Source organism: Paramormyrops kingsleyae, chromosome 24, assembly GCF_048594095.1.
Source record: "Paramormyrops kingsleyae isolate MSU_618 chromosome 24, PKINGS_0.4, whole genome shotgun sequence".
Classification (NCBI taxonomy): Eukaryota; Metazoa; Chordata; class Actinopteri; order Osteoglossiformes; family Mormyridae; genus Paramormyrops; species Paramormyrops kingsleyae.
Genome location: NC_132820.1, coordinates 13,276,867 through 13,411,865, shown reverse-complemented (window position 1 = coordinate 13,411,865; position 134,999 = coordinate 13,276,867). Strand labels below are relative to the sequence as shown.

Below are 134,999 nucleotides of genomic sequence, written 5' to 3'. Positions count from 1 at the left end.
ACCCCCGAGGACTGGGTTGAAGTCCTGTAAAGTTACCATGTCTGTGTTTCCCCGGATGCTAATTTTTGGTTTATAGGTTAGTTATGGGAAGCTCATTAATATTCATAAGAAAGCCCTACCTGATTGGTTAGTGAATGTGTAAATGATTAATATTCTGATCACCAGACACGTCCTCTTTTTTGTCTCACCAAATATGTTAACCTTACATCTGTTGAACTAGAGTGGTCACCAGGGGATATTTAGGACTTACGAATTGGGTATCGTTGGATTCTGTAGAGTCTCTGCAATAAACCTGCATTGAAAATTTCTTTCTATGATATTCTGTTCACAACTAGCCCATGCTGATACTTTGCCCTCAGTGAAGCCGCTTGGGGACAACAAACATGGTGGCGTTTACCCAGAACTAGGAAGGAGGGTCTCAGCTCTTTATTAGTGTATAGCTATGTCAATCGGAACCCAGAAAATACAACCAGGGGCCTGTATCACGAAGCAGGGCACCCCAGTTTAAATGGACTTTATCTTTGTTCTCTTAACTTTAGGCTAGACTACCTTAAATTATCGACTGATCATGTTTTGTGTTTTCACGTAGTCAGCCAAAAGCATGCCAGATAGACTGTTGCAAGCTTACAACAGACAGAAACAAATGTGTATGATTTTAGGGTTTAGAAACGCTTATAACTTTATTCAGTTTACCCGCGAAAGAAATGTTAGCGGATTAGTAGTTAGTGGAACTAAATTTAGCAGAAGCTAATTGGTTTGTGGTTTTCAAAGTTAGTGGAAATGCTAATCCGCTAACGAAAAAGATAGCTTCACTAATTAGCGGTTGGCGGATTAGCAGGACCCTGTCCACCATTGCTACTGACCGGTCTGCGCGTAGAAGGTAACGTGTAACTGCAACATGCAAAAACAAGACTGCAATTGTTCTACTTTATGTTGTTCTATTTCCTGTTAGGAACCAGCAGACACGGTGACCCTGGATGAAGCCTTTACAGATCATGCATGGATGGATGGACCTCTGAGAGGTATTTCAATTGTGCTGTTTCTTGTCTCATGGGCAGAATTGGCGCACGAATGACAGGAAGTGAGGTAGAGTGTGGGGATGGGACGTAACGCTGCTGCAATACTGTGAAATAGTCAAAACACATCCTACCAAAGAAGGGTTCCTCTCGTCTCGGTGGTGGTTGAAAGGCTTTTATTTCCCGCTGATAAGGGTTTTATCTGAAAGTGGACACGTCATTTTTCACATCACAAAAGCTAATTGACTTAGTAATTAGGAGCATTTTGCCGCCGGATTTGAGTCGCGGCCGCGCCGTATTGCGACACCCCGGCGAACTACGTCATGCGTCACCACCGAGGCACGGCAACGGCGTGCTTCTCTGCGGATTAACCGGCACGGGGAGCTGGGTGAGCGATAAGCCAGTGGCGTTGCTCTGGCAACTAAAATAAACAGTGAGATCGAATGACAAAAGAGTAGAGGGAACGGGTAAATTATTCTGCTCAGGGCCGGGGGTTTTTTCAGCAACGTCTCATGTGAAAATCTTCTTTGCCGGCTGCTTGTGGGGACTATGGATGAATTCCCCGCTCAGCACGTGTGCCTAGTGAATTCAGATCAGCCCATAGAACTTGGCCTTGAATGGAGCCATTGTAGAAGATTCCATTTTTAGCGAGCGTGACCTTTAGCGACCATCTGCAGTGTCCTGCATGTCGCATTTTGCTTCGCACGCATGACAGCCTCAGCGCCAGCACCGTCAGGCTGTTTCTGGCCAGTGCAAAGCAGATGCAACGGAGCAGCTACCTGTTGGCTAGAGGGCTTCTGCTAGAATAGGCCCAGTCTGGGGCGTCTATCTCACTTGCCTGAATAACTGGTTCTGCAGGGAGTGGATTGGTTTGTTCATCTGAGGCTTTTCCATGAGTTGCTCTAACTGCCAATAAAACACCCTAGACTTTCTCTTAAAGCTTCTGGAACTGGGCCAAACCACAATGGGTTCTGGACGACCAATAATTACATATTTAGAACTTAATAAATTTAGACATCTTAATTACCATGAATGGGTGACTCTACCCCTCAAGAACAGTGATTGAGGGATATAGCACAAGACTCCACTGCAGGTGGTGGCTCAGTCCAGCAGGGGGCAGTGTAGCGATCCATGTTCTTGAAGTGAGTTTCAGTGAGTGGGTGCGTTCGACTTCATGCAGCCGCTTACAGCGCTGCCTTAAAGCAGTTCATTCTGGTCCTGACGCAATGCATCATTATTAGATTTTTTTTGTCCGACTTCAGCCGATGCTGCAAAACGTCACCACGCGTCACCGTGTCACATGGTACGAAAACCTCGCAAGAGCAAGATGACTTAAGACAGATCGTGTAGCACCTCTCAGCCAGCTGCACAAACTGGAGCCGCCTCCGTGACAACACAACTTTACCCTTATTGACTGAAGAGTTTAGTCACACGCATGACGTTTGTATCCCAGGCAGTTCCGATGCGTAATCTGCTATTTCTCCCAAATATCACATAAAGCAGTGAGAACTGGTTTTCAGTTAATTTACCTGGTAAAATAAAGTTTAAATAAATGACATAAATTCTCTAATAGTACAAGTAATTAAGTTAGTGGTTTATTTATTGTTAGTTACTGTAATGTTGCGCTGCTTTATTTGTTTAATCGTGTAGTCTGTGAAGAAGGCATTCAAGTAAGAATTGCATGGTACTCAGTACATGACAATAAAAACTTTGAATCCCTGAAATACGTGTATTTGATCTTTTTCCTGGCAGCTATCTTTTTACACAGGGCCACTATACACAATAGTTAATTTTTTTCCACTGCTAACAGTTTGTATCAGGAGCTGGTTATTGGAAAAGAAGTAATGTGCATGCAGGTGATATTTGTATAGATTTATCTACACCCTTCTGGCAATGCGGCCATTGCAGTCAGATCTCGCACTTCTGCAGCCACCGGCAGATCTCACTCCATGTCACGTCAGCTGCAGACATACCTAAGCCCAAGTCGAACGCACCCAGTGACTTAACATTTGGTTGAGGGTGGGATTAGTATGTACTGTCCAACCACTGCCTAGTTCCTTCCAGCAGACTGACCAATGGAAAGCTGGTTCAGTTGCTTAGTGACAAATGGCACATAATGATCCAGAAAAACGTGGATTTCACAGCCACATTTCAAGTCCTGTCGTCGCTGACACCCGCTGTGTTTGATGACGTCCTCCAAACCTCAAATGAGTCCTTGGAGGGGGGTTGGGGTTACAGTTTCCCCCCAGTTACAGCTATAATAAACTCCCCTCATGGGCCCTACAGAACAAAGAACTTTTGAACTGGAAACATGCAGTTTGATTCATGGTGGAGTTAAATTATATTTTAAGCTCTCTCCATCTGGTGGATGTGTGTCAGAGAGCAAGGATTCGCTGGCTTTCTCACTGCCACACACCAACGCGGTCCAACCTCCTCTTCCTCACTGCCACACACCAACGCGGTCCAACCTCCTCTTCCTCACTGCCACACACCAACGCGGTCCAACCTCCTCTTCCTCACTGTCACACACCAACGCGGTCCAACCTCCTCTTCCTCACTGCCACACACCAACGGGGCCCATCCTCCTCTTCCTCACTGTCACACACCAACGGGGCCCATCCTCCTCTTCCTCACTGTCACACACCAACGGGGCCCATCCTCCTCTTCCTCACTGACACACACCAACGGGGCCCATCCTCCTCTTCCTCACTGTCACACACCAACGGGGCCCATCCTCTACTTCCTCACTGTCACACACCAACGGGGTCCATCCTCCTCTTCCTCATTGTCACACACCAACGCAGCTCATCCTCCTCTTCCTCACTGTCACACACCAACGGGGCCCATCCTCCTCTTCCTCACTGTCACACACCAATGCGGCCCATCCTCCTCTTCCTCACTGTCACACACCAACATGGCCTATCCTCCTCTTCCTCACTGTCACACACCAACGCGGCTCATCCTCCTCTTCCTCACTGCCACACACTGACATGGTCCATCCTCCTCTTCCTCACCGCCACACACTGACATGGCCCATCCTCCTCTTCCTCACTGTCACACACCAACGCGGCTCATCCTCCTCTTCCTCACTGCCACACACTGACATGGTCCATCCTCCTCTTCCTCACCGCCACACACTGACATGGCCCATCCTCCTCTTCCTCACCGCCACACACTGACATGGCCCATCCTCCTTTTCCTCACTGCCACACACCAACGCGGCCCATCCTCCTCTTCCTCACCGCCACACACGGACATGGCCCATCCTCCTCTTCCTCACCAACACGCACCGACACACTCCATCCTCCTGCCCTGTGTTTTGTCCTTCATCTCCCAGTCCTCGCTCGTCATTTGAGGTCTGATCCAGCGAGTCATCCTGTCAAAAGCTGTGTAATTCGCCTATAGGGTGTGGCGCTTCCAGTTTTCTCACCCATAATCTCCCATCTCGCACCCCCCTCCCCCCACTAGCCCCGCCCCCAGCCTTGCCAAGGTGCTCTTTTCACAGGCCAGACCGGTTCCCTCTGGTTTTCTCTTAAGCGAGCAGAATTGTCAGGCCCTTGGTTTGGCCTCCCTGCTGGTCTGGGGGCAGGTGGGGGGGGGGCGGGGGTGGTAGTGCGGGGCGAGATTAATGATGTCACACGGGCTCATGCCAGCCACTCCCCTGTTTAGTTTTGGTGAGTCACTGCATTCTGGGTGCAGACTCTCGCTGTCGTGCGTGACCGTCGACAAATCTCTGACTCTGCCCCATTCCTGAGTTTTCGACTTTACTTCTGGCCACGCCCCCCCCACGCCCCTCCATGCGCCCTATGCTCTTCATCTTCATCATCTTCATGCCAGAACACAGCAGAAATGCACCTCTGCAGAGATCAGCGAACGTTTTTCAACCATGTGCAAAATGCTAGAGAAAAACGCTGCCCTGGCTTCATCCCTCCACACTGCGGATGGTGTTTATGCCAGAAGCGGCCGGCCCGGTGACGACACGTGTCGACATGTCTTTGATATGTATTTACACGTGTTTACTCATGCCTGACATGTAATAGGCCCGCGAGCCTGTGAGCGGCAGGGTGGTAATTAGCCATGTGTGAGAGTGACGGCAGCCTGTCATTATGCAGCTCAGACTCCTCGTCACATTTCATTCCCTTGATCCTTTGCGACGGTCTGTGTTGGCAGCTGTGTTAAAGTGTCTCGTATCCAGAGACAGTGTGTCTGCGTGGATTATGTCTATATTACATTGTGGGGACCAAATGTCCCCCACAATGTAATAAAAACCTGTTATTTTGATGTTGTGGGGATTATATTTCAGGTCCCCACAAAGATCTGTGAATGCAGTCAAAAAACTAAAAATGCCAAAAGTCTCGTATTTAGTTCGGTTACTTATGGTTAAGGTCATTATGTTGGAATTAGACTTTTCCCCATAGAAATGAATGGAGAGTCCCCACAAAGATATAATTACAACCTGTGTGTGTGTGTGTGTGTGTGTGTGTACCACTCACATGGGGCCCCATCATAACCAGGCCAGTTCCCCACCCCCTCGTCTGCACCACTGCCTTCTCCTCTCCAGTGTCAGGAGCCCCACCTTCACTACTCCTCCTCCTCACTCCTTGACAGCCGTGCTGAAACTGACGCCCCGTCGTCAAACATGTTCACCCAGACCCCCCCCTCCCCCCCCCCGCCTAATGTGAGCACAGCCCCAGGACTCACCTCCGTGTCACTAATTACACCCAGTTACTAGCTGGGGGGGGGGGGTCTGCTTTTACCCACATTGATACTGTAACTCAGCCACACAGTTAAACATTCAGAGGTATTCATGTGATACTCAACCTGGGGACCCTCGGTCCTCTTATGGAAATTAGAATTAGGTGATCAGTGTTGACACACCACACCGCACAACAAGGAAATGTGCATTTAACCTGTATGTGACATAGCAGGGGGCAGCTAATTCAGCGCCCGGGGAGCAGTGCTTGGGGGCGGTACCTTGCTCAGGGTACCTCAGTGGTGCCTTGCTGGTTGGGGATTTGAACCAGCAATCTTTCAGTTGCAAGTGCGCTTCCCTAACCATTTGGGCCACCACTGCCCCAAAGGTGCTATGAAATGTACCGTCTCCACATGACGTGGGGGCAGCAACACCAGAAAAACACGTGCGAAGGGGCTGGAGTCCAGCCATGTGTGCAGGTCCATCAGGACTTTGGGGCGCAACGGAATTCAGGCGATGGGGTTCAACAGAGCTGATGTGAAGCAGGCCGGGGTGAAGTAGGCTGGGGTGAAGCAAGCCAGGTTGCCAGCGTGAAGCAGGCTGGCTCTTCAGGGTGAAGCAGGCCAGGTTGCTAGGGTGAAGCAGGCCAGGGTAAAGCAGGCTAGGTCACTGGGGTGAAACAGGCTGGGGTGAAGCAGGCCAGGGTAAAGCAGGCCAGGGTAAAGCAGGCCAGGTCACTGGGGTGAAGTAGGCTGAGGTGAAGCAAGCCGGGTTGCCAGCGTGAAGCAGGCTGGCTCTTCAAGGTGAAGCAGGTCAGGGTGAAGCAGGCCAGGTTGCTGGGGTGAAGCAGGCTGGGGTGAAGCAAGCCAGGTTGCCAGCGTGAAGTAGGCTGGCTCTTCAGGGTGAAGCAGGCCAGGGTGAAGCAGGCCAGGTCACTGGGGTGAAGCAGGCTGGGGTGAATCTGACCCCTTTTCTTACCACACAGAGATGCAGGGACGTTTTCTTTCTATAGGAGACATTGACTCCACATTGTCGGCTTGCACTGGGTTTATCTCAACATTCATCAACCTTTGGGACTTTAAATGATTATTCATTTATAAAGCTTGATGTTATACCAGAATGATTCGGGTACTTTGGTCATATACTTAACCGTGATGCCGTCTGCTGTGCACAACTGAGGTCATGAGGTTTGGGAACCAGCAGCTAGTTACTCCTCTGTTACCTGGGAAATGTCCAAACAGCTCGAATCGTAGGGCATCTGAAGGACCTGAGAATCTTGATCGAGGTGTAAATCACCTGTAATTACGTGGGATCAGGAAGCTTTGGCACGTCTGAGCTTCCCGCTGTTTTTAACGCAGCTGAGATCCACGGGAGTGGCAAAGGGTGCAGCCAAGTTGCCGCAGGTTCCGCCAGAAGTGCTGAACGATCCAGAATTCCGTCTGTTCGGAATGCCGGCGGAGATGCAGCTCCCTGCCGTGAACTTTCCCACGGTATCTCGCTGGGAGGCGACAAGGATTTTCCAGGTGGCCTTCGATGATGTCACTGCGAATCACACTGTGTATTTAGGGCCGAAACTCTGACTCGCGCCTCCGGGGCAAAGGGTATTGCCCTTGGCGTGGGGGGGAGGGGTTTTCACCATCGCCCATGGGGAAGGGCGGATCCGTGCTGTCTTGGGGGGATGTCCTTATAAAGGGAAAAGGCAACAGCGTTTCAGTTTCGGCTTTGGGGTTGATCACACTAATAGAAAATCACGGCAGATGTAGTTCTACATGAATGCGTACGTGTCTGTCTGTGTTTGTGTGTCTGTCTGTCTGTGTGTTTGTGTGTCTGTCTGTCTGTCTGTGTTTTTGTGCGTCTGTGTGTGTTTGTGTGTCTGTCTGTCTGTGTGTTTGTGTGTCCGTCTGTCTGTGTGTTTGTGTGTCTGTGTGTGTTTGTGTCTGTCTGTCTGTCTGTCTGTGTGTTTGTGTTTCTGTCTGTCTGTGTGTTTGTGTGTGTGTCTGTCTGTCTGTGTGTGTATCTCTGTGTGTCTGTCTGTCTATGTGTTTGTGTGTCTGTCTGTCTGTGTGTCTGTCTGTCTGTGTGTGTTTGTGTGTCTGTGTGTGTTTGTGTGTCCGTCTGTCTATGTGTTTATGTGTCTGTGTGTGTTTGTGTGTCTGTGTGTGTGTGTTTGTGTGTCTGTCTGTGTTTATGTGTCTGTGTGTGTTTGTGTGTCTGTCTGTGTTTGTGTGTCTGTGTGTGTGTGTTTGTGTGTCTGTCTGTGTTTGTGTGTCTGTCTGTGTGTTTGTGTGTCTGTCTGTGTGTCTGTGTGTTTGTGTGTCTGTCTGTGTGTTTGTGTGTCTGTCTGTGTGTTTGTACTTGCACTTGTCTGAGGTTTTTCTACGCCCATGTGCTTGCATACATGTGCATGCTTGTTCGTTTGCATGTGTTTGCCTGCATACATGTGTATTATCACATATTTGTGCATATATGTCAATTAAAGGAACCCAAACTGCAGACCGCAGAGAAGGTGTAGCTCTGTCAGATTTAGCCCTGGTTCTGATCTGTCTCCTTCTTTAAGATCAGAGATTTTCCGGGTTTTTTTCAGGGGTAACAGGGGTAGCTTGCAGCGGCGGGGTCATGTGACGGCCGCCCACCTGCTTGCTTTCCTGCGGCGGAGCTTAATCTTGCCCTCTAGCGGATGTAGATCCAGCAAACTGGGATTATCCAGCAGGGAATGGAAAACCATCCTTAAGGTTGGTTCCCGGAGGAAACGGATTTGGGAAAAGCTGGCGGGATTGGGGGAGCGTTTACACAAAATGCTCATTTTCAAAATCCTGAACCGTAGCTGTCATTTAAACATTTAAAAAAATATGAAGGTAAAGCCCTAATGCCTATGGCCCTGCCTGAAATGGGGGGAGCGTGTGTCTCTCACCGATGCGTGTGTCTCATATCTAGCTCTGTGGTGACGGGGGACACGGATCTGTGCGTGTGTGTGTCTGAGAAAATAAGTATAGGTAACATCGGGGGAATGGGGCAGAGTCTCGGGATGTCATGGTGACAAGCAGCCAATGGGTGACTAGTATGAGTGCAGCCCAAAGCACAAGGCAGCTGCTGCTGACCAATCAGCTGGGGAGAAAGCTGCAGAAGCTGTTTGGTGAAAACTGATTTTCATGGAGGCTTGACAGTCACTGGGATAATGGTGCGCATTCATCATTTTCATGAGCATTATAACATGCCCCCATCAGTGTGTGCCGCCGTCCTCCTGGGTGATGTGGCTTAGCCGTTTCAGCCAAAAACCAACTTTTTGGATGATGGGGTATGAAATTATTCAGTCGGCTCGTTTTAACTGATGCGGCTCATGTTTCCAGTGGGCCTGGAATGTGGGGTTAGCCCCCCTCCCCCCGCTTTCAAAGAGCTCAGTCAGCTGAGGGCAATCGTATCAGAAAGGGGCCACCCACAGCAGAAAGAGACCCCTACTGGCCAAAGAGTGTAACTGCCAGCAGCAAGACGGTTTTTCCCAGAAGCCTCCAGTCCAAGAAATAATGAGGCTCATTCTGACCCAACTGTAGACGTTTGGCCAGGAAATCAGACGCCAATGGCTGTCAACCAGTTACCTACTTAGTGCCGCGCGGCGTAATTAAGCGGGAAACGCCGTCACATGACTGTGGTGCACCATTCCTGTTCACATGGAGCACCAGCTCCCAGTTTGCCGTCTCAGGCTCCAATCCAGTGTGAAAATGCCATGTTGAGCAAGAATGATCTGTGAATGGGGGTCTGTTCTTCAAGACCTCAGACAATCGCGTCAGAAACCGACATTCACTGCCGGCACAAAGGAGGCTCTCATTGTCCAGCGCGAGGACACATGATGATGAATTAAAATCGCCGAGGAGCTTTCCAGTGCCTCTGAAGTCGGACCAACACTCAAAGGCAGCCTTTTCAGGAGCAGGGGAGACAGCTGTGCATGTGAGCGGAACGCGGGGAATGATGATTCTTGGTGAAACGCGACGTATTGTACCTCATACCAAATCAGAAAGATCGGGAGTGACGTTCCATCAGGAAAATTAACACCTCGCTCCAAAAACAAGCAGGGCGCAATCACCAGTAACACCTCAAAGTCTGACATCAAGCAGTTACTATTTTTTAATAATGAGGATCTTGTCTTGCTGACTGCCCTCGCCCATCACCCTGCTGGTACACAACTGCCCTTTCATTCCGGGGGGGGGGGCAAAATATCCAAGTGAAGGCCAGACGGGAAGCTACTCAGGGGTGTGTCCCCTGAGATTACCTGACGGTAAAGCCAGGAAAACAGGGTTTATTATCGTGCGTTCTTATTGGACGCTGTGAGAGGGAGGTGGCGGCCGGGAGGGTGGGCTGCGCTGATGATTGCTGGGTGGGGGCACTGGAGTGCTATTTTTACCCATGTGCCACCGTGTGTTTGCTGTGCCCAGGGGGGTGACATGGGGTCTCGTGGCATCAGTCCTGTGATTCCGCTGATCTGGGGGGTGCTATTCGAGTTTATGGGCCCCCTCCCCGTTAGGCTGTCCTGGACCATGACATCATCTGGGATTCCCCTGCAGCCAAGCGAGGCCTTCAGGCAGGCCTTTGCTGTATAATGTACTGTCAATCACAGGCTAGCTACCATTGGCTTAGAACAACTGGAAACTGAAAGCAATTGGCACGCCAACCAATCAGGATTCAAGAAAGCCACCTCAAATTCAGTTTCAAACTTCAATACCTATAGGCCTTTTGGGTACATCAGCAGCCCTTCGTAGGACTTAACCCAACAACCTTGCAGTCCTTAAGCTGCTTGCCAGTCAGTATACGACCCAACACCAGTGCAGGTGACATTCTGGTAAGGAGAGAAATATAATGATCATCTAACCCTCACCTTTAGATAAAGGTCGCTTCAGATTGCTACTGTTCCCGTCATTGTTTCTTTCGTAAAATAATGTAATGCATTTCTATGATTAATAAAATTATTCTGATTGGGCAATTACCTAAATTAAGTAGCTGAATGACTGATTAATAATAATTAAGGTCTGTCTATTATCTGCTAGAGGTGCACAAATGAACCAATCACGTGAAGTGGCTGTTTGACATTTTTACGTATTGGCTCTTTTGCATTTCTATTCAGTTGCCATTAGCTGCCTTCATAGAACGGAAGCCTCCGGAAAGGACTGACCTCCACGCTCAGACACACACCTGTGTGTAAATGAGATAGGAGCAGACTGCAATATGCAAGACTATAACAAAAAAAGAGAGCGCTGGTCTGCATCCCTTTCTGTGTAAAAGACTCAGAGAGTTAGCAGCCAGCTAACAAATGATCTCACTGCTGTTCTTACGGGACCATTTGTAAGACGATATCCAGCAATATGCATTAATAAACAGCCAATAATCCAAGAATCCTATCATTTTCAGTAACTACTTAATAAGTCTGATGTCTATCCAGAGTTTATGAATTAACTTAATTAAATTTGGAGGGGAATTCTTTCTGGATTCCCTGTGCACGGATCTCCCGAGTCACCCGCTTCACTGTGGACAGATCTCCCGAGTCACCCGCTTCACTGTGGACAGATCTCCCGAGTCACCCGCTTCACTGTGGACAGATCTCCCGAGTCACCCGCTTCACTGTGAATGGAGCTCCCGAGTCACCCGCTTCACTGTGCACGGATCTCCCGAAACACCCGCTTCACTGTGCACGGAGCTCCCAAGTCACCCGCTTCACTGTGCACGGAGCTCCCGAGTCACCCGCTTCACTGTGGACGGATCTCCCGAGTCACCCGCTTCACTGTGCACGGAGCTCCCGAGTCACCCGCTTCACTGTGTACGGATCTCCCGAGTCACCCGTTTCACTGTGCACGGAGCTCCCGAGTCACCCGCTTCACTGTGCACGGATCTCCCGAGTCAGCCGCTTCACTGTGCACAGAGCTTCCGAGTCACCCACTTTACTGTGCCCAGATCTCCTGAGTGGCACACTTCAGTGTGCACTGAGCTCCCGGTGTCACTTGTGTCACCAGTTCCTGTCTTGTCACACCATCACCCAGCAGACGCAGGCCTGAATTTTCGAAAATGCCACCAGTGCAAACCTAAGGCCAGCCTCCATTGGAGAGCCGCCCGTCTGTGGGCATGGAGGGTGTCGGGTGCATACTCGATATTCCCTTTTCTCTTCAACCTTCACAAAAGAGCAGCTCTGCAATGCCGCGACCCCACTGGCCTCATCCCGAACAGCCGCACTTGTGTTCTTTATAAGACTACTTACTGTAAACTAATGAGCAGCATGTAAACAAGGCGGAATGCTGACATTAATTACCCATATTTTCAGCAGCGATTTGTCATAAATAGCCTGCTTCTTTAGTAACACGCAAGCCGGGAAAGACAGGTGATTAGTTTCAGCCAGAGCCTCCTAAGGTCAGGCTGTGAAAACGCACCATGTGACCATGGGAGGGCAATGACGGTGGGCGCGCCAAGGCATCCAAACAGGTTTTCTTTGTTTTGTTTCTTTTCTGTTTGCCAAGTGAGGAGGTGTGGCGGCTCCCAGCCCGGACATACGTGGGTGGCTGGGGGGGGGGGGGGGGGGGGGTGGATTCCCACCACGCCATGCAACCCCCCCCCCCTCATCCACCCCCCAGTACTCCAACAAAAGCCCTGTGGAAAATATGACTCGTCTCTTTTTACATTTTTTATTTTGCCAGCTGAGATGGCTGTTAATAGCAAGTGAATAATATCACATCTACGCAGAAAAAAGGCAGCTTCGTGCCACCGTGTTGAAGCAAGGCTGAGGACGATGCAACCCCCTTCCCCCCCACCCCGCCGCGCATTTTGGCCGCAATTACAACGTGGCGTGACTGCAGTTTGGGTCGCAACGTCAAGGCGCTATTGTGTGAGCGAGCAAGCGGACCCAGCGACCTCTGACTGCGCCCACATAGTGCCGGGGTGGGACAGGGACAGAGACACAGCAAAGTGACATCGAAGCATTTCAAGGTATATAAGCACAATTTTAAGAGAGGTTAGAAGGGAAAAGGGGGGCCAATATTCCAAATTAAAGGTAGGAGTATCCTGTTAATGTCTGTGGGGTGGGATTATTGGGGGGGTGGGTTTACTGCCCTCAATGGTCCTGCTCTGTCGGCCGTTTTGGTGACACAGGTAACTGTTGTTGTTGTGATAACCCTGTAAATGAACCAGTGTGTAGGCCTAGCATTCTGGGATAACTAGTGTTCAGTTTTTAACTGTCATGCCCTCTGCTGGTCTGTCTTTAAAAACAGAAGGAGCGGCTGGTGACATTTGGTTAGAGAGAGCAGACCTTACGGCATGACTGTTGGACCAGAGAAGTCAGAGTGTAGGACCTGCTCACAGCAGCACGGACATGACCTGCGGGGGCCGCACCCCCGTCCTGTCCCGTGGGGGCCCCACACACAGCTGCATATACATGATGGCTGGTTTCTTTGTGTTTTCTTATGCACTTGAGGCTGCTGGTTACAAGCTGTTAAATTTTACAGTATGGGGTGTGCAGAGAAAGTGATGAGAAAGGGTGGGTGGAGATGATCCTTTAGGGAGACTTCATGAGCACTGGGGGCTTCTCAGCCAGAATCATGCCCTGATTCTGGCAAAGAGGTTGTCTGAGTATCTGAGTACAGTCCATCAAGGGACAGTCTGCTTGAGACGTCTGCCTGAGTGTAGTCTGTTTTAAAGCAGTCTGCATGAGTACGGTCTACCTCAGTATAGTCTATGTGAGTACAGCCTGCCTGAGTGTGGTCTGCCTGAGTATGATCTGTGTGAGTATGGTCTGCCTGAGCATAGTCTTTGTGAGCTTAGTCTTTGTGAGCATGACCTGAGTACAACCTTCTATAGTGCAGCCGATGTGAATATGGTCTATGTGAGTGATATCTGCCTGAGCACGATCCATGTGAGTATGGTCTATGTGAGTACAGCCTGTCTGAGTATGGTCTGTATGCAAAAGATCTGTCTGAGTATGATCTGTGTGAATAAAATTTGTTTGGGTAGGGTCTATGCAAATGGTCTATCTGAGTATAGTCTGTCTGAGTATGATCTGTCTGAGTATGATCTGTGTGAGTACAGTCTGTCTGAGTACTGTATGGTCTGTCTGAGTATGGTCTGTCTGAGTATGATCTGTGTGAGTACAGTCTGTCTGAGTATGGTCTGTCTGAGTATGATCTGTGTGAGTAAAGTCTGTCTGTGGAGCAGAATGTCAGTGTATCAGTCACATGAAACTAAAGGAGGCGTGTCCGGGAGCCTCTCTTGACTCTGCTGGCTCATCAGCAGCAACACGGCCTACTTCTCGTTGCCACGGCGATGGTGCCTCAAATGTGCAGCACACAGTGACACCTAGAGGTGTAATGTACCAATTCTGTCTGTTTTGTCTGACTAATTCACGTTATTCCACGCTGACTGAATGATAAACTAGTGACTCACTTTCCCCACACACGCCACTGTACTGGCGCCCAGCAGCGGCGTCGCCTGACGCATGGGGTCATGGTGTCGCTGCTTTGCGTCCTGCCTGCTACAGATGCATGAGCGGACGGCACCGTCAGGAGCAGCCCGCTAAAGAACTCCGGCAACAGAATGTAGCCTGTGAACTACCCCCCCACAGCAATGCTCTCCATGGCCTCAACCCACAATGCCGCGAGGCTTGGACTCGCCAGTGCGCCGGAGGAGCTCCGCCCCCCACTGCGGGCTCCATGTCCACCCTGCTGTCAGTAAACCCAAACCCCCCGGCAGACCAAACATTTGGCGATGGAACTGAGGGATGCCCCCCTTCTGCAACCGCCCCCCCCCCACAAGAACAATATGCTTTTGATATCACCCCTTTACTTCTGTCTGCGTCTTATCTGCCTCGTTAAGTTACACTTCACTTTAAGCTGGGGAGTTCAGTGTATATGTGTGTGGATTAGGTTTATATTACATTCTGGGAACCAAATGTCTCCCCCTCCCCCAATGTAATAAAAACCTGTTAATTTGACATTGTGGGGACCATTTTTCCGGTCCCCACAAAGATCTGTGACTGCAATCAAGAACTAAAAATGCCAAAAGTCTTGTATTTTGTCTGGTTACTTATGGTTAAGTTTAGGGCTGGGTAGGGGTTAAGGTCGTCATGTTGGGATTAGGGTTATGCCCATAGAAATCAATGGACAGTCCTCTGTCATGACCTGCTCGTACGATCCTCGTGTGTGCCACGCCCCCTTATTAACCACGTGTGCTGCCCCGATTGTAATCAGCTGTTTCGAGTGATCTCTGATTAGTCCTGTGTATTTTAGTCCACGTTTGAGTCAGTTTCCCGAGGTCTGTCATTGAAGTCTCATTGTGTAGTGTTTCCGTCCTTTGCCTGTTCCATGTCCCTAGTCCCTTTGTCATTAAACCCCGTATCCCCCCATCCTATGTCTCCTTCTCCTGCTTCCCTGTCTCGTGCACCACTGCTGATCCTGACACTCACAACGATAGGAATAAAAACACTTGTTTAAAATAACAAAAGAGATCCTATCACTGTACCACTCCCCCAGAGATTTCAGTATGCCCCCCAGTGCTGGGGGGGACACTGGAATTTTGTTCAAACTTTTGCGCACAGCGTGACCGACACGTACAGACACACCAGCGCCACGTGTCAGATGCCAAACCTGCCGGCTGGGTGAATCAGACAGTCTCTAAGGCTCAGCCTGAAGCGCTTGGTTTAATATCATCTTCCGGCATGCCTCAGGGCAGCCATTTTGTTGTTGGCGGTTGGGGGGAGGTCACCACACACATGAAGATGCTTGTTTCTCAGGCTCCTGCGCTCTTTCAAGTCCAGCATGCGCAGCTGAGAATGGGGGCAAACAGAGGAGGAGAGAGTGGATGAAGGGGCGGAACAGGATGGAGGGAAAGATGGAGGACTTGGAAGCCACAAGAGTCACATGATTTGATCACATGACTCCCATTAAGCATGAAGAGGTAGCTTCTTATCCACACGCTCACCCCAATAGCATATACGCCCGCATCAGAGCCTTGCAGTGCGGTCACACCCCTGAACATAAGGGTAACCTCTTGCCCCGGTTGACTGCTCTGAGTTCAGTTCCCCTTCTGGATCCTCCACAAGCTGGTGCTCGAATTTTAGGAGGACACTGTTCAGACCTCCCCTTCTCTGTCTCTATGCGTATCTGTGGCCTGTATGTGTAGCTTTTGGTTCTCTGCACCCACGTTGTCACTGTCTGTCCCTCGCTCCTGTCACGGGGGCCCGCAGAGGGACAGCGGGTTGATTTCATTACATGGCGTGTTTGTGTCTGTGAGCTGGGTCATGGGATTTCCATGGCAACGGCAGTAACACAAAAAGGTTGTGTACACAAAGGCAGTGCAAGTCGGGAAAATGTGTTTGATGGAGAAATACGAGAATTACATCATTTAAATTGCCAAAATCTAGTCTTTTACTGCTCTCACTTGTACAGATATTTAGTTGTACATTTTCTGTTAGTTCTTCATGGTTGATATAGTTTATTTGATGTGGATATATGTGTTCAGTTTTGCCGTAATTCACTCTCCTCACCTTCCAGTGACCTCACGGCTAGATGCTTCTGCTGATGCTGCAGGTCCTTAACCGCTTTGCCACCTGTGACCCGGACAGGGAACATTCCAGAGATCGCTCTTCATGGGCAGGATGCCGGAGAGCCAGAACGGGCCCCCCCACCTCATCGCCAACGGTGAGTCAAGCAGATTCCCCACAGATACCGGGGCCGTCGTCCTGGAGACAGCCAGGGGACAAGATCTCAGGAGGGAGAGATGGATCAGCATGTTTTCAAGTTAGCGATGACTGGAACGCGACCAGATCAGGGAAACTTCTCCTTGAGTGCATACTGGCTGGAAAATAGCGGTGACATCGTGTTTAGCATGGTGCCTACATAACCGAACCCACAACTTCAGATATCACTACTTTGACTGTCTCTGTACTCTGGGAGGGAATTATGGAATTCTGGGCTTATTGAGATTATATCACCCCCCCCAGCAGCCGCCGATGCTCTCCTTTAAGGCAGCTATGGAAACGTACCACTTAATATCACAGACATCTATATGGTTTAGGAACCTAATGCGCTTTATCGCGTGAAGGATCTCACTTCATGTTAACGCAGCCAGCGTGGCTGGCTCGTGGGAGTTTAACTTACACAAACATGTTCTGAGGGCAGAACGATAAATGATTGGCTCAGAGAGAAAACCAATCAGATCGAAGAGGAGGTGGGTCCAAGCAATAGAGGAGGCGGGACCAAGACATCTGATTGGTTGGTCTCACCTCATTTTGTTGCTTGGATCCACCTCTTCTATAATCTGATTGGCTACCTCACTGGACCACTCATTTTTCGTTCTGCCCTCAGAACATTTTTATGTTATTTTATGTTATGTCTTATTATGAACCCATGTTTGTTAGTGGCTAACGGGGGCTATTCTTGAATGGTCTGTTTCTCTTTCACGTCCTGTTCAGAGCCCTTCTGTTCACTGTCGGTCACATTTGACCGTGCATCCTATTGGGGATCAGAGAGGCGTGTCTGTTGGTTGGTTGCGGTCTTGATTGTTTAAAATGCGTTTGATGTGTCGCATGGAAACAGATGCCACCCCGAACTGCATCTCGTCTATCCTGACGGTCCCCCCTCTGCTGAAACTCACGACTTTCACGCTCGGCCACAGCCCCCCCCCCCCCCCCCGTTCATGATTTACATATTGCCTGACCATCGATTGACCTTTTAGCACCTGGTGATGCCCCTGGACCCCGCTGTCTCGGGCCTAACCCTACCCGTCCATCAGCAGGGGCTGCGGGACGTTTGCTACGCCGGTGCTGCTTCAGTCCTCTGTGCATATCGGACCCCCACCGCGATCCGATTATCGCTGTTCCAAGGGAATAATTCCCCTGCCGGTGCTGAGGAGAGGCCGGGCTGGGTCCCCACTTCGATCCACTGGACGTCCTCACCAGTACCCATCCTTCCCGTCGCCATGGCTACCTCACGGCCGCTCCTCCTGTTTTCACGGTGCATCCTGATGTTTTTTCACGGTGCATGTTTCGCCCCGTCTGAGTGAGCCAGGCACCGGGGACACTTATATGAGCATCTTATGCAAACATCTGCTGGGGGTTATGAAACGCAGTAACGGGTGGGGGTGGGGGGGTGTCGCCACATTGACACTGCTTCATATGTAAAGACTGGTGCTGTGCGGGTCGGTACAATGCAGCGCGGCACCCCAGGGATGAAGGGGGGCTCGGATGACCTCCCTCAGAGCGCCGGCAACGCGCGGCCAACACCACCGGCCGATCGATCCAGAATGTTCTCCCCTCTGTGTGTCCAGCCAGCTAAAGCAGCAGAAGCGACCCTCTGAACGAAGGAAACTTATTTTTATCTCCAAAAAAAATTAAATTTTTCTGATATTTTGCACGATATCGAGAATGTAACCTTCAGTTTCAAATCATTATCCTCCTGTTTACACCCAGACAACACTTTGGATGCATATCCAGTCCTTATAAAACCAGGGCGGAATCCAGGGTTACAGTCAATGGCCTGATTTACTGTAAATTTCCCATGTTTTTTGGCTCCTCAAAGCGCTCCTCTATATTGGGCGTTCGACGGTGGGCTGAGCAAATAGCACAGAGGGAGAATACAGGAGAAAATGTGTCTGAATTGAGGATGGCTTGTCTTCACAGTAGTGCTACACATTTGTGTGTCCTTGCTGCAGGTATAGGTATATACTCAGTGGTGCAGCCAATCGGTCTCGCCATACTTGGGTCAGCTGGTATAGTCACATGATCTCATTGGGTAATATTTAGCATCAGTGTATATACGATGTCCCTGGATCTGTCAGCTTTAATGCAATATAAGCAAACACATTTTTGTGGGTTAACACAACTCTGTATAAGCCTTTAAACCAGGGTCTTGTTACAGTAAAGTGACACAGGAGAACAGAATACTGCTGCTACAGCCACAACAATGATCATAATGATCATCGCTTTTATTATTGTTTTTGACAGTTACACAGGAACAAAATTACAGAGTAGGATCTCCTTGCAATCTTGCTGTCATTAGCCACGTGGTTAAGTTTGTCCTAAAGTACAGGTACCCAACGTAACAGAAAGGCAGGCACTGCCAGACTGGTTTACTCTTGTTTGTATGTAGGTCTACCAGGTGAGGGGGGGCATCGCGTGTTGAAGACAAAAACGAGAGGCGGCAACAGACGTGTGTGAGCGGAGAATGAGCCTCTAAAGCAGTGTCTTGTCCCCCCCCCCCACGCTATCAAGGTATTCCTGGAAAGGTCGGGGCAGGGTGGTGAGGGGGGCGGTGGAGATGTCTGGAGGCATTTAAAGAGGACCTCTTGTTCCAGATGCGGAACGCTGCAGCCTTTTCCAGAATTCCCCCCCCCCCCCCCCAAAGTCCACATCCTTCTCTGGGTGATAGCTGGGCTGCCACTGTCAAGCTTTAAGGGCGGGCAGCAAAAGGATAATTCATTTAACGGCTGTTTATGGTTTTCAATGTAATTCTGTCTGATTTCACCATAAAATCGAGACTAAAAAGGCTACAATCGAAAACATAATATGACCCCTGAGCTGCTCCAGAGACCTTCGTATTGCTGGTTCATGGAGATCATTTACCTGGAAGACATCAGCAACAGCATTCTGGCTGAAACTCGGTGCATGTTTTTCACGATTTTTTTTGAGCAGTCCTGCTGTTTGGTTCGAGGCTCAAACTGGCGCGGTCTTCTGGGTCAGGACTGTTTGGGTTTTGAGGCTCGGATTATGTTTGACAGACTAAACAGGAGCACAGGACCAGACATGGGAGCTGAGGACGATAACGGGCCCGCGGCCTTGGGCTGGCAACTGCCCGTCAGATGCATTCTGGGAAAACGCAGGGACACGGAAGGAAAGAGGTGCCAGGTAGGCACTGAGGAAGGTTGGGGGGGGGTCATAGGATACATTTGGATCCATTTGGTTTGTGTGGAAATATTTTTGCTTTTCCTTGGTGTTAAACATCACAGAAACGTTTTTGCGAGTTACTTTGCATGCATTTTGGTCTAAGTGATGCATCCGCCTCTTCTTCATGTCCCCGAAACTCACAGTGACCAATGGTGAACGATGGTGAATTGGATATCTGTAAAAGGCCAGGATGTCTACGGGAATCAGCTCTCTCCCACCACACCCAGCCCACGTCGAGGTTTCAGTTCATATTCCTGCAGTGGCAGAGTCCTGGAGTCTTCCGGAATGTCATGTGAGACATTAAATCTTGATCTTTTAATGGGTTCAGGAATGTGCAAGTGAAAGCTATATAGTTTGGCTTAAATGCCTTTGGTCCAGAGGTGAATGTATTTAAGCAGACATGTAATGTGATTTGAATCAAGCTTTTATTAAAGAGTTCCTTGTCACACTTGATAACATAATGGTCACTGTTTTATGGGGCTGGATATTTCAGATTGAACCAATCAGGCACCTTGACTGTCCGTTGGAGTTTCGAACCTGCATCCCTGATCCCCTGCTGATGCTTTTTTCCGGTTGACATCTTTTGAGCATCTTTGTTATCCAGAAAGGCTCCCAGAATGTTTACAGGAATGCCGGAGAATGATGACACAGCGATCCCTCCTCTCTTAGGGTCAGGTACAATCCAGCGTAGGTCATGACACGGATGGTCGGGTGGGATCATCAGAGCCACCAAAACCATTTAGACCCCGGAGCCTCTGATGTTTCAGGGTTTGTCGGGGTCAGATGTGAATTCCCCGTGACTCACATATCATTCCAGTCTTGGAGTCTTATGCCTGCCAGAGGGATCCGTGTACGTCGGAACACAAATAAAAGCAGGAGGAACGGCTGCGGAGCACCGCCAAACCCAAACATCTTCCCATTTCCCACACTCCTGTGGATGGACACGAATGTTTTCTCAGAGTTCCTGGAAACAGAGCCCTGATAAGGGTGAAGCTCAGGTTTAGTATTTCACTGCAGGCCAGAAGTGAAAAATGAAAACAGGGGCGGTAAATACCAGACATCAGCATGTCAGAAGCCCTGTGAGCTTCTGCTCTAGAAACATGTTTGTCATGTTCTTATGAAGGACACTATAGGAGTCTATCTTCTTGTGTATGAAAAGAGCGTCACCATACCTGCTGCTCTCTGGAATTACTCCAGCACTCTCTCTTCTGGACCGACGTGTTCTATACTGAGCTCACAACTTTCATGGCACAAATCAATGTCTTAACTATTCATCTGTTGGATCGTGTGTCTACGATCTTAATTATTTTTTTTTGTTGTTGAGTTCGGTGACGTTGAACTAGCAGTGCTTTGAGTTTGTTAGCAAAGGCTGCCACCTGGTGGTGAATGCAGGCACATCCTGAAACGACAGCGAAACACAACAATTTCAGGTTAATTACATTCCACAAGAACCTAACGTCCATGACCGATCCTCAAGTTAGCCATACGGTTGTATTTAGTGTACTATTAGTTAATTAACATTAATGATGTTAATGTTATAGCGTTGTTATGATAACAATAAATATCCTAATTTGTAAGAATAATCTCTTATTAGGTCTAATTACTATACATAAAATAGATACCTCCCGCTGGCTCAGTGTGATGGGGTGCACTGTCACCAGGCAGACACTAGATGGCTCTCTCATTCTTGTTATTAATATGCTTTTTAGACATGTGGTGCAATACAGTAGCGGGGCTAGAGATCATCTTTGCTTTACATGATGGCGGCATTTTTAAATGAACAAAGTCAGTATTGAAGTAGTGTTCCCCGGCCTACGCGGCGGTAATCCTGCCATTTTAACAGCACCTTTTACATCCCCTGTCCTCCAGTGAGTTTTCTCAAATAATATCTTGCTCAATGTGTTTCACGAAAAGGAGTACACTGTATGTACAAAAGTATCAGGACACCGGGCCATTATGCCTACAGGAACTGTTATGTCATCCCAGTCTAAATCCATAGGTATCACTATGGAGCTGGTTCCCCCTTTGCAGCTATAACAGCTGCCACTATTCTGGGGAGGCTTTCCACACGATTCTGTAGTGTGTCTTTGGGAATGTTTGCCCATTCACCCAGAAGAGCATTTGTGAGGTCAGGCACTGATGTTGGACCTTGACTCATGATCCCCGTTCTAGTTCCTCCCAAAGGTGTTTGATGGGATCAGGGCTCTGTGAGGGCCAGTCAAGTTTTTAATCACCAAACTCACCCAACCAAGTCTTTATGAACTTTGCTTTTGTGCACTGGGGCACAGTCATGCTGGAACAGAAAAGGGCCTCTTCCCCAAACTGTTCCCACAAAGTTCAAAGCATAGAATTGTCCAGAATGTCCTGGTATCCTGAAGCATTAAGAGTTCCCTTCACTGGAACTAAGGGGCCCAGCCCCTGAACAACAAACCCATACCGTTAACTTTACACACTCTGCGCCTCAGCACCCAGTACTTTTGCTCATATAGTGTATTTATTGTTTGCTTTGCAATGACTTTAAATAGGTGAAATGAAGGAACTTTTATCACTGCTCTTGAAATATTTTCTCAAATAATTTCTCATGACTTTTTATCCTTTTACATACTTTTTATATATGTCTGTATTTTACCATTTATTTTATTAACTACTATTTTATTTTCCTTCTACCTTGTTTGTTGCAGAAATTTCATTTCACTGCTGGCGAACTAGTGCATTCATGCATGAGACACATTAATATTTTGAATCTTGCATTGATAGTGAAGGATTTTAAATGCATTTATTAACGACATGTACGATGTCTACACATTTACGGTTGTACATTTTGTTGCTCCTGAGATCAGCTGATTTGTATAACACCACTCTGCGCTTTAGTCTGTGTGTCGGGGGTCTGAGATCCTGCCGGTACATCGGTTGGCATGAGCGGGATCCGGCCGTGATTCCGCTCTGATTTCCCATCATGTCGCCTGTTACCTACCGCGAACTTGGCAACTATTTCACTGCGATCCTCCATTAAGTAGATATCCTGTGTTTAAAAATCTCTTAAACCCTGAACTTAAAGAACAGTGTTGCTTCGTATAATTGTATTCTATGTATAGTTTGAGTATTTGTATGTGTTTTAGTCTGTGTTCATTAATCATCTCTGTATGTATGTATATGAAACTTTTGTCTTTTTTCTTATTTGTTGCCATCTTGGCCAGGACTTCCTGGAAGAAGAGATATTATATCTCAATGGACCCATCCTGGTAAAATAAAGGATAAATAAATAAAAAATACAGGAGCAGATATCCATCTGACAAAATCAAGAGTCTGATGCCGCAGAAAAGTGGGTCGTCCTGTTTTCCGGCAGGGGGCGCTGTTCACCGCTTCACAGAGTACGAAAAAATATATATCTTGGGCAGAGCAGAGCGAAGCTTGGAGGGGCCCCAGCTCTGTGTGTATGATTAATAACCAAGCGCGACATATAGTTATATTTACGTATTAATGTTTGTATACAGAAATACTTATATTTGCATTTATTTGTATATTTATACGGAGGGCTGTTAATGGGTCACTGGGATGGCAGAATTTATACATATAAACGTTTTCAGGAGCCTATCACAGTGAAGCCTTGTACCAGCTCTGAATGACTGCCCTCTCTGCTGAAATGAGCTTTTCCTTATGTGTACATGCACTCCTCCCCCTACCTGAGCCCTCTCCCGTTACCCCGGGATACGGTGTCTGCTCTCACTTTCTGGAAGCCCGTCATTCAGCCTATCCATGACATGCCCATGGGATACATTATATGACAACCTCTCACTCAGAGGGTTGCTGGTGGAGTTCTCGTGTGTAAAGTGTTAATAAATATTTTGAGGTTAAATGAATCGGAACCACAACACAAACAGCTCATGATGTATAATGGGAGCAGAGAGATGAGTGTGGTCCACCAGCTATGGGTCATGTTTGGGTCTGACACGCGTTTTAAATGACCGAACATCAGCTGACTTCAGGGTGTGTTTCTATGGGTTTCTGATTGAGGCGGCAGGCCGGCATGATTCTCTGATCCTCGCACGGTGCATCCGGATCCTGCTGCCGGCTCTTTCTGTTACCATGCACCCCGGCCTGGGTCTGCAGTCCCACAATCCCAGCCTGGACCATTAGATCTAAAGGACATTCCGTGGTTGCCATGGACACCTTAATCCCAGAATGCTTACAGAACTCAGTGGCACAGTGAGTGGTTAAGGACCTGCACTTGTCAGCTAGTCCCAGTGCCCCCCCGCCCCCCCGTTTACTTATTCTGACAAAAACTCCATTAAACACAACATGATTAAAAATAAATGTGACTTGCTTGGGATGAAAACAGATGAACTTGCATGACTGAATTATATAAGTGGATAAATAGAATTAATGTGTCGGGCTTTACTCAGCTGATCAGGGCGACCTGTCACTGCGCTGTGAACAGATGGGGGGGGGGCACGTGTGGTTCAGGAGAATAGGAAGAGACAAGTGCTACTAATCTGCCAGGGTGGGGGGGCTGAATTGCAGAGCAGGGCATCGTGAGGTGATTTAATTTTTCTTGTTTTATTATATGGACACATAATTCTGGTGACAGTTCTGTCATTTGTGGAGAAATTGGGTCTCATCACTGGTGGGTGATCAGTCCTTGTAGTGTGTGCCCCCCCCCCAACCACAGCCAGTCACTAGGGCTGCCTGTTAAAAGCTCATCTCACAGTTAATGTCCGGAAATCAGCCTAAGGCTCTGGTGACTCTGCCTGTTTTGAGGATTAACTTTCACACTAGCCAGCCTTTGCTGGGGGATGGAGGTGTTTCTGTTAGTGCAGCGCCTGAGCAGGGGCTGGTGTGCTGGAGGATCAGAGGGGCCACTGCCTGGGGGCGGCTGGATCTGCTGACACCTCAGAGAGCCTCCCCCGGCGCATCAGCAGAGTCAGTGTGACCGTTACCGAAACTCAAAGCACAATTATGACAAATCACCACCAGGACTGAAGGGGTTAACACTGACAAAGTGAGTTTGGGTGATTTACTGCACTGTGCTTTTCGGCATCATCCCAAAAACTCACCCCCCCCCAGGCCTGGGTCTGAACCAGGTGTTACACACAGACCAGTGGCGTCCTGCTACTCCAAAGGTGCTTGGATAGGTGCCATCAAACCCACCGTGCCGCTGTGGGCTCGGGGCGGCCTTTTTCTGTGCATCACCTTCCTGCATTATGTCCGCTTTTTGCATGTCTGCTTTCTGTGTGCATGCTTCCTGCGCATCTGCTTTATGCACATCTGATTACCGCATGTCTGCTTTCTGTGTGCATGCTTCCTGCGCATCTACTTTATGCACATCTGATTACTGCATGTCTGCTTTCTGTGTGCATGCTTCCTGCGCATCTGCTTTATGCACATCTGATTACTGCATGTCTGCTTTCTGCACGTTCACTTTCTGCATGTCTGCTTCTTGCCTGCATATTTCCCAGCACCTGATACTGCACCTGCTGCCTGACTGCGACCATGGAGGAACCGGCTGGCCCAGTCCAGCCCCAGCAAGGGAGAGTGTTTGCTCTGTAGCGAGAAGAGTGAAGCTGCGCTCTAAGGCACCAACTAAGGTAATTAAGGGAAATCAAAGAAAGGAACCAGGCCCCGTCACCAGAGATTAAGCTCACGCATCAAATGCGGCCACACCATCGCAGGGTAGGGGGGCAGCCCTGAGCGGTACCTGGGGGGAGCGGGGTTTGGTTTCCATCCCATTAAGCACCTTATTACTGAGCCGATGTGCTGAGGGGGACGGCTGACCTTGGCGGAGAGGAGAGGAAATGAGCGGGGCTGAGAGACATTGTGATATCACGTCACAATGGGCACGTTTACGGGGGGTCTTTGCTACACCATCCTTCCCCTTCAGCCCTGAAGAGGACCCCCCCCCCCCAGTGTTTTGTGATGGTGACACCTCTGGGCGGCTGTGGCCTCATAAGGGACAGATCTGTCCCCATGTCCCCCCAACTCTTCTCCCAGAATTCCTCGCTCTTGCTCCGGCCTCGTTGAGAAGAGCCCCCGCCACAGTGACGGTCCCCATTTGCCCAGGTCTCCCATGCAGTCACAGAATCACTTCTTTTGATTTGTAGGTCATATGTCAAAAATAGAAGCGAGCGTGTGATAGACCCTGCAGGCCTGGCACAATTCCGGAAGCTTCTCACAGTGCTTTAAAGAAACATAACCCTGTGGACAAACTGGTTCTATTATGTTTGTCCTGAGGTATACTGGTAATATAGTCAAGTTTATCTCATAGAGCTAACTGTGCTCAGTTGACAGCCTCTCTAACTGTCTGCACCCAGCTGTCTTTGCTCCATGCAAAAATCACTTAAACTTCTTAAGCTTTAGTGTTACACGTCTGCATACAAAAAGGGCGTCATTCCCCAAAAGCTTAGAACTTTTATTTCTCACATAACATCCATTTATCCCTGGGAGAGACAGAGAGACTATGAGTGCCAGTTGGGGGGGGGGGGGTTTGCTGTGGGACAGTGAGACTGAGGTTTGATTTTGACCCGTGAGCAAACAACGCCGTCATTTATCACTCAGTCAGATGAGGTAACTCAGCAAGGGCGGGGGGAGGGGGGGGGGGTGATTGTGATGGATGTGAGTCGATGTCATGAGGCTGGAATATTTAATAAGGATGTTTTTATTATTCAAGCTCCCCACCCCCCCCCCACACCACAGCTGGCTGCACGTGAGACACCACGCTGATTAGCATCGGCAGACAGTGCCTGAAGGTCACCTTGGCGGCACGCCGGGGTGCCCCAGAAACTGCGCATCGCTGCGAGATAAGCTGCTGGGCGGATGCGTCCGGCTGCGAGGGCATTCAGGACACGCCAGACGGACGCTTAGCATGCCGCTACACAGACCGCCATAAACACACACCCCACCCCCCTGCTCAGCCCTGCTGTGGCGCAGAGGCACCCCATGTTAGTATGCCAGTCGCTGTGTCTTTGTGAGGCTGCTGATTATCTTACTATCAAAAGGCACGTACTGGCGTCCCTCGCAGGGCGCGTCCTACCCGTGTGCCCTGCGATGCTCCGGCGTCCCTCATAGGGCGGCTTACTGTCTGTACATAAGTGAAAATTTATTACATCTGTGGAAAACCTCAATACTACTGCCCAAAAAGGACTAGTCAATCCAGTAGGCGGGAAAAAAACCCATTAAATTAGCTAGCAGTACTTGGTCAAGCCTACACCCGCCATGTCAAAAAGGGTGTCAAACGATGATAGGGAACTTTCCAAAGCCAGTCTCTGCAAGGACTCGGCCTCCTTGGGAAGCACCGGGGACCGCGGGATTTACGAACCCTTTAATTAAAACAGACTGAAAAACATCTGTCTGCAACCCAGCTGTAAAATAATGAGTCTCAATATTCAGGAAGCTTAAGCGGAAAGAAACTCCATTGTGTGAAGTGATTTGCTCGGTGAGATGCGTTTTTCCTGCATTAAAACTTACTGAAGCTTTTCTTCTTTTTTTGTATAAGCGTTGTCTCTGGTTTCAAAAATATTCGCCATTATTCTGCAACTATGGTAGTTTTCTGTAACTGCATCTGATCGCCCTGTATCTATATAATCTGGATCTTTCTATACAATCACCCTTACTTCTCAAAACTAGTGTTGTAGTTCTCGAGACCGGTCTTGGTCTCGAGACCAGTCTCGAGACCAATTTTTTGTGGTCTCGGTCTTGTCTTGTCCTCGACTCTATTTGGTCTTGGTCTTGTCTTGGCCTCGACTCTATTTGGTCTCGGTCTTGTCTTGGTCTCAGACATAGCGGTCTCGATGGGATGGGGAAAAAAAGAGAAAACTGCACATCCTCATAGAACAGTATCATTATTTATTACGCGCCTCAATTCAAATGCAACCAGTCAGATGCATCCATTTCAAAAACGTTACATTTTATACATTTTCTCCACGGACACTGCCAGTGCTTCACAGTCCACACACATCATACACATCGTATCATACATCGGCAAAGAAATGTCCGAAAATGTCCGCGAAGTCTATAGCATAGTTATAATTCAAATAAATTAGGTATTTTACATTGATTAGAAAGCACGGTCTTGGAGGTGCAAGTCAATCTGGAGGCTCATTCTCTTCAATTCAAAGCAAAGGATCATTACATAGCTGTATTCATAGCTTACCCGAGGCCTCTGTCCCTGGTATAAGAGACTTAATATGAACATCTTTCTGGTACATCCCATCTCTTTCCCTTGACGAGGTCTGATAAAATGGTTATAGGAGAGGATTGCTGAGAATATTATTTTCCATCAGGTCTCGTAACTATGACAAATCTGGGAGATTTTAAATGAGAGACATATGGACATACGGACAATATAATTGAAAAGATGTATTTGAATTAACGAGTAATGACACTTTACAGCAATGCCTTTTTTCTCTACAGTTGATCTGGGTAATGTGATGTCGATTCTAGCCCTAGTCTGTTTTCGGTCTTGGTCTTGGACTCGACCAGTCTTGGTCTTGGTCTCGCCTTAGTGTGTCTTGGTCTTGGTCTTGGTCTTGGACTTGGTCTTGGTCTTGGTACCCTCAAGTCTCGGCAGTGTCTTGGTCTTGATACCCTCCGGTCTCGGCAATGTCTTGGTCTCGGTTTAGGCGGTCTTGACTACAACGGACCGTATACCTGCGGCGTTATGAAACGTATTTCAGTCAAGTTGAAACACAGTCATTTGCGAAGTCCGTTTTAAGAAGAATTATGTGCTTATGTTAATTCGCACAAACCTTAACAATGGCCGTATAATCAGTTTGGTTTCTTCTTTCAGATTCAAGCGGGTTATGAAATAGAATTCCTGACGTGCTTCTCGTATCTCCGCCATCAGAGTAAGGAATCGTTCCCGCCTTCACTTTCCGTTTTACTCCAGTCCCTATCACTTCATTGCTCTTTATCTCCAAGGCCCGACAGGCGCCCTCATGTTCATTTCTCATCCTTCTTATCTCAGATTGCCTCCCGTTCTTGCTACTGTTGTTCGTCTTGGTGCCCTTTCTCCCTGCCGGGAGGTCGGTCTGCGGCGCACCGTGACCGATGCATAGCGCCGTGATTTACGGTTTCGGTTATGGGTGCGAATCCTCGTGCTTCGTGTGAGGGAAGTTTGAGCCGTTAGTGGAGATAAGTAAAGCTGGTGGGGGCAAGGTGCAAGTATATGACCGTAAAAGGCAATGTTAACATAATACTGTGTTATTCCTAAGACAATGTAATTTAACTAAATATTTAGTCATCGGTGTCAAAATGTTTTTAATCCGGAGTGGCCAACGCACCTTTTTGCGTTTTCCTTTTTCTTTAAAGTTGCAGTGCAAATGCTATATCAGGTTCAGGTTTAACATTAAGTTAAAATAAAGTTTATCGTAAATCTACACGCGTCGTAACACGCGCGGCAGCCAGGCGGAGTTCGCTCCTCGCGCGAGCCGGCAGGTTGCCCGAGGGCGTGGCTGTGCTGAGGTCCCGCCCACTGGGCGGGGATTCGCCTTGACTGACAGCTCAGTCGCCAATGCGCGTACGCACCGCCGTCCCTTTTTAACCTCGGCGTGCGACTGAGCGCCCAGACCGTGTAACCGAGGACTTGCACAGATAGTCGGTTGTGCCAGAGGGAGGTGATTCCGATCTGTGTCCTCCCACAGCACAGGGAAGGGGGCGATCTCGTTTGTGACATTGGCTGAAGGGACCCGGGAACGGAGCTGGGTCGCCAAGGGGTTAGTGACAAGGATCGCATTGCACGTTCTTTTAAAACTCAAGCAGCTGGATCCGCGGACACCAGTCGTATGCCCGTGTCTGGATGATCTCTCCCTTTTCCTAAGTGAGTCTCGTCTTTCCTCACAACTTAACGAATTTTGCTGAACGGAGACACTGACTCATGTAAGTTTACGGCTCTGCAAACTCCGATCCGCAACCTCTACTCTGTAAAATTTTCGATGCGATCGCGCGGATATGCGCGCACACAAATCTGTTTGGAGACACACTGAAAGGAGTTAATTCTCTTTTTATATTGTGGTGGATTTGAATTTCTGTATTACACGAATTTATTTCACGCCGAACTGGTTCGGTAAGACGCTCGAGTGTCATTATGCGATGCTTATAAACACTTCATGATTTTTATGTTTAGTACGCTTGCTGTGAAGTCTAAAACTAGTTGATTTGCCTTATTACCCACACAAGCACACGGTTAAACGTGCTCTGTTGTATCTGTAAAGTACTATGAGATATTTATGCTTTTCAAATACTGACAGTTATGTAATATTCAAGATGCTTAACTGATGCTTAACTCCTGTTCCGTCTGCACAGGGACCAGCTGACAGCGCGAGGACGAGGCGCGCAGCGCTGCTAGCAGCGTGCGTACAGATGTGGATCAAATAAAGCGGCTGTACGAAGGGAAGAGAAAAGCAGCGAGTGGAGCAGGAGGGCTCGAACCGCGGAGGGGGGCACCGGCGAGACCATGGCATCCAGCCTGACGTGCGTGGGCGTGGTGTGGGCGCTGCTCTCCTTCCTGAGCGCAGCCGCCTGCTGCGTGGGCTTCTTCATGCCCTACTGGCTACTGGGCTCACAGATGGACAAGCCGGTGTCGTTCGGCACGTTCCGCCGCTGCTCGTACCCCGTGCGGGACGAGGAGCGGCAGGCCACGGTCATGCTGGAGCAGTGCGGGCGCTACGCCTCATTCCAGGCCATCCCCAGCCTGGAGTGGAGGATCTGCACCGTGGTGACAGGCGTGGGTTGTGGGCTTTTGCTGCTGGTGGCGCTCACCGCCCTCATGGGCTGCTGTGTCTCCGAGCTCATCTCCCGTGCCGTCGGCCGTGCCGCCGGTGGCATCCAGTTCGTCGGCGGTAAGTTTAACACCCCCACACCGTCTCTGTAGCCTGCTTCCTCTGCTCCATAAAGGGATCTCTCACTACGGACACGTTGAGCATTCCAAAGCCCGGAATTCCATATGCCGAATCCCACATTCCTTCCCCCTAAACTGGCCCCGGAGGGGGGAGGGGGGGAGAGCGAGCGAGTCATCTGCCCTCTGCCCCTGGGTGGGGCTCTGTCCTTCAGGGGCTGGTTGTATTTTTGTCCCAGCTGGCTCACTGTCTGCACAGGGCCCTTGGTGTTGTCCGTATGCCCCCGCAGTAGGGTCATGCAGGGCCCCCCCCCCACACACACACGCGCGCTGCTGAAGGCTGCCTATGACTCACGTGACTGGCTGTCGCCGTAGATCTCTCCAGCAGTAACCCAGTCCTATCCAGGGAAACTTCAGTGGCAGACTTTTGGGGAATTTCTAGGGGGGTGGGGGGCAGCTGCAGCGGTCTCTCAGGCTCAGGTGGCACAGGTGTCTGATAGGAGATGACCCTGGGGGGGGGGGGCTGGTCAGAGCTGGGGGATGGCTGTTCTTCTCTGCTCATATCGGGGTTTATACTCTGTGATGTATTTGTCTCTCTGGGTAAAATACTAGTAAACCGAATGCTTTTCTGAAAGTCATTAAACTGTCGTTCCACCGACTTGTGTAACGACGACCTCCCTGCCAAGTCTGTGTGGACTGGAGCGTCCGGAATCTTCTGGAATCTTCCGGCAAGTAAATGGCCATGTGAGTTTGAGCATTCCTGAGCAGCCAGGGAGAGAATACTGGAAAGCAGATGGGGGGAGGCAGATTTTCCTCCTACCAGTACTCCCATTTGCACACCCCAGCTGGAGAGGGTTCCGTGGTGGTGGGGTCTTAGTGAGATAACTCCACCGGACAGTGGAGCAGTGCTTGGGGATGGAGCCAGAGGTCTGATCAGCCTGGGGGTTTATAAGATGTTTCCCGGGGTGGGCAGAGTCGGAGCGATGGAGGAGGAGGCTGTGAACTCCTCGCTGTTTGAAGGTTGGGGGTGGGGGAGTGTCTGATCCCGATTGTCTGGACCCCATTGTCCCTTGTCCGCAGGGGGTGTCTGGAGAGGGAAAAGGGCTTCTGCTCCCCCAGCAATGAAAGCTTCCCCTAATTCTTCCCATTCACATCCTCGGTCTCTCTGCTCCGCTGAGCCCTGACTCGGGGAAGTTATTGTTCCTTAGCGAGTGAATGAAAACGGCTGATTTAAACCGTACTATAAATCGGCTCCGTGAGGTAGCCGTGGCGACGCCTCTGCTTTGGGGCGCAGAGGAAGTCAGTCCTGGTGGTGGAATTATGCTGGTGTCTTTGAGATTGTTGGGTATGGAAAGGTGGGGAATATCTTGTGGGTGGAGTTTGGTTTAAGGGAGGGGCACTGTTGTGGGTGGAGCATGTCTTGGGGGAGGGGCATGGTTTGGGGGTGGGCTCTGGCAGCATGATCAATCCTTTCGGGATCAAAGGTCACCTGCCTCTGCTTTTGGTGGGAGGTAGTGTGTGGGGTTCAGAGGGATGGAGGGGGGCCTTGTGCTGGCTCCGGCCGGAAGCGGACCTGGCTCAGAACCGGCCACCTGTCCCAGTCGCGAGATTCTCCGCTAGTTGCAGATCACCTACGGGGCACACGAGGCGCCAGATGATATGAGAGCAGCAGGGGAACTTTCTGGATGAAGTGCTGAGCCAGGAAATTCACCGTGACATGGAACGTGCTTTGGTAGCTGGACTTTGTCTCTCTGAACGGAGATGGCTCCGTGTGGCTTAGGGTGGCAGCGTTTATCTAGATCAAACAGGAAGCAGAGGGGAGCTGTCTCAGGCTAAGACACTCAGGTCAGTCTGCCCCCCCCTCCCCCACCAAATACAGCCTGGGGCCTGGTGGGGCCTTCTGCTGGCTCCTCGTTCCCCTTGGGGTGTAGGGGCTGGAATGCCACCTGTGTCAGCTGACTCATTTAAACAGTGTCAGTTCCTTGTACGGACTCTGTGACTCCACAGGTGACTCACACCTGAGTCACCCATCTGAATGGGCTGCAGCCCCCTAGCTCCTGCATGGTCTCTGCCCTGGGGGGGGGGGGGCAGATGGAGGCCTGATCTCGCTCCTTTAGTCCTGTTGTATTCACTTTTCCATGTTAACAGGGTGCCCTGTCAGACCTGCTAATCATTAGCAAACAAAACAAACAGATCTTGCCGTCAGGCCAGTTTCTGCCTGAGGGAGGCGCCGTACGGCCGATGACCTCGGAAGAGACGGTTTGTCCAGTGACACTTTCCTGTTTTTTTTAAGATTCCCACCAACCGCTCTCAGGATCACCACTCAAGATTTTGATGTAAAAGATGTTTTTTTTTACCCAGGGGAAGTACATGGGGGTGGGGCTACAGCATCACTGGCCCCTGCTGAAAGCTGATTGGTCCCCAGAGTGCCCCCAGTCCTGCCCCTCACCGAGTCAAAACTTATCAATGGCCAATGATCAGGTTGGCCCCTCGGTATGAATTACGGCCCCTCTTATGCTTTCCATCTTTGTTTTCATGTGTTTACGAATGAATGAATGAATGAATGTCTTTATTGTCATTGCACAAGGTGCAAAGGCATTGTTTGTGTATAAATGGATAGAGTTGCATAGCCTTTTCAAAAAGGGTGTACTTATAGCAACAGCGTGGCTCTGAGTCGCCGCATCCTGCGTCCCCCGGGCCCCCGTCCCGTCGGTGATGTTCTCCTCCTGTTCCGGTCGTTTCCCTCACTCTGTTTCTCCATCACACACTGGGATCTTGGGCCAGCTGTTAATACGACGGCAGACAGTGAGGCTCCAGAGAGAGATGCAGGCAGACGGGCGCTTTAACGCACTGATGTGTCCGTTCACGTCCTGCTGTTGGTGATTTATGTGGATCTGTATAAGCTGTAATTATGTGTAGGGCTGTTCTGGTGGGGGGGGGGTGTGTGCTTCTTTCGATTCGGTTAAAGACACGAACGGATGGATCCCTGTAGTATACTGTCTACGCCACGTCTGACTCTGCCGATGGACTCCCGCGGACTCCCAGGAAGCCAGTCTGCAAACGGCTTCTCTGCTTTGAAGGCTCTACATTCCTGAGCTAAATGGGACACTTAGAGGCCTTTTGTGTTTTGCTGCTGGGGGGGCAAGCAGCGTTATGTTAGGAACAGCTGTGCTGAGTTAGAAATGTGTTTGGTCTGAGGCCGGACACGCAATCCGGCTTCTTAAAGATGCCGGCACCTCTCACAAGGCCACTCTTGGGGAGGGAGCCTTCGCCGACACCCCCCACCTAATCGTAAATAAGAATTGGCGTCCCTGGGGTGCCGGGACATGCAGAATTCTGGGTATGAAATCCATTCTCCATGTTAGGAAGCAGTGAGGTGGCTGGGGGGGGGGGCATGAAAATGAAAAGCAAAACTATATAACAGAACCTGGAACGGGGGAAGCGGGACTCCTCTCATGGATCGCTGGGTTTTCCGGATCCTTCCGCGTCTGATTCGTCAGACCACCCAGCGAGTAGGGCATAGATAACCCGGTGTTTGTGAGGTGAGAATTTCCATATTCTGCCTTGTCATGGAATGTCCTTGGAGTGGCCCAGAAGCTTAACATCGGAGTGGGACCCAGAGTCACATTATCATGAGAGATGGAATTGGATTCAGGTATGAAGCACGATTGGCTTTATGATACTTAGGTCGCCTAATTTCCCTTGATTCCATTGATCATGTGACTGAGCTGATCATGTGACTGAACTGATCATGTGACTGAGTTGATCATGTGACTGAACTGATCATGTGACTGAACTGATCATGTGACTGCACGAGTGCCTGCCATTACACGTCCCTCCCCCGACCACTTGCTCAGTGACGGCGCCGCCCTTCAGGACAAAGTGGCTTTGTGTCGCCGATGAAGTGAGGCTTTGTGGTCCTCTTTGGTATGGGGGGGTGGCTTCTGGCAGAGAGATGCCCCCCCTCAGGCACATGAGGGATGCCATGCTTGCACCCCCCCCCCCCCCCCAACCCAAGCAAGGCTGTTCACACTGGAGTGACGCTAAGCGTGAAAGAGTGATGGGGCAGGTCATCAGAAGGTGATGGTGAGGGCATCTCCGCATGAATCTCCCTTTCTCCTCCCTCTCAGCCTCTCTGTTACTTCTCTCTTTTTCTCTGCCCCCCCTCTCTCTCTCTCCCTCCCCGACCGGGGGCACGCCGCGATAACGGCAGCTCGATAACGCCGGTCACCTTCTTGGAGTCGGAGTGTGCCACACCGGCCGATAAGTGTGGCAGTCACGCACGGCTCCTGAGGGACCGTCCTGTAATGGAACGATGCCCCCGCAGGAGTTAAACGCAGGTCTGTCGTTTGGATGTCTGTGATTGACTGGGCCCTCATTAGCTGTGGCCCCCAGCCCTGGCAGGGAGCAGTTGGTGCCTGGCTCTTATCTGGGCTTCGCTGAAGATTGATGTCACAGGAAAACACTGCCCTTCGCTTTTCATCCCGTAATTTCGAGACAGTCCCACGTCGGACTTCCCTTCCAGCCAAATAGCCAAGTTGTCGGTTTCTCTTTCGAGATGGAATGTTCCAGATGCTGGAAATTGAGAGATGGCAGGTTTAATTTACTAATGAGTGCAGTCCTTGTCATGGGTCAGTGTGGGTGTTTATAACGTTACTATGTATCTGAAAGCTCATTTGTTTTTCTGGTTTCTATCATATAAAGGCCGATGGGAGATGTCCAAAGGGGAGTCATGAATGAGGGGTTAATAGATACGAAATGAAAGATTAATAATGTGTAAAGTCCCTGGAGACCGGAGCTGGAGAGGCAGACCGCAGTGCTTGTTGCTGTGCGCTCAGTCGGTCCGTGTCCAAGCCCCTCCCCAGTTCTGGGGCTTGACAGTGAGCCAGCCTGGTGAACACACAGCATCCAGATGGTGGCCCGCATTCTTGTTAGGAGCCTGTACCTGCTTCATCACTGGGACCACCTTAAGTGGACGCGATTCCTGCACCTGACTGACCATGTCATGTTCCCGTGAGGAGAACCCGGGGTTTAGCGTGAGATGTTTAGTCTGGGGTTTGGGGTTTAGTGAGAGGTTTAGCACGAGGTGTTTAATGTGGGGATTAGCGTGAAGTGTTTAGCATGGGGTTTAGAGTGAGGGATTTAGGTTGGGGTTTAGTGTGGGGTTTAGCGTGAGGAATTAATTGAGGTGTTTAGGGTGAGGTTTAGGGTGAGGATTAGGAAGTTTAGCGTGATGTTTAAGGTGAGGTTTAGGGTGAGGATTAGGAAGTTTAGCGTGATGTTTAGGGTGAGGTTTAGCGTGAGGGGTTTGGTGAGATGTTTAGCTGCTGTTACATGCAGAAGGAAAACCTTATGTGGTAAAGATTTGGGGGGTGCATGAGCATATACTGAAAGTCCCATATTTATACCCCCCCAAACACAATCTGGAGTAACTGAAATGTTCCCTTTACTTTTGGAAGGCACTCTGGCTCCTTCGAAGCGACTAACCAGCTCATGTCCATGATGAAATACTCTAACTGTGGTGACAGCACCCCACTAAAATTGAAACCAGAATATTCACATTCGGTCTGCCAGAGATTTCGGTTCCAGATGTTTCGGGGGGGGGCTAGTTGCGGCTTGTCTATTCCAGTGCCTCTCTCCCATGATTTAGAGGGTGGAGCTGAACCAAGATATGACAGTCACGGCAGAATCTTCAGGATTACCGGATCTTTGTCACCCAGGATGTTGGACAGCTCAGTGTGTGGAGGGAACCGAAACATCATGCCCCCCACCTTAGCCCCCTCAGCTCCTCCCCCAGGTCCACACCTGGTTGTGCGAGAGAGAGAGAGTCAGGCAGATGGTAAGCACAAAGCCTCATTGCTGGTTTGTCATGGAAACAGCAGCAGATGAAAATGCAGAAGCTCAGCACTGAGCATGAGGCAACAGAACTAGTTGGAGGCGTGGCTGGGGGCGTGGCCAGTCGGGTGAGTGACAGCGGTCAGGTTTCCTCAGCCCTCTGGACCTCATCCAGGTCATGATGATGATGTATTGCTCTTTGGTGTCTGTAGGTGGGGGCAGGGAAGGGGGGGGTATGCCATTAACAGGGAAAATGTTGGCAGCTTAACTACCATTCACAACCACTCACCGTAATTTTGTAATTTATGACTGTAAGTGGTTATTTTCTGTGGCCTTGAAATAACAAAGAATTTGAAAACACGGGCTATCAGTATTCCTGGGGGTAGAGAGGGACCATAATTACACATAGGAAGAGGGTGCCCAGCTCCCCCCACCACGACCGGACCAAACAAAACCCGATTTTAGTTTAGACATTCGCAAGACATGAGGAGGAAGGGATTGGCTTGGTTTCAAGATGAAGAACAGAGGGCGGGGTTTTCCTGTGACAGTAATTTCCTTCCGACACACTCTGTCAGCCAGGTGGGGGCTGGTCAGACTCAGGAACACGGCTGACAGCTTGGGGTGTGGGGTGTACTGGGGGGGAGCTGTACTGGATGGGGTCATCTGCCACGTGCCATCGCTTCCCATGTGGGGGTCATTTCTGGGTGACAGTAGAAATGCCCCTTGGGACCTCCCCTCACCCCCCCTCACCTCCCCCCTGCCTTCGTCCATCAGCTGTCGGCCAAAACTAATCCACCTCTCAAACTCGACTCTCCATCTCCCCACCCCAGGGAACCTCCAGCAGACAGTGGTTGGTCCCCCCCCCACCGACAGAGTGGAATGTGATCCGCAGAGGAGGAGGGGGGGGGTGTTTTCCTACTTTTTCCCGTGACCCTGCTAACTTATAAACGCCCCTGTTTTCTGTATTCTTTATCCATCTGTCTGCTCTATAGACCCCAAACCCAACATCCGCAGTGCAGTTCCACCAGCAAGTAACCAGTAGTAAGTCTCTGCTCGCTGGTGCGACTGAAAGGTTTTTTATTTTTTAATCCGTTTTGACTCTGAAGAACGGTCATTATAAGCAGCTCATGGCAGTGTCCTTTGGTGGGGGCCTCTCGATAGAGGAATGATGTAATGGGGTGTATCAGGCCAGCTGGGGCAGGCGATGGCTGAGGCTGCTCATCGTCTTGATCTTACTCTCCATCCGTGGCCCGGAGAGTCGTTCGAGGTGCCAGGTTCTGCCTCCAGCTGACTGCTTGCTGAGAATGACACGTTTTCCCCGGAACATCCAAAAGCACTTGTTTCCAGAGGAGAACTTTCTTCTCTGTTAGGGGTTGGCTTGTGGGAGGAGAGGGCTCTGCAGATGAAAGGGAAGAAGAGAGGGAGAGATGCGAGGTGCGAGGTCTGGAGAGAGGGATTGTTTGTGACAGGGTAATGTCAGGCTCCCAGTGTAATGAGGCAGCCTGCCCTGGCTGGTCTCTTTATTCCTGTGAAATATCGCATGGTGAGGAAAAGGCTGGTGCTTGGCCAGGGGAGGGGGGGGGGTCAGCGGACACGAGAATGGAGTGGGACAAACGAGATCGTGTGGTGATTAATGACCAGCACGCCGCAGCGATCGATATGAATCAGGCAGGCAATCGCTTTAAATTGAACTTTATAACCGATGGAGATTCGGAGCAAATTCCTTATTAAACTCCCAGACCTCATGTTATCTCCATCAGAGTGGGGGAGGGGGTGCTGTTCATCTGGCTCGTTTACTTGTGTTGGGGCACTTTGTGGGGGGGGGGGGGTAACCAAGCAAACTGACAGAAACTCATGGGGCCGTCAGGGGAAGGGTGTAAGAACCACTTAATACACTGACTGGAGAATAGAGGTTAGGGTTAGGCTACCTGCCAGCAGGGGGCGCTGGTGTTAGGCTACCTGCCAGCAGGGGGCGCTGGTGTTAGGCTACCTGCCAGCAGGGGGCGCCGGTGTTAGGGTACCTGCCAGCAGGGGGCGCCGGCGTTAGGCTACCTGCCAGCAGGGGGCGCCGGCGTTAGGCTAACTCCCAGCAGGGGGCGCCGGCGTTAGGCTAACTCCCAGCAGGGAGCGTTAGCTTCAGGCTAACTCCAGACAAACTGCTAGCTGCCTCCATCGACACCCAGCTCCTCTTTCAGGAGCTCACACTCCTGGCTCCTCAGATTGTAGCGTATCTGAATATCATAGCTGCTGTAGCACGTGCCGCTGTGTTCACACTGTCCCTTTAAGAAGGTTTCTTCACTGTTGTGTTTCCGAGAAGGGCACGCTTGTAAATAACGTGTAATTAACGGCTAACCGTGTCAGCCAGGCCCGGGGAACGTTCCGGAACGAGACACAGGCACAGTGAGCCTGTTGTGCCCTCCCGCCGGTGGCGGACTCTGAGATACGGTCAATTTCACGAGTAAATAACGAGGTCCAGCAGATATTCATCTGGCAGAATGGACCCTCCAACAACAGGAAGTGAACTAAGAGCACCATTCCTCTCTCAGAGGGAGACAGATGACTTTTATTAAGGGTTAAATTAAACACCGGTCGGTGACAACCCCCCACCCCCAGCTGTCTCCCAGTGGGACGTCCCGCTGCCTGGCAAGACAAATGGGGGGCGACCCACAGGAAATGGGGGTCAAGTGGAGTGAGCAATGTAGCATGTTCTGGTGGCGGGGAAACGTGTAGCATGATTGGAAATCGGTTACTGTGAAATGGAGATCACCACCCCCCCCCCCCCCGGCCGCTGCAGAATGGCGCGTTCCGCGGGCAGAGACCGAATAAAGTGTGTAAAGGACGAGCGGAACACAAGCATTCGGCTGAGGTCCCGTATCCCTGAATAATTAGTCCCTTTGCCAGCATATTTGAGGTGTTTATTCTGCATGAAGCACTGCTGGCTCAGAATGATTATTGTTTTTATCCGTTTTATTTAATGCAGGCTTTCTGGCGCCTTTTTGAATCCAGCAGCAAGTGTTCAACGCAGTAATTATGTTAAGCCGTGTCCCGCCTGTCTGTAGGGCGGATGTGTATGTATGTGGCTGACAGGCTTGGGACACTGGTGACCTTTGACCCCTGCAGCCCCTGACCCCCACGGGTGGTTAATGCTTTTTCATGCTACTGTGGACCAGCTCGATGTGGCGGGGGGCGGGGGCATACTTCACTGACAAAAAAAAACAAGACTACCAGAAAAAAAAGAACAGTAATTTTTCCTCCCCCCAAAACCAGTTGATGTGTCCCAGTTGGACACCCCCTAAGACCCCGATTGGGGACACCCCCAGCGAGGATTGTTCAATGTCTGTCTCAGCAAACTCGCTCTCCCTCATAAATATTCATTGCCTACACCCCCCCCCCCCCCCCCCCCCGCGGTCTTTAACCCTTTGAAGTTTGCTGCCGGCCCGGGGGCTCGGGCTGAGATGAGAGTCAGAGTGGGACTCTGTCTAGCAGATGCCCCACACTTGTTGGTCCCTGTATCCCTACCCGGCCCCCACTTTGAGCTCCCCCCCCCCCCAGCCCGTCGATCCAGGGCGGTACCCTTGTGTAATGACGGATGGTAGCTTTGGTGACGGCTTTCCTTTGTCACACACCATGTTTATTCCTAGTCATTTTATACCTTTATACATTTGATAGGATATGACGGTGATGTTTGATTGTGTCCATTACTGGCCACAGATTGTACAAGCACAGCATCACTAGTGTATATTTATTGTTGAAGTGCCCGATCGTTCAGCACGCGGTGTGGCCTGGCCGCTGTTTGACCCCCGGCGCTCTAGAGGGCGGTGCTTAGACCAAGCTCCCTAGTTAGGCGAAGCCTGACCATGTCCAGATGTTTCCAGTGTGTCCCGCGAGCCACTTCTGAATGGAGCCTTTGTTGGATGGTCAGCAGAGGAGAAACTGGAGTACTTGCTGTTTCCCAGTGTCCTCTGCTCCCAGCCAACCTGGAAAGTTGAGAGTCTCTTTGTGTCTGGGGGAGAATCAGACGAGGGTGACCTGGTTTTCAGACCCTGACTCTCTTCACGGTTGCTGCGGTGTTTGTTTTGGGCGTGACGTCTCAGTGTCATGTCAGGTCCTTCAGAATCTGTCCTGCCCTCTGGGACTGGTGGGACTGGTAAGATATTCAAACATCTGCTGTGGGATTTCGCTTCAGAAGATGCAGATGTTTATAGTATAAAAGCTGGCCGGGAGTGGAGAAGGGATCTTGCAATGGTATCCGTGTGACCTTAGAGTGGGAAGATCACTCCAGTGGATGGGACTTTGTCCAGCATTAAAAATGAAATTCACTCCGGGGTCTTACACTCAATATGGAGTCTTCACACATTGTCAGAGCTTTTAGGGGGGAGGGGGGTGGTGGTAAATTTGCAATTCTTCACCAGGCCTGCCAAAGACTTCTTGCCTCGATACACTTCCTTGTCTCGCTGCAGCCGTCTGAAGGTGACTGCCGGTGCAAGACCCCACATTTCACACGGCCTTGTTAACCGTGAAACAGCACATAAACTCTCCGTGCCCTCATTAAGGGGGAAGCTGTTCCGGCTAATTATCTGACAGCTTTCTTTCAGGTGCGAGAAAACCGACAGTTCCTGCGGGTTTACCAGCTTCATACACTGCAGTCTCCATTTTTATATCACCCCGAGTATGTCAGCCGTCTGTGGAAATGGCAGCATCTTATTCTGGAAAATGGGTTCAGGCTGCTTAATCACTGGGCCAGCTTAATAAATCTTACAGAAAATTAGTGCAGTAACCAGGTAACTGGAAATAATGTCAGGTGTAGAGCTGGGAGATATGGCAAAAAAAATCATCACGATATTTTTTCCTGTATTGACCGATATCGAAAATGATCAATATTATAGTTTCACAATGCTGTTCCATGTAATAATGTAATAATCAAAATAATAATAAAAATGACCCTATTCTGACAAATAGAACGAATACATTGAAATAAACAATATTAGTAAACAAATACTTATTTTCCAACAAATTTTACTGTTTACATACAAAATTCCCTTAAAATTATAAAAGGTTATTGATTTTCAAGTATTCAAAGAAACATAGCTCAAATGAACAAAACCATATAATAATGTAACAATGTGCAAAACTGTATAATATTGCAAATATGTTAACGGTCAAACATAAAATAAAGCAGGACAGAACTGACTGCAACAAGTATCTTCCTCTATTCTTGGTCTCTTAAAAACTTTTTAAAATTCTGAAGCAGAAAAGTATCTAAACCAAACAAAAAACACTTATTCAAAAAAATGTCAAATCATGGTTAGATTTTTTTTGTCCGGCGCTGCAAAACGTCACCACGCGTCACCATGTCACATGGTACAAAATCCTCGCGAGAGCAAGACGACTTGAGACAGACCGTGCAGCACAAACTGGAACCGCCTCCGTGACGACACAACTTTGCCCTTATTGGCTGAAGATTTTAGTCACACGCATGATGTTTGTATCCCAGGAAGTTCCGATGCGTAATCTGCTATTTCTCCCGAAAAGCACGTAAAGCAGTGAGAACTGGTTTTCAGTTCATTTACCTGGTAAAATAGAGTTTAAATAAATGACATAAATGCTCTAACAGTACACGTAAGTTAGTGGTTTATTTATTGTTAGTTACTATAATGTTGCGCTGCTTTATGTGTTTAATCATCCAGTTTGTGAAGAAGGAATTCAAGTAAGAATTGCATTGTACTCAGTACATGACAATAAAACTTTGAATCCCTGAAATACATGCATTTGATCTTTTTCCTGGCAGCTATCTTTTTACACAGGGCCACTATACACAATAGTTTTATTCACTGCTAACAGTTTGTATCAGGAGCTGGTTATTGTAAAAGTAGTAATGTGCATGCAGGTGATATTTGTATAGATTTATCTACACCCTTCTGGCAGTGCTGCCATTGCAGTCAGGTCTCACAGACTACGAGGAGTAGAAGTTGTCCGACTTGGCTGCAGTCAGTTTATACTCCACCCCTGCAGCCGCCGGCAGATCGCGCTCCACGTCGTGTCAACTGCAGACAGACCTAAGCCCAAGTCGAATGCACCCATTGCTTCTTTAAGGGAGGATGGGCAAACGTCGTCGGTGATTGGCTGTTGTGCTGGCGTTCAGTAAACCTCTGCTCGATAGGCCATCGAGTTGTCTGTCTCAGCGTATTCTCTAAAACGGAGCAAACTTGGTTGATCGAGTTTTATAGTCTGTGTGTATCATCGTGATCGTCCTCATTTTTTTATCAATACGAAAATCGAGATCGTTTTATCGCCCAGCACTAGTCAGGTGGGTGTGGAATTGCATGACTTTTGTCTGAGAATCAAAAAATCGGTCAGTCTGCCTCATTTGTGGGCCCGGAGACTATTTAATTTCACCGGAACTACCACAGTCAGTCGTAATTCGGAATTCATGACAATGTGTCAGGTTGGCTGTTGACCTAGATAATGCTGAGGTGACGGATGTCCCAGGCCCCTAATCTGTCACCTGACCTGGTCCCCCTATTCTGTGACTTAAGCATGTTTCCAGACTGTTGTTGCAGCTGTGTAGGTTACAGCTTCAGACAGGACACCTTGACCTCAGTGACCCCCCCTTGACCTCTGTGACCCCCCCTTGACCTCTGTGACCCCACCTTGACTTCACTTGACCTTTACTAATACAACCAGGGAGGCAAATTTGAAAAACTGTTAATTCGGGGTTATGTACAGTGTGTCGTTCTGTGTTATCTGTGAAGTTACTGCAGAGTCTGTAGCTCACTTTCTATTTTTGGGGGTTGAATCGTATGCGAGGGTGGGTGGGGGGGCTCCTGATAAACCAAACAGCCAGTAAGAGAGGGGAGGGGGGGTATTCTGTGTGGAGTCTGTCTGTCCTCCCCTGCTGACTAAAGCAGGCGGAATGATCTTCAACACAAAGAAGGCTGAGCCTTTTAAGGCAAGGGATTTTATTTGTTTAGTAGATCTAAGTTTAGTAGACCCAAGTTTAGTAGATCTAAGTTTAGTAGATCTAAGTTTAGTAGATCTAAGTTTAGTAGACCCAAGTTTAGTAGATCTAAGTTTAGTAGATCTAAGTTTAGTAGACCCAAGTTTAGTAGATCTAAGTTTAGTAGATCCAAAGCAATGTGCATTGTTTGAGACAGCAGAGCCAGACAATCTCTAGAGTGATTTGGGGTTAAGGGCTTTGCAGTTTAATGGCCTGTGAGTGGACACCTGAACCAAGGAACAGAGGGGTTCTGGATATTGTTCTGTATGTAGCTCAGCGGTTTTGGGATCTGTGCCCAGGAGGTTATGAGCTCGAATCCCTTAGCTGGCAGAGGAATTGTATTGCTTTGGGGCCCTTGAGTAAGGCCCCTATCCCAAACTCTTGTTCGACCCCAAGCTTCCCTCTCTTCTGTGCTGCTTTGGGCTGCTAAAGGAATCGGTTGTTTTTTCGCAGGCGGTCTGGTCTGGAGCTCAGGCACACGTACGGTGTTCTGGGCCTGCCGTCTGATCCCAGTGCCGGCCGCATCCGTCTCTTTTGTCCTGGGATTGTGGGGGAGCAGGACATTGTACACATGGCACTGGGGCGCGTAGGCATTTCAGCCTGGTGAGCAGGTTTCCTCCTGATCTGCTCTGCAGCTGTGCAGAACCTGGCCTGGGCACGTCGACCTGGGGAACCAGTCATGACGCCGGCGGGCTTTTGTTTGTCAAAGAGCATTTTTCCCAGAAGCGTGTGTCTCCCGTAACGTGAAAAATGAAAACAGAAAAGGAGTTTGAGCAGAGGGAGATCTGGAGGTGATCTGGCCTATTTGTTGGTAATCTGGAGCTGATCCTGCAGTGTGGCGATATATGATGTCATAACTCTCTAACCCACATAACTGCAATGAGAACCAGCTGGAGCTCTCTCAACGTGTGTGCATTTCGCTGAATGAAGTAAATGAAAAATTTTAGTTAATAACCATTACTATGACAAGTGCTTTGGGCATCCTTTCACTCACTCGTCCTTTTTTCCCCCGTCATATTAGCAAAAATATGGACTTTTACCGCAAATACAGAATTGCACCCCCCCTCCCCCGCAAGCCACACGTCGTGGTACAATCAGCAGTGAAAGTTTTAAAATTGAGGAGTTCTACAACTAAGATTCCATCCTGTTTCACGATGCACTCCCGCCTCTATAAATAAAACAGCTTATTTGAGTTCCCGTTTGGCGTCCCGGGCCGTGGGAAACGGATACAATCGTACAATGGAAAAAAAAATGCTTCACATGATGCAACATTCCTTTGAAGTATGCATTGGGTGTATGGCCTGCATTGGTAGTTTAATGTGATTGACTGGTGGAATTACGTTCTGCGGGGCGGGGGGGTGAGGAAGGGACCTCCACTTCTTTTCATGTGCCTCACGCTGCGTGACCCGGAATGTTCCCTGTCGTGGGCGGCAGAGCTGATTGTTAATTCCGTTCGCTTCTCCGGCTGCCGGCTTGTTTATCTGGGTCATTTTTTAATTGGCGGGTTTCTCTGGATCTCTCAACTTAAAGCCACACACACGGCATCATAACAGTGGCCTCCAGCCAAGGGTGGGGGTGGCTCTCCGGCAAGGCTTGTGTTTATGGGGGTGGGAAAGTCATTGTTTCGCTGTGTTTGTGAGAATTGCAGCTTTGCCTGTTGTGCCATATGTGGTTCAGCTGCCTGTGCTGCTGGAAGTTCTTTGCCTTTTATCATCACGGCAGGCCCACACTGCACATGCTGCTTGGGGGTGCGTGTAATTATAGGGCAATTAAGATGATCAGGATTGGGAAATTTACTAGATTGATCTGTAATTATAAAGATGGAAATTTATAAACATCAAAAGAGATAAATTTAACAAATATATTCATTTATATAATCCAATTATACACTCTAAAAACTGCTGGGTTAAAAAAAACCCAATTTGGGTTATTTTGGTAACCCAGCGCTGGGTAAAAAAGGGACTAACCCAACGCTGGGTTATTTTGACCCAACAAGTTGGGTTACACGTTTAACCCAGCATGCTGGGTTGTGATTTTTAACCCAACTATTAGTTAAAAATGACTACACTGCTGGGTTGAATGTAACCCAAAATGGGTCAGAAATTTAATCTAGAAACTTTGGTGATTAAAATTACTAAAATAAAAACAATTCTACAGCAATACATACTTCAGTAATGGAATTTTATTTATGACAAAACATGTAAAAAATGTGTCCATATGAATTTAAGACATTTTTCCCATCTCCACCTCAGCATTAAGACAATTTCTATTAAAATGTATCAAACTATCACAGAAACACTGTGACTGAAGTCAGTAACAATGCATCAGACTGAAGTCAGACAAATTAACTTTAGAAAAACACAATTTGAAATATGAAAACTTTTCATAACATTTACATCATGCATAAACATTAATATATCCTGAGATATACAGGAATCATCAGTAAGAATCAATTGCAATGTAATTGCAGAGTAGAGGAAAAATAAAAGTATGTAGAAGTAATAATGAAAAAGCATCTAACTGACTGAAGTCAGAAAGATTAACTTTAAAATACAAATTTGTGCATAAACATTAACATATCCTGATATATATAAATCATCAACTGAAAAAATATGTAGAAGTAATAATGAAACGGCATCAAACTGACTGAAAAAACAAACAAAAAAAAAAACTTAAGAAAATACAAATTTAAGATTAGGAAAAAATAGGAAAACATTTTATAACTTTCCCATTAACAATTATGTGCAAACATCAATATATCCTGAGATATAAAGTGACTGAAGTCAAATTTACTTCCAAGAAAATATGTATTTAAAATATGAAAACATTTCAAACGTCCACTGCAGCAAGTAATGTACTTTGCTCAAATGCTGTGCCATTTATTATAGCAAAGGCTTGAAAGCAGTGGTTGTCTCCAAGCATGAGAACATAAGAAAATTCAATGGACTCTTCTGAACGAAGGTACTCAACCATATTGGTCCCAATCTGAAAAAAGGAAAAATAAATAAAAAAGAGATGGTATAGATTCATTAAGAACTCAAAAATGTGTAAAAGTTAAATATCCTTAGAGCTACCTTCAGAACACCTAAAAAACCTTTAGGAGCATAAAAAATAACACACCAAGCTATCAGCATTAGCTAACCCTTGACCATGGCCTTAGCACTATGCTTAGAAAATGTCCGTCGAACATGCTTAGTTTCAAGCCTCCTTTAGCCTGAACTGAGCTCAGACATTCCCGCCTGCATCAAACCATTTACAGGATTAAAGAAATTACATGTTCGTAGTAAATTAACATCGTTTGCTGTTGAATGTACAACTAAGTCAAACGAATTGAACGAAATGTACATTACAAGCAGAGCGGGAAATTTATGTGGATGTGCTGACAAAATCAAATTAGTTAAGTAAACTCCGCTATATCAAAACCGTATCTAACATATACAAAAGTAATATTTAAAAATTTTACGTTATCCTTTCCAAGGCGGAGCACGGCCGTCGCTTAGTCGTTAGGTAATCTCAGTTCAACTGACCGAAAGCCTAAAATTTGCGTGTATATATATTATACAGTAAAGCAAATGTTTTATTTATTATGAACATTGTTAAATACACACTGAATAACTTACGTTTCAGACAGAATTTCACTGGCTTCCCTCTAAAGACGGCGCAAAACTCCGTCAACTCTCGCTGATGTCCCTGGATGTTGACGTGACGTGCGTGCTCTCTTTCACGTCCGCGTTCCCAACCCAGCACTGCTGGGTTATAGATCAAGACCGATTTTCAACCCAAATTGGGTTAAATCAACCCAACTTTGTTACCCAGCAGTCTCAACCCAGCATTTGGGTTGAAAAAACAACCCAGCGTTTTTTAGAGTGTACTTATTGTTTTTCAGTGATTAAAATGGTTGGTAAAAATATAAATTATTGAAGGCATCATTTGACGGCTTCCCAGGGAGTCGGAAAATCAGCAAAGAAGGTAATGGTGTCACATGATGAGGGCGAGATCTTCGTATCTGGGCGTCACATGATGAGGGCGGGATCTTCGTATCTGGGCGTCACATGATGAGGGCGGGATCTTCGTATTTGGGCGTCACATAATGCGGGCGGGATCTTCGTATTTGGGTATCACATGATGCGGGTGCGATCTTCGTATTTGGGTATCACATGATGCGGGTGCGATCTTCGTATCTGGGTGTCACATGATGAGGGGTATCCCCCAGTACCGGCTTCCCCCCACCCCTCCCGCCCCATCCCCCTCTCAGGCTGCCAACTTCTTATATATTCATGAGATGGCACAGACCATCCTGAGACAGAGTGGGAGACTCATTAACAGTGCACACCCACCCACCCCCCACAAGAGAAGGCATCTCACAGCTGTTCCTCTGCCCAGATGCCACCAGGCACCCTGATGAATGGGGTGGAGTAAATCTACACCGTAAACTATCACATTACACTACAGCATCAAAACAAGGACATCACACAGTGTTCCCAAACCAAAAGTGCGATGAAGAGATACCCATAGGTGTCACAGGGCTGTCTGGGATTCTCCCTCTGTCAGTGCTGCCTCTGATTCTTACATCCTCTGTGAATGCTGCCTCTGATTCTTACATCCTCTGTGAATGCCAGTTGGGATTTTATATCCTTTGTAAATGCTGGCTGGGATTCTTACATCCTCTCTGAATGTTGCCTGGGCTTCTTGCATCTTCTTGCATCCTGTGAATGCCATCAGGGATTCCTTCCTTTTCTGTGAATGCCATCAGGGATTCTTACCTCCTCTGTGAATGCCATCAGGGATTCTTACCTCTTCTGTGAATGCCATCAGGAATTCCTTCCTCTTCTGTGAATGCCATCAGGGATTCTTACCTCTTCTGTGAATGCCATCAGGGATTCCTTCCTCTTCTGTGAATGCCATCAGGGATTCTTACCTCCTCTGTGAATGCCATCAGGGATTCTTACCTCCTCTGTGAATGCCATCAGGGATTCCTTCCTCTTCTGTGAATGCCATCAGGGATTCCTTCCTCTTCTGTGAATGCCATCAGGGATTTTTACCTCCTCTGTGAATGCTGGCATCAGTACACAGACGATATGCAGTCAGCCTCCCCCCCGAACTGCCCGCCTCCCCACTCACTGCCTCTGTGATCAGGTGTCCATGCCAGCTGGGTCCCTGATTGGTAGCAGGCTTACAGGCCAGTGGGGACTACTCATTGTTGCACGACTGCAGAGTCAGTAGGGTTATCCAGAGTCACTTACAGCCTCACACCAGCCCCCTTTTTCTGCGCCATGTGTTTCTTATATATTACACTGCCTATGTATACATTGTTATGCAGCATATCTATGCAGCTGAATATGTTATATATTACATGGCTTTTCAGTTCACCAAGGTTTTTTTACTGTTGCAAAAGTTGGTTCGTCTCTGGCATTTAGTCCAACCAAGTTGGTTCTGGGCTTTATGGCACCTGTAACCATGTGCCCCCCCCTCCCTCCCCAGTATGACATAAAAGCATGAAAAGAACAGTGAATTGTGCAAAAACAAAAAGATCAAGTCAAATAAAATAACAGCACAGAGCCTGCAGCTTAACTGCATTGGGAGCAAAGCATGCTGGGAAAGCGTTTTGCCTGCGTTAAGACTGGAGCAGGATCACGGTGGGGGCACCGCGAGGCGGACTGAGGGAGAGATTTATGCAATCCGGGGATGGCAGAGGTTAGCGTCAGGCGTGGGAGGATTTCTCGTGCTGTTAAAATCGGACTGGGCCCAGAGGGACGACTGGAGTTAAAGCAAGATAATGTTTGTTTCTCGGCAAATGGGGCTTTTATGTTATCAAGTGCAGAGACGCGACCGCCTGCGAACGAGAACGTCTCTCTGCATGAGCTCTGCGCAGGTCGCGTTTGATAACGACCCCACCCTCCCCAGACGTACATCTGCGGCATGGTGAGAGTTTTTTAACTGATAGGAATTTCCGCTAAGACAGAGTATGGTCCTTGCACGAGGCCGAGGTGAACCTGTAAACGGGGTTCCTGCTCTCACCGGCCATGTGATCAGTGCTGCTCCCTCCCAGGGAATGCTGGGATATTGGCATCACTCTCGACTACTTGATAGGATCGCTCACCAGAGCAGGAGTCCCAGTGTGTGTTTAAAACACCCCCCCCCCCCCCCACAGGGGCGTAAGGTCAGCCCCAGATTGCCTTTCCTGGCTGATTCTTATTATGAATCCTGGTTTTCCTCTTTTTCTCCCGTGTCCCCATCTTCCCCCACCCCCATCCATTTTCTTCATGCTCCTACTCTTCCCCCCCCCCCCCCCCCCGCCCCAGATTTCCATTGCCATTAGGAGATCCTTCACGGGCCGGCTGGAGGGCCCTGGAATTTGCACTGGCCCCTCTCCTCTTGTTTCTCGCCCCTCGTGGCGTTTCCCCCCCCCCTTCTCACTCTCTCCCCATCTCTTCCCCTCTCCCCGTCTAACTCACTCTCTCTCACTGTCTGAGTACCGCATCCGAACGCCACGTCAGAGGGCTTAGTGCCGCGTTTCTCATTCATGCTAAAGTCTGGGGGGGGGGGGGGTTAGGGTATCCCTGCAATGCCAAGATAGGGAGCAGAGGAGAGGCGGCACAACTGAGAGCGTGTCGCTACAGCGCAGTGTGGGGAGGGGCCGGATCCTGGCCCCCTGCGCCCTCCCTCCTCCCCCCCTCCCTCTCAGCAGATGGCTCTTCACCGCTCCTCTCGGCCCGTCTCTATGACAACCACCTCCAGAGCGGTGTGTGAGGGAATCTGAAATTTGAACACAGTTATGCTGTTTGTAAGCATGGTGCCCAGGTCGAAGCCGAGGACGGTAACTGAGTTTAGGGGAATGGTGTGACGTCACTTGGTGTAGCTTTGTCTGCGTGCGAGTGAGGGATAGAGCAGGAATGATCCACAGAAGATGTGAACCCAGAACAGTCCGGTCTCAGATTTTGCCTGTGTGGGATAACGATATACCTCGCAGTATGCCAAAACAAAGGCTGAATAATGAATAAAATCACTCCGTAACGAAGCAGGCAGAGGAAGCAGAAGCAGAAGCAGGCAGAGGAAGCAGAAGCAGGCAGAGGAAGCAGAAGCAGGCAGAGGAAGCAGAAGCAGGCAGAGGAAGCAGAAGCAGGCAGAGGAAGCAGAAGCAGGCAGAGGAAGCAGAGTGTTTTCATTCTAAACACTCTGACTGGCAGCTGTGTAGCTGCAATCACAATTTATCGGCTTCAAAATTTCCATAGTTGGTTTGGAGACACTGCCCTCCCCTTCCGCTCACTTCCCGGCATTCCTTTCTGTGAAGCTCACTTTTTCCGTCCGCCGGTCTGCGGTCTGTGTTTAAACTGCGGTGACGTTACTGCATGCGGCTGAACCTTGCCTCTGTTTGTCCCCGGACCCGTAAAAAAGTGCCACTGTCGCATTTATTTACAGCAGTCCGGCACGATGTCCCAGGACATTATGGGAAAAAACTTGCAGGGAGGGCAAACTAGGAGCGAGCAAACCGGATAGTGAGCAGAAAGGCTGCCAGGTCCCGGGACCACAGACACCCCGGGGGTCCAGGCCCTTGAGCACAGGTGCTTGACCCAAATTCATTTTCACGTGATTCCCTTCCCAACTCCGAAGTGTCTAACAAAGGCTTAGTAATTAACAGCTTTAGTGTTTTACTGAACCACCTGGAGATTATATTCATGTTTAACAGTAGTAGTTATGTCATGTTTTCAGATATAAACTTATTATATTATAATGCAATATTGTGTATCCGTGTGCCCACCTCCCCCCCACCCATGCTGCTCCAGGAAATTAAAGCCAATTACGGGTCCTTTTATCTCACAGAGTTACTGGGGGCTTGAAAGAGAATCTCTGATTGTGTTTATTTTCGTAGTGAATCCTGCATCCCCCCCCCCACTGCTGTATCCCATGGATACCCCCAAATTGCAACTGGATTGGGTCACATCGTGGTTGGATGGGCCCCCATGATTCGCTGCTGGATGAAATCTTTCACAGGCCACTCGTTCCGTTCTTAATATAACATTTCCACCCGGCGATTGGCTCTCCATCCTGCAATCCCATAATCCTTTTCTTCAGAGAGATCCTTAAAGACTCCAGAGAAATCCTTTTATTTTGCGATAGAGATACGCTACACTTACCCCCTCAGATTTGTTTACACACTTCAAGTGGTCACATGACCTCAGCATCAGCCCCCCTGCCCGCCTCCAGGAAGACTGAGGCGAAGTGGCTCATTATCTTAGGCTGTAGGTAGGTTAGCTTGGAAAAGTAATTACCACGCTGCTAATTGTGCTCATGGATGAGGGGAGGGTCCCGCTAAGGGAACCACACTAAATTAGCCGCGTCCTTTGGCATCTGGAGCAGGACGGCCTTTTGTCTTCCTGGGTTCTTCTCTTCTTTCTTGGTACAGTCAGGATCTGTATTCTGCTTTTAGTCCAGCTGCTCGTGCGAGGATCGTAATGGGGGCCCTGAGTGTGAGCCGGGCCCCTTTGCACGTTTTCTGCCCCACCCCCAGAGCCGGAGCTTATCTTATAGCGGGGGCCGGATTAGCTGCGGCGGCGGGCGCCGTTTAATTAGCCCCCGCTATCTACATTCGCATGCAAAGCTGCTGCATCGCAGCTAAAGGGCCGCGCCTGTCAGGCGGCTCCCGTGACGCATGGGTACATGCAGGGGAAGCGAACGGAGAAGGATTAGGGCCATTTAAATAAAAAGCCCCCCAGCGGGGAATAATCTGGTCCCACCACCCCCCAAGCTTGGGCACTGCCCTCTCTGGTTCGCATGACATTTTGCCCGCCGCGACTCCTAATCTCCTTCTGCCGTGCCCACAGGTCTGCTGATTGGGTCTGGGTGTGCCCTCTACCCCCTGGGATGGGACAGCGAGGAGGTCCAGCAGACCTGCAGCAACGCCTCCGACCAGTTTGAGCTGGGTAAGTCTTTGCCACGATGCAGTTCACATGCGAACGCACGAGACCAACAATGGGGGCATCATTTTGAAAAGGCACTGGGCGTGGGATCGATCAGTCAGGCTGTCTCTGCCTGGGCCAGCGTGTATTTCCCAAAGAGGCCCCATGGAATTCTGGGCCAGAGGCGCTAAAACACCACGTTTGTTATGGGCAAACAGGGGCTCCATTTAGCTACGTGCCGCGAGATTCCAGGGCGGCCGTGCGACCAGGACCTTCCCGGCACGGTTACCCAGGGGGCGGGAATGCTCCGGAAAACCCCCGCTGTGGCGTGGTGAGGTGAACAGACAGGAGGCGCTGCTCCTCCATCGATCCTCCGGGGAGCAGCAGCGCCTCCCAGAGGTTTCCGGTTCCCCGTTTACTTTGTCACCTGACTACATGTATCATATTTGACATCAAGCAGATCTGATCTTCATCTTCTCCAAGATTCATTATTCCTTATATTACATTCCTTCTTTCTTCCAATTACAGACGCTCCTCTACTTATGAACGAGTTACGTTCCGAACTGCCGTTCGTAACTTGAAATGTTCGTAAGTCGTTATTCAGTATCATTTTAAGGGTATACGCAAGTACAAAGAACTAGGATGCTGGGAGTTCGCACGCTACGCTGCTGCGCGGCGGGAGTAGCGGCCAGAAGTCGCACCAGGCGGGACTGGCGCGCAGAGAAAAAAATGATGTTGCAGACAGGAAACGGGAGCCCAACGAACACAACTCTTTGTTCGTATGTCTGAAAGTTCGTAAGTTGAAAGTAGAGGAGCATCTGTATACCTTATATTGCAAAAAAAATTTAAATCTTTGTGTGGCTCAGCAAGTTCGGATGCGATCAGAAGGTCGCTGGTTCAGATCCTGGGGTCGGCAGAGTGGTTTCACCCTGAGTGAGTCCCTATTGTCTGTCCCAGCTCTCAAAAACATATGTGACTTTGCGTAAAAGTGTCTGCTACAACAAACGTAATTGACCTTAATTCACTGACATGATAGAACGTGAGTGTGCGCCCGTCTTTGTGTCTGTGGGGTCTGTCAATATTCAGCGGGCAGGGGGGGGGCGGTGTGAGCACGCAGCCTGCTCTGATATTCTGGGCACCCTAAAGCAGAGGGAGGTGCGCATTACATTCTGCAGGAACATCACAGCTACAAAACGGCCTCCAAATCCATTTCAGGGATAAGTGCCTTGTTTGGATTCTACTGAAGCAGCTGCTTCATGCTGAGGGACAGATGAGGCGGATCTGTGAACAGAACATCAGTAAGCCGCATGACAAGGACCATACGACAGGAATATCAGACTTTTTTGGAGGGGGGCAGGAGGAGGGAGGGAACAGGCCAGCAGATGACCTTCTGGATGCAGTCTGAATATGCTGCTTTGACTGGGGGGGGGTTGCTGCACTGATGTTTATCAGACTCTGGTGCTGAGGTACAAGGAAAGCAGAGCAGACCCCTGTGGGTTGTACCAACACCGGGAGAGGGGGGAACGGTCTAGCATGTCAGCCTACTTTCTATCCACAGATTCGTATTGAACATCCTAAATGTGTCCGCTGATGTGGACTATGATCAGCCAGAATGGGGACGAGGTAGCAGCCCCACACCCCCCGCTCTGGTTATAGTCCGTCCCGTAACGGCGGCCACTTGCGGGTTCATGGGGAGGTGAGGTTACAAAGCAAACGGGACGAGGGCCCCTGTCTGCCCTCTTGATGTCACTACGACATTAATTACTCTGGCCAAATGTTTATTCATATATGCACAACTTACTGTCTGCAGTCTTAAAGGGGAAGTCCCTCTAAAAAGGAATGCGGTGCTCAGATGTTCGCATTACAGCTGCCCCGTTTAACGACGTCCCCGGCATCATAATATTTTCAGACTCCACACCCCACCCCCTCCCTCCACCAACCCCGAATCCCCCCACCATCCCACGAGCCCTCTTTACAAAGAAAAAGGCAGCTCGAATGTACCAGGGATTTTCTGAACCTCACAGATGCCGTCTGTGATCTCTGCACTGGGACCAAAAATGTGGATTTATTACCTGTAAACTACCTGTTGCTACAGTTGAAACCAGATATTTACAAACACTTCAGAAAAAAACACAAAAACTTTTTTTTTATACTATTAACATATTTTTTGCCAGACATCAGCCAGGAAGTTGAAGTTTGGGTGCAAATGGGTCTAACAAATGGACAATGACCCCAAGCATACCTCCAAATTAGTGACAAAGTGGCTTAAGGACAACAAAGTCAGTGTATTGGAGTGGCCATCACAAAGCCCTGATCTCAATCCCATAGAAAATTTGTGGGCGGCACTGAAAAGGCGAGTGTGCGCAAGAAGGCCTACAAACCTGACCCAGTTACACCAGTTCTGTCAAGAGGAGTGGGCCAAAATTCCAGCAAACTATAGTAGAAAGCTTGTGGAAGGATACCCAAAATGTTTGGCCCAAGTGAAACAGTCTGGGGGCAATTCTACCAAAGACTAAGGAAGTGAATGTAAAATTTTGACTGATGGAAGTAATAATAAAAAAAATCCATAAAATTCTCTCTCTCTTTATTCTGACATTTAACAAATGCAAAAATATGTTAATATTTATTATCTGAAACAGAAAAAGTTTACTCTGATTTAATGTTTGACGGTAAAGAAAAAATGTTTTTGTGCTTTTTTCTTAAGTATATGTAAATATCTGGTTTCAACTGTATTTAGCTGCCCTCCAACTGAACAACAGCAGTGACTTAGCGAGTTAGCGATGGCAGTCTTGGCGAGATCTTGTTCCTGTCTCTGCTACAGGAGCAGCGATAGACCGTAAACGGAGTGGAGGTTGATTTGAACGGCATTTTAATCACAATTTAATGCACAGCTGCATGTCCGATGTGTTAAATCGCCCGTCCTCCCTTCCCTCCTCTGTCCACAGGCTCCTGTGAGATCGGCTGGGCTTACTACTGCACGGGTGGTGGAGCCGCCACCGCTATGCTGCTCTGTACCCTCATGTCATGCTTCGCTGGGAAAAAGCAGAAGCAGTACCCCTACTAAGGGAGCCCAAAACGGGAAGAGTCACGTCACGGAGACCGCTAAAGGCAGAGCGCTGGAGAGCCAATTGGACTCCATTTCCCAGCATGCCTCGCCAAGGACTTTTCTTTTTTTATTTTAAGAAGGGATCAAGTCACCTGTTGGGCACACGCTGTGCATGTTTCCGTTAGGAGCACGATGAATTTGACGACTGTGATCTTGCGGGAACTGAATACTGTTTTTACTGTGTTACGGATGCGCTTTCCTACTCTAAAAGGACCAATCATCCTTTTGTATATGTCCAGCAATATACACTTTGTGTCTTTTGTCACTCTTGGCTGTTGTAGAGTATCATGTCCCGTAAATAGTACTTACATTGTGGTGGAGTTGATGTTTTAATTTATTTACTCCTGCTTCTCTCTGTCCTGTAATCGCCTTAAACACGCCATCCTGTATTAGAGGGACATAAACATTTTAAATACTTTTGGCAGTTCACTAACTGCTATATATTAAAAGCCTTTTCAGTTACAGAGGTCCGTATCAATATAAGACTGAGTATATTGTATGTTTTACTTACCAGTTTGTGTACAACGGTATCAGTATACACTTTTGTATAAGCAAATAAAATCCAGTGTTTATTCACCATGTTTATAAATAAAAACTGTTTACTCAAAAACACGAGAAATTTGAAATGTTTAAAAGTAATTAAATGTCCGTCAACAGGTTCAGACCTATTCAAACAGAACATTTAAATGTGTTAATTAATGACAGGCTTGTGAATCTGTTTGTCATTGTGTCTAAACTGAAAAATGAAAAAAAAATCAAGAAGAAAATGGTCTGATCTCCACTTCATCGTATTTTTAGGTTGAAAACTACAGGGATACATTTGGTTTATCTTCGTCTCTACATAAAAGGTAAATCCTCCCCAGAATGATCTGGGATCAGTTCCATAAGCACGTAGTTTAGTGGTATTCGAAGGAAATGGGACTAGATGCGCTATCTGCGCAGGAAGCTTATCGCCGGGTTTCAGCAATCTTCCTATACCTCTGTACTGTATATCTTACTGTCTGTTTTTTGATGTGTATAAATCGAAATATTTCTGAAGTGGCATACACGCTCCCTCTATACTATCCCGTTTCTTAGTTTTCTATGAACGACGCAGATTATCATTTTAAAGAGTGGATCGGGTTACTAAGTAATATTCATGAGAGTAGCACTACCTGTTTGGTCTGTGAACAGAATATTTATTAATATTAATTGGATCCCCCGAACCACCGTATAAAACGAAAATTCGCACTCGGGACACCTGGGGTTAGAACAGTTAAATTGACTCACATTCATTACTAAGTTCAATGCAGCCTACACGGCATAGTCTATATTCGGAGGAGATTGAGATTCACCCCTTTTTCGAGCGGCAATCTGGGGAGTTCATTAGCAAAACACGTGGAGCCGATTCCTTCACGTCTCCTCCCCAGTGGAAATGCTCCGGGTTTCCCTGCCAATTTGCACACCTTTCACGTGCTTTAGTGATTTACCTCATTGCCGGGTCTTTCTTCCCCACCATGCAAAGTGGGACAAAGACAGCCTAACGAAACAGGTGTTCCGGGCAATTCAGTTTCGCTATGTTTCCCCTGTCGCGCGCTGATTTGTACACGGTTTCGCTGTTGTTTTCATGTGTTTTTATGAAGCTCTTGAGGTAAACAAGCCATATATTTTAAAACATCACATGCCTTTTCGATGTTTTTTTGTTTTTACAGATAAATGAAAGTATTTAATTCGCTGGATAGAGATATTTCTTGATGAAAACGGTATAGTATTGCTTATAAGACCATATTATGCGTGACGATCTACTGTATTCACATGTAATAATGTACCTGAGTGATTTTCAGACATCTCACATACATATTTGCCTAAATAATAGGAGAAACATTATTTCCTGACATGCAGGATATTTGGTTCCCCCCTGTTAAAACAGGTATAGGCCTACAGCAACTCTGGGCCTCGGTACTAATAACAATACAGTATTCACATGTAATAATGTACCTGAGTGATTTTCAGATATTTCACATACCTCTTTGCTTTAATATTAAGGGAAACATTATTTCCTGATAGACAGCTAGGGAAACAAAGGGAAACCGAATTGCCCGGAACACCTGGAGCTGTTGCCCCAGATCAGGTACCCAGACTGTGACAATGTTAATCATACATCGGACGAGCCAGCAGAAAATAATCGTTTTAATGCCTATGACTCCACCATTGCATTTTGGTTATATCGTTACACAGACCCCTGATTTGACATCAGACCCACGCCGGCTGCCTTGTTTAAAGGTAGTGATGCTAATGTTTAGATGAACACAGTTCACTAAATAATAGAAATAAAAACATTACACCACACAGCAAACCGTCTAAATACTGATCCTGTTTGGGTATCTTGTGGAACTCTTAAAGTTGAACACATTTATCCGTTGATTTTTATTGAAAGGCAAGTGTAACGCATTTATTAAAACACTGAAGGATGTTGGTTTTCCATATAGTTTCTCAGCAGCGAAATATAAATGGGTTTTATTTTAGGAAAAACATCGCGTCCTTAACTTGCGTGTGGACAAAAATTTTCTTTGCCTAAGGAGAAGATTGAGCATAATGAAGTGCTATACGTTAGGGAGTATTATATAAATCTTGTATCAATTTAAACGGAATAATTTAAGAATCCCCCCTTGCCCTCACTGTGTAAACATTCGTCCCCTTTTGCACGTAAAATTGTGACGGTGGACAGGGGGTAGCCGGCAGGGTACGATAACGTAGACGGATATACTGTACGGCTGCGTTAGGCTTGTATGCTGCAGCACATATTTAAAATCCAAATGTCCCATACCTGCAATTCAGCTTCGGGTTTCTACCAGGAGACGTTTACACTGTACAGATTTGAAATGTAGTAAATTACCCCTGCGACTTGCCGCCCCTGCGGTTACACTAATAACTGAGGGTCTTACATCTCTTTTTTTTGCCGTTTTGTGCGTCTCTGTGGAAAAGGCGCGGCGTGAATTAAGTGGAAAGGGAGCTATACTCGCCCACAGCGCCGCGTGTATGGTGAGTGCGCTATGAATGGTGTGAAATACTAAAAATTACTTGTACTCACGTATAAAGTGCAAAGAAATGTAGCGTTATCGGCAGAGACGATTCTAGGGACTCTGGGGACCCTAGGAAAGAAACTCTATGCCCCCCCCCCCCCCACCCACAACTCCCCCCTCCCCCGGAATGGTAAAATGTATTACCTTTATTCTACTGTGAAATGTAAATTAATAATATCAACAAAGAGAATTTAATAATCACAATTCCTTTATTTTCACTTTTGTGAAAAACGGAATACACAAATAAAGAAAATTTGTCGTTGCAATGTACCCTGTAGCCATTGCCTGCCCTGCTTGTCCTTTCCCTGCGCTTCTGGTCATTGCTTTCTATGTTTACGTTATTACCAGACACAAAAGGTGGACATTATCAAACCAGCCACGAGAGGGCGCACTAGAACAGTTGCCCGTAATTATGAACAGCATCTCTGAAACGGGATAAAAGGCATGTATTTAAAGTTTCTGCCCGCCTTCTTCCTCTTTTCAATTTATTTTGGGGACACTCTCCCGGGGAGATTCCTTTAGCTCTTATATTTTCTGGGTTGCTTTCAAACTAGACTTCACTGACCATGCATCGCATGTATTTGTCCATAACCCTGATCATCCCCTTTGGAGTCATCATCCGAACTCCGGGGACTGGCAAGCTGGCAGCCCGGCTTGCAGCTCCCTCGGCGCCCGCTCCCCCCCAGCCCTCGCTTTGAATGGCATTCCTGCCTCTGCCTTCAATTAACGGCACAAACACATGCGGCGCACGGTCTGAAATCAAGTCGCCTTCTCTCTCATGAATACGGGCGAGAAGTAGGTCGATCCCGGCTCCATTTCAAATTCAAAGCCCCGATTAAGGCGGGTAGAATAGCCGGGTGAAACTACGCGTTGGCAGAAGTAATACCATGAACAAGATTAAATATGCGTTTGCGCTTTAGTTTTTCATCGGTTCCATTGACGTTGATTGTTATCTAAATCGAAGATGGATAATATCGCCGAGTACTTTTTTTCTGTGCGGGAAAAAGCCGAATAAAAGCAAAATACTCTTCAGAATATTCTAGGCCTATTTTATGCACCAGCCCAAGAGTTTAAGCAGTTTTCTCCTGGATAATAAATGTATTCTGATTATAACATACACATTCATTTCTTTAATGCCTGTAAGACTGAGGTCTTGTGTTTTGGGAATGACATGTGAGTTATTTGGAGAATCTTCCTGATGTCACCAATATATATTTTTTTCTTTAAGTAAGGATGTAAAACCATGGCTGAATCTCAATACCAAGGACACAAAGATCGTACTTGTAATCTTGGCAAAACTGGTCTTGCTAACTTTCCTCCCTAGAACGAACTTGGGACACAATTTCTGTGCTGTGGTGTGTCAACAATGACCACTGATCACTAATTCTAAATGAATCGTGGGACTGGTCTCCTTCGGTGAGGATGCAACCGATGCATCCTGGTGATTTTTACTGTCCTCTATAGGCCTACTTGTGTTCTTAGTATTGGAACGTAAAACAGGTACACGAGAACACAAGTACGGTCAAATGCAGGTATTGAGAAACACCTCATGTCTTTTTACGCTACATGCAGAGAAATGGAAGTACCACTGTGTACTGTACCTATATGGGTACAAATGCTTGTCGCTGGGGCAGTACCCTTCTGAAAAACAATAATGTACCTATCCTCGCAGGTACTTTTTTGTTCCCTAGTCATCTGTACCCTTTGAGGTACAATCAACTGAAAGGAACAGTTTTGAACCTGGAGGTTCAATATTGTACCCTGTGTGTACCTTTATTTCTCTGTGTTTAGGAGGGGTGTTATAGAACAGTAGGAGAATGTTTGGTCCCATGAAGTGCAGCTCTGTAAAGGCACTCAGAGAACTTCCCAGATCAGGGGATTGCAGACCAGATCCTGTTGTGCTGTTATCCAGCAGATTTTCTCTCCTACCTGATGAGTTACTGTCTGCCTGAGATCAAGGTTGTCCCCCTATCCTAGAAAATGTCTCTATGCCCTGCCCCTTCACTGGCCAATCAGCCTTGCGCCCAAATTTAGCACCCTGGGGGTGCTGCCTTACTTGGGGAGGGGGGGGGGTCTGTCTACAGGCTCACTGCTGGAGCAGACAGGTGTGTCTAGGCGACCCAGGATCGGGACGCGAGGGAGGAACCTCAGAGCTGCCTGACACTTGTGAGGCCACCGTTTAGATAAGGGGGGGAGGGGGGCAGCCTGCCCGTTTGGCTCTACGCTTAAATCCACATCACAGTGCTGGAGACCACATGTGTTTTTAAGATCCAGGTTTTCCAAATAAATGAGTACTTTCCATACGAGCATAATTATCGTGTGGGTTTTTTTGGGAAGTATTTATATAGCTTTGCCCCTCCCTGCTCCTTCCCCAGGGGGCGGGGTGCTGATTTACTGGGCCCCTATTTTCGGTATGGTAACCTGGGCTTCTGAGTTTGGAAAGAGCCAGAAAAGCATGAATGTATTACAAGGTGCAGCTTCACTCTTTGGTTTTGTGTCTGTAGGTAAAGGAGTAGCAAGGAAAAAGAAGCTGTTCAGACTTTGAGAAGTTATTTATATACAGCATGTTGCTGGCTGCTTGCACACAGTCAGAAAGAAGGACTGAAACCCTCCAGGGACACGCGTGCTGCACACGTGTGGACTTTATTTCGGGAGGAGCCAACCCTGCCCGGCAGGACAGCCTCCTAAAGCCACACTGTGATTTAAACATGCATCGCTGTCGTACGCACCGCAAAGCTCCACGCACCTAAAAAAAAGACCCCAACAGAGACACGCAAAGCACTGTCTCAGAGATTCTGTCTCTGTGGCACAAACACCGTTTTCAGCCGTGCTGTTCAGGAAGCCGTTTAAATATGTGCATCTCTAATCCATCTCCTGACAGACGTTTACGAGCTCAACCTGCCTCCTTTGTCTTCAAAGGAATATGTTATCAAAAGGGCAGAACAGTGTCACCTATTTCCATCCAGAATTGGAGAGAGACGCTGCAGGCATCGTGGCATTTTGCGAAGTTCTGGGGACAGTTTTTCCCAGTCAGTATGCATAATTAACCGCAAGGGGGATTTTGAGTATTGGGCGTGTAAATGTACACACGTGTACCAGCACATGCACGAAGCAGTCATACTCGATGAGAGACTCATCATTTTTCCTTGTTATTTTTTTTCATCTAGACCAGCTTGAGCTAATGCGTAACTCTGATGTGATACGAATTGTTCGTCGCTTTTCATTGGATGAAAATGTCACATGACTTCGGTAGGATTAAGGCACCACATTTCAGACAGTTATAGCTTTGTTGGGCACTATGGTGTGAAGGACGCTATATTAAAAATTAACTGAGTTGAACCGAATTAGTCTGAACGCTCCGTTCAGTGAAATCTGCAAAAACTGAGCTGCCATCTGTTGGAGAAAGTTGGTATTGCCGACAAATATCGACTTGGAATTGGCCAGCGAATCCAGCCTTTTATCCTTGGCGCTGCATAGTAACACAAGAAAGAAACGAGGCTCGCTAAATCGGCTGTAGTCTTAATTTGGAGGCTTTATTTTTCTAACTGCAATCCCATAGTAACTCGAGTTACAGATGCGTAGGAGAAAGAGGGCAGCCTTTTAAGTGCTAATTTCATTGTGTACGAGTTCTTTGATTTTTCTCGGCTGTTAATTTATCTGAGGCTGGCTGCTTCCCTTTACAAAGTGAGTTTGTTGTTCCCTTACCGCATTAATGACCACATTAAATCTTAATGCTCCCTAAGTCCCCCACACCGCTATTGTATTTGCACTCTGATCTGCTACTTTGCTCCCGTGACGTGTTATGTAATATGTAATTATATATGTGTGTAATATAAACTTTATTCTTTTTTTCTTTCGTACGCACCTTATTTGCATAATAGACACGGCGCCGTTTGAATCGTTGGATGTTAGTGGATATGATTCACAGCGGAGTTCATCGCTGGGAGACACGCGGCGCAGAGCGGGGCTTTTTTTTTTAGCTTTACAAACCTGAAAGTAGAAAGAAAAAACGGGATTCCAGCAGGGAGAATAATAATAGCCTAATGTTTAGAAAGAAACGTCTTCCTTTGTATGTGGATCCGGCTCTCCCTGTTTACAGAAGAGTGGAATAATACCAGAACGCATATGTGCTACGGGTTTATATTTGAAACCAGAGAATTTGTGAGCAGTGTTGTTTTTTAACGAACACGAGATTTTCTTTCTCTTACTCATCCGGCGGTGAGGCACCCTTTAGTATATTTCATGTAGGCTTGTATTTATAAGTGGTCTTCGGGCTTCTGGCGGGCTTCAGCTGCAGGTGCAATTGGAGGACTGGCACGAAGTGTGAGCATTTGGGTAGCGAGGCTGTTAGTAAAGATGCTACTTTGGAGAAACTCGGGGGTGGTGATGACTCAGGTGCCTGACGGACTGTTGTAAACCCAGAGGGAACATCTCGCACTCCTCTATTTCAGGAAAAAATCAATCCATTTTCTTTAACCTGCACTTATCTTATTCAGGGTCACAGAGGGCAAGCAGGGAACAGCCCAGGATGGATACCAACCCATCGCAGGGCACACACACACCATTCACTCACCCACACACCTATGAGTAATTTGGCTTCAGCATGTTTTAGACTATAGGGGGAAACCGCAGCACCCAGAGTACCCGCAAGTTCTACCCCCCCCGCAAGATTCATCCCCACTAAAATGCCAAAGAAACTAATACGTAAAATCTGTATTCTGAAAGATGAACATATCAATTAACTTCATTCTCCTGTCACTTATAAATTCCATCCATCCACCTGCTTACCGTGGTCTGGAAGGCAGGGGCTCTGGAGAACAGGGACTAGACTCCGGAGGGGATGATTTAAACATTACATAAAATAAATGGGAAATCAGCAAATACTATAAATAATCACCGAATTGCACTTCAGGGTTGATTAAACTGTCTGCAATTTTTAACAGCAGTTAATACTCAGCAATTGCAGAGTACTGTAACATAATGTAAAGGGAAGGGTCTTGAATTGCAGCATCTTTGCGGGCTCTTAAACCAGCCGAACACCTTCCGCCGCGATGAATGTGTGAAAAGTTCTTCCCGTAAGCAGGATGCAGTTCAATGCAACCTACGATCTCTTCCGCCATCTGGTGGCGGGTCTCCACAATTGTTTTTTTCTTCAGAGTTCTTTAATTTAGCAATGTGGAGAAGCCGCATTACAGGCGAGGATAAAATTATAATGGGAACCTGCAGGTTAATTTGGACATCAGTAAAGACAATTGAGTATATAAACAGCAATTTGAACACATATTCAAACAAAATATACATATTAAAAGACCTCAGCAGATGCACCCGAAGCCATCTACTGAAAGAGCCCCGGACAAAATCAGAGATCATTCATTTGTTCATACAGATGGCAAAATAAATTAAGGATGTAAAATGCATACTCCGAACTCTGATCTTCAAGTAGCGTAACTAGATTCTTCACAAAAATCCGTATCATTCCCATTTCAAGACAAACACACAGTATTTTCACTGTCTTTTCCCTTTCGGGGCTCAAAACACTGACACTGGGGCTGCATGTTAGAGGTTATCCACGCTTTGTGTATTATGGAGATTCATTTCCAAGCAAGCCATGGAACTGGGCAAATAATGGCAGCCAGATGAATGACAGCAAGTCCGACGAATTACAGATTGTGGCAGGCCCACAGAGCCCGCCCCCCAATTTCCTGTTTTAAATGGTGTGGGTAATAAGGTGTCATTTCCTTATTTTTACAGATAAGAGATCCCACAGACTGTGATCTCCTCTGATAAGTCACATGAATAGTTCTCCTCCAATAACGGAGTGTGACAGCCACACAAACCCTGTCCCCCTACAGGAAGCCACCCCCCAAGGTGAAGGGGGTGAACTTCTGTGCCTGCTGGGCCCCGATCTCGGCCACATACAGGGCCCCCGTCTTCAGATCCAGGTCCACCAGGTGGGGTTTGATGTCCTCTGCCAGCTGGATGACGCTGGCCACCCGGCACTGACCAATCACGCCCACCGGCGGTGCCTCCAGAAGCGAAATCTGATTGGTGTTCAGCTGCACGACCACAAAGTACTTCTGATCTGGCGTGAGCCTGTGGAGGGGAGGAGTCAGAAAACGGTGAGATGACATCATCCACCAGATGACGGTCAGCACTGAAGCTATGGAGAATACAGGAAGTTCTCGACTTTACGAGCGAAATCGTTCCGAATTATCTATTTTCCCATAGATATGTTATAAAAACGATGAATTTGGTTCCATGGACAGTCAGATATTTCACAAAGCAAAGTTATCTGAACGCTTTTTGTTGGGCCACAGACAGCATTTTTGGGCAGCGTGGGCTGGAGATACATGCAATTTTTTTTTTTATTGTAAAAAATTGGAATTTGCATTTTTCCCTCAGAAAATTCTCGTAAAGATATAAACTCCTAAATAGGGAACTCAGAAAGCAAGAACTATCATTATATTTTTTAAGTCTATATATAACCTCCTGTAAAGAGTTTATTTGCTCGAGTGTTTTATATAAGTTTAGATAAACATTTGCCTTATGAATGAATCAGTGAAATATGGACATGATTTTATTTGAGTTTCATCTGCTTATGAGGACAGAGGTCACATGGTTGTACCGGACGGAGTAGGGGGCGTCCTCTGAGAAGCAGCTTCCCCACGAGCCCAGCCAATCACCCGTCAGCGAGTTGAACACCTGGATGCGCTTGTTTCCACGGTCGGCCACCCACACCTGGGAGGGACAGACGGCCGATTGAACAAACGGCGATTCTCATTGGCTGATGATGCATGGGGAACAGGGGGAGTGGGTCATCTGGTCGAGACACTGAGGCAGGTAAAGATGACCCCCCCCCCCATTTGATCTGCTCTTATTACGCACCCTCTGGTAGGAGTCAACGGTGACGCTGTGGGGGATGTAGAACTGACCGAGACCGGCCCCCTTCTCGCCGTGCATCCACTGGACCTGCAGGTCTGCGGGGGGTGGGAAGGTGCTGAAGTGAGCCGTCAGTCACAGGCTATTTTATTATTATTGTTTATTATTTGCAATGGCCAACAGGTGGTGCCGCTGTTCCTACCCTTGGACAGCTTTATCAGCCTGTTGTTCAGGCCCCCATCCCCGTCCACGATGTAGATGTCCCCCAAGCTGTGGACAAAGATCTCAGCCGGCTGGTCGAACTGCAGTGGGGACACACTAGACCCCGCCTCTCCCGCTGTGCCCAACACCTGCAGTAGCTTCCCCGAGGGCGAATATTGCTTGATGGTATGTCCGAAGGGGCCTGCAGTGGGAGGGGGGGACATGGCGCTGTCACACAGGCTGACTGTTAGACCACCCTCTGCAGAATCTACGTTATCATGATGTACTAGGAATAGATACCCAATGCATATAGCAGACTATAACTCAGAAAGGATGTACTGGACACACAATCCTTTGCAACAGCGAGGTTATGATTATGGTCCCGTTTGTATATATGGCACAGCTGTTAAAAATCAACCATGCCTGAGGCCGGCCCCTCACCGTTCCCCACGTCCGTGATCCACACGGTAGGATTACTGGACGCATTGCTCAAGAAGATCCCATGAGGCATCTCCAGCGTGCTGGTGTTCCAAGTCTGCAGGAAGTCTCCGTCCATGGAGAACACCAGCACTTTGGGCACATTCTCCCCCCTCTGCAAAGGAAGGATTTGCCGTCACAGCAAACATCCAGCTATCCAACCAACCAGCTCCCCCTGGTTTTGGATCTTATAATACTGCCTATAGTCAGTGATGAATGTAAGCATTTTCATCTACTGGCTGCAAAGACAATGTACTAAGCTGCTACTTTCAAACTAGTTGTGTCGCAAGTGACAGTGACCACTGCAGCCCCGAGGTGTGTCCTGCTTGATATGGATGCACTGATGAAATGCCAGAGCTCGCCTTACTTGTGCGACATACACCAGGCCGGCCACCTGGTTCACGGCCACCCCGAACACCTCTCCGGTGAAATGTTCTGTGTATTTGGGCCAGGAGATGTCCAGCTTGTACAGCGGCTTCCCCAGCAGCCGGTAGTCCGTGTTGGGGGCGGCGGCGCTGGGCTGCGGATGGGTGTGTAGGCGAGGGTACAAAGCAGCACCGACACATACACACACACACACACACACACACACACACACACAGAGCTGGCTTTAATTCAGCTTTTTTCACCACTCTGGATAATCCCCAGATCTGAGGTTATTTTTTATATACCGTGTATATAAAATGGTTAAAGCATCACAATTCGTACCGTCGCCGCCCTCTCTACACACGCATTTTTGTTCCTGTTCTTAATAAAAAACACTGCTACGGTCAGCAGCTACCCGTAGTTGCATATGCAACCAGAAAATAATCTGTTACTATTCAAGAGAATAAAAATCATAAATGCTTAACTATAACAGGACAATGGGGAGACTGACAAAACCGGTTCTTATATGTAAATCACACAGGCTAATAAGATTATACAGCACGCACGTTGTGTGCAAGACATATGTGCAAATTATTTGTTTGTATATTTATGCTTTACGGCAGATCGCTGCGGTAATGTAGGTACTCACCTGAGGACTGATGGTCCCGTAAAACACCACCATTACCAGAAAGACTACACCCATCGCTACTGCTATCAGACACGAATTACCCTTCCTTTTCATGTATGGGCCGTTTTTAATGTCAAAATCCCTGGAGCATACAGCCACTTCAGTCAGTCTGTCCGACTGCGTTCACTTCCTATTTCGATCACATGAAGATCATAACAGAGAAGCAGAAACGGAGAGCGAGGCCGCAGAGCGCCCTCTAGTGGAACATCTAAATATACTCAGTATTTTTTCATAATCTTTATTAATACACTAATAAAAGGTCTGGAAGTCGATAAACTATTAGTCAGTTTGGGTAAGTGGTTGTTATCGATGTCAGCGAAAACACTGGTTTGCAGGTGTAGGTGCAAAGACTTATCCATGTCACACTATTACACGGTTGCAAACTCGTGGCGTGACACTCACGCTTTCACACTCAGACGCTCACGGCAAGAAATCTTACGGCAAATCTATAGTATTCCATTATAAATCAAAAATTGGCTGCATCAGAAGCGTTGGGGCTGTTTACAGACCTTACAAACCATTGACAAGGTAATAAAACTGTTACACATATGTAAATGCGTGTGTATGTGTGTGCAGATTGTCTCACGCCAGCCAGCTGGCCAAAGTTAGTAACCCTTGATGTGATCTCACTCCAAACTTTCGACGAAACTCGACATCCCTGTAATACTAGATACAGCATAGGACGTACAGGTTGGGGTTGCCAGATGTTGAAATACAGTTGGTAATTAAGGAGCACACACTGGACAGACACCGAAACTGTTCATTTCAGCTTGGATGTGTACAGTGCAACACAAACATGTGACCAAAGCCTAAGTGAAATTATTTGACACACCCTCATCCAAAACGTTGTAACCGGAATAAAATGAGTCTTATTTTTGTTCGAAATTCATACTTTTCTCTTTTTTTTTATTACGGGCGGTCATCTTATTGACCTAAGGCACACAACCGCGCTCTCTGATTGGCTCGTTTGAGTTTCAGAGCAGCACGACGAGCCAATTAGAGGCCGAGTCTCCAGCGCCAAAGTCGAACAGCGTCGTTCGTCCTCGGCGCTGAAACGGCTCAGTCCGGCCGGTCGGGCTGTAGAGTAACAGGGCGGTAGTGCAACGTCTCCGTTACCGACGATTTAACAAGAATATACAGGTAAGACGCTAACAACACAGCCTGTAAAGTAAATAAGCTGCAGCGCATGTTAACCAACGTAGCTCGCTAATGGCAACGTGGTGTATAGCTCGTTTGTTAATACGAATACTATTTGTTTACTCTTAGTTTTACAGAGTTTTTCTCTGACAGTTTATTATTGTCGTTATTTGTAACTTCCGTCAACATCGACCAATTTTTTTATTGTTTATTGGACGTTTTTAATCGATATTTTAGTTTGGTTGTGTTCAGCTTCAGTGTATAAAGACGCTGCTGTCTGGCAGGTCAGAGGCAGTCGGTTACCCAGCGAAATGGATCCGGTAATGCGAAGGAAAATGAACACTAAAAAGGTAAAATGCTTCTGTATATTGTATAATGGGTAAATTTGCTATAGGTTTGCGCAGTGCTATATTGTCGTGGTCTGTCCTTCTGCTCCTGAAAACACAGGATAAAGAGAACACTGAACCAGCAACGGGAGGCAATAAATCAACAACCCAGCCGGTGCTTAAAAACAGGAAAGCAGGTGTGGCGGCAGGCGGCCTGGCCAAAGCCAGTAAGAAAAATGAGACAGCCAGCCTCGGGGCCACCAAGACCCTGACTGAGCAGCAGAATGAGCCGAGGGCGGGGCCAGCAGCTCAGCCGTCCAATGAGAAGCGCCAAACCATCAGCCAAGCCTTCCTTTCCCAGCAAGCAGTGCAGCAGAAGAAGCTGGTTGCAGAGGTTGCCAAGCCCCATGCTGTCGGCCCACCCAAGTCCATCCCAGGCACCTACAAAGGCCGGGTGGTTCAGTCGAAGGTGAGCTCCTTTTGGAAGCTAGCGGGTGGCGACAGTGAGGCAGCGGCTAAAGTTCCTGCAAAGCCGGTGGCAGCAAAGGCAGGGATCACAAAGTCAGGGAATCTGACCAGGGGGAGAGCGATGTCCACGGCTGCTGCAGCGCCCTCAAAGCCCCAAGTGCAGAAGATGGCTCTGCCCCCCAGATCCAAATCGGTACCACACAAGCCACCTCAACCCCCAGCCAACAAGAACGCAGGGAACACGATTCCAAAGCCAACTGCCCCCAAACCTCAGCGACCAGCCCCTGGCCTAGAGTCCTTATTGAAGGGGCCGGCTGTAGGTGCCCTGGCCAGACCAGGGTCCAGAAAGGCGCCCGGCACTCTGAGAAGGAAGGAGCCAATTCTGAGTGTCAAACCCAGGCCTCTAGGGGTGGCAGCAACAGAGAAGAAAGCCCCAAAGCCTCCAACTGCCAGCAGCACGAGTCAGTACCGGGTTACTATGGAAACCGCGGAGGAGAGAAGGCGAGTTGTTTTTGGCACAATACGTCTGAAGCGACTGAAAATAAATGTATATAAGAATGCATGTTACATCTACTACTGTCAATCGCATCCTGTTTTGTCACGATAGTCTGTCTGTGCCGGCATTGTTGTCCTTATTTGCCCTGGTGTGTGTTGATGTTCCCGTGTTAAATGGTGTAAAATCCCATCTTTCCCGCTACATCAGGGCCAAGCTCTCAGTGTGGCTGGCCGCCAAGGGGAAGACTCTGAGAAGGCCCCCGGCTGCGGCTGCCACCGCCAATTTGAGACCTGCATCCAAACCGCACCCAAAGCCCAGAGCTGGCTCCCAGCCCCAGGCTGTTGCGGGAAAGCAGGATTCGAACCTGCAACCTCAGCCTATGGCCCAGCCTGGATTGGACCTCATACCTTCCAGGGAATCTGTGTTTGGCCTCGGGTCAGAACCCGAGAGAACGGCCTCACCCAAGCCAGACCTGCTGAACACTACTTTGGACTTGCTGGACAACTCGGACTTAGAGCTGCCCGAGGACCCGGAAGTCCGAATGGATGATGTAAGAACCTCTCAATTAATTTTGCTTTGGTCACGGCGTCTAAGTGTGACGTATTTAACGATGTTGCTCTTCTCACCCGTTAGCTGGTGATTAATCTCTGCACTGCATTGGAGGCCATGGATGTGGCTTCAGCGTCCGATGCGAGTAAGTCGCCGGATGCGGGTGCGAGTGGGGCGTGGCTTAACGAGTTGCACTGTCGGCGATGGATGTCGGGTTGATCACCTCTGTCCCATGTAGATTCAGGAGACCGTGGGAACAGTGAGAAGGAAGTCGAAGGGGATAAATTGGACGAGATGGAGGGGGACAGAGAGGAGGAGGACAACCCAGTGAAGGAGGAGTGTGAAGAGGAGCTGGAGCACGATGAGGAAGGTGTGAAGGAGTTGGAGGGAGCGTCAGTGGTGAGATACAGCGTGAGGACCACACCCTACCTGCAGAGGTCAGCGCTCGCCTTTCAACAAGGACAGCCCGCTAATTCCCCAGTGTTACGCAGTGCATGTTCACTGTTTGTGTAAACTGGCGTGTCTCTTATGTTAGGTAGTAAATATACACTGTCTGGCCAAAAAAATGTCACTTTGAATTTAAATCAGCAAGTACTTAAGAGCCAATGATTGAATCATTACTACAGCTGAGTACATGAATCTCCTGAATGGCCAGGTTATCCCTTCTATGGATTTTTCCTTTCCTAAAGGCATGGGTATATTGCAGGACGGTAATGCCAAGATTTATCCGGCTCAAACTGTCAAAAAGTGGTTCATTGAGCATGAGGAATCATTTTCACACATGAATTGGCCACCAGAGTCTTGACCTTAACCCCAATGAAAGTCTTTGAGATGTGCTGGAGATGACTTTATGGAGTTGTTCTACTCACTTGTCATCAATACAAGATCTCGGCGAGAAATTAATGCAAATCTGGATGAAAAACAATGTGTAGTTGTTGCATAACCATGTGGAAACACATTGATTATGCACTGTAATCAAAGCTAAAGGAGGTCCAATGAAATGCAACTTATTTTTGGCCAGGCAGTAGAAGTAGTACTCTGTCCTCCCTTTAAATAATTGATTTGCACTATGTACTTTGTTCCGAAGACTGTGTCATTAGCAATGTAATGTCCACCCAGTCAGGAGTATTGCATCGTGGGTCCAGGAAGAATGTTATTTTGTTTTGCTCTGTCCTGTACATGGTTGAGATGACAAAGCTTGAATTGACTGGACTGCTGCCTGCCTGTCCGTCTCAGTCTGCCGTCTGCCTGTCCGTCTCAGTCTGCCGTCTGCCTGTCCGTCTCAGTCTGCCGTCTGCCTGTCCGTCTCAGTCTGTCTGCCCGCTCACTGCTTAATAATGCATTACTGGCAGTTGAGCTGATTTATTTATTTTTTGCCCCCCTCCCCAGTATGAGGAGGAGGATCCAGCAGGACACAACTCCGGGCAGCGCCCCCCGCCGCCACAGCACCATCAAGGATCTGAAGTTCCTGACGCCGGTCCGTCGCTCGTGCCGAATCCAGCGGCAGTCTGCGCGGCTTCCGGCCCTGCTAGCGGAGCACGACCCGTGCGTGGCCTCTCTCGCCGAGCTGGCGCAGCTGGACGACGTCGTTGGGGACGTTAGTGCCTACATTTACCGCCACAACCCCGCCCTGCCATACCAGCCCAAAGAGGCGGGCCTCTGAGAGCAGGGGCCAATCAGAGCCCGGCTTTGGTGTGAGTGGCTTCTGGTGTCATGGATGCACTATATTTAACAATTGTGCCATATTTACTCGCCACGTTTTTATTTATTTTTCTCATCCTGCTGCAGTTCCAAGCAGGACCGATGGTTAAACAGAGGCTTCTTAACCAGGGGTGCAGATAATTGGTACGCAAGTACACATTCACCTTTAAGAACGATTTGTGCAACAATCAATTGTTTGTAAAAGCGCAAATGCGTACTTTTTTTCAAACAATCAATTGCCGCAAGTATCGTCCTTAAAGGTGAATGCGTACTTCCGTATCAGTTCTCTGCACCCCTGTTCATAACCCACTTTGGGGGTGCTTGGTGCTCAGTGTTTTAAGCCATTTCCGATTGGCTTATATGGCAGTGATTGACAGGTGCCCAGTTAGCCCCTCCCCCCACTGTGGGTGCCAGGCTTCTGTTCCTGTTACAAAGGTCACCAACGGCTGCCATGAGTAAGTGGCCTGAGTCTTTGATCCTTTTAAGTGACAGGCTGGAGGATGCTGGGGGTTAGGGGGGAAATCTACTTAACTGCACTAATGTACAGTATATTAAAATGGGCCTTAAGCTTGTACTAAACTGCTTCATGCAGATACACTGCTAGCTGCAGTCTTGCTTCTGTTAGAGCTCATAGTACCGTGTGAAACGGTGTCCTGTTTACCCTGATTCAGCCTGTGGTTCTGTTCTGCTTGTTCCTCATGTGAGTACTGGGTGTTTCTAGTGTGGTAAATTCTGACTAAATATTCAGGCTGACACTGTTTCAAGTGTGACAAAGTGCCGTAGTTTATTGCTTTGTTGTAAAAGAAATCAGTAAAATACATTGGCATGGAAGGAATTTGTACATTGATTATTTTAAAAAATAAAATGCTGAAATAAACGAAACAGTCCATTATTTAAAAGATACATGAAGACGTGACCGAATTGCAGACAGGGCTGTTAACCATTAAAACTCCTTTCGAGGCTGTAATCTGCAGGGGCGGGACAATGAAACAAACACTGGTGAATAGTGTTTGTGGTTTCACGGCTACATATGCGCAGGGTGGTGGCTAGTCTCCATTGATTGCACGTTCCATCGGTAAGAGCAGAGTTTCAATTAGCAATTAGCAGAGCAATAGGCCTTAAAGTCATGCATGGAGATGAGCCAAGTGCAACATATGTTGAAAACACAAACAAATAGTGCAAAAGGTTCTGCAGCGCTATATACATATGGAAGAAAGCGGTCTTCATCACTGACTGATGGTTGGCAGAAGGCACAACAACCTGTAACCATGGCTCCCCCAGTACAGTGTCAGTTAAGGGTGTCCACTTTCTCACCTGCAATCCATTTTGAATAGCGTACCCATGAGCTATGCTCTCAAAAGTCAGCCGAAACAGCTCGACCAATCAGAGAAGAGACTGATCTGCCTGTTGTTCCTTAAACTTGCTACGTGACAATGGTAATGGAAAATCTGGTAACGCGAACCTAGCCTTCCCTGCCACCACCTTGAGCTGTTCAACCTCTGCCGCAGCACGACTAGCAGCGCGGGTTATTGCACAGGCTGCAAACACATTAGGGAACTGCTCTGTAAGGGCATCGGACTCCGACTGAGAAGCAGTTTCCACAGACGCAGGATGATTCTGCCAGACACGTTCTCGAGCTAAATTATTCCCAAGGATCACAGACACCCCCTCAACAGAGAGGGCAGGACCCACCCACTATTCAACCTCACCTTCCACTAAACCAGAATAAAGGACCACCTTGAGTAAAGTAACCTCAAAAGTATTGCGATCAATACCTCCCAGAACTTGAAAACGGAAATAAAGACCTCAAAATAAACACAAAAATTTTCATGGGAACTTTCTCTGCACGGCCAACTAATGAAACAAATCCATCTGAAATAAATGGGGCATCAGTAGGATTCATTTCAGAAGGAACTAGAGTGATGCGTGACACAAGGCGCTACACTAAAAGACGTAGGTTTCACATAGGAGTAAGGAGATTTTCCTTTGGATTACAACTCTGGACTATTCCATTTCCAATGTCCCCTCCCCATTTGTTCTAATTCAGATTTAACACCAACAGCCGGCAGAGTGTTAACACTTGGACTTTTATTGTGAAATGAATTTACATCTTTCTGGACACTTGCTAAAAGCAGGCGTCACCAGGATGAGCCTTATGAGTTCATTCATACTGATCTACCAACACAGCCGCCTCAGCTTCGTTCTGAGCCTCTCTTCACCACATATGTCGCAACACGCCCTGCCAGAGTATTTTTAAATTGCTCCAAAACTATTAAATCCACCATATTGTCAAACGTTTTAACATTAGAAGCAACACACCACCTTTGACATTTTAACTGCAACTATCCAGCAAATTCAACATCTGTTTAATCTGGTTGTTTTCACATATTTCTAAAACGCTGCCGATAAGCCTTGGGAATTAGTTCAAAGGCCCTCAAGACTGTAACCTTAATAGCATAAACCTCTCTGCGCCAGGCAAATATCAACTTCTCAATACACATCAGGTACCCAACTATATAGAAAAGGTGACAGTGTCCTGGTCCAGACTGATTTACTGCTTTAAAAATCAGATGGAAACAAGGCATGTCATACTATAGTGCACAAAGGTGTGAATGAGAAGCCCGGTTTCTAGGTTGAGTATTCAATTGTACCATATATATTACATTACCATTTAAGAGGGTGAAGTTAACTAAACATTGAAGCAGATTACTTACGTTACAGTACCCCCACCTAACGCGTGAACACCGGATGCACACAAGGGCACTGCTAGGGTCACAAGTCCTCTGAAGTGGATTCCTCCAAATCCATCTCCACTAGCTCATGAATGGTCTTGGGCAGAGGTGCAGGGGCAAAGACAAGATGCTTTACTGACAATACAACTATCACAAACAATGAACCACTAGGGCAGGGCTATTCAACTCACAGTCCTCGAGTTCCGAGCACTGCTGGTTTTCCAGCCTTCCTTTACCTGTCAGTCAGGTGTGAAGCCTCTGACCAATCAGAATCAGTAATTATTAAACTAACTACCTGGGAGAACTGAAAACAAGGCCAGGATTTGGAATCGAGGGCCTGAGTTGAATAGCCCTGCACTAGGGACTAAAACTCAGGCAGAAACTTAAATACAAAAACAACAGGGTAATGACAAGCAGGAGTGAAACAGATAATTAACCAATAGGGGAAGGTGCAGGACAACGAGCAATCAGGGAAACACACAAGGGCAGGTACAAGCACGGGTAACAGGTGAAACTAATTAACTCAGGGAACTGAACAGGTAAGCTAAGAACTAACCAGGGAAACAGAAACTAACACTGGGGAATAACAGACAGGTAGAAATACAACAATGGGCACAAAGAATTAAACAAAAACCAAATAAAAATCAGAAGACACAGGAACTAGAAAAACTCATACAATGAAACACTAGGGAACAAAATCTACAAAAATAGAGGTGGGATTCGAACATAAGACAGAGTGGGTCACTGGAAGGCACATGTTCAATACATTGAGCTATGCAGCTGACAGGGAGCAAGGGACGACACAAAGACTGACAGCACAAGGGACAGGGTGACCAGCAACACCTGCTGGCCAAACGGGGAAGGGACACAGAGTGGGACAGAAGCTGACCCTGACACAGCCTACAAGGCACGCAGCATCCCGGCGATTTCCAGCACAGATACGTACGTAGTCTGGATTATTAATAGTCACGCATCTGCTCAGGTAAAGTTGGATTACAACATGTACAATATAATAATCTATACCACAAGTGTGTCTGCTGGGGTGTGGCATGAGTAAATGGTGTCCTGTAGTTGTGTTCTGGCCATACAGCAACTCTGGACATAACAGACTTCGGATATAACAGACTTTTTTTGCCAGGTTCCTTGAAGTCCGTTATAACTGGATTTTACTGTATTAAATAATAATTATTCTGACACATAGGAATGAAACGCTGCATTCAGTAAGTACATTGAACACTACTTCCGCGTTTAATTTGTTGGCCACTTTTTGCCCGCCGTCTTTTCTGGTTTGGGCTGGTTTTGCTGTCACCCCTTGTGCATATTAGTTCTTGAAATTCTTCATATCCTTCTAATACGAGGCCCTGCTCCGCTTGTGTGAAAAGGTGCGCTCTTCCTTTCGTCATGTTTTCTTGACTCGATGTATATGGGGTTTTCAAGCAGCGCGGACGCGCGCAATCATCTCCGATGAACGGATCCAGCCAGACTAATCTACTACACAGCTGCGCTTGAAAAACCGACTTATCCTGGATGAGTCTCACTGGCATTAACTCATCCAGGATGAGGCATCCGATTTCAGATGATTTAAGCATCGTACGGAAAATACCCCCCAGCTCCCTCTCCCCCCACACACAGACCAAGCCCCCTTTTATGCAATCGATCTGGGACAGGCCTCGCACGCCAGCACATCCCATCAATTAACGTACGGAGCCAGGCCTGGAATAGAACAAGACACAGACAGATAAGGAACAAAACATACTTTGCAGCCATGGGCTGAAAGGGATGTAACACTGCAATCCACACAACATGGTAGACATGTCAGTGTTCAAAAGAGGACAAATTGTTGGTGCGCATCTTGCTGGTGCATCTGTGGCCAGGACAGCAAGTTTCTATGGTGTATCGAGTGTGACAGCATCCGGGGTAATGTCAGCATACCACCAAAAAGGACGGACCACATCCAACAGGAGTAACTGGGCGCATTGGAAACGGTCTGAAAGGGCTGTCTGGGTACTAACCTGGCTTGTACTGAGAACACAGCTGTTTCAATGATGCCAACAATGCAAAGTTATAAAATTGTAGTGAACTGTATTGTTCTCTGATGAGTCGTTCCACATCTGGGAGAGTTACAGCGTAGAGAAACCCTACAAGACTGTCGTGTACCCCGAGTGCAGCATGGGGGTGGATCACTGATGGTTCGGGCTGCAATACCATGGCATTCCCTAGGCTCAGGACTTGTTCTAGATCAGGGTTCTTCAACTCTGGACCTCGATTCCAAATCCAGGCCTTGTTTTCAGTTCTCCCAGGTAGTTAGTTTAATAATTACTGATTCTGATTGGTCAGAGGCTTCACACCTGACTGACAGGTAAAGGAAGGCTGGAAAACCAGCAGTGCTCGGACCTCGAGGACCGTGAGTTGAATAACCCTGTTCTAGATGGTCGCATCACTGCCACGGACACTGTGCCCTGAAGATGGTGCCATGAATCAGGATGATAATGCACCAATACCCACTGCAAGACTGGTGACAGAGTGGTTTGATGAGCATGAAAGTGAAGCTGAAGCTGAACATCTTCCATGACCTGAAGAGTCACCAGATCTGAATAGGCGATGTACTTTGGGGGTGTTTTCGAGGAGCAAGTCAGGAAATGTTTCCCTCGTAGTGACCAGGCTACTGATCTGTAAGAGGAATGGCTCAAAATCCCTGTAATAATAATAATTGAGACTTTATTGATCCCTTTGGGGAAATTCTCTTTACGCCTCCCCCAACTTCCTCTCTATAGGTGAGAGCAGGCTGTCCGTGAAGGGCAGCCACCCATAACAGTACTCAGGGAGCTGAGGGGTTAAGGGTCTTGCTGAAGGACCCACAGATGTGCTGAGGCTGGGCTCAAACCAGCAACCTTCTGATCACAACCACAGAATCTTAGCCCACTGAACCACAAGCTGCAACCATCTCATCATTCGATTAATAATACATCAAACCTAGAAAATCAACACAACAAAAGTTTTTAATATACATTTATAAATTTTTTTTGAGCATTACCTTCCAAAGTATCAAGGGATACAAAGGACTATGGGGGGGGGGGGGGACCTAAATTTATAAAAGTTACAAAGCATTGAAATATTTTAAAAGGCAACAAGAAAACCAAACTGTCATTGTGATGTTTACAATAAGCCGGAGGTCCTGCCTCGTCCTGGACAACACAGGAGCAGCACCGTGGGGGCACACAGGTGTGACCCCCCCCCCAGAGAGTGAAGCATATGGCTTGTTTATAATCAAAACGGTCAGAAGTGTGAGTCTACACGCTACTGTCAAGCCCCAGGTGATATAACACATCTCTCCACATACTGCTTCAACAAGACAAAATAATAATAATATGATATGCACAATGCTCATAACTGTGAAGTGAGTTCTGGAACATTCCATGGTAACAGCAACCGTCTAAGGGCCAAAAAAAAACAACACTTGAGATTCTTTTACATTCAAAATGGCTGAAATGAGTCTGGATGAATCGGCATTGTCCTTTTTTTTGCCCAGGTGCCAGCAGCCCGACAGATGGACAGCTCCCTCCCAGCCCCCAAGAAAAATATCTACAATTATTTCCAGTCTCCAGGTTAAGTCCGGGGCTTCAGTTTGTGTGGTTTATTTATTTAAGGGCCAATCTGTTCTAATCTGTCCACAGTTGACACAGACCATCAGCACTGGGTCCAAAGTATCGTAACAGTTCTACAAAGAGCACCTTTAGGAAGAAAAAAAAAATGTAAATATGGCTTTTAAAACCATGTCAATGAGTGAAAACAGATAAGGTTTAAAATACTTTCTTTCCGAAAAATTTGCTTCTTGAAAGATGGTGAGGACGCGGCGGGTCGTTTCGTGTTGAGCGTGTCGGGTGCTGGTGGACCGGAGAAGGCCGGCGGCGACGAAGGCACGTGTTGCTCCTGAGGTCGGGGCCTGCGGCTGTGTGTGCGCGTGCGACTGCGCGTGCGACTGCGCGTGCGTGGGAGTGAGAGGGAGCGAGAGGCGGAGCCGGGGTGCCGTCACTCGCGTATGCTGGCTGAGTACGAGAACTGCGGGAAGTGGTCCGACTCCTCGCAGTCCAGGCCATCATCTGCAGCGACATGGACAGACAGTCAGAGGGAATTCAAAGGGAGACGCAAAACAATTAATCACACGCATGCGCAGATAAAGAGATGCATGGAGATTAGCCGATTGGGCAGACGAAGACGGACGCACACAGACGTGCAGAGAGGTGGGTGGAGACAGGTATGAGCAGACATATGCGCAGCCATGATTGGGCAAAGAGAAATGCATTGGATGCAGATGTGAAGACTCGCCTGCGCAGGTCCAGATGCACAGATGGGCACGTGCAGACGCATGCGTAAATGCGCATGTGCAGACACACAGAGAAAACTCGGGGCATGCGCAGATGTGAAGATGCGCCTGCGCAGACACGGCACTTTACTCACACTTGTCCGGGGGTGTGAGCGTGATGGTCTGTGCGGTGAACTCATCGTCAAAGTAACGCGTGTCCGTCTCCGACGTCACCTGGGGCTTGAAGGGCGGGGTCAGCTGAGACAGCCAATCAAATCAGAGAGTCAGATGCTGAGCCAGTCACAGCAGCCAGTGACACCCAGTGGTTGCCGGGGCTTAACTTTCAATTTGCCCGACTCTGAGGAGCTCTGCACTCCTGACCCACAGATGCCCCTGAAGCCCTGCATGAGCCCTCCTCACCTTCTTCTGGAGGACATCCTGCCAGTTGATGGAGCTGAAGAATCTGTGGGTCATCACTTCCTTAGCGTCGTCAGTCCCGCCTCCAAGCCTGCAAATCAGCACTATGAGCCTCCAAAGCACAGCCGCCCCCCCACCCCCCCCGCCAGCACCATCACCATCAGCAGCACGGAGCCCCACCTCTGCTTGGGGTCCTTTTTGAGCAGCCCGGCCAGAAGCGCCTTGGCCTCAGGAGACAGGTTCCTAGGGAAGCGGATCTCCTCCATGAGGATGAGTTCGAATAGCCGCTCGTGGTCCTGGTTGTAGAAGGGCAGCCGGCCGCACATCATCTCGTACATGACCACACCCAGCCCCCACCAGTCCACTGCCCGGCCGTAGTCATTGTCCTCCAGCACCTTGGGTGGAGCAGAGACAAGAGGCTGTGGACCACAGGACACATACTCCCCCAACACTGAAGACCTGATGATCTCACGGGAATGTGTTTAGCATCCGGAAGGGCCGTACCTCGGGGGCCAGGTACTCGGGGGTGCCGCAGAAGGTCTTCATGGTGGCCCCGTCGGTGATGCCTTCCTTGCACAGGCCGAAGTCCGTAATCTTGATGTGGCCATCCTTGTCTAGCATGAGGTTCTCCAGCTACCGGGAAATCCAAAGCAGACCACGGCAGATGAAGGCATGCATATGTACGTCTACTTAGGAGTCTCTTCCGCGAATGCAGATCTTGGACTGCGTCCCATCTGCAGCCCAGCCGGTTTTGACCCGAGTCCCTCACCTTGAGATCCCTGTAGACCACGTCTCGAGAGTGCAGGTACTCCAGCGCGGACACGATCTCGGCGCCGTAGAATCGTGCCCGGTCCTCGGTGAAGACGCGCTCCCGGGAAAGGTGAAAGAACAACTATGGAGAGAGAGGAACAGCGACATAAAGCTGACTGCACACACATTAAGCGCCTGACGGCCAAAGCCTAGCGATCACGGTAAAAAACACTCATCATCAGTTGGACGACAGAGAACAGAGATTTCACAGTTCAAATCATATTTAAATTAATCTGTTAGGAGCATCACATTTATTCCCATAGCCAAGACGAAATAGTTTCCTTGATTAGCCAGTCACAATTAACATAATTAAGCGCTGAACAATTAGATCATGGCTGATTATAGAGCTGGGCGGTATGACCAGAAATTTATATCACGGTATTTTTCGAAGTTATATTGTTTTTTTTTTGTTTTTTTTATAAAGTATTACTGAGCGTTTACCACATTTTACAGGACACATTTTTGTTTTACATTTTTGTATTGTTTCAACATTAACTATATTATTTTATTATTAGCCATTGCGCCTATCCGCTACCTTAATGATAAAGTGTTTGTTGGCTAACTGCTTATAGATAGTGTGCGCCGGCCAAGCTAACATTTTTGATAAGTGTTTAATAGTTCAGTGTTGCTGGAACTGACCTCGCGAAATTTCCCGGGATGTCGGTCTTTAAGATGCTTCGCCTGGTTCAACGTGCTACTTGACTTCGTCGCCACAACTTTGTAGCACTGTTTGCATAGAGGCTTATCGACATCCTTAGCCTTTCCATGCTCGTCTGCAAAATACTTCCAAATGGCACTTTTGCGTTTTTTTTTTTCTTTTTACTAAAGCAGCTTGCGAAGTGCCTTCAGCTGCAGCAAATGCCATGTTCGGGTAACTCTGTATGTGTGTGTTAACCAGCGCGAATGCGTTCAGCGGCTTTTGAGAGGAGGGGAGGGGCTGCGCGAGTGTGTATGTACGTGCGGCTGCGCTGTAGTGATGCTGTGTGAACTGTGGCGAATGAGGCGAAAACCACACTGTTGGTACCAATAAAGGTGAAAATGAGTTTCTAATCAGATACTAATTTTTAATATTGATTAGTATCCGAGAATCGATTTTGACAACCCCAGTGTCTCATTATTTCCAACTCCAGCGTCAGCTATATCTTCCGTTTCTGATCTTTCGTGGTACATTTTTAGCGGTGCAGCAGTGAAAAGGGTCACCCCCTTAAACGGTTTCCAGCTGCACCACTTTCCGAACGTTGTGTAGGCTGTTTAAACTGGCATTGCGGTATAAGAAAAATTCATATTATAACAATAATAAACGGTTTTTGGTATGAACTGGTATACCGCCCAATAGTGATGCGCGGGTCGTCTCGTAACCCGCGGACCCCGCGGGTAACCCGCGGGTCGGGTTGGGGCGGGTAAAGAAATTATTACTTTATTTGCGGGGCGGGTTGGGGCGGGTCATTAAAAACAAAATTAAATAAAAAATCCATGTATGTTGCGTGCAATTCCCTATAGCCTATTAAATATTTGGGAATATCTATTTTCATATTTTATTAAGTTCTTTGATAAGGTTATACGTCACGTGACAAGTCACGAAAGCGCCAAGCAGTAGTGATGCGCGGGTCGTCTCGTAACCCGCGGACCCCGCGGGTCGGGTTGGTGCGGGTAAAGAAATTGTCACTTTATTTGCGGGGCGGGCTGGGGCGGGCCAAATAATTTCATAAAAGCGGGACCCGCGGGTTGGAAAAATACCTGACCCGCGCATCACTACCGCCCAACACTAGCTGATTAACACCAATGAACTTGAATTTGAAGGTTTTCACAAATAGGAATGCATCCTAAAGTGTTTTCTTTTAACCAGATCTGTGGAAGACTACAGCTGCTTGCTTATTTTCACATGCGCTACAGATGGAACTCATTGCAGCCGGCGCCCTCTGGTGGGGGGAGGACTAGGCTGCCTTTTCCTGCCCACTTACCTCTCCTCCATTGGCGTACTCCATCACAAAGCAGAGGCGATCATGGGTCTGAAAGGCGTACTTTAGTGTCTGAAAAAGTATAGCAGCATGGCGTCAACATGACTGTATGGTCGAGAGACACGGGTGAGACAGCTGGGTGTGGCCAAGACAGTCAAAAACCTCATTGGGAAATATGAACAGCGCCCCCTGTCGCCACACTGCACCAGTGTGATGTCCGCCCCCCTCGGTCAGTCTTCTGAATATTTAGGTATGACCACAGCATTCTCTTTGGAATCCCCTGAGTCCCTAGCTTCCACCCTCGCATACTCACAGTGAGGAAGGGATGCCTGGTATTCTGCAACACCCGGCTCTCAGTCACGGTGTGTGCCACTTCATCCTGGGGGGGGGAGGGAGTGGGGGCATGTATGCCGAGGTTAGCAGACAGAGTCATGGCGTAGGAGGCAGGCAACGACACAGCCAGCCCACGCTAAGGAAGCCAACCTCCCCGCCTCCGGATGGTACGTTCCATTTTACAATATGCACTGAACATGGGATCAGCAACATGCATGGCAGAAGGGGGGGGGAGGGAGACAAGTGCTGTATAACACTGCTTAACCCTCTGGGGTGTAGGGGTAGGGAACACACATTCACTGACTGGGGCATGGTCATACATTTTTTTCAATATTATAAACTTAATTCATGGCAAATAAATTATTTCTTATATATTTGTGTTGCCATTAAACTCATCTTTATTTTAATGTACTTTGTAAATATGTCAGATTCATATTAAGTTTGTAATTTGGCATCAAAGACAACAGACATTGCAAAATGCAGTTTGGAACACGTGCAGAAACATTATAAAAGTACATAGTAAGCAATGGTGGCAGTTTGTTTTGATCCCAGATATCTGATCACCAAAGTCTTGGCTACATGAAGATGACTAAATGGTGTAGATGCAACATTCATTTGGATAAATAAATAAGAAAAACCAAACTCATGTCACTATTTCTGGCTCCTTTCATTGAATATGTAGCAACTTTAATGTGTATGAATGAGCCATTGACACCTGGCCACATCCCCCCCCCCCCCTTTTATGGTGCTGATGGGGATGTATCTGGATCGCGTTTCACTGTTGCGTTGTTCCTCAAATTACCATGCGAATGCGATTTGAATACGCGCTAATGCGGCTATTTAGAATGTGAATAGCGATCTTCGGGTGAGAGCGGTACTACACGCCCCCGATGCAGGTAAAACAAAGTAAGGTGACATGGTTTACTTTCTTGCCGATTTAGCCTAATTTTAAAAACTTTAATACTTCCGACAATGGACGTTTTGAAAAGAAGACCGATTACGGATTCAGTCAGCGCTTTTTTTTCTTCATGATTCTACATAAAGATTTCAGCGAGATATAAACTGAAATAGACGCGGAAAATGCGCTGCATCGTCGACGATGCGCCCGACCCCAGAGGGTTAATCGCAGCCAATGAGAGGCCCATCCCGAAGGGCGACGCCCACCTTGGCGATGATGACTTCCTTGCGCAGGATCTTCATGGCGTAGTACACACCTGTGGCCTTCTCCTTCACCAGGATCACCTTCCCGAAGGTGCCCTTACCCAGCAGCTTCAGGTAGTCAAAGTCATTCATGGTCTGCGGGCGGGTGGGGGGGGGGAGGGGGGGCATGGAAAATGATTAACCAAAGGAATTGGAGAGGCGGCCATTTTGTCCCCAAGGTCAAAGCGGAGTGTGTACTGTCACACGAGCATGAGCAGCGAACAGAGCTAACATGCTAACCCACCTCTGCGGGACCATTCGGGTCACATGACACTCAGATTTGCTGATTCATTAACTGACAACATGAATCAGAGACAGAGGGGGAAGGGCGATGGACAGGTAGCCCCCGGCCGGCTGTCCGGCACTGACCACTTTGCTGCGTGACTTGGACATGGTCACTTCCATCTCCTCCATGCCGCTGCTGTCGCTGCTAAAGCGAAAGTCCATGGCTTCGTCCTCCTCACGCATCTTCAGGCCGTTGGCCACGGTCTGGATGGCCTTCATCCACTCTTCCCTGGACACAGACCACGGGAGATGTCATCTCGAGAGTCACGGAGGAGCACGAGCCGCCGATGATCGAGCTCCCGTCGCCACACCCCCGTCCCCCTGCGGCCCCCCCTCCCTCACCGCTCCTCATTGCTCTCCACATGGAAGGTGCGCTCGATGACCGTGGTCCACTGCAGGCACCGGATCACGAAGGTGTTCGGTTTGGGCCTCTCCGTCTTCATCAGCTGGCACTCTGGAAGCGGGAGTTGGCATGAGCGAGAGCAGAACGCCAGATAGTCCCCCCCCCCCCCCCCACGGCGCCGCGATGTCGGGGAAACCCCCGCCGCCCCAGGAACCCTACCTGCCACCGAGAAGTTGTTGAGAGGGGGGAGACTGTGGTCCGACGTCTCCGGCCGCTCCTTGTAGCCAATGAAGGAGCCATCGCTCTTCAGGATGAAGTACCGTGGCCTCCATGTCTTGATGTACTCACCTGTGTGAGGTGAGAATAGCGCCCCCCACAGGCCAGTCAGGGAAACAGCAACTTTTAGATTTCTATACTGTGAGAATGGCCTGGTCAAACGCCAGATCACCAACGTACAGTAAAACACTGGATTTTGCTGTGTAATAATGACAGTAATATTTATTTTTGTCCCAATGACGAAACTATAAAAGCAAATATTGACAAACTGGCTGTAGTTGGGTAACGCAATCTGACCCCTCTGACAGGGTGGGGGGCGCGCATGGACTGCCGTGCTCCTTACCTCGCTTATGAAGCCACCCTTCTCTCACCACGGTAACGTCGTTCATGCTTGGGCAGGGAGTGTCAGGGGGCGGCGCTGGGGGAGGGGGTGGGGGAGGTTAATGGGGGCGGCGATGTCGTGGCAGGGTGGAGGGGGGGCGCACGTCAAGGAGAGCTTTAGCACGGACAGGGCGTGACGACACCTGGGAACCTGGGGGGGGGAGGAGGAGGAGGAGGAGGGACAGAGAAGAAAATAAACAGGGGGTGTGAGCACCAGACAAAGCAGAGGGAGCCATCTCCGGGGAGGAAGAGGAGGCCCGGCTCCCCAGGGAGGAAGAGGAGGCCCTGCTCCCCAGGGAGGAAGAGGAGGCCCTGCTCCCCAGGGAGGAAGAGGAGGCCCTGCTCCCCAGGGAGGAAGAGGAGGCCCTGCTCCCCAGGGAGGAAGAGGAGGCCCTGCTCCCCAGGGAGCTCTTTCGATCTCAGACGAATATGCTACGGCTTTCTCTTCATTCACAGATCCTATCACACTGCATCACCTGCTTCGACTACTTCCCTGTTCTACCAGGAGGAGGTGCTGTGCAGAGAGGAGCGTAGGGTTATTCAGGGAAATTGCGGGCTACTACGCTTAAAGTCATTGTCCAGGTCAGGGACACCAAAGCAGATAAATCACAAGCAGTGTGGGAGGGGGGGGGGGGGGCAGCGAGAGGAGGGAGGGAGAGGACAAAGTGAGAGCGTGTGACAAGAGGGCTAAAGATGGGAGGGGGGCACTGGATGAGGACTGCCTGCTTACTGTCCAGCGCAGGAAAGATGGCCCGTTTTTGTACTTGTGACGGTTCACTGCACGGCAGCCGCGATGGCAGCAGTAGCCCTGGATGGCAGTAGTAGCCCTGGATGGCAGCAGTAGCCCTGGATGGCAGCAGTAGCCCTGGATGGCAGCAGTAGCCCTGGATGGCAGCAGTAGCCCTGGATGGCAGCAGTAGCCCTGGATGGCAGCAGTAGCCCTGGATGGCAGCAGTAGCCCTGGATGGCAGCAGTAGCCCTGGATGGCAGCAGTAGCCCTGGATGGCAGCAGTAGCCCTGGATGGCAGCAGTAGCCCTGGATGGCAGCAGTAGCCCTGGATGGCAGCAGTAGCCCTGGATGGCAGTAGTAGCCCTGGATGGCATGCACACACAGACCACCGGCCTGGAGCACTCCTGCCCCACCCGCCATAGACTCTGTGCCGGATTACTCCTGACTAAATCCCGTCCTTGTGACGGAGTGGCTGACCAGCTGCCGGACAGGAGTTACCTGTGCGTCCAAACCGCCATACAGGAAGCCAGCTGAATGACCTACAGACAAACTGAACACTAAGTAACTGCTGGCTGCCTCTCCCAGCCCCCCCCCCCTGCCCCAAAGCACCCCTCCCCCCCCCATCACAAACAGGGCTGGGTATCGAAACCTGGTGCCCACATGTACTGGACCTCACCTCACAGCCACGCAGATACCAGTGCCTCTTAAATGCCTGAGCCGTCCACTGAAATATTTGCCCTCTGGTGCTCATGCAGCACAAGCATCACTGCACCTTACGTTCCATCTCCAGCTCATGTTACACTTGCTCTGATGTCAGCAGATGCCAAACCTTAGCCAGTAGCTACTTCAAACCCAGTTAAAAAGCCTAAAGCTGAACAGTCTAAAGCTGTATTTCACTCGGAAGGACTGCGACGCTGGGGTGCACTTTAAAAGCAGCTGCGCGTGAAGGGGGAAGGCCTCAAGTTTAATGACGCGTCTGGCATGGCACGGGACACACTTGAAGGCAGAGGGATGCACTCTGCTCAACAGCGTGGGCCAACTGTGTTGTACTTATCGCATATATAAGTGTTAAGTTAAATTGTTTCATTCAAAGTTCAAATTTGCCCTAGAAATAAAAAAGACGTCGTCAACCTTCGTTTGGCCTTTGACCTTATTCGAGCGACGTTTAGGGACCAACACAGTTTTAAAAGTATCGTTTTAGCATCAGTGTCGAAAAACACCCAAACGATGCCCTAGTCCTAATAGCGAAGCACCGAAACCTCATCCCACGCATCCCTCGGACCCCCCCCGCCCCCGCTCCCCCTCCCAGCAGCATCCGGGAGAAGCACTTCAGTCAAAAAGGCTTCCAGAATTAGCAGGGGACTCTACGAAAGCTCTGCACCCCTACGTTACCAACCACCCCTCCCCCCACCGACAGGGAACCTCGACTCGTCTGGGGTTTCGGGTCTATGCGGGTTCGAGACGTGGGAGGAGCCAAATACCGCAGACACACAGCAGCTCGGGGGGGGGGGGGGGGGGGCAGAGAGGAAATTCAAAGCGATCCTACGGTTCCCGTCGTCCATCCCTGACGTTTAACAAGTTCTGCTGGTTCACAGAAAGCCAGCGGCCTGGAAACAGGCCGGCCACCGCAAAGGGATGGCCAGCACCTCCTCAGACACAAGGCTGCTCTCGGCTGCGAGTCCGGTGTCAGCGCTGACTCCGGCGCCCCGCTCCGCCTTTCGGTTGCTATTTGACTCAGCCTGAGCCACTGCGAATTCAAGCCATCAGCTGATGACTGACTGATTAGCGCGTTCCTGCTCGGCACGGGGATTTTCGCAGACCGAAAGCATCTGCTCCCCTGACAGGAATTATACACCACAAGAATTTGTTTGTGATTGAGAATTGATTTCACCTTGTCAACACGATCTCTCATAACACTGACGCGGCAAATACGCCGTTTACAGGCAACCGACACGCAGAGCTGAAAAACCCAAAGGCTGCGCTCGCTGCGCGTGTAAGCAGTCCTGCCAGACTGGGCTTTTCACGCCAAATCAGACCAAACATCTGTCTGGTTGACACTACTCTTAGAATTTGGCAGACGCTTCAGTCCACACCGGCTCACAACATATAATAACGTATGAAAGCGAGGTTGCGTTGCTGGAGTCGTCGCTCAACCAAAGCATCACAGCAGTTGAGACCAAGACAGACAAGCTGTCCCTAACTAGGTCAGGTCATTACTCACTGTCCCTCTTGATTCCAGTCCCTAAACTGGTCCCCAAGGGCACCGGAAGCCCCTCTCATGGACGGAGGCGATGAAGGGGAGTGATCACAAATCTCTTCCAATCTTCTCGGCAGCCAAACTTAACAGTCCCCCCTACACCACTTGAAGGCCCAAGCCACGTTTATACTGATTACCATGGACACCTCATGCCATCAGCATCAACATGGCTGAGTCACCAACCTACCACGTATTCCACCAAGACGACAATTAAGGCGGTTGGGGTAAAATCGTAATTTTAGTATAAGAGCATTAACCTAAATGTAGATTTGCCAATGGCTGATATCTGCAGATCTCGGCATTCAGATAAATCTGCATGGTTTGTTTGGGTCGGGTGTTCTTTTTTTGTAGAACAGAACATCGTAATCTCTGTATCAGACAATCGGCAGCCAATCAGAGAACCGCGCCCAACGGGAACAATGCTACACTCCGTTTGAGTTTATTATGGGGCCAATAGGCTCGATGCTGGACACTGCGGCCAAAAGGACGACCACCGACAGGTGGACAGGAGACAACTAACTAATAATGTGTTGCTTAAAGTAGAAGGAAAACCCAAGAAATATTGATTAAGAAAATAAAAACATTCACCAGTCCTTGTTAGGTAAAAATCACATTCCCCCAACTTCAACCTCTTCCACAGACACCAGAATGCCCTCAAAATCACGGCACCCCAGCCTCCCAAACTCCTGACAAACTGCGGTGTGATGTGTAAACCTCTTCAGGACAGCAGAAGCTTTCAAAGCAGCAAATCAGCCCGCTCCCCAGTTCTGAGATTTCTCTGGAGTCGTACGTCCAAAATTAAGCGTTTCAGTTCAGTCTTCAGGACCTTCTACGCGTTTTAACCTTTACAAAAAAGGAAATCCAGTACCCTTTACTCTTACGGAGGTAAAGCACGCAAAAGGGCTGATATGTTAATGCTTCATTTAGGTGATATGGCCAGCACATTTCCTTGCGCTGATGTTGTTTAAGGCTGTTTTTATCTGATGCCTTTCAGACACCAAGATGTGACATTTGCCAGCACCACAGAAAACACTTAGTTACTAGAGTAGCCCTGATCGGGGTGTTTAAAAAAAAACAAATAAAAAAAAAACATCAACATCCACCTTGTTTTGTCCTTGTTCGTGTTTTGTACTCAAGCGGAAAAAAAACTACCGATTCCGACTAGATTAAGCTTGTTAGCGATTGACAGCACACTAATCGCACTGCACTGGGGTTCTGAAGTCTTTCGCACCGTTAGGTTTAACACCTTGTTATAAGGAAATGTTTCTATGTCAGCCTGCAATTCCTTAACCTCTACGTCCCCTACTGGTCAACGGTGTTAACTGAAGGATCAACAGATATTCGCTGAGTGACACCAGGAGTTTCTACAGGTTAGTTCTCTAATCAGGCATAAAAATCAGAAACGTTTTGGCTCTGAATAACCAGCCGGTCTGTGACGGAGACAGACAGCTCATCACACCAAACCTGGCAGACCGCACAGGGGATCCCAGTCCTTTTGCATTATTTACCTTAAATGACGCAACCAAAGGTGACGCAAAAGGAAAATAAGGAATTAAGATATCACATAACGGTTAAAAAAAAAACACTTCTTCCTCATGTTTAATTAACCTTAATACTCTGAAGAATCCCAATCTCTTACTCTTCAGAATATATTGCTCTAATTTATTCGCCATAACGAGACTTCTCTACACACCGTTAGTAGTTTTAACGAAATAGGCTTTGACTCCTTAACTGCGATTTTGTTCTGCTTTTTGATAATACCTTAATAACAATAACTTTTACCTGTGCGAGGAAAAGCGTTTCAGCGAAGCTGTCAGACAGCGGCAGAAGGGAGAGAAACGGCGGCGGATTCATTTCACACTTTCCTAATTTGTAGGACTGGTGTTAAAGGATTTAATTTCAATCCTGTGATATTTCGTCTCATTAAACATCTTAAAATGGAAAGTTACTTCTAACCGATTCGGGCACGATCACGGTGATGTGAACGTAGATTTAAACAAATAAATAAACAAATAAATAAATAAAAATAATAAACATTTACATGAAATGACACCTGCTGGTCTTCATCAGTTGCTATAGATGTGTCCCGAGTCAAAATAAAACAAAGACAATTATAAACCATGCAATTCTGCTAGTTTCCTAAGTGCTTCGCCGCCAACGTCTTTATACACATCTTCAGAGAAGAATTCACTAATATATGAAACGTTATAATATATAAAATGGTACAATCAACCTAAACGTATGTTCACAACGAAAGTCCAGTATTGAACGAGATGATTATTATTAATAATAATAGTCTGTAGTTTAATAATGTAGATAATAACGACGGGGTGATGCCTAGCAGCTAAAGAGACTTTTCCCGTTTTTATAAGGCAGACAGACGCCGGCCACTGGAGCTGCAACCCGCCGGGCAGCATAGCGGTCTCCCCGGCCGACGGGCACCTCGGAAGCCGGGATGGATTCGCGTAGAAAGAAAACCTTTTACGGGTGTTATTTTAAAACCAACGCTAAAAAAAAAAAAAAAAAAGCACCAACGCAGATAATGTAGGAAACGAGTCGGGGCAGCAGGACCAAGGTACCACGGAAACCGCGGCTAAGGTCTAATGACACCGCCGGCAGCCGTGAGCTGGGTCAGACCCCCCGGCGCCCGCAGTCGATGCAGAAAACCTGGGTCTGTTATCCGGCGGCCGAGTTGAGGAGGCTCACGGTCATGGTCACGGTCATGGCCCCGCAGAGACCTGTCTCCGGCGGAGCGCCGCAGCCCCACGCACGCCCGACGCAGACCCCCCGGGCCACCCCGCCGTGGCCGTGCTTCCCCCCTCCCGGACCCGCTGGCGGTGTACCTCGGGGCTTTCCTTCACTCCTCTTCACGTCCGGCCGAGGTTGCTGCAGAGGCCGAATCACAACATCCACGGGCGCGCCGCTCCTCGCTTTCCGCTCTGTCTCCTTCCCTCCCCGGCTGTGCTGCTTCGACCCCCCCCTTGTCCCGGGCTGCCCCAGCCGTAATCACCACCAGGCCTCGTCCAGTGAACGACATCAAACAAGAAAAAGAGAGAGAAAAAAAGGAACTCCGCACGAGTCCCTGGGCGGAAGTGACGCACACACCGCCTCCCCGGTGCTGCCGCGCGCGCACTACCAGTCTGGATCCGAACAGAGACTCAGCGCCAAGTGCACGCGCGCCTGCGGGAGAGGTCCACAAACCGAGCTCCGGCTGCGGAGGCTCGTTACGCAAATGGCGCTGGTCGCCGTGTGTCCGTACGGGCCCACACACGCGTATGTACGCATGTTGTGCGCAGGTTACGCTGTGCTTGGCATGACGCACGTAAACACCGCAGCGTTTCTGTCAATGGCATTCGCTGACGTGGAACGTTATTTCCTAGGTACACGACAGATTTGTTTAAGAAAATCTAATACAATAACGGAGCACAGGTGTAGGGGAAACTGCGCCAGATGCGTGACATGGTACCGCATGGTTTTACGGATTTGATGTCGCAGGGATTTTCAAATAAGGAAGAGCAGAGCTCTGTCACTAAAACATCCCGTTCCATGCTGGGAAGCAGATCGTGAACACATAAATCGTATTAGCCTATAGCATTATAATAAACGATTTCTTAATCCCGGAACAAACATTCAGACCTGAGCCTGATTATTTATCACCTGACCAACCACAGTTGGACTAATATGACACGTATGCAGGGAAACTGAACACCGTAATCCATCAAACCTCTTCACACAGATATGGTTCCGCAAAATGAAAATGTGAAGTCTAACAGTACATGCAAATACACAATCGTTGATTCAATTCTACACGAAAGACTCATAGTGCCTTTGAATTTTGACAGCTTTGAAATTCTATGTAGATACACGTACATTAACGACCTTTAAAGATGTACTCTACCTTTCTTTTTACAAACATACAAATTTGGCAGAAATTATACTCCACTGTAACAGACATCCCTGCTCCATAAGTACTGCAACCCTGCACTGAATTTAACTAGCTATTTAAAATGTATGTATGGATGGATGAAGATGACCAATTCTGCTGAGTTGCATCTCATCAACCTCGTCAGATATGTACATCAGGTATGGCCTCATTGGGTCTCGATGCCCTTTCAGAACGTCTTGTTGATTCCCAGAGGCTGTGCGCTGATCCAGAGTAGATGTTTAAGCTGTATTACAGAAGTATAGGGGCACCAAGCCAGACAGAGAGAGAGACAGGGAGAGTGAGACAGAGAGACAGGGAGAGAGATAGCCATCTCTTCAGTATTCTGTACTGGAATCAATATGCAGTCATTTGACCCTAATTGTTTACAGTGGTACAGTGATCAATAGAACACACCTGCATCCCAAAGAACTTTCATGTTCTGTCATTCAGAGGTAAACTGGCACTGCTCCAGCTCTGCAAAGCATTTTAAGCAACACATTTCCATTAAATTTCCAGCTGTATGAAGCAGCTTGAATCCAGGTAAAGGCAACAAACTAATTAGGTCACCACAACCAAAGACGTCTGTTTTAAATTCTCATCAGCAGGGGAGTAGCTAAGCATCCCGGGCCCCTGGAGAAAACGCCACCGTGGGTCCCCTGCTTGGGTTGCCACTTTCAGTCTCTCAGCTGATTTTGCCAAGCGGGTGGGATTTCGGCGTCCATGCACAGCCTTCATGCCAGTTATTTGATTATTCCTGCAATCCACTCTGGCTCCTGCATTCACTGCACCATACGTCCAATTTAGTGGCCCGTTTTGCTCTTTCTGGAAACCCAGAACACTATAGCCAGACATCTCCTTTAGTTTGACACCATGGCGCTTTCAGAAATGACCCCTGAGCCCTTCAAAATCGTTTATTTTCTAAATAATTTCAGGAAATTCTTATTTTTATATGTAATTCAGGTTCTTATTTTTATATGTATGGATAAAGCCTGGTTACTGTCATTAAAAGTTACCCTGTAACTCCGACCCCCCCCCCCCCCAACCACACACACACACACACATACACACATGCAGCCACACTAGAGGAAATACTCGAAAACATCCTCAAAGTGTTAACCTTATTTTTGTAAACGCCGCTCTCTGAGCTGCGATAAGAAACCACATACTTTAGTTCTGCTTGCAGCTCTATTATCTGGTATAGCTGGTTGACAAAGTTATAATTCTGGTCTGTTTGCTTGTCATGAGGTGAATTGTTGCCATCTAGAAGGATTCTGTTTTGAGAGAGATGCACATAGAGTTCACATATGATCCCGCTCCCCTTAAAGTAACCAATCAGCAGACAGACTCCATTCAATTACAAGAAGCAGCTGTATTTTTTGTATTATTTTAAACAATGGAGGCATTTTTCATCCAGTGTTTGAACATGTTTGTTTAAACAATTTCAGTGTAAAAAGACTATTTTTTTTTAGAAAAAAATAAAAATAAAACCAAAATAATCATATTTTCAAAGACAAGAAAATCATTAAAATATTTCCCACTGTCCTCTCACCAGCAATTTCAATTAAAATAGAAACAGCATTTTATTTTTCCTAAAAAACAAACATATATATATATATATATTCAATTTCCAAGGCAGTCAGCAGGCTGGGCCAGAGTTTACTTCATATTTCGGTGTACGTTTATAAAACAGGCCTCAGAAAAAATGAGAAAGAAGCATAGTTTAAAACCGGAGTTAGCTGTGGTTAAGGATTACCAGTTAACCACGGCTAAAGGAGCCATTAGAACCAGATCTGCAGTACGGCACACACACACACACACACACACACACACACGCGCACGCACGCACACTCTGCCAGCCCGCAGGATGGCACATCTACTGCAGTAAACACAAGCCCCCCCCCCTCCGACTTCCTCTTTATTGCATTTCTGCCATCTCACGCTTTTCCCTTTTATTTATTTATTTATTGGTATTTCTTCATTTTTATTCTGAGCAAGGGGCAGACGAACAGGTCATGGGGGGTGCGGGCACAAGAGCCGAGAGGGGTTGCACTGCCCCCCCCCCCCCCCCATCAGCACGCTGCTGTTCATCCCTGAGGTTTAAACTCCACCCCCTCCCCCCCCCAAACATAGCTATTTCCCATCAGACCACAGAATCCAGATGCACACACTGGGGGGGGGGGAATCGATCTACAGAGCCATATGATATCATCACGATACAATCAGCAAGATTTGGGTCAACCGGGTCGTCGCCGTGGCTACCACCCAGGACCGGTGATGTTGGGGTGGACGGCTTTGCACTGGGAGAGTCCGTGATTCTGTATTGTGGCACTAAACAGGGTGCCAGACCAGACAGGTCCGTTTTGGAGTGGAGACAGACAGCCTGAAAGAGAAGGGTGGGTGTTCCGTGACGGGGGGGGGGGGAGGGGGTGGAATAGCGGGCATAAAGGAGAGCGGGCAGGATGGCCGGGGGAGTGTGTGTGGTATGGTGTGGCACAATGGGGGGGGGGGGGGGGGGCATCCCAAGGCTGCGCAGAAAAGACAGAGAAAGAAAATGTCTGTGGGACCCCCACCCCCTTCCACCCTCCAGCACCCCCTGCTGGCTACAAGGAGCCTCGCTTCTGCAGTTCCTGGATGAGAGCTGTGGGAGCAAAAGGAGAAGGTCAGAGGTTAACATCCATTCCTCAATTACAAAGGTCCGCTAAAATTGCTGCTCACAGCCAATCAACAGTCAGCTCTGAACGGAACAAATATGACTTGGAGAAGTGACAGATTGAACACCCACTGCTAAGGGCACAGATGTTACCGAAGCCTCCAGAAAGAGTGAAACGGGGGCCACTTCACATCTGCTTCTGATTAAAAACTGAATTAAAAGCTCAGAGAGTTACTCTTAGAGATGGCCTCTCTGCTCGGGGGCTGTAGGGACAGCTCCGCCGAGCCCCTTCCCATAATGCTCAGCAAACAGCTGACACTTCCTCTCCGGCAGCCTGCCCATAACGGTTATCTGGGGGGGTGTCTGTGACCTCACCTCCGATGATTTCCTCTTTGACCTTCTGCAATTCTTTGCGGACTTCCTCCAGGAGCTCCTGCACACACAGACACAAAGTTCAAAGGTCGGTCATACCCTTCCCTCTCCAATACCACCTTCGCGTTTGTGTTAGACGTGGAAAACCGCCAGATCTCCTAGGTGAATCCCGGGAATGCTGCCGTCACCTGCTTTATCCTCTCCATCTCGGATTCCGGGCTGACTCCCGTTTCGTTGCTGCCGGACGTCTGCTTCACCCTGGAAGGGAGGGAGGTAGTGAGGGGGGGAGGCGCACAAGGAGGTGGGAGGAGCAGCCAAGCGAGACTTCGGAGGCTGAGCCAAGCGTCTCTGTCGCCATGGTAACCAGATGCCTCTGGATGCTGTAACCGTGGCAAAGCTCCAAGCGTAACTGAGAGTCAGTCATGCCACTAACGCTGAAGGGGGGTTGGGGGGGGGGTTGACGCCAAAGGGGCCCTGACTGCTCGTACAGGCTGACTGTCAGGTTAAGGAGCCAAACAGCAGGGGGCGCCAGAACGGAGGGCAGCTGTGCAGAATCACATGGACGGTGGAGAGAGCGGGCAGAAGGTCATGTCGCTAAGGGTAAAGGCACAGCCGATGGCGTACAGCAGCAGCAGCATTAGCAGAAATATTCCAGGCAAACCTGGACAAAGTCCCCCTGGCAAGGCTTCACGTGTTATGTCGGCACTGACCACTGGGTGGCGCCACTAACATGGCAAAGCAGCGGCAATGCAAGGGAGAGCTGCTGTTTTCTGTTGGGGAGGGGGGGTGGCTAAAAATACCTGGACCCTGAGGAGAAAGGAGGGGCAGCTGTGCTGGGAGAGGCGTCAATGTCCTTGGGGGCGGAGTTAGTCCTGTTTGAGACATGCACACTTGTTCATAAAGGACGGCGGAGGGGATGTGGAGAGAGAGGGAAGGATGGAGGAAGGGATGAAGGGAAGGGGGAGGACAGGCAGGCCCCCCTACCTTGGCATTGTAGAAGCTTTTTCCCAGGGTCTTCTGGCGGTTTCTAAGTGTGACAGACGGGAAGCGCAGAGATTCAAGGTCAGGCAGAGCAGAGGTGACAAAACAACATCCTGCATCACGTACAAGCGTCTCCATGCTCAGCAGGTGGGTGGGTCCGTGGGGAAGTGCCCCGCCTGCTCACGCAGCCATCCAACTCACCGGCTGGGGTGAGGGGCTTCGCCTCCGGAGATTCCACGTCGTCCTGCAAGCCCACAGACAGTCGGGAATTGGGGGAGGCTCGATTTCACTACACGCACGCGCTGGTACCCATGCCCCTCCCCTCACAGCACACTCACGCTACTCGGCTCCTCCTTCTTCGCTGCCGGTGGCTTATCTGCGGCCTTTCTCCTGTTTTGGAAAAATTATATTTACATTATATTTGGGCAGAGTCAGAGTCAAAGAGAGGCAGAGTCACAGGGAGACAGAGAGTCAGCACTCCATATATTTGGGAGGAGCAGACCTTCGAGCGAGGATGGCGCTCATCTCGCCCATCAGGCCTCCTCCGCCGCCACCGCCGCCCCCTGATGGTGCAGGGGTGCTACTGCGGTCTCCCTTGGCTGCTGTGGGTGCAGCACCACCATCATCCGCCTGCAGGCAAAAGGAGATCGACAGGCAGTTAGCAAACGGTCCCCTCACAGGCCGCTGTGCACCATGCATCTCTTTTGAATGAACAGCCAATCAGAGCCGCCTGTGTTTAAATAATAAGCCAATCAGGAGTTTCCTGTGTTTCAAAGAACAGACAATCGGTGCGGTTTGTATTTGTGGTGAGAATAGCTGGAATATACCTTGGCCACTTTGCGCAGCTTAGCCCCCGCAAGAGCTGCTGCCAGCCCCCCCTCTTCGCTGCCCCCGCCGCTGCCCCCGCCCCCTCCCCCTACGCCACCCCCGGATGACGGCAGTGGCGGGGCTGGTGGCCCAGAGGGAGGAGGGGGTCCTGGAGGAGGTGGAGGGCCACCTGAGGGTGGGGCAGGTGGAGCCGATGGGGGAGGGGGCCCTGGTGGAGGAGGTGGTCCTGGTGGGGGTGGAGGGCCCCCTGGGGGTGCGGCAGCTGGGGGCGCGGCTGCAGCGGCCTGTCTCTCCCTCTCCAGACGCGCCCTCTCCTGCTCCTGCCTGGGTAGATCACGCACACACACACACACACACACACACACACATTACTGTACATACAGTGGATAGACCAGAACATTTTGCAATCTACAATATATTCACAGGCAGGAACACACTTAAGGTTAATCCCTAAGGAACAGCTAGGTTGGGAAAGGCGCTATATAAAAATAAGCATCCTCCCGTGTGGAATGTAGAGTTGGGCCATCGCAGTAGGCTGTTCGAGGCCAGTCCGACTCCTGGGATGGGTGTCACTGTGGTTACAGGACATAATGTGTGTGTGTGTGTGTGCGCGCGCCGTGTGTGTGTGTGTGCGCCGTGTGTGTGTGTGTGTGTGTGTGCGCCGTGTGTGTGTGTGTGTGTGCGCCGTGTGTGTGTGTGTGTGTGTGTGAACGGGTTTACCTATCCTTATGGGGACATAATGTCCCCATAACGTGATAAATATCCATTTATGGGGACCGGTTTCCTGGTCCCCATAAAGAAAAATCGGTGACTGCTATGAAAAAACTAAAAATGCAAAAACTCTTGTACAGTATTTTGTTAGGTTACTTATGGTTATGGTTAGGGCAGGGTAGGGGTTAAGGTTGTCATAGTTAGCGTTAGCATTTTTCCCATTGAAATGAATGAGCGGTCCCCATAAGGATATGTTTACCCTACATGTGCGTGTGTGTGTGTGTGTGTGTGTGTGCGCGTGTGCCTTTTCCGGGAGAAGGCTCAGATGGAGTGTGATGGGCTTGTGACTCATTAACTCAGCCAGGCTGTGTGTCGTTAGCGTGGCAGCCCCCATCATGGTGACCTCTCAGTCCTCGACCCCGGGCACAGAGAACCCATGTGACAGCCACGTCGCACTCTGCTCCTGCCGAATGCCTCATTAAGGCCTCAGAGTGACCCGGGGGCAGGTAATTAAGCCCAGCGGCCGGGGGACTGCAGCATGACACGTGACACGAAGGGGGGACTTGGTTATCGTGTGTGTGTGTGTGTGTGTGATTACGTAAGTCTCTGAAGCAATGCAACTGTGCCCTCTCCCCTCCATTGCCCCAAATTTGGTACCTCCTCTGCTGCTCCAGTTCTTCTTGGGAGGGTCCATTCTGCACAGGTCGGGGGGCACTGGGAAAGCCTACCGGGTAAAAGGTGAAATGCAACATCCTTCAATAATTTTTTAAAACCCTATAAAATACGTAATAGTGATAATAATAATCTGTGCGTATCACTGTCTGTATTGGCCTCCTTGAACGAGGGACTAGAATCTCTGAGCTGCTCAAACCAGGACGCTGAAACAGGCAGCGGATTGGCCACCTTAACAATGACAGCACGCTGAAACAGGCAGCGGATTGGCCACCTTAACAATGACAGCACGCTGAAACAGGCAGCGGATTGGCCACTTTAGGAATGACAGGAAGCCAAAGATAAATTCAAAGGAAATTCAAATTAAACAGCAGCAGATCTTTGTTTATGTTTAATTCTTCCACAGAACCACCCACCACACACACACACACCGGGTCAATGGGTCACCGGGACACAGTGTGACAGCGGCAGCCATGATCAAAGAGGGACACAGCGGTGGTACCTGCATCACCCAGCGCGCTGATCACTTCCAGGGCATGTGAGATGCCATTGGCGAAGAGGGTGGCGTCTTCCTTGCTGCCAAAGTTCAGACCCCACACCTGCCTGGCGTCCCTCCACTGGTGGAAGTTGGGTGTGGCCTGGTTGTACTTCAGGCCCTTCGTGATTGGGCAGTTGATCACCACCTGTGGAGGGTTCACCAATCATACACAATGTTGCGAATGCAGTGCCTGACTAGGAATCTGAACATGCAAGTCCTGACCAGCCTGTCTGCTGTTGCGTATAAACCTAACCCCTGCTGCTCAGGCTGGATGATGGATGGATGGATATAAACCTTATAAATATTCACCAGCTCATACGCTTCTGCTGTGGTCTGGCCAGTCTCTCAAGGAGTGATACACTGAATTTTACACTGTGGAAAAACCAGATGATATATATATTTGTCGGCCACAAGGGGGCGACAAAAGCCACACTTGTGATCACAGTGACACTGGGGTCCATGAACTCTCTCATATTGCTTTGTTAGTTTCCCAGCCTCACATTTTCGAAAATGAAAACCCAAGAAGAGTGGACATCCGACTAGCCGGAAGCAGGCGGCGGCTGCGAGCGAAAAGCTGACACGCATGCAGAAGCAGGCAACCTTCTGGTAAACAAACGTGAGAGGCTGAGATGGAGAAGTCAAGGCCAGAATGGGTGGAAAGGGGAAGTGAGTGAATGGCTGAATGTGGGAACGAAGGAGAGCCATAGCGAGGGAACTCAGCAGGAGACCGATTTTACAGGGGCCCAGGGAAACAGGCGGGCACCAGAGGGCGCCAGAGATGACAAAGCCACACAGCGGATGGAAGCGAGACGGGGTGACTGCACCCAGCAGGGGTGCACAGGGCGGGCAGGCAGAGCCAGGACTCAGTGAGTCAGCTAACGGTGCCTCCCCCACATCTGGGGAGTCAGACCGGAACCGAGATACTGTGAGATCCCACAGTGCTGCGCATGACCTGCTTCAGCTTCCTCTCGCACAGCAGAGATAGATGTAGGCAGCAGGGCGTCCCGGCCTGCACATGACCCTGGGCTGTGCAGTGTCTTGCCCTGCCCCATCACGTACAGGCCCCTCCCCTTATATACAGGCCCCACCCCTTACCTACTGGCCACGCCCCTCACCTGCTGGTCCGCCTGTATCTTCCGGCCCACGATGCGGAAGGTGTTGTTGCTGGGGTTGTGGTACACCTGGACCCGGCTGAAGGACTGAGCGCCCGTCCCTGCCGGAACCCACTTCTTGTTTGCGTCATCGTAGATCATCACAGTGGCTCGAGCCTGGCAGATACTGGACTCACTGGAGAGGGGGGAGGGCAGGGGGACGGGAGGTGTCAGCGGGTCAGACTGTAAGGCGTTGATGACGGTTTGCAGAGCCGCATGACCAGCACTTCATGAGACGAAGCCCAGCGGGTCTCGCCCCCCACCCGGCGTGTTGTTAAGGCCATTAACCGTAAGCTCCTGTGTTAACCAACAGCAAGACACAGACATTCCAACTCAGAAACAAACAGGAAGTGGCCGCGCGTCTCCGTGGCAATCAGAGAACACTGTATGCTAACTGAACATGTGAGTCATCTGCACCTTGCTGAAGGGGGGGGGCTTTGCCAGAAGCCTGAGAGTGATGGAAGGAGGAAGCGGGCGGTCCAGCGACCGCAGTGAGAGTGTCCGGTTCGGCACCGATGGTAATAATGGCCGAAAGAGAAACTGATGGAGCCCCGTCCCGCAGCTCCGGGCACAATAGCGGCGTGGCACAAACGGACTGGTGCAAACACACGGGCCAGCGAGGATCAATTAAACCATCAAGAAATAAAAAGGCTTAAATTTTCAGCGGAATCCGCAAGGATGCCCTGGTTTAGAAAAGTAAGAGACGGCTTATCAGCTCCGACTCCAGCTGCCGGTTTTTCCCGTCAGGTTCTTGTGTTCCAGTGTCACCACAGCTCATTCGCCGCTAATAATCCGTTCTTGTTTCAAAAATCAGCACTTTGCGATGCAGATAGAACTAATCAGCTGTCCAATCGGAATGGTGATTAGGTGACTGCCATCGAAACTGAGCGCGTGCAGGCGTGTGAGCGGCGAGCGGTCAGTGCGACTTGTCGCTCACCGCCTCCGAATCAGAAGCGTTTATGCTTCCATTTATAAATGCTGTATTTTAAGAAGTGGCACAGAGGGTTTCATTTTTTAACGAGTCGCTGCTTCGGTCTTACTCAGGCTCAGCGAAATGCTTAAAAGAGAAATGCAGAGAGAGAGGCAGACGGGACAGACGGATGCATGACGGCAGCCTGCGGAGTAACAGCACGCTCTCGCTCTCGCTGACGCACCACCGCACGGCAGCATGGCTCGGTGACTTAACTCCGCCGCACAGACACGAGGCATCTCTGCCTGCCCCCGGGATTAAAATAAGAAATTGGGTCAGGAGGGGTTTGCGGGGGGGAGACCAGGCCCCACCTCCCCCCCCCAGGGCGGATCTTCATTCTGTATCCACCGCCTCATGCCAGCAACTGATTGGTTGTGTCGAACACAAGATGTTAAGGCTTTGTTAACATTCAAGATGTTAAGGCATTAACATTAAGATCTCATGTCAAACGTCAGCTTTTCTCTACACAGCCTTGATGCCACCAGGTGGCGCAATGGTTAAGGACTCACTGGTTCTAAGGGCCTCTTCTGATTTATTTATTTTTCTTGTTAAATCGGGAGAAGCACGAGAATGAATGTGGGAGTGAGATGTGAATGTGAGTTGGCCTGCATGCTCACGCAAACATGCACACGCACTCACACACAGGTTTGTAATTATATCTTTGTGGGGACTCTCCATTCATTTCCATGGGGAAAACTGTAATCCCAACATGACGACCTTAACCCCTACCCAGCCCTAACCTTAACCATAGGTAACCAAACAAAATACAAGACTTTTGGCATTTTTAATTTTTTGATTGCTTTCACAGATCTTTGTGGGGACCTGAAAATGGTCCTCGCAACGCCAAAATGACATTATGGTCCCCATAATGTAATATAAACCTAATCCACTCATACACACACACACACACACAGCCAGAGCCATGCCTTGCCCCTGCAGTGCATTGTGGTTCTTCTCTCAGCTGTTCTGACACCCCACAACAGCGTACGGCACACGTTCTCCACACTCCCATCACCCTCCCTCCCGCTCACGGTTCCCAGGCTGCTCTGGGCCTCCTGTCCGCCCACTTCCTTAAAAAAAAAACCCGAGACCTGTTCCAGGTTCCTCTCTGGCGTGTGAAGCACACATCGGACAGGGCTGTTTAAGGTGCTATGCTGCACACAGATACTCTCACACTTATAATGAGTCACATACACACACACACACATACACACACAAACACAGCTGTGAACCCCAGAATCCCACACCTGCTGTTAATTCCCTTCATTACTCGCCCCTCCCCCCCACACTGGGAGGGGAGGAATGGGCTGGGCAACCCCCCAGCTGCCTGCATTCCCACGCCTGCTGTCTGGGCCATGCCGATGGCCCCCGGGGGACATTCACGAAGAGTTGTACAAGCAGCTGTAGGGGGCGCTTTGACACAATCAGATCAGGAAGGGTATAAATGACTAGAAAAAGAGAGAGCGTTTGGCAGCAGGAGGACACTACGGGGGTCTGTATGGGTTCATGGGGTCTGTAATAATTCACTGACCATCCCAGGGAGCAGAAAGGCAAACACGCCGAAGGACGCACATACCCGGACATGCAATACCTGCACTCACCTGTGGGGGCGCCAGTGGGGCTCGGGCAGCCTCTACGTGTGGGAGAGTGCCCCCTCCTGGGGGGGAAACACTTGTGCTTATCCCACAGCCAGGTGGCGCGCAGCACCGTCAGCAGGCGCACGTCCCAGTGCATTAACCCCGGCCATTAAACGGTGGCTAAACGTCACCTTGACTTAAGCATTATGTCACCTGCTGGTAACCACAAACAACTACAAAGAACCGTTTGTACTACATAAGATCAAGCTATGGGAGAACGACAGGAGGCCTCATGAGTAGGACAATGCAGACAGACATATAGGTGCACAAGCACACAGATGCACACACACACACACACACATATACGCACATATATACACACCCCTCAGCACAGGAGATGTACTGTGGATAGCTGTTTAAAACACATCCACATCGTTTTTAAACCATGCGACCCCCCCATGAACCGAGAGTGACTTCCCATAGAGTCACTCAAACAAATGCTCCCCACCACCCTGCCCACCTTCAGCGACTGGTGACAGTCATTTTGTGTTTGGCCTTCTGGAAAAAGTTCACGGAAGGTGGCGTGATGAAGTATGTGACCGAGCGTGACACAGCCGCAGTACGGGTGTCCCAGAGGTGCCCGTTTTACGTGCCCGCGTCTGACGAGCAGCTTGGCACCGCGTCACGTCCCCTCACGGCTACGCCGGGGTTCGCCGCTCTCTTTCCCGCCTCCGAGTCCCGGGCCGCTATTTTTAGAAGTTGCCCATGGCAACCCATCACCGTGCCGCCACCGTGACTATAGGAGCCTTCCGGAATATTGTGATGTAAAAACAGAAAGTTTGGTTTGGCGTGTAAACACCAGCTGTGTGGTGTCTCCTGAGCCCACCCCCCCCCCCCCACCCCTCGCATGGGGTAGGGGTCGACAGCCACACCCCGCTTCACTAATGCACAAGGGGGCGTCAGCCTAAGTACATTCGATTGTGCTTTAATGGCACTGCTAATGTAGCCACTTCCCGAAACCCAAGCTGGGAGATGCGTGGGAGATCGATCCGAACCGGCCGCCCTCCATTTAAGCTCACGGCCACCGTTCTGTCCGCTAGACAGCCGGCTAATGCTACTCCCTAGAGCATCAGAATCCCAGTCAGGTTCACTGGCCACACACAGGGAAAATGTCTGTGGCCATATACAGTCTGATATATAAAACAGACATGTGTGGATGAGAAGTGTATAAAAAGTGCAGGCGTGCAGTGCAAGGAATGTATTATTGAATACAATAGGTACAGAACAATAAATAGTAATCATTGATCCGATCAACCCAATAGGCAAACACAACCAGGGAACGCCTTGGTAACTATAACACCAGCCACGAAGCAGAGCCCCCTGGAGGCCAGGAGGACTGGAAAAATGAGCCATTTGGGGAAAACTGAGTAGGATTTCCAAGAAGCACCTCCCTTGACAATACATGAGCTAAGGCGGGTCCCACGACTCTGAGCTCATTCTGCACCATGGCGCCCCCTACTGGCCCCTCCCATTTTCCTCTTTAAAAGCTTAGTAGACATTTTCTACGGAAAACTACTTTCAAAAACACAAGTTACACACTGCACAACTATTCTGATAATACAGTCCCAGTTAATAATCCAGCATGACACCAAAGTGGTCAGACCTCGTCAGGTGCCTGAATGATAAAAAAAAATCATCCTTAAGAACTATGTCCCCTGCTGGCCAGTGTTGATAGAGCTGAGAAATTCCTCATGGCTATAATTATACTAAATAAGATATTGGGGCTGTTATTATAAGGATAGATAAAGAAAACCTTTGTAGGCCTAAATTTAAACTGCCAAATTACTGTAGGAATAAATAATGACGCGCAAAGTGTAAAACCACCAATCGCGTGACATCAAGGCGACAACTTACAGGGCGACATTTACACCGAACTGAGAATTTTCGTGAAGTGTAACTCTGAGAAGTGTAATCTTTTTGCGATTCATTGCCCTATCGGGAGGTGTGGAGGTCTCGCGAACAAAAAAAAAAAACAAGTTCCCCTTTGCAATTTCCTACATGAAAAGACTCACAGGCCAGACGTGTGAGGTGCACACGGAACAGCGCAAACACTGCGAAAGATGAATCGCTGCGTGGCCCCCAAGCATCAGAGGAGAGCGGATGAGAGCCAGTCCGCTACATCATCCCAAGGAGATGCCCAAAGCTTCATTGCCTGTCCTGCACATACTTTCAGCGCAGACAGGACTGAGTGATGTACTACTCAGGGTGAAGGGGGTGGCTGTGAATGTGTCATCTCTCCGGGAGACAGCTGTCCGGGAATAGCTGACCGGCGTTCCCACAATCCCACGCCAGCGTTGAGACAGCCATCCCCGTTTCGACCATCCCGTCTCTCTGTGTCCAGTGTGAGCGAGTGTTGTGGGAGGACTGGCATGTTTTCCAAAGATAAAGCAGTTTAGTCTGGGGCCAGAGCTGGGAGTGGGCGAGCAAGGGCGAGCGGAGCGATAAGCGGCATGAATCACGTTGCTGCCGCGTTGACAGCCATTATGCCGGCCGAACCGCTTCCCCTGTTTTCTGAATAACCATCTGTGGAAGATCAGCTCCAACGAGGTGCCACTACACCACTGCATCTTTCCACCGATTCTCCATTCGGTCATTCACAGATCTCAAACAAGCTCATGCAAATCAACCCATAAGTTACTATAGTCCTAAATGACTGAAAAGTTACATTTAACGGATGATCTCTAAAAGACCCCAAAAAGTCATCACCTAAGGTTACGCCACCCATCCTACACACAGCAACATGCAGCACCAGGTATCGGCGTTAAACATGTCGGTCGCTTTCGATTTCGTTTTTTTTTGAAGTTGCGGAAATCCGCACATGTTTAACATTAGGAAAATCTTTTTCAGTTTGCGCGGAAACCACGTCCTCTTCCTCACTTTAAAAAACGTTACATGACATCTGCACTAGTTGAAAGTTCCATATTTACTTTTCAATATATAGGCTTAATATACCTAAATATTTAATACATAATATACCTAAATATTTAGGCTACTTAAATATTGTAATTGAAATCGGACTGGTAAGTCAGTGCGGATACAGCGGATATAGAATTTCTGCATAGTTTGCACATCCACCTCGGATACTTTACGGCACTATACTAAGCCTCCGTAAACTCCGTACTCTGCTCCTCTGCACGGTCCAGCTGCAAAACGACAACTAAGTGGCGGCGATTCGGAGCCGTGAACCCGGCAGGCTTTGCCCCACAAAGGGATGCGGCTCTGAGCGCACCGATAATGTCAGCGCGGTTCCGGGTGCAGCCTGCAGTGAAACCGGTCCTCTAGCCAAATCTCGGAGAACAGAAAGAACGAGAGAAAGAAACAATGAATAACAAAGGCAACAGCCGCCTTTAACCTTTGGGGGCTAAATGGGGAAATTGGGAAATCACCTACGACGTGTTACAACTGAATGTGAGAAGTGCATTGTGCAAAGAAAAGACGGCGTGGCATAATAATGTAAGGCAGAAAAATTACCCACTTTCATAACAACCCTCTTAAAGCTAAGACCGTATAACTAAATTATTCGGTTCGGTCAGACGTTTGGTCCGTCTACATCATGCATCCACAAGGATCTCAAGATGGCGAGATAGACACACAGGAACACGGACGCCTGTATTTTATATATTTGTGCCGTATGAAGTATCTCTGCCAGGAGGCTCAGTCCAGTACAGTGCAAATGTCCATGTAAAACCGGTTATAATTCAGCCCTGTGTCACAAATAGGTGCGGCGACGATTGATCGCAATGGGGAGGGTGAAAAGTTTAGGATAACTGTCAGATTGACAATCGTTTAAAGAGACGGGCAAATGAGTGTCTTCCCACTTAATCCCCGGCAGCCAGAGGTGCTTTTTAACCTATTAATACAGAATCTGGGATAGACAGAGCCAAAAATAAAAAGGAAATCCATGGTTCAGCACCGGCTCTGTGCACCGTGTTGAAAAGCAGCCGGATGAAGGGAGACACGCGTACAAATCACACTCACCCCAGTCCTTACCTCATTTTTGGAGAATGGTGTCGGTGCCGAGCCGCGCCGAGTCCCCGGTCCCGGTCCGCAAACGAAAGACACAAAAGCGATTATGCAGCCGGTCGGGGGTACAGATGTAACCAGCCGCCCCGGGTTATGAGTTCATGATCATGAAGAAAACAAGAGAGAGAGAGAAGAGGAGGAGGAGGAGGACTGGCTGGCTATTTCCTGATTCGGGAGGGGAGGGGAGGGGAGAGAGGAGCGCGTCCTCGCACGGCTGCCTGCCGGCGCTCCGCATAGCCTGTACACCCACCGCTCATTTATTCCCACTTTACATGTAACACAGGGTGATAGCGCCCACGTTTAGACCCCATTCCTGCCGCCTTCCGCCCGAAACACCTATCCTGGCTGATTTGCCGTGATTTCGGTGCCGGGCCGGCGCTCCCCTCTCATCGTAACCCTAAATGATGATCGAGCCGCAGCTTCAGCAGCCGAGATGCGGGATTAAGCGGGCGACCGTTCCGGTGTCTTCGCTGTTACACGGGGCATGGAGATAAAACCCCTTTATCTGATTTTACTGGGCTTTATTAAAACCCCGCAATACATGCATTTATTTTAAACGTCTACGTACCTAAACTACCGGACTTAATGCCCAGGCTTCTCGGTGGTCACAGAAATACCATACTCAAGGAGGAAGGAAGAAGAAAAAAAAAAAAAGTGAATCGTGAGTTTAAAACCGCAAAGCTTTTCCTGTCTCTCACCCCCACACAGACAAACCTGGGTTTAAACTCAATCAGTTATTCTCACGAAAAAAAAAAATGAACAAAAGTATACGTCGATAAAGGCTTAACGAACTGAAGTGAAAATGCAGTCGTGTAAATAACTATAGATTAAACCACCACAACCCGGATAAGAATGTTCTCGTTTCTCCTTTTGTGCCTCTCAATTGCAATCTCTTTTCTGCGGGCAAAAAGCGACAGCAGATTAAAAGTTGCAGAAGTTACTTTAAGGCTGCATACGGTCGTCCATCTCTCGCTGTATATTGTTCAGATGTTGATTTTATGCAAGAAGCACTTTACTCATATGACTCAGCGCTATTGGTTTCCCAAGTTTGCCCTACACGGCTAAAAGCCGCAGGGCTTTATATGCTTGTTAAGTATATATTATACAGGGTAGTTCAAAAATAGCTAAACAATTAGACATGAGTAGGCCCCTATAGGCCTAAAATGTTTGCGCGAGTATTTTATCCTTCTAATTTCATGTAATTTACTATTTTCCCGATTTCTCGAGCACAATTTCGGCGCAGGATATTTGCATTCAGAATTTAATATGCCCGTTGTTTCATTCTTAAACAAACATACTTAGAAAATAATGGCAATTCAGCCTTACACGACCCTGCAGAGTAAGCCTATATAAACATGAAAATCCGGTGCAGCGATTTCAGTAAGAATTTTGTGGTCCAGCCTGTAGCGAATTAGCGTTTTGTTCCGTTCGCGTATTAAAAGTATGATTAAGCGTTAAATGCATGGGCAGGTTTCCTCAAACTCTAAAACCATTCATCTAATACGATGTCGTTATTGTACTTGCGACCATTTACTACCGACAACAAACACAACGATGAGTAATCAAAACACAGCTTTCTGTAAACAGACAATGTTTTTATACCTAATCTACATGCACATAGTCCTATATTATGCGTGTCCATTCATCTCTTCCAGGAAGCACAGGGTTCAAGGATGGGGTACACCCCTCATGGGACACAACTTCGTCGCTAGACACAATCATACTGTACGGGCGCCTGACAGATGCCAGCCAGAGCAGTACTCGGTATCTTTGAACTGGGGGAGGAAACACTCATGACGTGGATATAACATGTAAACTCAGCACACTGAACAATGAATGCTGCCCACCCAGGCTGCCCCTAAGTCAGCAGCGCTGGGTTCCCTTTTTAGGGCGTTTTTCAGCACAACCTTCCCCACGTTTTATTCCGCTCTTCGTTATATCGAAGCAACCATATTAATTTCTACCAAACGATCGCTGGCTTTAAGCCAATAGCATTTAGTGTTTCCGATCAAAACCACGTTAATGCAACTTCGCTCTGCACCAGCAGAGGGCGCTGAGGATTACCGTGAACTGATCAACAACTTCTTCCGAATAGCACAACCACACTAGGCTAAGGTTCTGGAAGGCAACACCATAAAACCGAATGGCCATATATAGGTTACCAAGAAATGTAAGCAAAGGTCAGTTACATTATCGAAAGCCTAACATTAAACTGTACCACCACAGAAAAAGGCACCCAGTTGCAACTATTGCATACTTCCGCAATTTCAATAGAAACTTAAGAAGCCTCACAGAGAAATTGGACAGCAAATGACAAAAACTTTTTTTCATTTTATTAGGAAAAAAAATATCGCCAAAGAAAATGGCAAATGTTACAAAGCCATAGAGATATCCAAAATTGTAGCCCAACTTAACAGGCGAGTCATTTGGAATCATTTGAGGGGAAGCACATAGTAGTCAGATTTCCACTGTCCGGTTAACATAGAGTCTTATCTAAACCTATTCTCTGGTTCAATACAAAGAAGCCATTTTAATAACAGGAAAAAAGGATCTTAATGTGAACCGCATTTAAAACTCACCACCACACATTCAATGACTCATTAAGTTCTATGAGGTGACAACCAGATACTAGGGAACAAGACACATGGAGAAAATGACCACAATCTGTAACATGGCGACTGGCTGGAAGGTTGTTAGACCCAGTCTAGGTTCCAGCCTTGAAGTCCCAATTAGTGGCTCCAGATTTCCCTCAGAAATATTTTTTTTTTTGGGGGGGGGGGGGGAGATGGTAAAAAAAAAATCTGTAACGAAGTTACAAGTTACACATAACATGAATACATTATACAGAGTGTGGGCTTTAATTAACCAAATAAACAAATCAAAGACCAAAATGATGGACCATAGCATGTGATCGCCGAGGACTGAGACTGTTCACCATTCATCTAAAGGGGGGGGGGGGGGACTATTTCCCACTGATGAGTGGGTTTCTCAGCACCACAATGACTGAGTCACCACGCAGGAACATCTTGGAGATATAGCGGTCCTTGTTGACCGGCTTGGACTTCTTCTTGCCCTTCCCGCTCTTAGGGACCTCAGTCCACATTTCCTTCACATTCTCCAGCACCATGTTGCAGTGCCTGCACAGGATGGGAAGACACATCGACACAATGTTATTTATAATAGGTGAAAATGACCATGTCCATACAGTACAAAAACCTGACATAAAGACATTACAATGTCTGCCTTTTTTCTTCTTCCATTAAATAAGTTATTAGTGGCCAATAACACCGCAGCAGTATAGCTCAAAGCAGAAATATACAATCCCAAGCTTTGGAACCCAAAACCAATTCCTTGTTCTCCACAACTTCTATATGGACCATTTTGTTGTAGGGTGTGGACTCACCCAGGTCCAAAGTCAGCCAACCTGGCCTAACAGGTTAACAGACAGGAGGCAGTGGGTAGTTATTAGAGGCACAATGTCACAGTAGGCCTGCGTTCATAGTGGGGTACTGCAGGGTTCAATTTTAGGACCACTATTGTTCCTAATTTACATAAATGATATTGACACCAATACATACAGTAAACTGGTTAAATTTGCAGATGACACCAAGGTGGGTGGTGTAGCAGATACTGAACTAGCAGCACAGAGGCTACAATGGGATCTTGATTTAATTAGCGACCGGGCAGATTAAATTTAACGTAGATAAATGTAAGGTGCAGGGAGCAGAAATATAAAGTACAGGTGTTTTCTGGGTTCCACTGAAATAAAGGTAGCTGATTGTGAAAAAGACCTCAGTGTGTATGTTGATGCTTCCATGTCCCACTCTTGCCAGTGCGGGGAAGCAATAAAAAGGCCAATAGGATGTTGGGTTACATCTCTAGGTGTGTGGAGTTTAAGTCAAGGAAGGTGATGCTACGATTATACAATTCCTTGGTAAGACCCCAGCTAAAATATTGCGTGCAGGTTTGGTCACCAGACCTTAAAAAGGACATTGCTGCCTTGAAAAGGTTCAACGTAGGGCTACAAGAATGATTCCTGGTCTTAGAGGAATGTCTTATGAGGAGAGGTTAGCTGAGCTGAATCTGTTTAGCCTCAAGCAAAGGAGACTAAGGGGGGGACATGATCCAGGTATATAAGATTCTAACAGGTCTGGATGCTGTTCAGCCAAATGGCTACTTCAATATTAGTTTAAATACTAGAACTCGTGGCCATAAGTAGCAATTACCGGGTGAACATTTTAAAATTAAATTGAGAAAGCACTTCTTTATACAGCATGTAGAGTACGGAATAGTCTTCCTGTTTAGTGTAGTGCAAGCTAAAACCCTGGGTTCCTTTAAATCGGAGATAGATAAGATTTTAACAACTCTGAGTTATTAGTTAAGTTCTCCCCAAACGAGATTGATGGGCCTAACGGCCTCCTCCCGGTTGTAAATTTCTTATGTTTCTACCTGTCAAACGCCTTAACACGGCCCAGCAGCTTTTTGTTATTTCGGCAGTTGATGAGGACTTGCGTGTTGTTTTTCACCGACTGGGTGAGCACGGACAGCGGGCCCGTGTTGAACTCCTCCTCCTCCCGCTTCTGCAGCTCCTCCGGCGTCATCTCCGATTTGGGCTTATTCAAAAGACTCCTACAAAAGACGCGAAGATATTAAGTGCTTACTTAGAAATCCCACGCGGGACTTCAGTTAGGCCAGCTCTTTGCCAAGAGTTACACGCACCAGATCAACCACCGGCTAACACATGATGATACACACGATAAAGAAACGCAACCAAATTGCCTCGTAAGCACTCCACAAAATGAATAATTACATTAAGGACAAAACAAATAACTTACATGTTTTTGTTCAGACTGCAGTCGTAGCGAATATGAATACCGACTAGATTTAACAAAGCAAACTGGCGTGCTGCAGCAGATGGCGGCTTCCGGTAAACCCGCGTTTCCTTCCGGCGGTATCACTTCCGGGTCACATGTGCCTTAATTTGACTAGAGGGCGGGTTATTGCTCCGTTAATGTATATTACAGTGGATGCACTTTTCGTTATTCATCGCGCATATAAGTAATCTGATTAGTTTCCATGCTTTTTGACGGTTGATAATTCACCGACGATTAGTTTCATAATGTGTTACTCCCATAACTGCACATAAATATTAGTTTTCATACGACGTGGCCACAACAGCGTAACTTTGAACACCACTTATATAGCCGGATAGATTTACAAAAAAATAATAAAATAGCTATATACTTCCCGAGATTTGATTCTGCAGCCTTCTATTGACAACGCCACCGTACTTATGTGAGACCCCGTTTGTATGAGAAGCACGCATTTATTGTATCTCTCCATCTCCCACAATCAATGCATATCATGCGCCGGCGATAATATCAGGCTAGACAGGATGTTTTTTCTCACCGTTAATCACACCTATGTCGTATTATTAGGTCAGGAAGTGCTAGATGATGGGAGGTCTTTTAAACAGGCGTTAAAATAATCCACAGCTTCAGCTGTCGCTGCGGGTAATGGTGTCTGTTAATGACTAAAAAAAATAAAAGCAGAAATAGTGACATTGTGTTTTTCTTTCGGAATGGGTCGTGCAGCGGCGCAGCGTCCCTCTCGCCGGCCTCCGCATAACGTGCGGTTGGCATTGCCAAACAGGACCATTTAACAGTCAAAGATATTCCCGCAAACCCTCCTGCGCCAGCCCAGTCCGGCCTAAGCGCATCTAGGTATGCAAAACGGAGTTTCAGTACGACCTACTTTGCTGCCCTGGGTGGGGCGGCCAGGAGGATCCTTCTCACTGCTACCCGTGTTCCACTTAATTATATTTATAAATAAATATGTTGCGTTAACTCTACACCAGCAAGAACAAAAGGTGCTGTCTGAACGGCATTACGATCCTACCGACAACTCTGCGCTTTCATTGAACGAATGGATGTCAGATTACCTGTTTATCACAGATATTTGTGTGATAAATACCTGTGCAGCCCCGACTGGATGTAGCGATGTATAAATGCAAGGCTGTAATCATAATATATATCGGGGAGACATATTGACAAGGCTACGGTCTCTTCAGATTCTTTCACGATGGATAGCTTTCATAGGCGTGTAGGGTGATGGACCGTTTAAGAACCAGCTGGAGTTTTGCAGAGTTAATCGAATTTGACTGTTGGGATGCACTTGGCTCCTTCCAGGTCTGCCCAGAAGGTTGCCTGTGACCACACCTCGCTCCCCGTCAGCGCGGCTGGGTGGGGCGCATATTTGCATACAGTTAGAGCGAGTCTTGCAGTCGGCAGCGGGAGAGCAGGACAGTATTGTGTGACAGCTGGCCAGGTGGCCCGGCGAGCGGTGACAGGCAGAGGAGCAGCCCAGACAAACTTCCCTGGCTGTCACTATCTGTCGCGCAAAGCACTGGCCTCCAGCGTTTGAAAATTGCTTGGACCTTTTCCGCAAAGTTTGTGGGCTTAAAAGATTTGTTGGAGGGGGAAGTTATGCAGTGTACACACATGAGCACACAGACATCCGTGCACAAATAGTACAGGGTTGCCAAGTCTCACGCATTTGTCGTGACACACTTTCAGACTCACACTCTTACTGCAAGTCTGTATTATTCTATTATAAACCTAAAATTAGCTACACCAAAACTGTTTTTTTCCCCCACAGCAATAAAACAACAATTTTATTATGAGGTAATAAAACTGTTTCATACATGTAAATGCGTGTGCAGACTTGAATTGAAAATCTCACACCTGCCAGCTGACCAAACTTGGCAACCCTGAGAGTGAATCAGTGAAAATTAGAAGTGCTAGCTGGTTGTTCTTCATCTGACCCCTGTAACATTTGCCTAATGCTCTCCCTCCCCATCCTGCCAGTGGATTCTGATCTCACCGCCCCGATGTGTGTCACTGCACTTCCCCACTCACACAGTTCACTGGTGTCCAGAAAGAAGTAAGCCCATCCTAAGCGTCCTTTGGGGACAGCGGGCTGCCCAGGGGGAGGAACAGGGCTGCCCTTGAAATAAGGGCCCCGTGGACGTCGTCGGGCCCCAGCACAAGTCAGAACACACCATGGTCGCCCTGCTGTCTTCAGGCACGCCAGGAAGTGCCACGTGGAGCTTCGCCTGCAGGCTGCCGTGTTTGCTCTGCATGAAAAAGCCTCTGGGCCTTTTAAGTGTAAGAAGGACACGTGACGAAAACAAACACAAAAAATTAAGGTGCGTCTTCCTGCATTACACTGGACCAGTTTATGCGGGACTCGGCGTATAAAAAGGGAAGGAGAGGAGTAAGCAAATGTGACTAAGCGTTGCGTGTTTATGCACTTTTTGTATTTGCAGAACAATTTAAAAATGAGGGATCATGTGTAAAAGCCTTCATGCAGCCCTGGGCTGCAGCTGTGTGTTTACACATGTACTCTGACTAGAGACCGGAAAGGGGGGCAGGCATGGAGCAGATCCCTGGGGGGGGGGTGCGGCTCTCGACCCCCCTGCTGCATTTGAATAACCTTTATGCACGCTGGAGAGCGACAGGCCCAGCAGACAATGTGTAGGGGACTCTGGCAAACAGGTGATTTTACTAGCAGTTCAGGCTGTGCCCCCCCCCCCACTACCAAGCCTCTGTTACACAAACCGTGGCGTCGGTGAGAGGATCCGTCCTGGGGCCCCGATTTGCATAGGTGCGGGGGGGGGGGGGAGCCTGAATGGGGCAGGCAGATTCTCAGTACCTGGCATGCAAACCAGCTTGGGAGGGGGGCAGTTACAGTGCCTCATGCATCAGCCTGCACAGGTGTGTCCACCCCCCCACATGCCCTGCCCACCCCACCCAGTCCCAGGGGCGGGATAAGCCAGGGAAATGAGTGCTGTGATTTCTTTTCTTTACCTGTGGGGGTGCGGGTTCGGGAGCAGTGATAGGTGCGTATGAAGCTGCCTGGGGGAGGGGGGAGGAGGGGCATTGGCCGACACCCACCGCGCATAAACGGAGACGGACAGGACCCCGGGACAGTGGTGGCAGACGGGCGACGAGGACAAAGACAGAGAGATGCCACGCTCCTTTCTGGTGAAGAAGAAACGGGGCATCTACGGGGGATGGAGATGGAGGGATGAGGAGGAAGAGCAGCCACTCGTGAATGAGTGCCGGACAGGTGAGGAAGGTCAGGGCAGAGCAGGGCGACTCAGGACAAAACTCACAGGTACAGACACTGAGTAAAGCTATGTGTGTTTCTGTGTTATTCCATGTATGGTGCGTATCTTCAGTGTGACAAACCCCACCGCCTGGGGACGTCATTGTAGACAGTGACCGTTTGCCAGCTAGTCTGTCTGTCTGTAGACTGAAACTGCACAATGTTTCACTCATTCTGTCATTTTCTGCTCTTCCCTCAGCCACACAAACTGCCCCGCTGCCCCAACACCAATCATCTACCCCCGGCTCCAGTGCAGAGCCCGCCACGCTGCCTCAGCTCTCTGCCCCCAGCCTGCCAGTGGAGGCAGCCCAAGCCTGGCCCCCCTGTCTGTCCCAGCACCCCCTGCTGCCTACCCAGGGGCAGTATTACCCCCATGCCGTGCTGTCCATGGCCCCCCGTGCCAAGGTAAGGCTGACGCTATCCTCATAGCCACGCTCGCTCACATGCACTCACCATCCAATAGAAAGCTGAGGATTTGTTGACCCCGCCCCTTTAACCGTGGCTCCTCCCTCTTCACCCCACCAGCCACGCTTGGCCACTAGCTCTGGGGACTTCTTGTGCGCCGTCTGCCACAAGGTATTCCCGCTGCAGCGCATGCTGACACGTCACCTGAAGTGCCACAGCCTGGTGAAAAGGCACCTGTGCAGGTACTGCGGCAAGGGCTTCAATGACACCTTCGACCTGAAGAGGCACATGCGCACGCACACGGGTGAGAGCGCCCCCTACTGCCCCCGCCTGCTCATAGCACAGGCACGCACCCAGATGCTAACGCACCCGCTCCCGCAGGCATCCGGCCGTACCGCTGTGAGCTGTGCGAAAAGGCCTTCACGCAGCGCTGCTCACTGGAGTCCCACCTACGCAAGATCCATGGCGTGGCCCAGCAGTACGCGTATCGCCAGCGCCGCTCCAAAATATTCGTGTGCGAGGACTGCGGCTTCACCTCCTCGCGTCCTGATGACTATTTCCAGCACATGCGGCAGCGGCACCCGGGAAGCCCCGCCCTCCGAAGGTACTATCGCAAGCACACGCACGAGCAAGGGGCCCCCAATACCACGGAGCACAAGATCACCCCCTTAGTGCTCTACCCGCACACCAGGTACTTCATCTGACTCCCCCCCAGTCCTCTGGGGGGGTTTGGTTGGCCCCTGTCTGCTCATCCCCTCCTTCATACCCATCTCTCCATAAGGGGAACATAAAATATGTCCATGGAAACTGTCCTTTATCTCTTTTCGTTTTATTATTTTTTAAAAATGTATAATAATAATGTACAATAGCATTGACAAAAATAAAACTAAATACAAAAATTGGCCAGTTGTTTGCTGTTCTTCTCGAACACCAGTCACACAATGACACTACAGAAAGCAGTTCCTGTTCCGCTGTGGAAGCCAGTCGCAGGGGACATGGAGATACGATCCTGTGACAGACAGCATCTCCGCTGGCCTGAGACCAGAGGGGTGTGTATTGATTTTGATGTATGTGTGAGACACCTTCCTCCCGCTCCTCTTCACTCAGTCCAGCGATGTCCACAGTGAGGCGCTGTGCACACATAGTACAGTCTCATGGCATCCTGCAGAATGAACAAGATGGTTACACTGTGTCATAAAAAACAAGCTCTCTAATGACATCTACCAGCTTACTTTTGCACACACACAACAAAAATAATTTATGAAGCAGCAGTACAGTATTGCATATTCTGCTAGGAGGAATTAAACCTGAATGAATACTGCACCTCAGCTTTCATGCTGTGAGACTGGAAGAACACCGCCTCCTTGTGTCCGCACCTGGAATTAGCAGGCGACAAAATGCGAAGCAAGAAAGTGGGGAGTCAGAGGCAAGCAAGAACTGAAACCACCAGAGGCAGGGCATGAGAGTGTGGGGGGAGACTTGGAAACTTACTTGGGACATGGATGGTCTTCAGTACGAGGCAGGGTGGGGTCTTGGGACACATCTGCTATAATCTGAGTTAGTTCACTAGGAGACATAACCACGGGCACGGTTAAAATAACGGTGTACTCTGCGTTATGTACATTACCAGTTACAAAACTGCAAGACAGTGAACGCCACTCACTCAACCTCGTGTGTGATCTTGTTGACATAGATGCAGCTGTTATCGGCTTCTTGCTGGTAATCGCAGTTCCTGCACTAAAACGCGTTGAGACAAACGTATGAGTCGAATCGCCGGTCGGACACAGATCTAAACGCAGCAGCCAACAAATCAGTGATTCTGTACACCTCATCCAACCTGTCATAAGAGCAGTGTATTCATTTTGCGAGGCGGTTTTCGTTACGCCGTTTACCAATCGACCCCAGAAACGTCCCTTCAGTGGCCAGAAGATCAAGCACTTAGACAGTAAAGACCTTTCACTTACTGCGTAGAGTAAAATGCGGTTCTCTTTGTCCTCTTTCGGATACAGCATGTTGTTGCTATAAAAAACATAATTCCATATGATGTTTCCGGGCATAATAAGCGGGTCAAACAGTCACATTAATGTTCATCAAACGTAACTTATGGACACAGACTAGCACTACGATGCTAACAGGTTAGCTAGCACTAATTTTAGCGTCCCTTGATAAAGTAATTCTTACCATTCTTGACAGAACCTGATTCCCACAAACCCAGGTTCATAAGTACCACCCTCAAGCTCCATCTCCAACACACAAAAACGCTAAATTATACGACTTATAGGAGTGAAAAATGCGAATGCGGTGCGCACCCCCCTGCTCAGGACATCTCACGCATGCGCTGATGAATCGTCGCGCTAAAATGATGCGCATGTGATCGGCGTGCCGCTCCCTGGAGTAGCGGAGGATCAACCTCACTGCTAAAAGTACTATTGCAGCAAAGTAACTAATAGCAACGATCTTCAAAATAAATAAACAATGTTCTTATATTTATTTTGAGTGCTAAAATTAATTTACATTTTGTTAGAAAAGAAGATGTATTGTAGCTATGGGAGACATGGGGTGGCTGATTTAGCATAAAATGATTGCACACATTACCCAAGTACATGAAGATATACATATAAAGAAGTAAATGTGACGTTGCTTTTGTCTAGCTGGATTTTCGCAGAACATGGGCCCTGATAACTCGTCAGGTTTATGGTAGTCTGGGCAAGATGCGCGTGAACGAAAATACGGTCATTTTACGGTCCACTAGGGCAATTTAAATAAGCAGGAAATCCTGCTTCGTGATACAGGCCACTGATCAGAGTCGTTTTATTCGCCTTAGAGTGATGGTCCCCCGGGATTTATATATGTATTTTCTTTCCTGTTCACCTATTCAACAATTTCCCTTCGTGAGATTAATAAACTTCATCGTATCTTGAATCGAAATTGCGGGTTAATTTTGTCAATAACACTGAAGCACTATATTAACCACGTGGACTCTGAAATCATTACAATTAAATGTGCACGATCAAGCAATATCAGAATGATTGATTGCGTGGGACACCAAATAAACACCAATTACACTGCGGTATAAATCCCAGATCTGCTGTAGAGCTTACAGGGACACTGGGATCACGCCTGGTAGACCCGGAGACATTGCATTATATTTTTTTGCAGCCCTTAGTACAAGGAAATGACCTGAAATTAATAATGCAACTCTTTATTGGTGTTACAAGAACAATTTTCATGGTGATTACACGTGAGCAAGAATAAACTTTTAAATATTTTCCTCGTAATAAAATAAACGCCTGTAAAATTTCATAAAAACGACAATATATTACGTTCTCATTATGTTATTACCTAGTACGTGAAGGTTATGTGCGTCCGTCATGCACTAACTGAAATATTGCACACTTTTGTTAAAATCGCAACCATTGCATACAGCTCCCGCTTACATGCAGCACTGAAATCAGCAACACCCACCGCGACCTTCCGTCATCCTCTTCCCGGCTGCTACATTCTGTCTTCTTATCAGTAAACGTCATGCATTCGTGAACGTGACGAAAACTACGAGAACGTCCTTAAGCCCCCCACCCCGACCTGATGGAGGGCACACAAGTCCTTCTGTGTCCTTGGTTGTTGACTATCACGGCCCGCCCCCCAGACTGACCCCACCCCACATTATTATTGAGCGTCATATAGTGCAATATGTATAAGATAAAGGTAAAATGCGATCCATGCCCAAATGCATCCGCACACGTTGCACATGTAGACCAATGACTAGTTGGAAAATTCAAACAGTGTAAACATTAGTGCTGTGATATATAAACGTACAGGGTAGGACATATCCTGCCTTTCGACTTGAAGGCCTGTCAGCCCCACCCCTCGCACCTGATTGGCTGCTTGTCCTCTCCTGCTTTTCGCACTGTTGTATAGTACAGTGACCTTTAAGAACCATAGAATTGGTCCTGTTAAGACTAGTTAAGACTAACTGAGAGTCGTTTAACATCACACAGTCCTGCACGACAAACGGCATCAATATTCTGGAACAAATTCCCCCCCCCCCCAGACATGCCCCCCATGTCTGTGTGTCTTTTGCACCCTCGTCAGGCCTCATCAGCAGGCCTCATCAGCTAGTCCTCTTGCATCTGTTTACGAACATCTGTCTGCCTCTGGCTGCCCATTTCTGCTTCCGCCTGTCCGTCTAGCTGGATTTAGGTGTTTCTGTGTGGCACTGCAGACAACATCAGACATCTTTGCATAGAGGTTCCGTTGGTTAAAAGAAGGCATTTCCGCTGCAGGGATGAGTCCTGGACGTTCTGGCAGGTTGCTCTCAGAGAGCACAACCATGCTGGTGTATTGCCTGACCTGCTGCGTGCTGTGTAACCTAAGCGACCTCCACTCGTCTTTCTGCTGCTTGCTCTCCACATCTCCTGGACTCAGTTCATCCCTGATTCCATGAGGCACTGATAAGGCAGAGTGGATAGTCCACAGTGTCGATGTACCAGATTTGGGGAGGGTGACTGCTCTCCCTTGCTTCAACTTTGATGATGAGGAACAGTGGGAAGGTAAAGAAAGCAGAGAGGCTCCAATTTTAAGAAGTCCATCATTCTCTCTGCTGCTCTGACTGGAACCTTGTGTACCAGTGCTGGCTAGATGGGCTGCCCTGATTGGACGTTGCAAAGTCACCTGGTCCATACTGTGTGGCCGGCCTTGTCACGGACCTCCACTGCAGTGATCTTGTTGACACTTTGGTGTTGGAGGAAGGCTCCAAGATGCTAGGTGAGATGGAGGGATCGACAGGTGCCCCCAGTGTGAGGAGAGGGGTTAAGAGATGTCTCAACTGCACAGCCTCCTCCAGGCACAGAATGTCCCCCCCCCCCCCCACCTCTGCACACCAACAGGTAGCCCTCACAGGTCACCTGAGGCCACTTCACCTGAGGGACAGAAGGATAACAACATTAGAAGAGTGTTCGATAATACTGGTGTGACCATGGTTTTTCCATAGTTCAACTCCATAGTCAATTAAAATGTTGTTGTTGAAGGTCTTGGAGTTTGGTGTTGATATCAATGCTTTGGATGGTCTTGGTGTCGATATCAGTGCTGTTTGGTGTTGGTGGTCTTGGTGATGATATCAATGCTGTTGGTGGTCTTGGTGTTGATATGAATGCTGTTGATGTTAGTGGACTTGGCGTTGATATCAATGCTGTTTGGTGTTAGTGGTCTTGATATTGATATCAATGCTGTTTGGTGTTGGTGGTCCTAGTGTTTAGTGCTGATATCACTGTGTTGATGATCGTAATGTCGGTATAAATGAGCTGGTAGGGGAGCTTATGTTGCTTCTTTCCTTTTGCTAAGAAGTGGGAGTAGACTGATCAAAAGACAGGTGCCTGAATACCACAATGGAGGCCATTAATTCCTGCCACTTTCTGCTGCAAATGTGTCCCATCATTTAGACCAGCACAATTCCTCACACAAGTTCACCTACATTTGGGTCCACGATTCTGTTTTGAAATACGTGCCATGTCTGCTCATTTGAGAACACAGATAACTGCCCCTACCCTGTGGAAGAGCAGCGGGAGTCAGTGTGGAGGGATCACTAGCGGGCGACAGCAGACAGGAGGCGCCGTCGTCCTCTGTTGTCACATAGAGTTGGCCAGATAGTAGGGAGATGGGGAAATGGATCAAACAAGTGGCAGGAAAGAGATGATATAAAGACAAAGTTCTCCTGCAAGACTCTGTCGCGTTATACGCTAACAGGAAGCCTGCACATCAGCGCACAGCATACCCTTTGGCAAAATGTACCCTTATGTATGAATACATGATATATACCATTTAAATTAAGATGTTCTGCTTTCCAAAACCAGACCCAGTGCCAGTCAACCAATTAGGAGACATAGGCGGCTGCCTAGGGTGGCATCTTCTGAGGGGGCACCAACATAGCAAAATGCCCCCCTCCCGATCCGGTGGTGCAGCTCGGGTACGGCTCCACATGGGCTTTGTCCGGCACTAGCTGGGCCCCACCATATCGTTAAATTAGTTTGTATGACTGAATCTACCCCACACAGAATCTGCTGGGGGGTGCGTACTGGGCGAGGAGGAGCTCAGCTGCTGGGCTTTGATGCCTGGAGGTGGAGGAGGTGGGGAGTTAGTGTCAACCGTAGGCTCCGGACCGGGGTGGGGGCGGCAGACATTCAGCTCTGAGAACAGAGGGGACATGACAGAAGGGACAGGACAAGGTCAGACCAGGACGACCGAAGCTTTCTGGTAGCGTACCAAAACAGTGGAAACCAGTCAAGCTGCTTTCCGTGGCAGCATTTGCTTAACAAATTCATAACTTGAAGAAAAAGTGCAGTAGAATCGCCGAGGGCCTAATTCTCTGTGGCCAGTAGGGGGTAGCGTTGTGACTATAAACTCAAAGATCTGATGACAGAATGGAAAATATCAGTGGAAAGTTGTAATGGTGGGTGCTGCTGCGGGACGCTTGCCTGCGTCGTCCTTGATGCACAGGCTCTCGATCTCCTCCCGCAGCGTCGCCATCTCCCGCTCCAGCTCCCCGTTCCTCTTCTCCGCCTCCCGAAGCCTCCTGTAACAAAAGGGGGGGAGGGGGGACAGGATTTGTTTGTATACAAATGCTTGCGTTAATCATCTCCTCTACGCAGAAATCACTTGCATGTGAGCATCCCATCCCGTGAAAGCAAAGATAAAATATATGTAAATTACTGAAATGAGACATGCAGCTTATCCAGACTCAAAGCCCTTTAATCTCGGGAGAATCTGTTCTAGAAACACCTGTAGCTGACATGCACACGGGCAAGTACCTGTGCAGGTCGTCACTCCACACCATGTTTATCTGTGCCTTGTCGCCGCCACACACAGCACCTGCTGTTCCTGGCACGGCCAGCAGGGGGAGCACCTGCAGCGCCGGCAGCTCAGCACTGGGACTCTCCCTAAGCTGCCATACCGGACTCTGCAACAGCACAAAGTGAGCCGTAGTGTGTTATGTTATCACAGCTGTCTTAGCCGATTGCGATCCGGCTCGCACCAGTTTCTCCTGGAATCTCAGAGTGTTGCAGTCTCCGACTGCCTGCCAGTCAATCTCCATCATGATGTCATGACTCCGATCCACCGCCCCTGTCTCTCTACACAAAAGGAAGACAAAAAAAAGAAAGAAAGAAGCCTTTCACGTGTGTTAAGCTCTACAGGCGACATGGCACTTCCACAATCTGTAACTGACTTAGAGATAAGATGCATTACATTCAATTGGCCAGCAGGGGGCGGAATTCCAACCTTTTGGGTAGAAGTTGAGAATGTGTCTCACCTCGTGGCTGTGTAGGAGTAGCCCACAAAGGCCAGGTGAACCCCCACAGGAGCCCGGTCCATGACATCACACAGCGTCTCCTGTCGGACACAGTTTCCTCCACACATGACTGCGTTCCCAAACGACTGTACCGACTGTACCGAGAAGCTCGACCCGGTGACCGGCTGGAGGCGGCCTTTCAGACTCCGTGCCGGTGGCACAGTCAAACGTTCGCTCCAGCAGCACCCAAATTTAGACACGGCTCGAGAAATGACAACAACCGGGCCAGTTTTACCCAGAAATAGCCGTGTTTATGTTCGAAAAAGAAACATGGATGTCAGTTTGCCAGTAACAGCCCACCAGTGAAAGGAGCTACATTTCTGTGCCCCGGATTTTATGCGAAAAATACAAAGAGAACCTGCCACAAGCCGGGAACATCAATGAACCGCAAATTTCACAGGAGTGAACTCAGTGTAGAAAGTCACACGTGTCTCTGGATAATTATAGCAAAATCTGCCAGTGTTTCGGTTCTGTCAATCTCGCTAAAAAGTTTACGTTTTTGGAGTATGCGGAACGCATTCCCGTAGCCATGGTTACGCACGCCAAACAGACACATGTATAATCAGGGAGCCACTGGAATCTAGATTGTTAAACCCCGCCCCAGTGCAGCAGGACAAATCGCTATCTGCTGAGACTTTTACGGGCTCCCACAGGAGTTCCATAAACCCCTGGGGAGGGTCCTGAAGACATAGAGCCCCATGTGACTTGGAGTGGATCATCTAATGATGAACATGGAAGAGGAAACCGTCGGTAATGACGGCAGTGGGTGGGGGTCTGTAATTACCATCTCACTGAGGCAGTCATCGAGGACGTCGAAGTTGGAGGTGTCCGTGGGATTGGACACCTCGGGCAGGAACGGCGCCGGTTGGCGGTGCAAAGAGCCCCAGTCCAGGCCAGAGAAGAAGGGGTGCTTCCGGAAGTCTCCGCAGCCGCCGGCACCCAGGCGCTCCTCCCGTTCGCAGATCAGACCCTCGATGAGTGAGCGCGCCTCAGCAGAGACCTCGGGGCCCGACAGCGGGAACTCAAAGTACTCCTGGAGAACGCGCGCACACACACACGCACACACACACAGTTCATATATATCTGTCATTGTGGGGACTCTCCATTTCTATGGACATAATCCAAACTTTAATAACTGTAATCCTTAATAGTCCTAACCTTAACCATAAATAAATAAGTCTTTTGAAATTTCTAGTTTTTTGATCTATAATGTAGAGACCTGAAAAATATCTCCACAGGATAAAGGTTTTATTACATTATAGAGACATTTCATCCCCAAATCCAACCCACACACACACACACGCCTGCACAGTTCCTTAGCAACCAGAAGCTCTATCACCAGCTCTGAGCAGTTAACCAGCACAGTCAACCTACTTTACTCTCAATCCTGTAAACCAGTCCCAGTTAGGTACTAACCAACCAGTTTCACTTTCCAGTAACAAGCTGCAGACATTAAGACATAAAGCAATCTGCCTAGATCAGCGTGTCTACTCCCCTCACCTTGAAGTGGATGATCTTGGCATACGTCTCCGAGATGCTCTCTGCATAGAAGGGCGTGGTTCCGAAGAGCATCTCGTACGCGCAGATGCCCACCGCCCACCAGTCGCACTCTGGTCCATAGCCGCCGCCCCCCTCCACGGCTCGCAGGATCTCGGGGGACAGGTAATCCGGCGTGCCGACCGCCAGCGACGAGAAAACCTGAGAGGGTCCATGGGGGTATCAGTCAATGGCGCACGCAGTGGGAAAGCCAGGCTGACAGCAGGAATGTCGGGGTGACAGCGGGAACGCCAGACAGACAGCGGGAACGTCGGGGTGACAGCGGGAACGCCGGGCAGACAGCGGGAATGCCGGGCAGACAGCGGGAATGTCGGGGTGACAGCGGGAATGCCGGGCAGACAGCGGGAATGTCGGGGTGACAGCGGGAACGTCGGGGTGACAGCGGGAACGCCGGGCAGACAGCGGGAATGCCGGGCAGACAGCGGGAATGTCGGGGTGACAGCGGGATCGCCGGGCAGACAGCGGGAATGTCGGGCAGACAGCGGGAATGTCGGGGTGACAGCGGGAATGTCGGGCAGACAGCGGGATCGCCAGGCAGACAGCGGGAATGTCGGGCAGACAGCGGGAACGCCGGGTTGACAGCGGGAACGCCGAGTTGACAGCGGGAACGCCGGGTCCCTCACCATGCCATCTTCCTGAAGCCTCAGGCAGGAGCCGAAGTCGCCCAGGCGAATGTGGCCATCAGCGGTGAGCAGGACGTTGTCTGGTTTGATGTCCCTGAGCGGTGAGGGGTGGGGGGGGGTTTAGGCACAGGGCACATATGTCGAATTACATGGCACATCCACACGAGAACACGGCAAATACATACATACATAAATACATACATGTAGCAGAGGAAGAGCAGTGGGTGATATAACAGATAGCCTGTTTCAGAGGGATGGAGTGCATACTCCTTACCTCTCTGTTTCAGAGAAACTGCATATGTGTTTGGAAATAAGACACAGGTTTTTGGTGTTGGGCTATAACTGTATAAGTTCACCGCGGTAAGGCTATTCCTGTACGAGGTAACTGCGGTACGGCTGTACCTATATGAGTTCACCGCGGTAAGACTTAGGGCTGGGCACTGGCACAGATGCCCTGATCCAATTCAACCCAATTTAATTAGATTCCGATTCAATATGAAACCCATACAAGGGCGTAACTTTGGCTGGAACACTGGGGGGGGGGGGGGGGTTGAGGTCTCCACCCATTACGGGAAAAAATGATTATTGGGGGGGGTTGTATTAGCTGGTTTTGATTTATTGGGGGGGCTACAACCCCCCCATCCCCCCATAATTTACGCCCATTAACCCATAGGAATGTGATACTATATAGTAGCTTTCCATATCTGGAGAGATGTTTGAAAAGCTCTAAATGGAAGACAAAATTACAAATGTAGAGTCACTGGAAACAAACTGTGAAAACCACTAAAGGAAAGTCTAAAGGCTTGTATGCCAACATCTTGTCGATTGAGGAACACATGGGTATAGATCCTCAAAAACAAAAGCAACCGTCTCTGTCAAACCACAAAAAATAACTTCTGACTAAAAAGAATAGCTGTAAATAAAAATGCGCAAATCTAAACCTCACAGGCCATGTTTCCAAAGGACTTTAACTTAGATATGTGCCAAAATATAAATTAGAGCCTTTTTATTTGAGGAATGTAATGGTATTATTTAGGGCTGGGAACTAGCCCTGATCTCATAATTCAATTCAATTCACAAACACCCAATTCATTTAAATTTATTTCGTTCATTTCAATTTATGTTTATGACACATTCACTAACATGCGATCAAACTAGATTGATCTTGAGATTTTGTTAATACTGAATCGCGATTAATCTTAAAATCGATATGTTTTCCCACTCCTAGTGAAGCAGTACCTGTGTACATATCCCAGCCTATGGATGGAATCCACGGCCATCACCAACTCTGCCAGGTAGAATTGGGCCATATCCTCTGAGATCCGGTCCCCGAATTTACTGAGCAGGGTCAGCAGGTCACCACCAACGTAATAATCCATCACCAGGTACTGGGTGAAAATTAGGGGTCTATTCAAACATTTACTACGGTAGAGATTAAAAAAACGGCAGGTGAAAATGACGTCAGCCTATGTGTTTCATGCAGCAATCTCCTTAACCACAGCACCACCTGCTGGCCACCACGATTTTGCAGGTTGACTTTAATAGAAAGTAGCTACCAGGTAGTTGTCGTCCTGGAAGGCGTAGTGCAGCTCGGTGATCCAGCGGCGGTCGCCTTTCACCAGCACCTCCCGTTCTTCCTGGTAACACCCTGTCTGAGGGGGGTGGGGGGGTGGCGTGTGATGTTTTGCTGATAACCATGAATGTTCCCTCAATAGTTTTATTTAGTTTGGTCTAAACACTGAGCATTTCCATGGAAATGGGATTCAGGGTGTCACTGGATTTATGCTGTGCTGGCTCTTCTGTTCTACTGGCACCAGCTGGGATTCGACCTTCTTCATGGCAGCCATTTTTTTTTACCTCTATGTCTTAGCCGTTGGGGGAGGGCCTCACCTCTCCACGCTTCAGCATGTCCCACTTGTTCATGATCTTTAGAGCATAAATCTGCTGTGTCTCACGCATGCGTGCCAGCGCCACCTGCAGGGGAAGCAGTCAGATCCATACAACTGGATACCCCCCCCCCCAGGCTCCTCCACAAATGGGGTTTAACTCCGCCTCCTCACCTCACTGAAGGTTCCTCGGCCAATCACTTTGAGGACGTCAAAGTCATCGCGCTGGATACGGGTCTTCTTCACCTGCCTCACAAATGGCTCAGCTTTGATTGGACAGTAGTCAAGAGAGATTGTTGCCATTGGTTAGTCTGTGAGTAAACCCATGTGACAGCCAAAACCTCAATGGATTTAAGCTGCTGATCTTATTATATGAATGGATGCTTTACACTTCCCTCATACTGATCTAATCAGTAGACAGGCAGGGGCCTGGGGGGTGGCAAGTCCCGTCTGTTCATGGGGAATGTGGCGAATCCCACTTTTACACGCAATGTTTACCGTAACCCCCCCCCCCCCTCAGACCCTCCGCAAAGGCCCATTCTGTTCCTTCTACCTGTCAAACAGCCACTTGAAAGTATCAGGAACCATGAAGCCTCCCAGGAAACACGGGCAACAAACAGAGAAGGCCGGCCTACGTCACGGCAGGCCTCAGGGGGCGGAGCTCGGGGTGGAGCTGAGGGCCGCCCAGCACTTCTCCCCTAAGAAAGCAGAGCCACAAATAGCCCAGTGGCTAAGAATAGCTGCCGCTGCTTAAGTCTTTTTTAAGGCAAGTATTCCAGACCTTCACATCCTTCCCTCTCGCTCTCTCAGGGTCTCTCATGCAGACAGGAATGCAGGCAAGTCCAAGGCAACACTATAAACTGTATTAGTGGAAGGAACGGGGAAGTTTCCAGAAACGGTTGTCCCCCCCCCCCACCCCCAATGCCCTGGGCCCTCTGTTCCCCAACAAAACTCAGCAATGCAGGGCTTACTAACAACTGCTCAGCTCACCCACCTTAGTGTCACACCTGTCCGACGTGCCACCAAAGCGGCCGCCAGATGGCACCACAGACAGGCCACAGCGTGGCGAGTGAACAGAGGGAGGCCCCTGCCCCCCCCCCCATCCTAACGGGGCTGGTGACAGAGAGCAGGGTCCCCACGTGAAGTGGAAAGTTGAGTGTGGACGTGCCCCCCTCCCCTCCCGATGTGGGACTCTCCGCTCCTCTCAGGGGCTGTGTTTACCGCAGCCCTGCACTCGTGGATGGGGGCCAGCCCATCTGCCAGCCTCATAAATGGAAATCTCTCCAGCGGGGGGACAGGGATGCAGCACACTGTATCTGCTCTGTGTCCCCCCCCCCCCCTCTTATTCTTGGGTGCCCCGAGTTTTCTCCCTGACATTGATGCCCCCCAATGTCCGACCCTTCCTTGTAATCGTATTGGTTTACAGAAAGGACCCCAAACCCTTCTGATTGGGACAGTAAGGAAGAGATGAGCTGGTTTGAACCTACAGTGTGTCAGAACCGGGCCGGGTCCACCAGCAACCCCCAGGCCCAAACGTCCAGACCCTGCACTGGGAGGGTTGTGGTCTGTTCCTCTATGTGTTGACTCTGGCCGGGTCCCCAGCTGCCCCCCCCCCACCCCTCCCAGCCAGCCATGTAGGGAGTGTCAACCTGGTATGGCACACTCACCCACAGCAAGGCGGGTGGAGGGGGGGGGAGGAGAGAAAGCAAGAATGAGAAATGGAAGAGAGAGAGGCACACAGACAGACAGGCAGACAAACAGACAGACAGACAGGCAGACAAACAGGCAGACAAACAGACAGACAGGCAGACAGACAGGCAGACAGGCAGACAAACAGAGAGGGAGACAGAGGGAGGGAGACAGACAGACAGACAGACAGACAAACAGACAGACAGACAGGCAGACCAACAGACAGACAGACAAACAGAGAGGGAGACAGAGGGAGGGAGACAGATAGACAGAAACACTTCCTTCTGTCTTCACCCCCAGGTTGTTCTTGTGGTTTAATACTAACTGTAATTGCTGCTTATGGACTATTTAGTGATAGGTCAGCAGGTCACTTTGAAACTTAACTCGAGGTCGTGGGGGGGGGGGGGGTGCATTCCCAGACAGTAGAAGGACAGAGGATGCACTAAGGAGAGGGAGATGGAGCTGCAGTTTGTCATGCCAAAGAATCGCTAAAGTAACACATATAAACTGTGGATTGCAACCCCCCCCGCTGATTCGCCCCCTCACACAGGAAGAGGGAATGAAGCTCGACAACAAAGCTAAAGTCTGCTCATTCATTAAGGGCTTAAATCGCCATTCTAAGCATTAGCGGGGTGTTTGTGCATCTGGTGCTGCTCTGTTCCTGTTTTTAATTGCTGTTCACTGTTCATCTCATACTCTGCCAATTCAAAGATGACGTCTAATATGATGTGAGATGAAGTGAGCTGTACTGAGCGTGGGGAGACTGGGGGGCTCAGGGGTGGACGAAGGAGTGGAGAGAGGGGGAGTGGACAGAGAGAGAAGCAGAACAGGCTGGGGGTCCAGGGGGTTGGGGGGTGGCTCAGGGGCCTCCGGATGAGCGTTTGCGGTCTGCGGGAGCGTGGATGCTACACCTCAGTCTGCACAGCCCTCAGGCCACTCTGCACCAAAGCAGCTGCAGTGACAGGCGCATAAAGAGAGGATGTTGCACAGGCTCACGCAGAAAATACGCCTGATATTTATACTGTGGCTCCAGGGCAACATGACTTCACCATGCATATGAATGACAGACATGAACAGACGAAGGTCCCTTTTAATGAGAAGCGGAGGTGAGATTATGCACCTTTTGTTCGAAGGTCTGAGGCAAAGTGACCAGCGACAGGCACAGGTGGAGACCCAGTGCTGATACAGACTGCCGTAAAGAGACACAATGCTGACAGACTGCTGTCCACAGACCCAGTGGTGATACAGACTGCCGTACACAGACCAAGTGTTGATACAGACTGCTGTATAAATATCATGTGCTGATAGAATGCCATACATAGACCCAATGCCGATACAGACAGCTGTAGAAACACCCAGTGCTGATACAGACTGCCATACACAAACCCTGTGCTGATATAGACTGCCATACACAAACCCTGTGCTGATATAGACTGCCATACACGAACCCTGTGCTGATACAGACTGCCATACACAAACCCTGTGCTGATATAGACTGCCATACACAAACCCTGTGCTGATATAGACTGCCATACACAAACCCTGTGCTGATATAGACTGCCATACACAAACCCTGTGCTGATACAGACTGCCATACACAAACCCTGTGCTGATATAGACTGCCATACACAAACCCTGTGCTGATATAGACGGCCATACACAAACCCTGTGCTGATACAGACTGCCATACACAAACCCTGTGCTGATATAGACTGCCATACACAAACCCTGTGCTGATATAGACTGCCATACAAAGGCCGAGTGCTGATATAGACTGCCCTATAAAGACCCTTGGCTGATACAGATTACTGTACAAAGACCTTGTGTTGATACAGACTTCCATACAGAGACCAAGTGCTGATATAGACTGCCATACACAGACCCAATGCTGATATACACTGCCGCTAATATAGACAGACCCAGGGCTGAAACACAGAGGACTGTGCTAATGAACAGAGTAGTAATTAGTAATTAGTAGCCTACATTAAGTCCCCGTGTGATTAAATCTTGTTTACAAGACTCTGTGCAGAATGTGCAGCATTTGGGTCTTGGGTTGGAGGTCAAACAACTCTGCAGATTCACCTGCAGTCCAGCCAAGGGGGCCCCCAGTGGCCAAACAGTGAAAAACAGAGTCCAGAACTGTGCTAGCAGAAAGAGCTGTGAAAGACCCTGTGCGAACAGACAGACCCCACAGTTCCGCTGCGTGTGTAAGCACATGTAAGCCTTTCAGCTGTCTGTAATCCCAATAGCTTTGCCTCGATTTAACCAGCTGAATTCTGCTCCTGTAGCCCTCAGGGTCATCATTAACGCCCCTCCAAGCCCCCCGAGGACCAGGCCAAGGGGACACCCAGGCAATACCTGGCTGCGGCAGATGGATGGTCATTTCCAGAGGGTGGGACTGAACCGTGTGTCTGCCTGGGGGGTCACCGGCCGGGATCCCGAGGAGTTTCGCTGTGTGTTGGGTGCGGCAACGAGCTGCATCAGCTCATGCTCCCCAACCTAACCAGACCTGGGGACTGCTAATGGCTGGAACATGCCTCCGTAAGGGAAAAGGCCGGCGTGGTTTCCTCTCTGACTGCAGTGGCTGTGTTATTAAGGTGTCGTTCAGTGAGGAAGGCGATCTCCAGCCTCACAGACGGGAAACAGAGGAGTGTTAGCCCCAGGACACACCGGATTACACCCAGCTTAACTCTGCTGACAGAAGGGGGTGTGTCTGGACGGCAGTGATGTTAGTGAGGTCGAGACCTAGCAGAGGCTGCGACCGCTGTCCGGAGTGACACGCTTTACCCTGAACGGCCTCAAGAAATATCCACAAAAAGCAGAAGCGACTGAAACTGGTCAGTTAGGATACAGCGTGTCACATGACAATGGGGGAACACAATGCTGCAGTAAGTCTTGGGAATTGGTCCCTGACTCAGAGCTGTCGATCCCCCGGACGCCAGGGGCGGGCATTTCTCACGTCACACTTCCTAACATGGACTCTACTCGGGGAAGAGAAACAGCCGGCTGCAGGAACGTGCAGAACGGGGAACGTGCAGAACGGGGAACGTGCAGAAGGGGGAACGTGCAGAAGGGGGAACGTGCAGAAGGGGGAGAGGGAATGGTGAGACGCCTACGTTTAGAATTCAGTCCAAGGTGTGCTTCAGATTGGGGGTGTGATTAGAAAAAGCTGCTGAGACAAACAGGAAGCCCCCCCCCCCTCCCAGAGCAGACGGTACTCACCCCAATTCAGGAAGCCACACACGTACTTCTCCTGCGCGAGCGGCGAGGCGCGGAACTCCTGGTACACGCCCACCAGTAGGTCCAGCAGCGTCTGCAGGCCCACCGGGCCGGACCCGCTCGCCCCGCCCTCCCCGACCGTCTCCTGCGGCCCGGAGCCTGTGGACATAGTGCCGGTTCCCGCGTCAGCGGCCCATGGTCCCGTTGGAGGAGGTGTTCCCGCCTGCCCCCTGACCTCCGCTCTGATTGGCCGCTGGTGGCCTGCCCTGGCTACAGGCTTTGACCTCAGCCCTCCGCCGTCTCTCTCTCTCCCTCCTACACTCCCTCGCTTCACTGCCGTCTCTGTCTGACTCGCGGCGTCCCCAGCTCTGGCTTGAGCCCTTTTTTGGTGTGTCTCCCTCCCTCCCTGCGCCTGCCCCCTTTCTCTCACTGACTCGTCTCTTTCACCGTTTTCCACTTCTTACGACTGAGGCTCTCTGAGGTCAGTGTCTCCGTCCCAGTACCACCCGGCCCGGTTCCTTGCTCCCTGCTCCTCGTCCAGGTGACCCTGCCGGTTCCCTGTCTCACGCCTCCTCCACGTGCCCTTAGACCCTGTCTGTTGCCATGGCACCATTCCTCCTCCCTACCCCGTAAATCTCCCACTGACTCCACGTTCCTCACGGCCGGTTACAGCCTCTCCACTCGCCCCGCGTCTCTCTGACATTGTTTATCTCCGACCTGAGGTCTTTCTCTCTCTCTCTCTCTCTCTGTTTCTTTCTCTCCTCCCAGTGTTTTTTCTTGGTCTGTTTTTCCTTTTCCAGCTGACAGATCCCCCTCCCTCCCCATCTCTCTCAGTCTTGTTTATAAATACTCCTTGGCTACAGAACCCCTCCATCTGTCCTGCCCCCCACCTCTTGCTCTGACAGACAGACAACAGCACATGACACATTCAGGAATGTCCTTTTTTCTGCTACACATCCAGTGTTACACAGAACTTTCTACATTTGCCTTTACATGATTTACTTTGTCTGTTTTTATATTACTGGTAAATTTCGCTTCTGTATTTTTGCCTGACAATAAAAGTACCTTTCTTTGTGTGTCGGGGGTCACAGGTTCAGCCCTTTAGTATTCTGTAACAACAGCACCACCTACTGGAAGAATGAGCACCCCCGGCGGCTGCACCGTGAATCGACGTGCCGGCTGAGACTGAGCCACTCAGCTGCCTTCTGCCGCGATTTGATGCTTCCCCGCAGATTCACAAAAACTTATGCCCACGGTACATGGCAAGTTCAAGCTGTCTGACTCTCCAAAGCGTGGTTCTGTGTTGGACAGACTGTATGTCTGGGTGAATTTAGCCTGGTCACACTGATATCAAGACTGAATAAACTCAACAGTCCCCTTGCCCGAATAACGCTGAGAAACTGACTTTCACAATCTCACTCACCCGTGCTTCTCTATCCCTTTCTAGAGGTGCCCTCTAGTGCCCATAATTGGAAAATGGTTGCTCTCAGATGGCCTTCGTGAGGTACTGGTAATATAAATGAGGCTTCTAAATTACCATCAACCAACAGTCATGACTTGCTTTGTCTCAAGATATGCTAACTAATAATGTGAGCCTACTAGTCCCGGCCACTGCAGTTTCCGTGCCCTCATTTAAGCCTAGAACCCACTCAGATTCAGCCAATTCAATCCGCAGTCACACCCGAAGGGCGACAGTCATCAATTCACTCGGACTGCAATAGGGAGACGCAAGGACTAGAAGGAAACACGTGAACAGAGAGATATATTTGCACAAACACAGCAGGGCATCGATTTTTACTTGTGACCTTGCAGCTGCAGGAACAGTAATTATACTGCCAGTGGGATCGTGCGGACCAATAAAACGTGCCACGTGACCCGGACTTCACGTCCAAAACGTGTCATGTGACTCGGGCTTCATGTTTAAAATCCCCTTAATTGGCGTAGGCTTCACATCAAACTATGTGAACCCGTAATAAATTGTTTCCCACAAGTTGCGGAAAGTATTTAGCTGTAAAAAGAAAAACGACTAATTCAAGTTACATACTATACACATATGTAAGCCCCCTGGTTCTACAGTGATGAAAACTGACCCCCCCCCTCCCCGACTGAAGGCAATAAATTATAACCCCCCCGTCAAGTTTAACACTGTGTGTCACCAGACACTGGACGCTTCTCGTAAACCCTCATAACCTTGGGGTGGTAGTTATGTGGGAACGGACTGAGTCAGGCGAGATGAAGTTATTTCACAGGAGAGACAAGCTAAAAGCATGGATGACTTTTTTCTTAAAGTTTGCCCGGAAGGAGTATTTAAAAAAAACGGATGAAAGTCACTGCAGCACCCTCCTGCTTCAGCTGTCGCAAACAGACTCTTCTCCTTAGGACACTTTCTCAAAGCCGGTGTCATATTTACCGCAAGCAAACCTGCGACGGTGCTGCTGGAGATCCCGCTGCGGGTTATATGCTGTTTACCGTGTCATCGCCAATGTTCATTGGTATTCAGGCAAAGACGACTCCCAGGAATAGAGATGCCAGGCTTACCCCGGAGGTGCACCATGAAAGCAGCTACCTGCTGCCTTGTCAAAAACTGGTTATTTATGAGTCTTTTTGGTCCGTTAAAGTCCACGCAAAACGTGTCTAAAGTGTGAGCCCTAGTCACCTCTTATTGCACATTTTTACTGTGGGAAATTTGCTGCAAGGATCAGGTTAAATCTACCCAAAAGCAAAGTTTCATTCGGTTTGTACTTAATAAATGTGAAGGACATGGAAACACTCAGAAAGAGATAATGTACAAATTTTCCCAGTTGGTCTTGTCACAGTCTCGACAGTCTATGGTCTTGGTCTTGTCTTGATCTCGGATCCCTCGGTCTTGTCTTGGTCTCGCTGTCTTGGTCTTGCTGTCTCAGATCGACATAGTGGTCGGGAGATTTGGAGCGAAAAGTATCCACGACACACAACATAACGTTCGATACTGCAACATTATTATTATTTCACCTTTCGCGCCCTTCAAATGCAACCAATCAATGATATACATGCATTTTGTTGTGATTCAGACATTGGCGCTCATCCAATCAAAATATACCTTATACGCGCAAAATAAGTGTAGCGCTAGTTAAACGTTAGTTAAATGTGTAATCACATGCCACTGCAGACATCAAGATGTCAGAATCTTTTAACCACTTGTCCTTTGATGTGCAGTTTGTATTGGTGTATAGTATTTGTAGTTTGCATTTGATTCATGTGAGGTGTGCGCATGTCTTTATATTGTTTGATTTCAATATTTTACTTAGAATGCTGTTATTTGACTAAATAAATGTGACCATTGACTTTTAAATAACATCTGCATATCACGTGTTGATTTAACAGGCCTAATCCATTTCAGGGAAGTTGATATCATAGTGTCATTTGGCTAGTACTACTACAATGGGACATGATGTCATTTCAAGTTTATAATTGTGTATCTTCAATATGATGTTACAATTTAATCTACAAATTAAGTATAATTGAAATCAGTTACATATTTCCCATCCTTTAGACAGTTGTTGGAGGTGTTAGCTGTTTTGTCAGATGACTTTGGGACCAGTCAGTACCCGTCATGTCAGTCCTCAACAGCACACAAAAGTTAAGGGAGTCTTTTTTTCAGTCTCGGTCTCGGTCTTAGTCTTGGTCTCGATACCCTCTGCTCTTGGTAGTGTCTTGGTCTTGGTTTAGGCGGTCTTGACTACAAGTCTAATATTCGCTACCATGATAAGCTCAGAGTCTATCTAGAATTACTACTTTTCTCTTTTTATAACATTGGCCTAGTATTTTCTCGTATATTCTATAGGAATATCACGACACCTCTTTGTTTTAATGCTAAGTTCATAATCAAGCGGACTGTAGAAAATAGGGCTATTTTATCTTAACTCTGAAGCCAGCAGTTACACTAAGTGTCCATATAGGGGCAGCAAAAACACGAGTTTATACCACTAACTCGGACATGAACGCGATATTGCGTATGTAAT

General features: G+C 48.8%; 9 protein-coding genes and 1 long non-coding RNA gene across 20 annotated transcripts; 4 read left to right on the top strand and 6 right to left on the bottom strand.

The window, feature by feature from the left end:
- Nucleotides 1-16,049: 16,049 nt before the first annotated feature.
- LOC140582399 (uncharacterized) lies at nucleotides 16,050-20,561 on the top strand. Its single transcript, XR_011985355.1, has 3 exons — nucleotides 16,050-16,370; nucleotides 19,447-19,573; nucleotides 19,756-20,561. It is a non-coding gene; the product is annotated as an uncharacterized lncRNA (long non-coding RNA).
- An 8,586-nt stretch (nucleotides 20,562-29,147) lies between these two features.
- LOC111850659 (LHFPL tetraspan subfamily member 6 protein) lies at nucleotides 29,148-55,885 on the top strand. 2 transcript variants are annotated; one of them, XM_023824791.2, is made up of 4 exons: nucleotides 29,148-29,423; nucleotides 29,909-30,444; nucleotides 52,095-52,193; nucleotides 55,115-55,885. In XM_023824791.2, exons 2-4 carry the CDS (start codon nucleotides 30,060-30,062, stop codon nucleotides 55,231-55,233), a joined length of 603 nt encoding a protein of 200 aa, XP_023680559.1. In that variant the 5' UTR covers nucleotides 29,148-29,423; nucleotides 29,909-30,059; the 3' UTR covers nucleotides 55,234-55,885. The 2 variants fall into 2 exon arrangements, with proteins under 2 accessions (XP_023680559.1, XP_023680558.1); XM_023824790.2 differs by having other exon boundaries at nucleotides 29,149-29,482.
- An 8,008-nt stretch (nucleotides 55,886-63,893) lies between these two features.
- On the bottom strand, nucleotides 63,894-67,801 carry LOC111850607 (NHL repeat-containing protein 3). 2 transcript variants are annotated; one of them, XM_072706723.1, is made up of 8 exons: nucleotides 67,781-67,801; nucleotides 66,910-67,078; nucleotides 66,262-66,414; nucleotides 65,859-66,009; nucleotides 65,419-65,619; nucleotides 65,223-65,314; nucleotides 64,963-65,075; nucleotides 63,894-64,430 (listed from the first exon to the last, which is right to left on the bottom strand). In XM_072706723.1, exons 2-8 carry the CDS (start codon nucleotides 67,000-67,002, stop codon nucleotides 64,184-64,186), a joined length of 1,050 nt encoding a protein of 349 aa, XP_072562824.1. In that variant the 5' UTR covers nucleotides 67,003-67,078; nucleotides 67,781-67,801; the 3' UTR covers nucleotides 63,894-64,183. The 2 variants fall into 2 exon arrangements, with proteins under 2 accessions (XP_072562824.1, XP_023680424.2); XM_023824656.2 differs by lacking the exon at nucleotides 67,781-67,801 and adding an exon at nucleotides 67,637-67,771.
- Nucleotides 67,802-67,951: 150 nt separating this feature from the next.
- Nucleotides 67,952-72,507, top strand: si:ch211-266i6.3 (cytoskeleton-associated protein 2). The gene is made up of 7 exons (XM_023824651.2): nucleotides 67,952-68,088; nucleotides 68,370-68,435; nucleotides 68,533-69,380; nucleotides 69,583-69,925; nucleotides 70,009-70,069; nucleotides 70,163-70,361; nucleotides 71,314-72,507. Exons 2-7 carry the CDS (start codon nucleotides 68,397-68,399, stop codon nucleotides 71,585-71,587), a joined length of 1,764 nt encoding a protein of 587 aa, XP_023680419.2. The 5' UTR covers nucleotides 67,952-68,088; nucleotides 68,370-68,396; the 3' UTR covers nucleotides 71,588-72,507.
- A 4,831-nt stretch (nucleotides 72,508-77,338) lies between these two features.
- On the bottom strand, nucleotides 77,339-90,883 carry LOC111850633 (RAC-beta serine/threonine-protein kinase). Of its 4 annotated transcripts, XM_072706300.1 has the most exons (15): nucleotides 85,491-86,872; nucleotides 85,394-85,453; nucleotides 84,626-84,700; nucleotides 84,226-84,354; nucleotides 84,006-84,117; nucleotides 83,748-83,892; nucleotides 83,343-83,474; nucleotides 82,159-82,224; nucleotides 81,849-81,917; nucleotides 79,847-79,969; nucleotides 79,582-79,710; nucleotides 79,258-79,472; nucleotides 79,081-79,168; nucleotides 78,816-78,918; nucleotides 77,339-78,457 (listed from the first exon to the last, which is right to left on the bottom strand). In XM_072706300.1, the coding sequence occupies exons 1-15, from the start codon at nucleotides 85,765-85,767 to the stop codon at nucleotides 78,387-78,389; spliced, it is 1,794 nt and encodes a 597-aa protein (XP_072562401.1). In that variant the 5' UTR covers nucleotides 85,768-86,872; the 3' UTR covers nucleotides 77,339-78,386. The 4 variants fall into 4 exon arrangements, with proteins under 4 accessions (XP_072562401.1, XP_023680505.2, XP_023680506.2 ...); XM_023824737.2 differs by lacking the exons at nucleotides 85,394-85,453; nucleotides 85,491-86,872 and adding an exon at nucleotides 90,494-90,883 and having other exon boundaries at nucleotides 84,626-84,814; XM_023824738.2 differs by having other exon boundaries at nucleotides 84,626-84,814; nucleotides 85,394-85,547.
- Nucleotides 90,884-92,924: 2,041 nt separating this feature from the next.
- On the bottom strand, nucleotides 92,925-106,719 carry LOC111850600 (uncharacterized). Of its 2 annotated transcripts, XM_023824648.2 has the most exons (13): nucleotides 106,076-106,713; nucleotides 99,443-99,614; nucleotides 98,292-98,472; nucleotides 97,775-97,841; nucleotides 96,406-96,730; nucleotides 96,081-96,208; nucleotides 95,917-95,968; nucleotides 95,780-95,822; nucleotides 95,582-95,624; nucleotides 95,398-95,469; nucleotides 94,786-94,855; nucleotides 94,601-94,658; nucleotides 92,925-94,213 (listed from the first exon to the last, which is right to left on the bottom strand). In XM_023824648.2, exons 1-13 carry the CDS (start codon nucleotides 106,078-106,080, stop codon nucleotides 94,176-94,178), a joined length of 1,254 nt encoding a protein of 417 aa, XP_023680416.2. In that variant the 5' UTR covers nucleotides 106,081-106,713; the 3' UTR covers nucleotides 92,925-94,175. The 2 variants fall into 2 exon arrangements, with proteins under 2 accessions (XP_023680416.2, XP_023680417.2); XM_023824649.2 differs by lacking the exon at nucleotides 95,398-95,469 and having other exon boundaries at nucleotides 106,076-106,719.
- A 1,707-nt stretch (nucleotides 106,720-108,426) lies between these two features.
- Nucleotides 108,427-111,096, bottom strand: snrpd2 (small nuclear ribonucleoprotein D2 polypeptide). Its single transcript, XM_023824655.2, has 3 exons — nucleotides 110,944-111,096; nucleotides 110,558-110,737; nucleotides 108,427-109,245 (listed from the first exon to the last, which is right to left on the bottom strand). Coding segments are annotated over exons 1-3 (357 nt in total). The 5' UTR covers nucleotides 110,946-111,096; the 3' UTR covers nucleotides 108,427-109,070.
- Nucleotides 111,097-114,045: 2,949 nt separating this feature from the next.
- LOC111850638 (transcription factor Ovo-like 2) lies at nucleotides 114,046-115,426 on the top strand. The gene is made up of 4 exons (XM_023824751.2): nucleotides 114,046-114,238; nucleotides 114,477-114,682; nucleotides 114,803-114,986; nucleotides 115,064-115,426. The coding sequence occupies exons 1-4, from the start codon at nucleotides 114,136-114,138 to the stop codon at nucleotides 115,384-115,386; spliced, it is 816 nt and encodes a 271-aa protein (XP_023680519.2). The 5' UTR covers nucleotides 114,046-114,135; the 3' UTR covers nucleotides 115,387-115,426.
- Nucleotides 115,427-115,495: 69 nt separating this feature from the next.
- Nucleotides 115,496-117,048, bottom strand: polr2i (RNA polymerase II subunit I). Of its 2 annotated transcripts, none has more exons than XM_023824753.2 (6): nucleotides 116,992-117,048; nucleotides 116,647-116,701; nucleotides 116,346-116,419; nucleotides 116,174-116,248; nucleotides 116,007-116,058; nucleotides 115,496-115,844 (listed from the first exon to the last, which is right to left on the bottom strand). In XM_023824753.2, the coding sequence occupies exons 2-6, from the start codon at nucleotides 116,692-116,694 to the stop codon at nucleotides 115,782-115,784; spliced, it is 312 nt and encodes a 103-aa protein (XP_023680521.1). In that variant the 5' UTR covers nucleotides 116,695-116,701; nucleotides 116,992-117,048; the 3' UTR covers nucleotides 115,496-115,781. The 2 variants fall into 2 exon arrangements, with proteins under 2 accessions (XP_023680521.1, XP_023680520.1); XM_023824752.2 differs by having other exon boundaries at nucleotides 116,864-117,045.
- Nucleotides 117,049-117,868: 820 nt separating this feature from the next.
- Nucleotides 117,869-131,806, bottom strand: LOC111850657 (myotonin-protein kinase). 4 transcript variants are annotated; one of them, XM_072706552.1, is made up of 16 exons: nucleotides 131,002-131,099; nucleotides 126,644-126,788; nucleotides 126,265-126,356; nucleotides 126,095-126,178; nucleotides 125,761-125,856; nucleotides 125,444-125,592; nucleotides 124,205-124,298; nucleotides 123,525-123,722; nucleotides 122,809-123,057; nucleotides 121,986-122,065; nucleotides 121,710-121,806; nucleotides 121,486-121,634; nucleotides 121,153-121,250; nucleotides 120,724-120,864; nucleotides 120,226-120,300; nucleotides 117,869-119,601 (listed from the first exon to the last, which is right to left on the bottom strand). In XM_072706552.1, exons 4-16 carry the CDS (start codon nucleotides 126,161-126,163, stop codon nucleotides 119,576-119,578), a joined length of 1,521 nt encoding a protein of 506 aa, XP_072562653.1. In that variant the 5' UTR covers nucleotides 126,164-126,178; nucleotides 126,265-126,356; nucleotides 126,644-126,788; nucleotides 131,002-131,099; the 3' UTR covers nucleotides 117,869-119,575. The 4 variants fall into 4 exon arrangements, with proteins under 4 accessions (XP_072562653.1, XP_023680554.1, XP_023680556.1 ...); XM_023824786.2 differs by lacking the exon at nucleotides 126,644-126,788 and having other exon boundaries at nucleotides 131,002-131,806; XM_023824788.2 differs by lacking the exon at nucleotides 126,644-126,788 and having other exon boundaries at nucleotides 120,754-120,864; nucleotides 131,002-131,806.
- Between the last annotated feature and the right edge of the window lie 3,193 nt (nucleotides 131,807-134,999).

Coding starts and splice junctions, on each gene's coding strand:
- snrpd2 (XM_023824655.2), bottom strand. Junction 109,246..110,557: donor CGTGTTAAGGCGTTTGACAG/GTAGAAACATAA, acceptor CATCCTGTGCAG/GCACTGCAACATGGTGCTGG.
- LOC111850638 (XM_023824751.2), top strand. CDS start 114,136: ATGCCACGCTCCTTTCTGGTGAAGAAGAAACGGGGCATCTACGGGGGA. Junction 114,239..114,476: donor CGTGAATGAGTGCCGGACAG/GTGAGGAAGGTC, acceptor CTCTTCCCTCAG/CCACACAAACTGCCCCGCTG. Junction 114,683..114,802: donor CCATGGCCCCCCGTGCCAAG/GTAAGGCTGACG, acceptor TCACCCCACCAG/CCACGCTTGGCCACTAGCTC.
- si:ch211-266i6.3 (XM_023824651.2), top strand. CDS start 68,397: ATGGATCCGGTAATGCGAAGGAAAATGAACACTAAAAAG. Junction 68,436..68,532: donor GGAAAATGAACACTAAAAAG/GTAAAATGCTTC, acceptor CTGAAAACACAG/GATAAAGAGAACACTGAACC. Junction 70,362..71,313: donor ACCACACCCTACCTGCAGAG/GTCAGCGCTCGC, acceptor CCCCCTCCCCAG/TATGAGGAGGAGGATCCAGC.
- LOC111850659 (XM_023824791.2), top strand. CDS start 30,060: ATGGCATCCAGCCTGACGTGCGTGGGCGTGGTGTGGGCGCTGCTCTCC. Junction 30,445..52,094: donor TGGCATCCAGTTCGTCGGCG/GTAAGTTTAACA, acceptor CCGTGCCCACAG/GTCTGCTGATTGGGTCTGGG. Junction 52,194..55,114: donor CTCCGACCAGTTTGAGCTGG/GTAAGTCTTTGC, acceptor CTCTGTCCACAG/GCTCCTGTGAGATCGGCTGG.
- LOC111850633 (XM_072706300.1), bottom strand. CDS start 85,767: ATGCCATCCAGGGCTACTACTGCCATCCAGGGCTACTGCTGCCATCCA. Junction 85,454..85,490: donor GGGCTACTGCTGCCATCCAG/GGCTACTACTGC, acceptor TGCTGCCATCGC/GGCTGCCGTGCAGTGAACCG. Junction 83,893..84,005: donor GTGGAGAGCAATGAGGAGCG/GTGAGGGAGGGG, acceptor GTCTGTGTCCAG/GGAAGAGTGGATGAAGGCCA.
- polr2i (XM_023824752.2), bottom strand. CDS start 116,925: ATGGAGCTTGAGGGTGGTACTTATGAACCTGGGTTTGTGGGAATCAGG. Junction 116,420..116,646: donor ACCGCATTTTACTCTACGCA/GTAAGTGAAAGG, acceptor AACGCGTTTTAG/TGCAGGAACTGCGATTACCA. Junction 116,059..116,173: donor GAAGACCATCCATGTCCCAA/GTAAGTTTCCAA, acceptor TGCTAATTCCAG/GTGCGGACACAAGGAGGCGG.
- LOC111850607 (XM_072706723.1), bottom strand. CDS start 67,002: ATGAAAAGGAAGGGTAATTCGTGTCTGATAGCAGTAGCGATGGGTGTA. Junction 65,315..65,418: donor GCTGATAAAGCTGTCCAAGG/GTAGGAACAGCG, acceptor CACCCCCCGCAG/ACCTGCAGGTCCAGTGGATG. Junction 64,431..64,962: donor GACGCCCCCTACTCCGTCCG/GTACAACCATGT, acceptor TCCCCTCCACAG/GCTCACGCCAGATCAGAAGT.
- LOC111850657 (XM_023824786.2), bottom strand. CDS start 131,167: ATGTCCACAGGCTCCGGGCCGCAGGAGACGGTCGGGGAGGGCGGGGCG. Junction 122,066..122,808: donor ATGACTGCCTCAGTGAGATG/GTAATTACAGAC, acceptor TGTGTCCGACAG/GAGACGCTGTGTGATGTCAT. Junction 120,865..121,152: donor GTGCATCAAGGACGACGCAG/GCAAGCGTCCCG, acceptor CTCTGTTCTCAG/AGCTGAATGTCTGCCGCCCC.
- LOC111850600 (XM_023824648.2), bottom strand. Junction 97,842..98,291: donor CAGCGCGCTGGGTGATGCAG/GTACCACCGCTG, acceptor TTTACCCGGTAG/GCTTTCCCAGTGCCCCCCGA. Junction 95,823..95,916: donor AGAAGGAGGAGCCGAGTAGC/GTGAGTGTGCTG, acceptor GTGGGCTTGCAG/GACGACGTGGAATCTCCGGA.